Below are 121896 nucleotides of genomic sequence, written 5' to 3'. Positions count from 1 at the left end.
GATCCTTCTCAGAATAGCTCCCATTCAGCAAACACGCCTTCCAGCTTTAAATTAGTAGCTTCCTCTCTGCACCTTTTGCCCCTTCAATAATGCTTCCTGTTCAGCATGGCGGCAGTGTTAGGGCTGCATAACCTCACATTTCCTGTTACTTAGTCAGTTCCTGTTCATCACAACTTTAAATACTAATTTCCTCTCACTTTTGTTTCATTTTTTAAAATGGCAAAAGAGCTTCTCTTTCTGGTCTTTATTTCTCTTCTAGTGTTTGAATGGCTGTTATAAAGATCATCAGGATCAGCTCTCCACACAGAGAGATAAGAGGGGAAATGTGACATTTCAAATTTGAAAGCAAAGCCTGACTCTTCAACATCACATTTTACACCAAAAAAGTGCTTTATACTTTTGGGAATCTCTTGATCATTTTGATTCTGGCAGGCCCCAATCAGCTGTCACTGTTATGCATCAACCACCAAATATACAGTAAAATCCTAAATATAATAATCTGCAAATATACTGTCATGTAGCAAATACTGAAGCCAAATATACATTTTTAAAGGACAGAAATTGTCAATAACAGCTGCCTCTCTCCCCGATTTAGGTAGACTTCAAAAGAGCCAGACAGCCACTTTCCAATCCTGAATCCCAAAGGCAGGTGGCATTTTGGTCACCCAAATTCTTTAGCTGTAATTCCTCTTCCTGATCTCATCTCTATGATACAATAGAAAAGTGCTACCTATCAGGCAGTGTCACCTGACTGCTGAATTACATAATATAAGACCCTCCCCCCTTACTTTATGCCTTTGGCTGCTTCCTTAAATTCTGTTTTTTGAGAGAGCAGCAGAAAAGAGAGAAAATAATCTAGCAGTGGCAGCAGACACAGAAAGAGCTGGCAAGGCTTCATCCCCCCCCCCCCCCGGGGACTCATCAGCTGGCTAGATAGGGGAATATGGATGTTTGTTTCTATAGTGGGCTGCCTTCAAGTCAATCCTGACTTATGGCGACCCTATGAACAGGGGTTTCATGGTAAGCGGTATTCAGAGGGGGTTTCCCATTGCCTCCCTCTGAGGCTGAGAGGCAGTGACTGGCCCAAGGTCACCCAGTGAGTTTCGTGGCTGTGTGGGGATTCGAACCCTGGTCTCTCAGGTCGTAGTCCAGCACCTGAACCACTACACCACACTGGCTCTCTTGTTTCTATAAAGGGCTTGGAATTCGTGGAAATTCAAAATAATCTGGCCCAATCCCAGACAATCAAGAACTCAGCACTGGGCCTACTTCTGTTGTCCCTAGCTAAGAGGTCTCAGAAGGGGGAGATATTTGATGCTTAGCCAGGTGGGGCTGCTTGGAGAGGAGGGGGCTGGTTAGGGCATTTGGAGCAGGTCAGTGCCTCTCAAATGTCCTTTGCTGCTAGACAAGATTTTTGCCTCACTTAGCCCGCTTCTGCTAGCCAATGAGATCCATGGAGAGAGCAGTAACTCCCCCCCCCCGCCATAACTATACAGTCTTGCTCAAGGATACTCAACATCCTCCCCCCCCCCTTGTGTGTGTCAAAAACCAAGGATATTTTTGACTGTGACTTCCCTGTAAGCAGGGACTTGACTTTTTTCAGCTTCTGTTGCTCTGGGTAGCAGGACATTCAACTGACAGAGTTGTACAAATGAATCATCTTGTGTGGCGGCAGCAGACCATTCCCCTGAGCTCGCAAAAGCGGCTTGTTTAAACTCACCCCACACGGTTTGTTTAAGGTTCAGGAGTTGCCCCTGACAATGACATTTATACACAGGAGGAGATTTGTGTTGTTAGATCTTTTTTATTGGGTTGTATTCTTATTAAACAACTTTCTACACTCTGCCACATTTTCTTTGGAAAATACAGAAGACAGTCATGCTTCGGCCCACTCCCACTCCGCCCCTACCCAGGGACTCGTGAAGTTGCCACCTGGCTGAAAACTATTAGCTCCAAAAGTGCCCCCTCCCCAAACCATCAGTATGTCCAGTGCAAAATACCGCCAACCTGGGCTGAAAATGTGACTCAGTTGGGTCTAAAAAAAGAAGACTAAACACACCCTCCACTTGCCCAGAAGCACTTTTGCTTACTCTTCTCTCCTTACCTCTGATGCAAACCATCAAAATCATTTTTTCCCCAGTATTCTGTTTCAGCCTTCCCAACATGGTATTCTCTAGCTGTTTTGGACTACAACTCCCATCATCCTCAGTCAGTTAGGGAGGGCTGATCTAGTCCAACACTTAGACATGAAGGGGCAGCCCTCTTCATTCACAGCTGCCCCATAGATGCATGCATAAAGCCGGGGGCAAGGTCCATGTTTACATGAAAAGGTGCGCACAACTGACAGGAACTGAACTCTTCTTCCCCTCCCCCCAATCCCTCCCAGTTTTCCCTCATTGCTTCCTCTTAGCCTGGCTTGCTTATTTCCCATTCTGTACTAGGATTTGGCATCCTTCATGAAACTCAGTGGCAGGGCATCCAACAGAAAGCCATTCCCCAAAGCACAGGGCTGATCTGTGGAATTTGCCTCCACAAGATGTGGTGACGGCTCCAAAAAAGGATGAGACCATTGAGGAAGAGGATGTCTGTCATTGGCCACTACTGACAATGGCTAAATGCAGTGTCCATGGTGATAGGTTGTTTTTGTTATATGCCTTCAAGTCGATTACAACTTATGGCAACCCTATGAATCTATGTTTGGATATATTCATAAGGTTTTCATGGTAAGAGGTATTCAGAGGTGGTTGACCATTGCCTTCCTCTAAGCCTACGGCACCCGGTGTTCCCAGGTGGTCTCCCATCCAAGGACTAACCAGGCCTGACCCTGCTTAGCTTCCAAGATCAGATGAGATGGTGATAGGTAGTGTGCCACTAATACCAGTTTGTCGGCCGTCACCATAAGGGAAGGGTTAGGGCCTTCAAACCCTACTGGTAGAGGCATCTGGTTGGCCACTGTGGGGAAAGCGGGTGCTCAGCTGGACTGGCTGGGCTCTCTTGGGTCAGATTCCACAAGGTTCTTAGGAACAGGGGAAGCTGCTTACACTACAGGAGAACATTGGTCTGTCAAGCTCAGTACTATCTACGGTAATTGGCAGCAGCCGCTCTCCGGGTTTTCAGCCAGAGCGTGTCCCCCAGCCCTGCCTAGAGATGGAGGAGACTGAACCTGGGACCTTCTGCACACGAAGCAGACGTACTGCCACTGAGCTTACTTCTAATACTGGAGGCAGGCTGGGAAAAATCTGCCTGGGGCCACACACCCCGACCCCTTTACCTAAACACCTTTTTCATGTAGACGTCAGACCCAGACCCACCTTATATGTGCACAGGGCAGCCGCGTGAACAAGCCCATTGATGCCACTGTTAGGCCACGCACGACTTAAAACTCCTTGATGAAAGGATGTGAAATGTCTTGCTGGGGGTAACTCTTCCCTCTCCATCCTTGCTCTTTGCTCTAAAGCTTTCTTCCCTAGAAGGCTGGTTGGGGTTGGAGATGAGGCACACTCCCCTCCCACTCAAGGGTTTAGTGCGACAGCACGCAGCAGATTTGAGAAAACCAGATGTCAGTAAGAGGAAAACAATACCCGTTTTCCACATCCATTTCGTGGGTGAGGGAATGGAGGGAGGGAAGAGAAGCACAATCCCCCCCTTTGATGCAAGTCCAGGGACCAGCCACATCACACTGCCCCCCGAAGCCTCTCCAAATCCTCTTTCCTCACATACAAACCAGGGAACAAGCATCCCTTGGAAAGAGGTCAGAGGGAATGAGGGCTGCCTCCGTTATGCTCTTAAGAGAACTGTGGACATCCACACCCAACTCATAGGAATACCGGGAGCCGCCTCGTACCAAGGCCGACCTTTTATCTCTCTAGCTCAGCATCATCCTGCCTAGCAGCAGCTCTGCAGGGTTTCAGACAGCGGGCATTCCAGCCCTGGCTGGAGACTGGCCCTGGGACATTTTGAATGCAAAGCATGCACACCAAGTACATGGCATCGGGGGGGTGTGGAGAAAAATCTGTCCCTCACCCCCCCCCCAACTCACATCTCACAAGATTGCATGTAAGGGCATGTATATGATGCAAGACAAAACTGGTTTAAGACAGTCTCCAGTTTCCATTCAAAAAGCCCTAGAAACCACAGTTCTGGGAGGAGAAGGAAAATGAAAACAGCCTTCTTAGTACCCTACAACACTCTTCTTGGCAGGGCTCGGGGTGGTAGTGTATGGGAGATTAGGGAAAAACAGAGCGAGAATGGCGACAGCCAAACCAGTTATCAAACTGGTTTACATCTGTAATTCAAACATCTGGGGAGGAAAGAGAAATCTGGGTGTGCAACTGCATTCCTCTCTCCCTCCCATCTTCCCAACACCGTCACATTCTCAGCCTGTGCAACCTTCAGCCTTTAAATATAGATATATAGAGATAAATCTGGATATATATTATCACTATTCATATAGAGATTTCTGTAAAATATAGCTCCACCTCATCCTCTTCAAATCTTCCTCTTTCCATATCCCACCTCTGAACAGTTATAGCTCCCTCCCCCCCTTCCCCAATCCAGGAGGGGCACATTACTGTCACCCCCACCTCCAAAAGTGTTTAATAGGATCCAATCCCACCCCCACCGTTGCACCACTTGCCCCTGGAAAGCCCACTTGTCCCCTGCCCTGCTAGATGAGGCGCCACTGGAGGATGCTGGTGTCAGTCCCACCGGTGGAGAGAAGCAGGCTGTCATCATGGAGGAAGGCAATGTTGGTGACGTGGCTGCTGTGGCCACTGTAGGTGTGGCTGGGAGCCTGCAGTTGGGAACAGAGGTGGGAAGGATCTCAAGTGAGGGCAGGAGAATCTTACACACACAGCAAGGTGGAGGGGGGAATCATGCGCAAAGGCCAACCACTCTGCCTCTCTCTTTTTTTCTTAGACAGGAGGAAATATTTCCAAGTCCCAGCAAAAACAAAGATGCTCGTAAAACACCTTATAAGACTAAACAGATGATTGTAGCATAAGCTTTCGTGGATGACTGTCCGTTCAGCTGACAAAATGGGCTCTCATCCATGAAAGCTTCTGACACAATAAACCTTTAAAGGGTCCACAAGAGACTTTGTTGGTTTTGCTGAAGCAGAGTTAGCATGGCTCCCCCTCTCGAAGCAGGCACTGGCAGCAAACCTAGGCATGTGGGTAACTATGAGCAGGACTCTGGCTGGGGCCCCTCCTTGCTCAAGTTCAGCATCAGGTTGGTACAGCGGAGGGGGGCAACCCAGATGCTCATGCCTTGTGTAAGGACACTTGGCAGCCCTGGGGGTGTGGGCAGCTGCTGCCATGTTCTTGTTGTTATGTGCCTTCAAGTCGACTACGACTTACGGCGACCCCATGAATCAGAGACCTCCAATAGCATCTGTCGTGAACCACCCTGTTCAGATCTTGTAAGTTCAGGTCTGTGGCTTCCTTTATGAAATCAATCCATCTGTTGTTTGGCCTTCCTCTTTTTCTACTCCTGTTTTTCCCAGCATTATTGTCTTTTCTAGTGAATCAGGTCTTCTCATTACATGTCAAAAGTGTGGTAACTTCAGTTTCATCATTTTAGCTTCTAATGATAGTTCTGGTCATAAGGAACAGGAAAAAGGTACAGGGGCAGCAGGAGAGGCTGTGAGAGCTGGTGGGCAAGTTTCAGAGGGTCTCACCTGCCTGCAAGATACTTAGAAGGTGAGCAAAGGAAGGGATCGGAGCAGAATGAGAGGATAAGACCCACAGAAGTAGACCCCAGGGGGATAGGAGCCCGGCACGAATGCGGGGTAGGGGAGAGACAAGGCTCACCCGCGGTTGGCAGCAAGGATAGGAGAACAAGTGCACTTTGCCGAAGTCGTCAGCAGACGCCAGGAGCTTCCCATCATGGGAGCGGCAGACGGCGTTGATATCGGTGCCGTCTGCCCCTTCTGGCCAGATCCCTACCAGGGCAGGAAAAAGATACAGAAAATGTCAGCAATGGGGGGCAGGGAAGCTTAATGTCCCATCAACCTATCGCATTTTCCCCTTGTGCATCATGACCCTTAACAAAAATATTTACATCTAGTTGGCCAACCAGCAGCAGGGTTAAAAGGAGCGGGAAGAGTGAGGTTTTGGCCACCCTTCCCATTCATGCTTCCGGGTGAAGTGAAGTGGGGCTCCCCAGCCACCGGAGCCACTGCACTTAGGACTAATTAACAAGATACATTTATTATTTATTTTTATTTATTAATTCAATTTATATACCGCCCCATAGCCGAAGCTCTCTGGGCAGTTTACAACAGGTAATGATACAAGGACATCATTCTGTATGTGGGGCTAAAGGGTGCAGAGCGGCTCAGAGCCGTGGAGAGGCATGCTAGTGTGGAACAGCCCCTTTGCTCCTCCTACATTTCAAGGAACACTTCTTGCCCTGTCCTGCCCCCTTCTGCTGGAGGCCTGTACAGCCTTCTTTGCTCCTGGCTGGGAAAGCCTCCCACCTTCCCCCCCCCCTTGCAGCCAAACTTCCAGCCAGCCATGGCACACTCACCAAAGGCTCCAAAGCCCAGCACGCAGGTGGCGGTGGCCCAGTCCACGTTGCGCACAGCCTCAGCGCTGGTGATTTGCCGGCAGGTGGCTGGGTCCCCTGTGGGGAGGCACGCAAGAGAATATCAAGGAGTGAGAGTGTCTGCGCATCAACATGCACCAATATCCTGGGCTTTGGAGAGAGCCCAGTGTTGCGTAGGTGGCAGGAAGGATAATGGGGAGGCGCGAGGGGAGAGAGAGAAGAGTTTTGGGGTGAAATGGATAGCCTAAGACACATGTTGGACTCATAACAGAGAAGCGAGCAGAGTGCATTTCCTCCACCTATCATGAATCACTTCCCATAAAACAGCAAAGTGTTTTAACAATAAAAACATCAATAAAAGCATCAGCAATAAAAACCATATATAAAAATAATTTCAAATCCAACACATATTCAGTCTCTACTTCAAAGGCTTACTGAAGCTGTCCTTTTCCAACAGGTGCCAAAAAGTCAACAGAAACTGGGTCTGTCCGATAAGTGATGAGAGGGCCATAGTGAAGGCCCAATTCCTTGTACGCCAGTGCACAAGCAACGGCACCTTGAACTTTGCCCAATAGCTGATTGCCAGCCACCACAACCCTTTCTGCAGCAGGATAACATGGTGGCATTGTTCTGCCCTAGTGAGCAGCTGAACCACTGCTGTTTCCACTGTGCAGCTTCCAGGCCAGACTGTTCCACCTCCATTACTTCCCTGGTATACCAAGGTACACAATGGGCTCTGCAATGCCAGGGAGGGTGCTTGGGGGTGACGGCGTCAACAGCCTTATGCATCTCACTGTTCCACAGTGAGACAAGGGCTTCACACAGTGTTGCCTGCTCTCTCCACTGGGAAAAAGAACACACGAAAGCATGCTGGAATCCATTGGTATCTGCCGGGTGGACCAGCCAAATCACAGCCAGCTCCAAGACAGAAGGGATCCTGGAGACTGAGATGGAAGTCCTGTGGACTTCCTGAGATGGAAGTCCTGTGGACCACAGCAACTCCCCATCCCTGCAACCTGTGGTGATGCTTGCAAGCCACCTTTGAGTGCCAACTAACTATCTAGACTGGCAGCAACAAAATGGTATCCAAAATGGAGCGACTCCCTTACGAGGAAAGGTTGCAGCATTTGGGGATTTTTAGTTTAGAGAAAAGGCGGGTCAGAGGAGACATGATAGAAGTGTATAAAATTATGCATGGCATTGAGAAAGTGGATAGAGAAAAGTTCTTCTCCCTCTCTCATAATACTAGAACTCGTGGACATTCAAAGAAGCTGAATGTTGGAAGATTCAGGACAGACAAAAGGAAGTACTTCTTTACTCAGCGCATAGTTAAACTATGGAATTTGCTCCCACAAGATGCAGTAATGGCCACCAGCTTGGATGGCTTTAAAAGAAGATTAGACAAATTCATGGAGGACAGGGCTATCAATGGCTACTAGCCATGATGGCTGTGCTGTGCCACCCTAGTCAGAGGCAGCATGCTTCTGAAAACCAGTTGCCGGAAGCCTCAGGAGGGGAGAGTGTTCTTGCACGCGGGTCCTGCTTGTGGGCTTCCCCCAGGCACCTGGTTGGCCACTGTGAGAACAGATGCTGGACTAGATGGGCCACTGGCCTGATCCAGCAGGCTCTTCTTATGTTCTTATGGTATCTGCTCTTTGATTAAATTCTCCCAAGTTGTCCTTTCATCCAGGATATCAGTGGGGCGATTGTGGCTGTTTTTTGTCATCAGAACATCCCAGAATCATGCAAGCATATGCCAAGTATAGGCAAAGTAGTATTTTTGTCTATATTTCAGGGCTATTTTGTCTATTTTTCAGGGCTGTACACAGACTCTCTCCCCATCTGCCCTGTGGCTCCAATTGGGAGGGGGGCATCAGGCTAACCTGCCCTGCCACCCATCCTGGCTCAGAGCCACTCCAAATAAGTTTGGGGCAGGGCTTATGCTTAATTAGTGTTAAAAATCCTAATTAAACATATGGTAGGGAGGGGGAAGGAGATATTGCATCTCCTTCCCACCAACCCCAACTGACAGCGGGTTCAATTTATCCTTCAAGATGCTGTTTTCAAGGGGCTTTCCCACAGGAAAACAGCACCCCCCTGGATCATTCCCCTGACTCTGGAGCAGAAAGAACAATCCTGTGCGATGCTGTTTTGGAAAAAACACCTACACTCCGGAGGATCACTACCTCCGCTCATCAGGCAGAAAGGAGAGCCGCTACTGTCTCTTCGTCCTGCTTGATGCCCCTCTTCCTGACAGCTCTAGATCATCGAATCTGACCTGTAGTGATCTGTGGCTGTCCGAACGTGGCTCAGCAGAGGCCCAAAAACGTCAGGCCTCAGCCAAATCTCGTGCATGGCCCAAGCAGAAAGCCACCTTGCAGGGCTATTGTGTGGAGGAGGGCTAGCCAAGATCCACACTGTCCTTCCCCAAACACAGGACCTACAGGAAAGTCAAACGGTCCCTTTGCAGAACGGCAAGAGGCAGCCTGCAAGAGCCTTCAGCCAAGCAGTTTGCTTACTGCAGCCCACTGTGCTGCTGAGTGCTTCTCACGCATGGGCTGAGCAGCTGCAAGGTGAATTACAGTTTGGGTGCGTGCTAGATCAATTGGACAGCCACTTGTCATGGTGTGTTTGCCCAGACACCTTGATCTTGCCATGCTGAGAGGCTCACAATAACTGGCTCCAATGTTCTATAGGGCAGTCTCTCACTTGGGAAGAGGCAAGGCATGGAGGGTCTGTTTACACCACCCTTCCCTAACCTGGTGCCCTCCAGATGTTTTGGACTACAACTTTAAAAAAAATGTTTTTAACACTCTCGTTTTAATATATTTTAAGATCTGTTTTTGTGATGTTTAAGGATAGGGCGTGAAGGGTGCTGCATTGCTCATGTCTATTATATCATTTTTAAACTAGTTTGAACTTTTTTAGCTATATGTGTGTATGGTTTTAATATTGGAAATAGTTTAATCTTATTTTAATGTAGACTTTGTATGTTTTTAATTATATGTATTTTTTATCTGGAAGCCGCCATGAGTTCCAGTTTTGGAAAAATGGCGGGGGATAAATAAAGACAAGAAGAAGAATACGAATACTGCTTTACATCATCAAGGACATTGGAGGCTTATGTCTTCGGGATGACAGTCCCTCCTTTTTGAACATCAAAAACTTGATCCAAAGGGAACAATCTGGCTCTTACTTAATATGATAATGCAGACACAAGGATGAAAGAGCAGCAAGTCCAGGCTCCCCATCACTGAATGCTGACTGTGCCTTTTTAACCCAATTCAGTCTCCAATTCACTCCTGAAGCACATGCAGCTAGAACAGCGCTTGAATTGCACTTGAAAATCATTATCCAATAATAACAGATTATGGAAACAGACTTGAAAAGGGAAGGGGGTCTGATAAAAAGGACTTCTCTCCATCCCTAGCAAAACAAAACAAAAAACAAACACAGTCTTCTCTTGAATTCAGAGCTTTCTACTTACAGTACAGGATTTCATAATCGCCAGAATTGGTGACCAGACAGCTGCTGTCAAAGGCCCAGTCCAGATGGGTGATGAAACTGGAGTGACCCTGGAGCAAAGGGGAGATTTTAAAAAATATCTGCAAGGAGAATATTGCCTGTTCTGCACAAAACCTATTTGATGCTCTACAATCCCATAGTCTGGTGCATTTTTTTTTCTACACAGAGAAAGAGACTGGGGCTCACAGCCATGCGGAAACTACATAATCTGCCCTGGAAATCTCCTCACTAAAGTCAAAGGAGGCAGCAGTCATTCAGTGTTGAGGCACACCCTCTGTGCATGATCAGAGGCACTTGTTTTTCAACATCTTCCAGGGCCAAGTCAAAGTAAGTCCTGGAAATCAGTCTGATGAGGGGAATCACAGCTACCAAGAGGAGGAGTGAAATACCACAAACCTTTGAGGATAATACTTGTAAAAAGACCTCTGTGTGGAAGGCTGGATACTTATGTTTGACAGAGCAGTGCCCCCTGCTGGCCACTTGCAGTATTACACCACTCCACTACCTTGAGTGAAGGCAAGGGAAGGTGCCAAAAGCAGAAGATGCCCCATTGCCAGGCACAGCCATAAATGCTGCATGGCTGAAATTCAGAGTCAGCTCCTCAAATGGATGTGACCCCTCCTAAGAGAAGTGTCGCCATAGGGTCATTTCTGCTTCTGATACCAAACCTGGACATCGTTTCTGTCGTGTGACGTTTCCGTGAGAGGCTCTCAAGGCTATAAAGTGGGATAGAAGCATTCTAAGTAAATGAAGGCCTGCTGGGCAGAATGCAGATCAGTCTCTGGTTGCACCTCTACTCACCGAGCACTTGCCGACACGCCCGTATTTTCTGCCACCCTCAGAAACCAGATAGATGTAGACAAAGTTATCATGGGAGCCCAAGGCCAGATACTTGCCATCTGCAAAGCACAAAGGCAGAGTCAAGAAACAGGGGTGCGGGTGGAAAGACACTGGCAGACAAGATGGGGGTCCCAGAGAGAAAAGCTCAGATGCTGCAGAAGCTCAAAATTGTTGGTCTCCAGATCACTCTTGCCAGAAGGAAGGAAATGGACCTGGAACAGTTGGCTTCCCATCAGCATCACAGGCAGTAAGCTGAGGTTTTATTAAATTTGAATATCGCTCCTCACTAAAAAGTCCTGAAGCAATTTACAACCAAGGCAAAAACGCCATAATAAAAGTACACAGGCAACACTACAAACAAATTTAACAGTATAATTGAGATCCAGTATGCCTCCAGATCCCATTTGCTCAGAGCTTGGGAAAGTTACTTTTTTGAACTACAACTCCCATCAGCCCAATCCAGTGGCCATGCTGGCTGGGGCTGATGGGAGTTGTAGTTTTAAAAAAGTAACTTTTCCAAGCTCTGCATTTGCTGGGAATCACTAGTGGGAGAGAGCTGTTGGGCTCATGTCTCGCTTGCGGCCTTCCTACTGGGGCATCTGGTTGGCCACTGTGGGAAACAAGACGATAGACTAGATGGGCCCCTTTTGGTCTGATCCTGCAGCCAGGCTCTTCTTATGTTCTTTAGGTCAAGAATGGAGGAACTCACTAACAGTAGAAGCTGTCCTATATTAACATTACATACCCCTTTCCCAGGCAAAAAGCTACTCGCAAAGGCACAATCCAACAATAGGTTAAAACAGCTAAATACAAAAAAAGTAGGATTTCTTCCAATCCAACCCATAATTCCCCACTCTGTACCCCTGTTCCCCCCCACACCTCCTACCTGGGGAAAAGCTGACCACAGAAATTGGCTCCCCACCATCAGTGTGGATGGTCACCAAATCTCGGGTTTCTGTGTCCAGCACCAGCCACCTGGTTGAAAGCACAGAAGAGAGGGGAACATTTTACATAAGGTCAGAGTGACTCATGGGACTGAAGACCTCTGGAGTGGGATAGAAACAGGAAGGGCAAGGCAGGGACCACCACCCACAGTTCGATCAGTACACCTGTCCTACCCTCATTATCTACAAATGTAGTCCTTGACCGTGCAGTGGGAAGTTATCCTACAAAAGGGGAAGAAAGAGCATGTGTGTGGGGGGGTGATAAGTAGCATGCAACAGTTTATTGGGAAGGGATGGAACTCCCCAGAGGAAAAAAAATGACCAGATCTGCTGGGTGGATGGTAAGAGAATTTTTTCATGGAGGGATAAAGTTATAGTGAGGGGGGGGCATCACTGGAGGTTAAGACAAAAGAAGATCCTGTCCCCCTCCAAAGTTCCTTGTCCAGGCTGGGCATTCACTGCCCACCCTGAAGATCTTGGCTTTTGGGGGCAGTTTGGAATTCGGCTCTTCTAACTTCTCAACAAGCTATGCAGTGCCACAACATCACCACCAGGGGCCTCCACAGTCCGTTCTCCACCCTCCTGTACTGATTGACCATCACGACTTTCATCTCAAGGTAGCGCGTTACCTGCCAGTTACGGTGCCCACCACCAGCACAGAACCGCTGGGGTGGAAGCCAGCTGAGCGAGCCGCATCCTGTCGGGGAGAGAGGGAAAAAGATCTAGGAAGCGTAATATCAAGCATGTGAACCAAGCGGGGAGGCACCCCGAAACACCTGGCCCCGTTACCCAACCCAGCCCTCCCCCCCTCCCCAAGATCTCTTGCTCACATCAATTCCCTTGCTCCACAGGGGCTGGTGGGTGGCCACGCTCCACAGGTGAACCTGCTTGTCTTGCCCGCAGGTCAAGAAGTGGTCCAATGTAGGATGGGTGGCCAGACCCCAGAGCTCTTCTGTGTGTCCCTGGCAAAAGGGAGAGGAAGAGAGAGGTCATATGATACTGGAGCCGCTCAGGTCCCCCACCGGTCACACCAGTGGTTGGTGTGTCATTTAGGAACATGGGAAGCTGCCTAGAGATGAGAAAGCCTGGGAAAAAAACTGTTTTCATTTTTTACCAATTTTTCCTGGAAAAACACACACATACACAAAAAAACATTTGCCCCCCAGGCCTTCACATCCCTAAAGCTGCATTATAGTGAGTCAGACCATAAGTCCATCCAGGTCAATATTGTCTACCCTGACTTGCAGGATTCAGGCAGGGAATACTCCCATCCCAACCTGGAGAAACTGCAACTGAATCGGGCCCTTCTGCATGCAAAGCAGGTGCTCGACCACTGAGCTACAGCCCAGCTCTTCCATCTCTTAGAATCCAGGCTCAGATTAGAGCTGCCCAGTTTCCATAGTACTTCTTAGAATGAACCTGTTACCTGCACTAGCAGCGAGAAGCCAGTAGCCAAGGATCCATGGAGCACTGAATTTCGGGTGGTGCCCACAAAGAGGGAGTCGCCTTTCCCTTCGGCAATGGTGCGCACTGGCCCAAAACCTTCAGGTACCTGCAAGGTGAGACGAAACCAGCATCCTCAGGGAGAACGTAACATACCCAGAGCTAGTTAGTAGTTCATAGATGTGTATCTGAAACAATTTCAAAATTGTATTTTGCTTTTGAAGTAGGTACCAAAAAAAGCAAAATGCCACAGGATTTGATATGCAAGATGCAGCAAATTTCTTACACCCAAATAATGTGATTCCTGTTGTTTCAAGGCTAAGAGGCAAAATACATGCAACAAAATCCTTTCTTTTCATACGGTGCAGGTTTTAACATACGAAAATAGCATCACCTGGGAGAGCTGATAATTCCTGGGACTGGAACAGGAGTGGAGGGGGGATCTAACCCTTTCCGTCCCCGCTGCACTTCTGAGGAAAATTCCTCCCCTGAAACTGCTTCTTACATTGGGAGAAAAGCTCCCACTGGCACAATGAACGGCGTTTAAAAACCTGCACATCAAATGCAAATGCATGAAGCGTAATTTGGCCCCAAGACTTTGGTTTAGAGATGAATGCCAATCCATAATTTGGCATTATGCAAATGAACCCCATGCATGCACATTCCCTTCCCTCTTTGCATCACGATAGTCATTTCCTCTGTAGTCTAAACCCACAATCTGCAGTTACTTCCAAACTGGTAACCTATGGTTTAAGCTTGCCCTCTGCAGCAGAATTGCAAACCAGTGTCAAAGTGTGACACCTAATCCTGGTTTGAGGAGGTGGCATAAACCTGCTGCCCTCCAGTTCTTTTGGACTACAATTTCCATCAGCTGCCTGTTATACAGTTCTTATGGCTCTGTTCTCCTGCTGGAGCTGTGAAAAGAATCTAGAAGCAGCACTGGGCAGGCCTGGCCCACCTCTCATCCCCCAATACCTTCAACCTCAGCTGGGGTCAAAGGAAATGCTGCTACCCTAGGAGGAGGAAGACCCCCACACACTTCCCAGCTAGTACCTCATTCTCCTGTATCTTGTGGTAATCCCGTCCCCAGAGCACAACTCTCCGGTCTCTGCCGCCTCCTGTGACAATGGTCCCATTTCGCAGCACACACAAACCAAAGATGCCACCTTCGTGAGCTCCTGGCACTGCATGGCAAATCCGGTTTCCCCCTGCCAGGCAAAGGATACTGTTGTTAAACAGAATGATCATCCCCCACGCCTAGGATGTTCCTCCAGAATCTGGGGAAAAATTATCTTCTATGACGGAAGCCAGCTTTCACAACAGGGCAACAGCATTAACTTGCAAACCTTGGGAGCAAGTCCCTTTGAAATCAGTGGGACTTACTTCTGAGTAAACATGGATAGTCTTGTGCTGTCAATCTGTAATAGCAAGGCAGCAACAGTCCTTAGGGCAGCCTGCCCTGATCTAGATGTTTTGGACTACAAGGGTTGATGAGAATTGTAGTCCAAAACATCAGGAAAGCACAGGGTTTGGGAAGGATGCCTTAGAGGTCTAAGTGCTTATTGGGACACAAGTTCTCATAACATTATGTTCAACTTCCCAACCTCAGTTTCAAATATAAAGTGATGGCAACGGCAGCACCAGAGGGAGGGCAGAGGAGAAAGCCACCCTGCCCTGCCTTGGCCAGAAAAGTCATTCACCTCCTCCAGTGTCTTTTCCCTTTCTTTTAGAAATCAGAGCAGTGATGCTCTTCCCTCCACAATCTCAATGCACTTTGCCCTTCCTGGTACTTTTTTTTCTGGTGCCACCAGTGAGTGCTGGAAATTATCTCTGGCTTTTTCTTCCACAAGCTTCTGCTTGGCCTTTCAAGAACTTCATGCAAACAACAACTTAATAAACCACAAATGAGAAAATGCGAGTGATTTGCTGAGAGTAGAATAATTATTTGTCCCTGGAAGAAACCACAAATATATTGCAACAAATTCAGTCTCGCATGTGTAGAAAGACTCAGCGCATCCAGTTAGACTGATGCAGCCCAAACCCGACAGAGCTGTCATTGAGCAATACCTCAGCCCAATTACATCCCCTCTCACTCCCCTCCCAAACTGACCTTTTCCCCAGATGTAGAGATTCCCCCCAGAATCACCAGTCACAGTGTCTCCATTCTCTGTGAAAGCTACACACAGGATGTATTTGGGCTTCTCGTGTTTCTGTGGAGAAATGGTGGGGAGAGAGAACAGATGAGCCTCGAAACAGCTTAGAGATCTCCCTTCACCTGCTTCTAAGGAGAGTTGGCTAGCAAGACAACAGCATCTTCACCTGGGTAGAAAACCTCACCGCACAAGGATGGATTGAGGGTCAACCCCTTTAGCAAACAAAGCAGAACTGGTTCTCCTGGACTGTGTACAATTGTTGATCCAACTGGTTTAACTGGGTGGGGGGTGGGGAAGTGCCCCCTTACTCCCACTGAACAAATGAAGTTGAAACATCCCAAATTCCTTAAAAAACACAATGGCTGGCTCTGATAGGGTGGGAAAATAGATCTATCTGACTAGCCATCTTCACACTGAAATAATATGTGTGAAATATCTTTAAAAAAATATCTAAAATGCTCTGTAAATTCCAAATTTTAAGAGGTTTCATTTAGTGCAGTTATGCAAAGCTTCTCAGTTTGTTATCCTGTTGGCTCCTCACTAGTATTTTTGCCCCTGTTTTACCTCATCTGGAGGAGGCTCACGAAGACAGGGAGAGCCCATTTGCGCTCCCATGGCCATGCAATGTAGGAATCCTATTATTTATTTATTTATTTATTTATTTATTTATATCCTGCCCTTCCTCCCAGCAGGAGCCCAGGGTGGCAAACAAAAGCACTAAAAACACTTTAAAACATCATAAAAACAGACTTTAAAATACATTAAAACAAAACATCTTTAAAAACATTTTTTTTAAAAGCTTCCAAGACATCTTAAAAAAAAAAGGTTAAAAACATATTAAAAACCAATTCCAACACAGATGCAGAGTGGGATAAGGTCTCTACTTAAAAAGCTTACTTAAAGAGGAAGGTCTTCAATAGGCACCAAAAAGATATGGCGCCTGCCTAATATTTAGAGGGAGGGAATTCCAAAGGGTAGGTGTCACTACACTAAAGGTCCACTTCCTATGTTTGGCAAAACAGACCTCCTTATAAGATGGTATCTGCAGAGGTCCTCACCTGCAGTGCGCAGTGTTCGACAGGGTATATAAGGAGTAAGTCTTTCAGGTATCCTAGTCCCAAGCTGTATAGGGCTTTGTACACCAAGACTAGAACCTTGAACTTGGCCCAGTAGCAAATGGGCAACCAGTGCAATTCTTTCAGCAGCAGGGTGATGTGTTGGCAATCAGGGCTGTGGAGTCGGAGTTGGAAGCAATTTTGGGTGGAGTTGGAGTCGGTAGAAATGTACCGACTCCGGCTTCAAAATAAATTTTGATTGACAAATTTTTTAAAATATAAATTCAAAACGTCAAAGAAGCTTCCCGTGAAGTCAGCTGTAGTTGAGCATTTCACCATAACTCAAGATGGAAAACATTTTGTGTGTCAGTGTATGACACAGGACCCAGATGAAGACAAATGCTGTGATGCCAAGATCAGCACATATTCAGGCAGCGATAAAAATGCTCCTATGAGAGCTTCCAATTTAAAAAGACATTTATAGCCCTTTCCAGGGCTGTGGAGTTGGAAGCAAGCTTGGGTGGAGTCGGAGTCGGAGAGTAGAAAAATAGAGGAGTCGGAGTCGAAGGTTTGGCGTACCGACTCCACAGCCCTGTTGGCGATACCCTGCCCCAGTGAGCAGTCTTGCTGCCGCATTTTGCACCAGTTGCAGCTTCCAGACCAACCTCAAGGGCATATTATGAAGCTGCCTTATTGCGAGCCAGACCATGGGTCCTTCAAGATCAGAATTATGTACACTGACAGGCAGTGGCTCTCCCAGGTTTTAAGAACAGCACATTCCAGCCCTACTTGGTGATGCCAGGGACTGAACCCAATACCTTCTGCATGCAGAGCAGATAACCTATGGCCCTTGCTCAGTTTCATGGATGTGGGCGTGGGAAGTAGCATCTGCGCTTCTCAGGGCCCAGCAATTCACCGGAGTTTGTAACCCATGTTGCCAGTTAAGGGGAAGGGTGTATATGCAATATTTCCAGGCACAATCCACTAGGAAGCTCTCCTGTGAAAGCTCTGTTAAAATGGTTGGGAGCCACTCAGGGGGACAACCCGGCCAGCTCACCAACCGCCCTATAAGCCTTTATGGCTCAGCCATAACCCTCTGTGGCTTCCCCTTCTCCATCTTCCCTGGGTCCCACTCTCACCTCAAAAATGCCCTGCCTCTTGCTGAGGCTGCCTCCCTCCAGCGTCCAGAAGTGGATGTGGGATTTTCCGCAGGTAATGAGGAGAGACGGCTCTGTAGGGTGGAAGGTGGCAGCCAGCACAGACTCATTGGAGCACTGTTGAGGAGGGGGAGGGGTGAGGGAAAGAGCATCAGGCTGAGATGCAGCTGCACGCAGGAGGCAGAGACAGGGAAAGCAGCAGACTGTGATGGTCTTTGCCCTCCTGACGTTTGGGACTACAACTGCCATCAGCCCCAAGCCAGCATGACTGTAGTCCATAACATCTGGAGGGCACCAGGTTGGGGAAGGCTGGATTGTGGGAAGGAACAGGGCAGGTGCACAGTTACCTTCACATCAGCAAGCTTCTGCTCCTTTTGCCAGTCCCACACAGACAGTACGTGGTCATTTGAGTCATCGACAGCACACAGGAGCCCACCACCATTCTGGGGAGAGAAAAGGGTCACGGCTAGCAGAAGAGCAGCGTTGCTCATGTCTGCTACCCAGTGCATTGGATTTGCCATGAGAGGAACTGCAAGCCATTTCTAGAATATGCTGAAGTGCAAGATAATTTTGAATCTCATGCCACCTCCCTCTTTCTTTTTGAAACCAATGCTCTGTGCAGAAGAAAGAACAAACTCTGCAAAAACTCAGCATTCTTAATCACAGAATTCACATCTCCTAGCTTTATAATTTGGGTCTGGGGGGTGGGAGAGAAGATGTGTTTGGGCAGAATATGAAGGGAAGTGAATGTAGGGCTCTGCTCATTCTTTGTACTTGCAATATATCTGCCGCCGCCACCACCACCCAATTCTACAAACCATCTCAACCACACAAATGGGCCATTCTTTTCTTTGGGGCATGAAATCAAACACAGCAACAACAGAGTAACGTCAGTGGAAAGTGTCATCTTATTTCTCACCTTGGATCAGCCTTTCCCAACCTCTGGGTCCCCAGATGTTGCAGGACTACCATTCCCATCATTCCTGACCACTGGCCATGCTGGCTGGGGCTGATGAGTTGTAGCTCAGCAACATCTAGGGACCCAAAGGCTGAGAAAGGCTGCCTTGGATTTTCCTTGCAGGATCTTCACAGCTACAGATACAATAAGACCAGCCCAGAATCTGTGCCTAGCCCAAGCCTGTGGGGTGAACGGTGGACTCTAGGTGTCCCCTAAACATCATTCCTTTTTTGGCAGCGGAAGGGAAAGGTCTCACTTACAGACTTAGAGAATCCCACGCAGCTCACAGCTCGGTCAAAGGGCCCTGGTCCTAGGACATGAAGCGTATTCAGACTCACAGAATCCCAGACCCGCACATGGGGAGGCAACGGCTGCCAGAAGAGAGAGGAAGCAAGTTCAGGATTCACAAAAGGAGTCATCTCTTCCCACAATACATAATCACTTTATGAAATTTGCTTCTCCTGGATGTGGCATTTTCCACAATTGGCTATTAGCCGCAGATTATTGGAACCTCCACATTCAGAGGCAGTATACACTTCTGACTACAAGATACTGGGGTAAACAAGAGGAGGAGATCAGCACCTTCGTCTCCTGTCTGTGACACTTGGCTGGCCACTGTGGGGGGGGGAGATGCTGCGCTAGAAAGACCCTTTGCCTTATCCAGCAGGGCAGCTCCTTTGACTGAAGTGTGTAGAGGCCACTTTTCTGCAACTGGGCACCCAAGGCAAACAGCAAGAGTAATGCACAGATACAATATAACAGCCAATATCACCTCAGGCTTCTCTTGTTGTATGTTTCTATATTGCTGTTTATTTATTTTAATGATATTGTTCGTTTTTATAATACTAAGAGGTTTATAAATGCTTTTAAATACATAAATGTTCAACTCTCCCACTATTTTTATTTTTATTTGTCTGTTCACTTTAAATGGGCTCCTTCAGGAGGAAGGGAAGGAAATAAATTCAATTAATGAGGATAAACAACAACAACATGGAATAATTACTGTAACTGCACAAATCTATTCCTGCCTGTCCCTCACTGTTCCCTCTTCCCGCCACCCGCCACCCAATAGCTGGTGCTTTGGAGCATCAGCTAAATTTGGCACAGGTGCCCCTCACCTTGCCATCTTTAGAAGTCCCAGCCACCTGTCCAGTTGCTATGGTTACCATGTCAGGATGCACAGTCAGGCTATGAAAGACAAGAAAGGGCAGAGGTCTCTCCCTCTCACACACAAAAGCACTGAGCACTGGGTGCCCCCAAAGGCCAGCCCACCCGCTCCTTACCATGAGTGTCTTACCTCATATATGCATCCATCACTTTTCCATTGCCAAGTGCCCTGCCATTTACATTCCATTTGCTGATGAGATAAACCAGAATTCTCCAGCTAGGGCTGGGAACGTCCTCTTCCTGAAACCCTGGAGAGCCACTGACAGGCCGGGAAGACGATACCAGCGAGATGGACCAAATGTCTGGCTCAGCTTAAGGCAGTTGCCTATGTTCCATTTTACAGATGGCAACTGAGGTTGAGAGGTCAAGCTCGACCCCAGCCCTCAATCTCAGCTCACATTTCCATTCCACCATACCAGATCCCCCCTGAGACATTGTCTTCAGCCCAGCGTGTCTTCAGGAAGACCTTCTAGCGTCTGTTAAGATCTATATGGCAGCCTCAGGTCTGCATTCCATCTATTCATGATGTTGGACCTGTGGGGAGGAGGGCCACAGCCCTCCCCTGCAATACCCATTCCTTGGGTCTTCCTCCCTTCGGAAGCCTTTTTCAGTGCCAACTAAAACTTCTCTTTTAAGTCAGCATCCAAAGCTGCAGTCCAGGTTGTTCAGTTTAACACCCTGCTTTGGGAATCTGCACAGATTTTTCTGTTCATTTAATGGCATTTTATTCAAGTCCGAGTTTGCTTTACATTTCTTTCGGCAGACTTGTGTAAAGGTTTAATTATAGGGCTGCGTCCACCTAAGTCCTACTCAGAGCAGACCCACTGAAATTAATGAACCCACGTAAGCCATCAATGTCAATGGATCTACATTTTGTCTAGGACTAACACTCGACACATCCCATAAACATTAAAAAACAAAAGCCAATAAAATATATTTAAGCAGGACACAAAGTCCTCAGAGGACTGGATCATCCTTCAAGCAGCAGATGCTCCAATCCAACCCTAAATTAGAAAGGCAAACCTCTTCATGAAATGGGACACAAGCTTGCTGTCTGCTTTGCAACATTTCACCAGTGTGGAAAAACCACATATATCCCACAACTTGGCATATATTCCTACCAAGGAGAACACCTTCCCACACAAAGCCCTGGTACCCCCCACCCCCGATGCTGTTCAAGCCACCTCTTCCTGTTATGGGTGATGTGGTCTGCCAATTGGCAGTGCATATCTTCCCCGCCCTTTATGGGAGGAAATACAACAGCCACCATCACGCCCCTCCTTACCACTTGATGTCATCTGTGTGGCCCAGGTAGTGGCGCTGGCGCTGCTCCTCCACATTGTAGAGGACAGCCACAGCAGCCACAAAATATACGATCTCTCCCGTGGGCAGCAGGAAAAGGTTGGCCCGACAGTCACGGCCCCGATACCCATAGCTGGAGCAGATGTCAGTGGGTCAAGGAAAAACACAAAGGATGGTCTTTTTGGTCCTGGCTACCAGCTCATGGAGCCAGGAAACAGAGAGAACAGGAATCCAGGCTCCAGCAACCCTCCTACCCCCAATCCTTATTTTCCTGCCCCCAAAGGAGATTCCTTTGGGTAGGATACACCCAGTCCAGCTTTAGCTTCTTATGGGGCAGATCCAGCTTGGCATCCAGGCTGTAGGTGGCAACAACGGCATCAGGGACAAACATGGGGATTGGGCGTCCCCGCAGGAACATCTTCACATAACCATCCTCTGCATAAAGATCACCGAAGGAGGGGGGAAAGAGAGGGCATCACGATCCCCATAATCAGCCTTGCAAGACCTCCAACTGCCCAGTGGCAGCCAATTGCCTCTCCATGGAGGAACTTACTCTTTCCCAATATCACATATTCTCCTCCTACTCACTCCTATCTCTCACTCTGCCCCGCCCTTAGGCAAGCCTTGTAGAAAGCTGGACACTTGTGGTATGCAAGAATCTCCTCCCGGTGACCAAGAAGGAACAATTTGCAAAAGGCCATTTGTGCAACCCTTAGCCGACAGAGGGGCTTCTTTCTTTGACCGGTCTTCTCCCCCACTATTCCAAGAACACTTAAGCTGTGCTAAGAGGACACACTCAGCTCTCAAGCCCCTTCTACAAACTCAAGTGCATGCACATCCTCAGCCAACCACCTGTGGCCTCCAGTCCTCTAGAACTGTGCCCAGTGCCAGTCGTTGGACTGATTTGCTGAAACTTGTTCCCCACCATAAAATGCAAAGTTGTGGCAGCATCTACTCACCAGCACTGAAGGTGGCTTCTTTAGGTTTGCTGTGAGAGAAGAGAGAGAGAGAGAAAAACAGTTAGGATGGAAGGGAAAGACTAGGGTGTGGGGAGGAAAGATGGATGACTGTAGTAGGGAGGCATCTCAATAAAGCATCATTTGCTTTCTGGGGCTACCCTTCTCCCACCCACAACCTCCCAATGGGAGGCAACAGTCTTCAGCTTGGCTCAAGGGAACTGTCATCACCCATGCCAGATAGTCCTTACTATCTCTCATTTCTCCGTTCCTGACAAAATACAGCCCCTCCTATCCTCAGATCCTGTGCATGGTTCGCTCTTTCATCCCTCTCTGCCAGATTTCTACTTCCCTTCAGAGCAGCTGCACCCATTTTAAAACAATTCCACCCCACCCCACAGAAGATAGAATGCTGATGATCATTCTGCAACATCAAAGCAGATCAGTGAAAAGCAGGAAAGGCACCCCTCAGAAGCCCACTTGCAGCCTATTACTTACTGATGGCTACTTCAGCAAGACAGCTATGCCAAGCATTGCCAAGCATAGGAGAAGAAAAGATCTCTGAGGTCGCGCTACTCACAGGCTTCTGAATGCAGACGGGTGGGGACAGTTTGAGAAAGTGTGTTGCTCACAAAGCAAGTGCCTAGACTCCAAAACTGTGTGTGTGCATATCTGTGTGAATTCTTTATGGTAAAGTTACAGCCGAAACCATATTCTTTTAAAAGCCTCTAATAGCTCTGGACATTTAGTACATAACATTGAGCATTGTTCTGCTTCCAGCTACATGGATGCTTTCAGCCTTCAGGATGAGATAGGATAAAGGATTCCAAAAATGACAGACAGATATGTAAGAGAAAGTAAGAACACAGAACTGGATCAGGCCCAAAGACCCATTGAGATCAGACCACCTCCAGGAGACAGCCAGATAAGATGCCCCTGGCACAGAGCACAGCAGCCTCGGGGGGGGGAGCACTGGCGGGGTGGGTGGGTAAATGGTCACCTCAAGATATTCAGCACTTTCTTTTCAACCCTTTTTTGCTTATAACTCCCATCAGTGGAAAAACTTGCCAACAGCATACTAGCCAATTGATCAGCAAGAATTGAACTTGCTCCCGCCTTCTAGTATTCTGGCTAATAAGTGCAAGGGCATTGGGATAACTGACAAGCAGTTTGGCATGACAGGGGTGGGGTGGGGAACAGCTCAGCAGCAGCGCACATGCCTTGCATGTAAGTTGCCAGGTTCATGGAGGATCCCACATGGACCCTGGAATGTGCAACATGCACTCAACTCTTGCCTTATTTGAGCTTAACTTTGTTATAACCGTTTACTTCAAACCCTCCCCCCCTGAAACTGCCAGTTGCCAAAGGGTTAACTCGCCCAGAGAAGGGTGGGGCTGCCTCCCTGCCCATCTGCGGAGGCTTTTTATCTTCCCCCATCCAAAGCAACCGTTGGCAGCACAAGCTTCCCCACCCCTTCCCTGCACAATCTCCCTGCCTGCCCAGGGGACTCTGCCTCACTCTCCCTGTTTGCACAAAGCCTCTCTTTCACCTCTCAGGGGATCCTGCTAGGCTCTTGCATCAGCCAAAGCAAAGGGCCTCCTCTCCCCCTCCTCCAGTACCCCACAGACCCCTCTCTGCACCAGGAAACCAGCAATGGCGACCCAGGAGAGAGATGCACATACCCCCTCAGTCCACTCACACCCCTTAAGGAGCCAGTTCCTTCCTGGGGCTGTGGTGCAAGGTGGGTTGGGACCAGAGAGGCCTGGGATTCAATCCCCCCACAACATCACCACTCTGCTGTGCAACAGAAGAGGTGGCCTCAAGCAAGCCTGTCCTCTCAGAAGCTCACCTGGAAAGCTGCTGCTGTCAAGGAACATGTGCATGCCACAGAGGCGGTGAACTAGCAACAGCAAGTGCCAGGCTGCACCTTCCAGGGCTAGCCCAAGTCATTTGCTGGGAGGTGGAAAACCCAGGCAGTCCTCTTCCTACAGCACATAACAACTAGCCAAAAGGCACCATCTTGTGGCAGGACCAGCTGGGGTGCTAGCACCCCCTCCTCAACTGACACTAGCCTACCTGCAGGCAGCACACCAGCCTCGTGCCCCCCCTTTGATGGGACCCCTAACTCCCCCATCCTTTACCCAACTTGCCTCTGGAGGCCCCATTTCCCCCTCCACTGACCCCCCATGCCCTGCAGGACCGGCATCATCTCCCTGAAGCAATATGCAGCTTCAGATGTTTAAAAGTCTTTTGTTTTTAAGACCTTTTAGAGTGTTCTTGGTGTTTTTGCTTGCCAACCTGAGTTCCTTCTCGGAGGAAGGATGGGATATAAATTAAATAAATAAACAAACACTGGGCCGAACCAACCCAGTGCACCAGCAAGCCACCCACTCCCTTCACCTGGGGGCTCCCCTGCACTCTCCCCCCACCTTTAACCGATGGGAGCTCGTATCCAAATCTAGGAACCAGATCCGAAGTACCCCTCAGGAAGAGGGGGGATCACCAACATGCATTGCTCCCTCCCTTCAAAATGAGAGGTGCTGGGACTGAAAGAGCTAGATGCAGCGCCTGTGAGGGATGCTTAGTTCCACACACACTCTGCACCTGCTCAGAGACACTCTTCCACTATAGGCCCCATCTGAACCCTGGGATTGTATCAGGTGCCAGAACTGAACCTTGCCAGGGAGAGGGAAGAGGAGGAAGAGAAATGGGATGGAGGACAACAGCGACCCACCCCTCGCCCATCTTACCTGGGGCTGATGCTCCCTGCAGCCTTCTTCATGGTGGATGCTCTGAGCTGCCTCTGGATTTGCTCTTAGGGCGGGGAAGGTGGCGCGTTTCCTTTATGTTTAGGAAGGAGGCGGCGGGCAGCTACTCCCAGCCCCAACGGGGAGGGTTCCTGAGCGGGGAGATTTTTGCCCCACCCGCCGGTGACTGGAAATGCTCCAGTTCCCCGAGGAGAGTCTCGGGGGATGCGGCGAAGCAATGGGGCAGGAGCGGGAAACTTTCCAACTTTTGCCAGCCTTCCCTCCTTCCTGGCTCTCGGTTCCCCTCCCACAGGCCGGGGCCTGCCTTTAACCCTCTGCGTGCCAGAAAGCGGCGCTAGCGGGCTGGAGGAGAGGGCGGCATTATTTCGGGGTGGCGGCCGAGAAAGCTTGGGAAAAAATCGGATTGTTTTCCCACGGAGTGCCCACGAGAAGCCGCCGTCTCGTCCCTGTTCAAACCATTGAGCCAGGTAGCCCGGGGCTGCTCTGCTCCACGGGACAGCCTTAGATGCGCGATGGCCGTGCACGTGTGAATCCTGCTGCGTGTACACGCGTCGGTAGGGCTGCGCCGTCCAGACCCAGAGAGGGTAGCTCTGCCTTTAAGAACTGCAGAGAAGAGAGAACGCCACCCGATGCGGCGGGGACGGTGAGAAGTTGTGCGCCTCGAGAAGGAGATTATCCGGTTATGAGAGTGAGCCACCGCTTCCTCCCTCCTCTGGCTTTGAAATCCGATCTCACAACTCTCCTCCGTTCTCCTGGCAAGTTTTGCTTCCGGGTTATGTTAGTTTGGGGTGATTATGGTAGGCTTTCCTTGAGCTTTGGTGGCTTAAATCAAAGCAAGACTTTGCAAGACCTCAGCTGCTTTGCAAAGTGGATTAAATGGGGTTGCAAAACATGAGCTGCTAAAGCAAAGAAGCGTCCCTAGCTGCTTTACAAGTCCAATTAACGTTAGCTTGGCTGAATATGAGTATTCTTATGCAAATGGTGATAAAGATTATTGAGCCTTCATGGGTGATGGTGTGAAGTGGGCGAGCTGACTGTGCAGGTCTGGCTGGGGTCTCAGCCAAAGGCATTTCCCACGTACCCTTCGCGTTTCCCGCTGCAGGAGCTGCTTGAGGAAGTGGTGCGGCTTCTCTGGTTCTTGAAACACTCGCGCTTGAGTGAGATTGGACGTTCCGGAGAAGGGCAGCTACGGCCGCTGTGGGAGAGAAGGCCTCAGCAATACAGCCAGACAAGAGCAAAGGGGCAGGTGGAAGGGTGAGCCAGCCAGAAAAGAGGGCGATGCAGAACAAGCGCGTGCATGAAGCGGAAGCGAGCAGAGAGAGAGAGCTTGCTGGATGAAAAGCCAAGCGCTTTGGAAGGCGGCTTCTCTGCAAGATGCCTCCTTCAAGGCCTTGTAAGATGAGGCCCTGCATCAAATAAGATGATCTTGCAAGACCTGGGGTACTAGATCCAAAGACGAGCTTCTTGCAACCCCTCTCCAAAGACAGGCCAGAAGCAGAAAGAGAGCTGCTCAGTGGCATTGACCTCTGTTCACAGCAGTGGATGCATTCCTGGTCTTTCTTCCCTTTGTGAATGTGGGACAGAAGAGAGCTAATCTCCACCTCTTCCTATTTTGTAGGGCCCTAAATGTTCCTGGGGCTATGGCCAAAGTACCCTGAACAAGCTGGATCTTGTCTGATCTCGGAAGCTAAGCAGGATCAGGCCTGGTTTGTCCTTGGATGGGAGACCGCCTGGGAATACCTGCTGCCGTAGGCTTAGAGGAAGGCAATGGTCAACCACCTCTGAATACCTCTTACCATGAAAACCCAATGAATACATCCAAAGGATTCATAGGGTTGCCATAAGTTGTAATTGACTTGAAGGCATATAACAACAACAAATGTTTCTTATCAAATGACCCCCCTTACCTCTCACGTGCATGTACCCTCCCAGTTCTAGATTGTTAGGATTCTCCCATTTTAAATAGAAGGGAGGCACTGCAATAGACTAGAAGGCCAAGCACTCCAAGCCCCAGCTCGGGGCTGGATCCGCCACACATCAGTTACACCCCAGTTGAGCTGCACATACTCCCTAGTGGAGTATCCCACAAGCAGAGTACAAGACTAACACACCCAGGCCCCTGCAGGCAAGTAAGTCAAACCACACACTGCGTGGAAAGGCAATGCATTTCCCATATATCTGGCTCATTTGAACTTGCTAGCGGTGGGGAGGAGCAGGGTCCTTCCTTCCTTCTTTCCTTCAAATGGTGCCTTTAGTCAGACTATGAGTGTGGGCAAAACTAATTGCCAGCCTAGAGAGATTAAGCATTGCATGAGGAAGCAGAATGGAGTTCAGAGAGGAAAGAAGGGGGCGGTGCTGGTGAAAGCCACTTGTCAAAAGCCATGCCACTGTTCTAGGGGAGGGTTAAGAACACACACTATTGGATTTATATGGCCACCCTCTGTGCGTGTCTGTGTGTGCGTGCAAAAGAGTGAAAGGTTTGGCTACTCCCCCAATTCTCCAGATTGTGGCACATTTAGTGTGAACAGGTATTCACAGGATCAAACCCCTACAGCATGCATTGCCACAAGATGTCATGGGGCTACTGGGGGTTGCCACCCTTTTTCTCCCACTGACAAAAATGCAGCTTCTTAAATAACTGCATGGCAAGCAGAAATTCAACAGGGCTAGCCTTTTCTCATTATAGCATTTCCATTCCTAGAAAGCCTGTTAAAAAGTCTGTCTGCTAGAAAAAGTCTGGAAATTCTAAGGATACTACCATTAATGAGCTTTATAAAAGCATTAGATAAATTAATTAAAAATAATTAATTTATAACATTAGTTGTAACATCGAACAGATCCTCTGTGTTCAGAGAGATTTGCAGTCTGCCAGAGGCTGACTAATAGCTATTGGAAACAACAGTGTTGAACCAGATGGAGCTTTGGTCTGATTCAGTACACGACGGTCCTCCACAAGGTGATCATTCAAGCAGATTCTTAAAGCCAGTATTTTCATTTTTGTTCTCGTTTTGCTGTTATTTACACACAACATTCTTGACTCATTCTTAATAATAATTAAATTCCAATACTTAGCAAGTGAAAGCAATTCCACCCCCACCACCAATCACAAACAGGCCTTTCAAGGGAAAAAAAAAACAATTCTCCTTCAAGCCAAGTGAAAATCCAAGCATTTAGAAAACTGTATTGAATAGAAGGATTTAGACTGTAAGGTTTGTTTGCAAATGGCTATGTTTATCTCAAAGCCCCCCCCTGAGAACCAGTCTGCAGAGAGAAAGGGAAACAAGGAAATGTTATCAAGCTGTCTCTAAGTTACAGCCAGTTTTGACAACAAGCCAAACTGGATTGTGGAAAACTTTATTGCTTTTCAATCTCTGTATTCTGTGCCTTTGAAACACCTCATTTAAGTCTCTTCTAATCTCTCTGGGCTGTTAAATCTCTTCAAATTGGAAAAAGGGCTGCCTTTTCCCTACTCCAGGTAAGTATAGGACTATTTTAAAATTAAAGTGCTCCTTAAAACTGAACTTTAAAAAACATTGATCATTTCAAAATTTGAAACTTCTGACTAAAAGCTACACATTTCACCAAAATTTGAATTTATGCAAATTCCCATCTACCTTTCCTTCTTTATTTATTATCTGCTTTTTTGTTCCAAACTGGCCCTCAAGATAGTTTCCAATCATGACTCATACGAAAAATGAATTTCAAACACAGCAGCCAATATAAAATGCTCTCCCTTCCCCATTACTCCCAGTCCCTATTAAATAATTATGATGATGGTCGTTAGCAGCAGCAGCACCGTCAGGAGAGAGCACTGTGAGATCCCTGTGCAAGCCACTCTTGTGAGCAGCAGACCCTTCACCTTTTCCCAGGAAGCAGCTCCCTCTTGGGGGACGATGGGGAGGTGGAGTAGCCTCTCCTCTGGGGGATGATCCCATTACTCAGAGCGGGCCTGGAAGGCAGACCCCGCAACAGCTGGTAAACTGCAAGGGAGACAATACGGTTAATACAGTTATCCAGAGAAGGATACCTAAAGTCATAGAATCATAGAGTTGGAAGGGGCCTTGTAGGCCATCGAGTCCAACCCCCTGCTCACAGCAGGAAATCCACAGCTAGAGCATCTCCCGCAGATAGCTGTCCAGCCTCTGCTTGAAGACATCCAGCGAAGGGGATCCCACCACCTCCCTAGGCAGTCGGTTCCATTGCCGAACTGCCCTTACTGTCAAGAAGTTCCTTCTAATGTCCAATCTGAATCTACGCTCCTGCAACTTAAAACCATTAGACCTAGTCCTCCCCTCTGGGGCAGCAGAGAGCAAATCTGTACCCTCCTCTATGGGACAGCCCGTCAGGTACTTAAAGAGCGCCATCATGTTATCCTCCTACGCGACTTCCCTCCCCACAGAGGTGCGTCTCGCACCTTAGATACTTTCCATGGCCTTGACACTTGAGATGTACATTTTTCAGGACCCACCCTATTCCTGCGACTAATTTGTTTTAAACTGTTTTTTATGTTGAATTTTTAAATTGTTGTAATCTGCCCTGAGACCTTATGGTGAAGGGTAGAAAGAAAGTGAATTGTTGTTATTTTTCACATAAGGTTGCCAACTTTGTTTTTATTGTATTTTTAATTTTTTTTATTGTATGGTGGTGGTTGTTTTTAACGTGCTGCAAACAGCTTTGATGTTTTTAATGAAATAGTGGTATACAAATATTTTTATAAATAGATAAGCTCTTGGATCAAAACATCTTGCTATCTAGCAGCTGTCAGGGGCGACGTTGCAGGTGGAGCCCTCTGGCTCTGGGTCCAGCAGCAGAGACCAGTGAGCTTTGGTGGCCTGGCCCAAAAGTTCTGAGCAGTCGATCTGAGTAACTGCAACTCAGTTACACTTTAAAAAATAAACTGGGGGAAGAAACAATGCATGGTCTTGGGGCAGGAGAGAAAATATGCTCCACTGTTGCAAAACAGGTTTCAGGTTCCATCAAGGGCTGCTGTGAGACAAAGAAAGCACATTGTTTGTTCCCCCAGTTTAAAAGGTGGCAACTTTTAGAGGTCTCCAAGAACTCTTCAGAGCAGGGAATGGGCTTGGGAGGTGTTGTGAAGAAAAATAATTTTTAAAAATACATTTTTCTTTATCTGCTTTATGTAATATCTTGCCTGATGAAGTGTTCTGGAGAACGTGAAAACCTATCACCATTTCGTGGTGTATGTGTTTTTTAATTTGTGTACGTAATTGCAAGCCACTCTGGAGACCCTTGTGGTGAAATATGTGGGGTACAAGTAACTATATCAACAAATAAGTGTTGTCTTAGGAAGGGATATTTTGGGGGCTGGCCAGCACAAGATGGCAACTGTTGTCCCATGTCTTCAAACATCCAGGTCACATCTAAAATGTGGGGAGAGACAATTTAAAGCACCAAAGGGGCATATGGATGAGAGGCGCCAGACTCCCTGCCCACATGCCCTCCTTTCCCACCCACCCCAAGCCCTTCCTCTGAGGTGGACTCATTGCCAGTATCTGTGTGTGTGGCTGGCAGAACTATGACCTTAGGGGCCACTGGCACTGCCAGGGGCAGGATTGAACACCCCACCTGACTGTCACCTGCCTGCTGCTTTTGCACTTTAAATGGCACCCACCTTCTGTGTGACATGCGATTGTGACAGTCTAATGTATATATGTTTGAAGTGTGCCATGTTCACATGTAGTTTGGCCTTGATGCATATGGAGGGAAACTGGATGAGGAATGTCTGTGGTTTTCTAAGGGTGGGGCTGAACATCCAAGGGGGCGAAAACCCACTCCTCCACCACTTCAAGTCTGGGCAGAGATTGAACTTTTTAATCCAGTAAATTAGGATTTGCCACCGGTCCCTTTGCTACCTAGAGAGGCAGCATGAGTACAGCATCACAGCATCACAGGCATCTAACAGCACCATCAAATTATTCTAAAAACATCACTGAATTATACATCACTGAATTAATTCTTAATGGTCGTTACAGACCGTCCTTATAGACCTTTATTTTTGCAAATGAACTGGTTTTTCTTTGCAAACAGACAAGCAATAATTAAACTGATTCAGTCACACACACAGAGAGAGAGATGGACAAACCCTCATAATTGTAATGAATGTCCAAATCACAATGGACAGAGCTTCTGCTATACTCTCTATAAGAAATGATTGGTTTTAGATTAATTATTGATTATTGTTTTGATCTATATATTGTATTCTATTGTGTCACTGTACGTTGCCTAGAGTGGCCGTTAATTTGGCCAGATAGGCGACTCACAAATAAAATTTTATTATTTTATTATTATTATTATAGAGGCAGCCCTAACTGGGTAGTGTAACACTTTGATAGGAGAAGCGTTTGAGGAAGGATTGGTGGGAGGTCCTCAGGGAAAGGCCTTGATAGCTATGGCAGCCAAACTCTGGAACTCGCTCCCCCAGCAGCCCCATCGTTGTGCACCACCATATGATATTTTACGATATGGCAGTATAGAAATGCTTCTATAAGCAAATAAAGTCTAGCCCCTTTCCTGTCGGGGGAAGACTATCTTGTTTTGGTATGCCTTCAGAATAGGATGATTCATTTGCCAAATTAGTGTTTGATTGCTGCACGCCTTCGGTCCCTCTTACCCCAATTATATATTTTTGTAAATAAGGTTACTTTCTATTTGATTTATTGTGCCCCCCCCTTATTATAGTGCAGCACTGTTGTATGCTGCTTTCTAGGCCTATTTGGGTTAATATAAATAAATAAACCACATTGGGGTTAAAAAAATTATGTCTGAGTTTGGTTAGAGAAGATCCAGGCGACTTTGGGTGAAGGGCCCAGCTGGCCACAGAGACAAGATTGTTCAGTGCCTCCCCCTGCAACCCCCTGATACCTTTGCTGGGTCCCTTTTTCTGCAGACTGAGTCCGTTCTCCTCGCAGGTGCTCAGACGCCGCAGGACATCAGCCAGCGCAGCTTTCAGCACCTGGATCTCGTCTTCCTGCAGCTGCAGCCGCTGCTCCAGGTAGGAGATGCGGTCGTCCACCTCCATCCCGCTGATGCCTGACAAGTTGTCATCTGCGGGATACAGGGTCAAGTGGGTTGGGGAGGATGGGGAAGAAGAAGTGAGCCACTTTCTAAGACAACAGATGTCCAAAAGGCAGGATACTGTATACTACATATCCTTAGCTAATTATTTGCCATAGCAACCCAATCACCTAGGTTTGGCTATGAAACAAAGTTATTCACTCCAAGTGTTTCATGATGACAAGTGATTTTAATTCAGATTTCCCATACCGAAACTCAGCATTCTGTTCACTGCACAGCACTGGCTCCCCAGTATCTAACACCTCAGCTTATGTGTGTTGCTTTTAATATCAACAAGTTTCTAGACCCCATGGTTGGAGATAAACATTTGAAAAAAATGCATAGGCAGTGTCAGGGGGAAAAGAAGTGTCAAGGAAGAAATTAGGCACTGCTGTTTCTCAGCATGGTTCATCTAAAAAGAAACAACATAAATTTTTTAATTTTTTAATTTAATTAAGCTTATATAATTTATTTATTTTATTTAATTAAGCTTATAAATGAACTCATGTGGGTGGTTCATACATCTATGTGCAGACTCATGCCCATGGGAAACCTGCAGACCTGTCTGCACCAGGCTTATACATATTCACCTGGGGCAAGGAAAACACACCCCATGACTATCAGGGAGGAAAATGTTTTATACAAAACATGCCAAAAATGACTTGAAACAGGAATGTGTGAGCATATGAGCTTTTTATTATTTTTACAAAGTTTATCCATGTACATGCATGCACATTCTTTTATACAAAAGCCCCCCCGCAGGCAGAACCCACCAAGAGTTCTGAAAGCAATAGGAGGAAATGCTGTTTACTGGATAAATTACAGTAGGGCATGAGAACTGGGTAGATGAGCCAAAAGCTTTAGGGCTATTTAAGATTGCTATACTGATGATATCGATATCAATCTATTTCAAATACCAGTTGATCCAAACATTATTTATTAATTATTTGCTTTATATCCCACCCTTCCTCCCAGCAGGAGCAAGCAGTATTTACATACCTATTTCAAAGATTCAGTTCAAAAATGGATATTATTGGTTAATATGATCACAGCAAAATGGATGATATATGCTAAATATTAGAAGCAAAAGGAAATTCCTCCATTTAGGAAATGCTTCATGAAACACTAGGATCTGGCACTATTAAACAAAATAACCTGGGCTCTGTGGGTGGAACAAGAGAGGTACCAAATTAATAAAACAAGGATGGGAAGCCCTTTCGAGAATATTGGAAGAGAAAGAGAAGCACAGATTGCATTTATTCATTCCTCTTGTTATAACTGAACTGTCATATTAGAATTACTTCTCTACAACCATCTTAATTTTACATAAATTGGTAATGAGCTTAGATTTGATTATTAATCACCAATATGAATGCTGAAAACATAATTTTATATTGCATTGAGATTATATGTTATGTCTGTAATGGTTGTATTTTGTATACGAATAAATAGCTACAGCACTACCAAAATATCTACAAATAAGCTGTTAAAACAACAATGAGCCTGTCCTGTTCAAATCTGGACTTCTAGTGCCTTTAATTCAACATTTTGGTAGTGGTAATGTCTCAGTCCTGATAAAGCGGAAAGGACCATATTAATAATGCTCAAGTAAGCTACAGGCTCTCTCTGTGTGTATACATATATATATAGGGAGAGATACAAAGCAGACAGACTTGTTGGGGCAGCGCTTTAATATTGTTAATCAAAGCAGTGATCACCAAGGCCCAGTCTTTTGCAGACATTGCCCACTAGTGGCAAATGAGTGATACTTTCACCTGCTTTTAGTAAATTGATTTCTTTCTGCCACCACACCTGTCCCTCAGGTAAATGGGCATCAGATCATGCCAATTACATTTCTGGACAGGGATTAAGAAAGGGTATATGTCCCATGCCAAAACTAAAACCCTTGTAATTAATGTCAATTAACATTCCAAGTACCACCTCTTTGTTCCATAGGTGAAATAATTAATGCAAGATCAAAGTCTTCCTTTACGTGTGCATTGATAGGGAAAATCCAACTCTTTTAAATCACACTTTAGCCACTTCGATGTCATATCCAAGACTCTTGGAATAATTAATCTAGAATATCTACCATTCCCCAGTTCTGTGATCTTGATCATTCATGTGTATTTAAATAATCAGTTTATTTATAAGCGTGTTGGAAGAGATGGGGGGAGGACTTATTTTTACCATTTTTTAATCACAGTTATTGTGAGTACTGCAGAGTGGTTACAAGGTACTAAGGGGCAGCTAACACATGCTAACAGTGCAACCGTATGTAGGCTTACTTGGAAGTAAGCCCCATTTAAACATTCATAGCTGACCTCCAGCATGCTATGCCTAAATGCCAATAGATGGTTAAAGTATATTATGGGCTAGCTAATGGTTCTATTAAGTGACTGTAAATATGTAAATCTTGGCTCCTTGAAACTAAAAAAATATGCCTCAAAGGCTCTTTAAGACAATGTGCCCATTTACTGTACAAACACTACACCCCCTAGGTAATCCGGCCTGGATATTCCCTTTCCCCCTTCCTGGCAAGTGGTGCAAGCGGTGTTGCTTGTCTCAAGAGAAGCATAGATATCCTGTCAGGAGAACTTACTTTCTGAGGCCACACAGAACAAGAATTAGAATCTAGGACCTGCTGGTCATAGGATCTAGACTTGGGAAGAGCGTTCTCTCTGTGCAAATAAACAATGCATTTTCCCTGGCCTTAACTTCTCAAAACAGGAATACGTGGAAGCTTCTTTCTCTGACTTGAAAGCTTTGCAACTATTTAACTGTTGGTGTGTGTTTACTCTGGGAAGGCATTCTGCACATATTCAGAGGCACACTTTCTCTTTTATTATAATTCCATGACTTTTAGCTGAGCCCTGGTAATACAAGTTCCAGGGCTGGGAATTAAGCCTTGCTATCCTGTGGTCAGTATACAAGGTGTGATGGTGACAAGGGGAAAAGACTGAAATTTTAATGAACCGGGCTGATTCCCCGCCACTGCACAGGGCCCGGGGTTTGCAGATTGGTGCTGCTGGGTATGTTTTGAGTAAGCAAACTGTGCAAGCATATTTGTCTTTTCCCAACCTAGTACTGGGCATCTTTCTAGTCCTTGCCAACCTTTTGGTCCTGGCATCTATAAGAAATAGCACAGGAACAGCTCCTCACAGCACTACCCCCATCCCACTCCACCCCACTTGCAATATTTCCTTCCTCTCTGAGGCACCTCAAAACTGGCCATATGCATTTGCATGCACACACATGCACACCCCATATTTTTCATGTTCTTTGAATTCCCAAAGCTCCCTCTGGAGGGCCTATGATTGCATGCAGATTTGGGCTGGATACAGGCAAAGTGGGACAAGGCAAATCGAGCCATAGGACTAGCAGCCACCCACCTGTCATGCTGGGATTTGCCCTGTGCCAGGTGCCCACGCCGCCACGCTGCCCCTGCCTGCCCTTTTCCCGACCTCTGCCGCAGGATCAGGGGCTTGCTCCCTGCCTTACCCTGGAGCTTGCCGCCTCTTGCTCTCCTCTGCAATTGTGTTTCTTAGCTCATCTCTCCCTCCTCCCTCTTTGCAGCATCTCTGAGCCACAGTCCAATCACAAGCAACGGGTGCTGCAGCCAGGCAGAGTACCAGGTTTGAGAGAGTAGATAGATGGATGGATTGTCTGCTCCTCTGCACAAGGCTATGATGCTGTCCCAGTGACCTTGGGGACGAGGGTGCTGGTCAGCGAGAAGTGGCCTGGAAACAGGTTGTCTGGAAGCCCCTTGGGTTCAGAAACAGAGGGGCACAAGAGAAATGGGAGTGGGGGTGGCTCCTGCTATTTGGCAGATGTGCAAAAGAAGACTGGCAGGAAGAACAGAGAAACAGACGTGGCCGGCAGACGAGGGAGGCACAGCATGCAGGGGACAGACTTGTGGAACAGGGAGACCTGGATCCAAATATCTGCTCAGCTATAAAGCAGGCTTGTTGTGAGGATAATATTAGATAGGCACAGTGGCTCTGAGATCCGTGGAGGAAGAACAAAATACAAACATTCCAATAAAACCCAAGCCTGGGACTCAGACCTGGAAGCTGCTTTTAATGTTAGGACTCAGCTCTTGACATGTTTTATTCTCATTATCATTATTAAGCACTGCATCTGAGCACATATGAAATACAAACTGTGAATCTGAGTCAGGGCTCAGCCTCATAGCCTGTTGAATGCCAGGGCTCAGCCCTGGAACAGGCAAAGTATTATTCATAAAAGAGTATCTGGAGCATGTGCAGACTTGGCTTTGCAGCATATTTAAATATGTTGCTGTACTGAGGCTGGCACTAGATATAGAGCCTCAGCTGTGGGAACTGGACTCTGCGGCTTTCACATCCTTCTGGCCCTGAAATGTTCTGGTACCCATACTTGGATGCATGTGGGAGCATATATCCACCCAGGATCACTTGAGCTGCACCAGTTTCTCCTTGATATACACTTTAACCATCTTTCTTTATCCACCATCAGAGCAGTAAAATAGTAGCAAAAGGCTGGATAGCTCCCTCCAGTCTTTCAGTGCATAATTACAGATGAAATGGTGATTGAATTCCACACTTAATGGTGGTGGGTGCATAACTGGAGGTGGTAGTTATTCCAGATTAAATAATCTTGGGTTAAAGGGCATCATCCTGCGTGCACAGCCACCCAGGGTTCTGTTTGACCAGTTCCTACTCACAGTAGGCAGAACCTAAGTTAGTAATGTCTGTTAACTTCAGTGGCTCTACTCTGAGTAGGACTAGTGCTGAATGCCGCCCCCATTTCTGGAGGTAGACGCTGGGGTTGGATAAATCCGGCCATCAAGTCCTGCTTGTGAATTTCCCAGGTTGCACCTGGCTGACAAAGGTCCATACGGAGTACAGTGAGCTAGGCTGCCTGATGATGATGAACCATTTGGGCGGCGGGGGCGGGCGGGTCTGGATTAGCAGGCGGGCCAGGGGAGGGCACGGTGGCTGGTTCAGAAAGGGGCAACAGGTCAACACACCGGGTGTCCCTGCCCCAGCAGCTCCTCGCACTCCCCGCCCCGGAAGAGACCCCTCCCCCTTTATTTGCCCTCAGCCTTCGCTGTGCCAGCCATCCTGCCCAAATGCATTGCGATGCCACACCACCAGCGCTGCAGCCTCCCTTGCCAGGGAAAGGCACCAAGTCTGCCATCCGCCGCGCAAGCAGCGCTCGCAGTTGCGGAGCGCCGCGAGGGCACCTCCCTTGCTCTTGGCGCGCCTGCCCGAGGAGCCCAGAGGCGCAGCTTCCCCGCCGTAGTCGGGCAGGGATGAAGCGCGAGCAGCGGGATGCAGGCGCGGGGCTGCGGGCAGGGTTCTTCCCAGGGCAAGGCAGGGGGGGCGGGGGCGGTCCTTGGCTGGGTCCAGCGGGGGCGCCTGAACGCGGAGCAGCTACCGCTGCAGGGACGGGCTAACTCACCATTGCAGAACTGCAGCAGCAAGGAGGTGTCGTACAAGATCCCACAGCTGGGCATCCCCTCGGCCATGCCCGCACCCTAAACCCCTGCCGCCGCCCCCCTCCCAATTACCGGCTCCCCACCCACCCCGTCCCCCTACCTCCTGCCTGCCCTCCTTCGCTCACACCTTGGCTCCCTCTGCCTCTCCACCCATCTCTCCCTCCCGCCTAGTCCCCTGCATGTCTGCCTCCCGTTACCATAGCAACCCACCTCTTTCCTGCATCATCTTGGCTAAGACCCCCAGCGGCTCTGCCAAATGCCCCCTCGCTGGGCTGCCCTCTCTTCAAGTCCCCCGTTAAGCAAACCAAATTACATCCCCCACCTTCCACCCTGCTCACACACTTTCAGCCCTACATTCAGCTCAACCCAGAGCCCCACCCACCAAGCTGGGCCCCACCCACCCCCCATCCACCCAGCTCCTCCTTGCAAAGTCTCTCTGGCTCTCTCTTCTCAGACCTTCACCCTTTTTGGTTTCTTTGTGGGTGGTGGGATTATTATTTGCTGACAGAGCTTGCCTTTAGGCATGCTTTATTTTGGGTGATGGGTAAATAATCTCTGGAAGAGCAGAAAGCAATGGGTCGTATCCAACTAAATTCTACTCAGAGCAGACCCATTGAAATTAATTAATCAAAATCAGCCATACCCATTAATTTCAATAGGTCTACTCTGAGTGTGACTAAAGTGGGATACAACCTTGGAACATTGGAAGCTACTTTATACCAAGTCAGACAGTTGGTCCATCTAGCTCAGTATTGTCTGCACTGATTGGCAGCAATGGCTCTCCAAGGTTTCAGGCAGGGAGTCTTTTCCCAGTCCTCCCAGGAGATGCCGTCAGAGGTGGAGCCAGGGACCTTCTGCATGCAGAGCAGATGCCCTTCCACTGAGCTATGGGCCCTTCCCCACAACAACCCACAGTCTGTAAAATGTTCTTTGTCAGTTTAATCTACTGACACCTTCCCACTTTCTGAATGCAGGAAATGCAAAACTGAATTAGAGGGATCCCACTTTCCCATATAATTGGTCTTTGGAACACACTGCTACAGGTTGTGGGAATGGCTCTTCCGGAAAGATGAGATAAATAACAGTGGCTGTTTCCACAGTTCTGTGCTGCTGCTTGCATAGTGAACTGATAGAGGCAGTGCATGCAGCAAGACAGCCAAACTTACTTTGCAAGCTTGTGGTGAGGATAAGAGACAATAGCCTTATGTATGCCACTTGGAGGAAGTACTGGATAGATACCAGTGCCATCCCATAGGTAAAGCTAGGCTGCCTCCGTACCTGGTTAAAGAACATAAGAACATAAGAACATAAGAAGAGCCTGCTGGATCAGGCCAGTGGCCCATCTAGTCCAGCATCCTGTTCTCACAGTGGCCAACCAGGTGCCTGGGGGAAGCCCGCAAGTAGGACCCGAGTGCAAGAACACTCTTCCCTCCTGAGGCTTCCGGCAACTGGTTTTCAGAAGCATGCTGCCTCTGACTAGGGTGGCACAGCACAGCCATCATGGCTAGTAGCCATTGATAGCCCTGTCCTCCATGAATTTGTCTAATCTTCTTTTAAAGCCATCCAAGCTGGTGGCCATTACTGCATCTTGTGGGAGCAAATTCCATAGTTTAACTATGCGCTGAGTAAAGAAGTACTTCCTTTTGTCTGTCCTGAATCTTCCAACATTCAGCTTCTTTGAATGTCCACGAGTTCTAGTATTATGAGAGAGGGAGAAGAACTTTTCTCTATCCACTTTCTCAATGCCATGCATAATTTTATACACTTCTATCATGTCTCCTCTGACCCGCCTTTTCTCTAAACTAAAAAGCCCCAAATGCTGCAACCTTTCCTCGTAAGGGAGTCGCTCCATCCCCTTGATCATTCTGGTTGCTCTCTTCTGAACCTTTTCCAACTCTATAATATCCTTTTTGAGATGAGGCGACCAGAACTGTACACAGTATTCCAAATGCGGGCGCACCATAGATTTATACAACGGCATTATGATATCGGCTGTTTTATTTTCAATACCTTTCCTAATTATTGCTAGCATGGAATTTGCCTTTTTCACAGCTGCCGCACACTGGGTCGACATTTTCATCGTGCTGTCCACTACAACCCCGAGGTCTCTCTCCTGGTCGGTCACCGCCAGTTCAGACCCCATGAGCGTATATGTGAAATTCAGATTTTTTGCTCCAATATGCATAATTTTACACTTGTTTATATTGAATTGCATTTACCATTTTTCCGCCCATTCACTCAGTTTGGAGAGGTCTTTTTGGAGCTCTTCGCAATCCCTTTTTGTTTTAACAACCCTGAACAATTTAGTGTCATCAGCAAACTTGGCCACTTCACTGCTCACTCCTAATTCTAGGTCATTAATGAACAAGTTGAAAAGTACAGGTCCCAATACCGATCCTTGAGGGACTCCACTTTCTACAGCCCTCCATTGGGAGAACTGTCCGTTTATTCCTACTCTCTGCTTTCTGCTTCTTAACCAATTCCTTATCCACAAGAGGACCTCTCCTCTTATTCCATGACTGCTAAGCTTTCTCAGAAGCCTTTGGTGAGGTACCTTGTCAAACGCTTTTTGAAAGTCTAAGTACACTATGTCCACTGGATCACCTCTATCTATATGCTTGTTGACACTCTCAAAGAATTCTAATAGGTTACTGAGACAGGACTTTCCCTTGCAGAAGCCATGCTGGCTCTGCTTCAGCAAGGCTTGTTCTTCTATGTGCTTGGTTAATCTAGCTTTAATAATACTTTCTACCAGTTTTCCAGGGACAGAAGTTAAGCTAACTGGCCTGTAATTTCCGGGATCCCCTCTGGATCCCTTTTTGAAGATTGGTGTTACATTTGCCACTTTCCAGTCCTCAGGCACGGAGGAGGACCCGAGGGACAAGTTACATATTTTAGTTAGCAGATCAGCAATTTCACCTTTGAGTTCTTTGAGAACTCTCGGGTGGATGCCATCCGGGCCCGATGATTTGTCAGTTTTTATATTGTCCATTAAGCTTAGAACTTCCTCTCTCGTTACCACTATTTGTCTTAGTTCCTCAGAATCCCTTCCTGCAAATGTTAGTTCAGGTTCAGGGATCTGCCCTATATCTTCCACTGTGAAGACAGATGCAAAGAATTCTCTGCAATCTCCTTATCGTTCTTTAGTACACCTTTGACTCCCTTATCATCCAAGGGTCCAATTGTCTCCCTAGATGGTCTCCTGCTTTGAATGTATTTATAGAATTTTTTGTTGTTGGTTTTTATGTTCTTAGCAATGTGCTCCTCAAATTCTTTTTTAGCATCCCTTATTGTCTTCTTGCATTTCTTTTGCCAGAGTTTGTGTTCTTTTTTATTTTCTTCATTCGGACAAGACTTCCATTTTCTGAAGGAAGACTTTTTGCCTCTTGTGATTCTCTCTCCTGCATTGGCCTGGCTTTTTGAGCTTGCTTTGTTGTTGTTTTTAAATGGCTGTAGCCCACAGAAAGCTCTGCCCCAATACATTTGTTAATCTTTCAGGTGCCACAACTTACTTTGTTGTTTCTGACCATAGAGGTTCTATTCCTAACTGGCTGCCATAATGGATAGCCATTGATTGGACTTCTTCTCCTCCATGAATCAATCTGATCCCTTTAAAAAAACCACTTAAGCAAATTGCCATCACAGCCTCCCAGTGGCAATGAATTCCATAAGTTAATTATGCTTTTGGTGCAGAAGTACTTCATTAAGTTCTTAAACTTTTATATTTATGGGTCTCTTGTGACATCTAGTGGCACAATAAAGGAACGTAACTCCACCCAACTCTGTCCAGTTTGAATAAATTAGCTCCTTCCGTCATTTGCTTTACCCACCTATCTCCCTCTCACACACACGTCTTTAACTTGCCTTCTAATCATAGACACTTCACACAAAATGCAGAGTGGCTCCTTTCCTCCCTCCCTCATGCCTCACTCTTCCACTTTTGAATATTATCCCTTTCATTTCTGTTAAAAAGAGCAGATAAGCTCATCTGCTAGAGATCAAACCAGAGCCTCCAGCAAGGCTCAGCTCCTTTAAAATGTGTGCATAAGCCCTTACACAATATATTTTCCTTTAGATTGGAACATACTTTTATAGGCATACGATCACAACAAATACAAATGTTAAAAGGTCACCTCCTAGGCCAACCTTGGCCAACCTGGAGCCCTCCAGGGCAGGCTGGGGCTAATGCAAGTTGTAGGCCAAAACATCTGGAGGGCTCCAAGTTGACAAAAGCTGACCTAGGTTTTGTGATATGAACATCAGCTTGGGTCAAAGCAAGCAGGGCATTATAAATGTTGGCTCTTTTTTGGCTTAGAGTGGGAGTCTTCAGTCAGGGTGAGGGACTTCAAGACATTAGATTATAGTTAGTAGAGATATGGATTTAGAAGCTGTTTGCATGAGGGAGCCCAGGATGCTTGTGCTATTTTTCTCTTATATGCATATGTGTTAGAGGTGGAGGGGATAGATATTTAATGGCCATAAATGATTAAAGACAATTGCTTCCATGCTAATAACTCTGCTCTTTGCTTATGCAACAGGAGCCTAGTTAGTGCTTTCTTCAGTCAGCAATCTGGACTCTTCCTTCTATTTAATGCTTTAAAATCAACATTGACTGAAACTGTGGAATGGGCCAGACTGCTCCCCAACCTCTGCCCCAGAAGGTTATCACATATCCTGGACATGTATTGCTCACAATGTCTGTTAGCAGGCAACTTCATCCTAGCCATCATGCTTTATCACCATGCTGTGCAATATTTTTTGGATCTGAGGGGACTGAGATTGCTTTGAAATTAGCATCGCTGGACTGTGTGGTTGCTTCTTTGACCTTGTGACACCTGCTCAGTCTGCAGATTTGTAAAGAAAAAGATTATAATAAGGACACTAAGTTTCCAGTGTTTCTTCTCCACAGGAAACTGTCTTGAACTTCCCACATTTTAGGGAATTATTTGTTTGTTGGGCCCTGAACTTAAGCAAAATGTTAACATGTTAGCCCAGAATGTTTAGCGCACATCTTATTGCAGGAAAGTGAGAGTGAAGGTGATTGAGAGGGAGAGATATCCTAGGTTTTTAATGGGCTAAATACTGGAGGCATCCAGATTAAAATATCTCTTCCCTTTGGGGAATTTCTTCAGTTTTTATGATGTTCCAGCTCCCAAAGATGTCAAGGGAACCCCATCTGGGGGACAATTAGGGTGGTTATCCTTCCACCTTTCTTTGAAGGGGACCTCAGTTTCTGCTAACCCAATAGCCACCCGGCTTGCAGAGGCATCTTGAATTAGAGCCCTCAGGTTTGGCTTTACCACCTTCAGAGTCACACATTTTAGCACCCTCCGCACAATAGTTCCCTGGCCTGTGAGGTTCTCTGGGTATTGAGTCCAGGTGGCTTCCCCAGGCTCCCAGTGGTAAATTGCGTCATGCGTCTTGGAGGTGCATACACCTCCCATCACATAAACTTTCCCTTGAAAGCAAGTGGCACCAGCGAAGGCAAGAGGCGACGGCAGTGGAGGGATTGTAACCTCCTTGTTTATGACACCAGCCTCGTGCATGAAAAAGCATGTTGAGGTACAAGGAAGAAGCTGGCTAAATCTACTGTTTGGGTATGAATGTGTGTTCTTTCCTGAGAAGAAGCCCCCTACAACACAGATCCCGGTCTGCATGGTGACAGCAGCTGCACCGTGGAGACTAAATTCTAGAGGCACCTGTGCCCAGGTATCCAAGTAGATGTCATAGACAAGGATGCCCTGGTAAACCACCTCATCGGAATCTGCATCTCCTCCTATCAGATAGAGCTTGTTCTTGAGTGAGGCAGAGGCGGAGAACCGCAGAATGATGGGCAGACTGGCAATGGGTGACCACGTTTGCTTTGCCACATCAAAACTCTCAGCAGAGGCAAGGGGGCCTGTGTCGTTCCAGCCACTCAGGGCAAACAGCTTCCGCTTACAAGTTAAAAATATGTGGACAGACCGGGGTGTTGACATGGGAGGGAGCTGGATCCAGCGGTTGGCTAGAGAGTTGTACTCGCACAGTGCCTTGGAATACGAGCCGTCAGGGTGTTTTCCTCCTGAGATGTAGAGCCTGTGTTCCAGGACTGAGCAGCCGGGGAGCGCCACCAGCTCTAAAGGTGGCAGCTTTGTCCTTGATCCCGTAGCTGGATCCAAGCACTCCATGTAGCAATCCATGTCTTCATTGACGGAGAGAATGTCCCTCAAGCGAGGCACTTTGATGCATATGATTTTTTCCTGGAACATGCCCTGCCGGAGCCCCCCACTCACCTGCAGCCTCCCTGCCCCATCTAGGTCCTCCCACTGCAATTCCACTTGCTGGTCAAGTGTCATGACATCAGCCTGGACTTGGGCGATTTCCTCATGCGTCAGGAGTGGGAAGCGTATGTGTCGTAGCAGCGTCTTGAGGACCGAAAGGCGCTCTGTGGGTACAGCTGTCACCCACTGCTGCACAGCCTGGAAGACATCCATTTCAGAGGTGACGGCTAGATGGTCAGAGGAGATGATGCAGGTCAAAGCACCGAGGTCGAGATGTGGAAAATCCTTGTGTTCCAAGAGGGGTTTAAAGTGGAAGCCCAGGTAGCGTAATGTGCTGCGCAGCAAGGTGGGGCTGTTGTGGTCATGAGCCAGCATGTAAAGGCGAAGGCAGCTCTCCATGGAGATCCTCTCTGTTAGATATCTGCCAGGGAGCAATGGAAAGAAAGAATGTAACTGGAAACTCGACAGTGAAGCCCTTTTATTTCTATGGCCTTTAAAACAGAAGGTGGGGAGAAATACAGGGGAGCCAGACCTCTTGTGCTACCTGCTGATGAGTTCCAGGGCTGGTGTGAGCTGGAGTCGGCTGGCTACCGTGAACAGATCTTCAGCAGTCTCTGAACTGAGGGCCAGCTCTCCTGAGTAGAGGTAGGTTAGCAGATTCTGGAGGATGGAGGAATCCATGTCTCTCAGCAGAACCTCCCCATCTCTGGACTCCTTAAAGTCACTGGTAAACACAGCCTGGAAGTAAGGGCTGATGGAGGCCAACAGTGCCCTGTGGGAAGAACAAAGTTGTCGGATTGGCCATGGAGTAGCCACTGGGTACCCTCATGGGCCAATCACTCTTTTAGCCTCAGTTCCCTCACCTGAGAAAAGGGAGGAGCTGTATCTCTGCTCCAAGTACTCTCTTGGAGATAGGTTATGCTTTCACAAAGGAGAGGGCCTTTTCTGTGGTGGTGCTCCGACTCAGGAACTCCCTCGCTAAGGAGTCACGTCTGGTGCTGACATTAAAAACTTTTCAGCGCCAGGGGAAGAGCTTCCTGTCTGTCCATGCATTTTAGATTGTGGATTTCTTTTGGAACTGTGCTTTATTCTTTTTGTGTATTTGTTTTTCATGTTTTTTCTACTTTGTCTTCTTGCATTTTGTCATGACTTTTTGCTGGTTTTGATTGTATTTTTACGTTACGTGACTTAATTTTATTCATACTTTTGCACACTACCCTGGAATCTACTGATGAAGGGAAGTAAAGAAATACTTTAAATGAATAAATAAATCCCCATCTCGGATGGTACTTCATTCACTATTCCATCAAGGACTATTAGGGAGGCACCACCCTGTCTAAGAAGGAAGAGGCTTTTTGGCTCTGTTTGCTCAAAGGGGGTTTCTGGCCCTCCTGCCTGGCTTGGGGACAGAGACCCACCTGTTGCAAGGAAAGCGCTTCCCTCCAGCTACTAAGGTGGCGTTGCAGAGTTCATGGGTGTGATGCAGCTGCTTCAAACCTGGAGGGAAAGGGAGGGAAATGAAAGCTTTCTAGGTAATTATGGCTGGTTAGTGTGGCGTAGTGGTTAAAGTGTTGGACTATGACCTGGGAGACCAGGGTTCGAATCCTCACACAGCCATGGAGCTCACTGGGTGGCCTTGGGCCAGTCACTGCCTCCCACCCTCAGGGGAAGGCAATGGTAAACCCTCTCTGAATACCGCTTACCATGAAAACCCTACTCATAGGGTCACCATAAGTCGGAAATGACTTGAAGGCAGTCCATTTCCATTTCATCTGAAAGGAAAGGGCATCTCCCTATAGAGGGGAGGTTTATGTATGGGCTATAATTTGCTGGAGAGTTGCTAGAAGCCCTTATTCCAGGAGAATTAAAATTTAATTCAAGTGGTTTGTGCCCCATGGGTCCTTCTGCTAAATCCCTGCAAGGGGAGAGAGGTTACTCAGGATTATATTGGACAGATCACAGAAAAAAAGGATGCTGCAGCCATTTGTATTTTAATCTTGTTTTATTGTTTTAGCTTTTCTGAGCCACACGAGGAACACGTTATTGGATGGCCTTATATAAATACAGTAAACAGTAGTAGTAGCAGTAGCAGCAAGTTTTTTTGTGACAGTACTCACAGTACCATTGCCTTTATTTTTGCTGCCCATGGCAGCCATTTTGTCTCGGCACCCATGACACTTTTATCATTATACAAATACCAGCACCTCATTTTTTACCCAGAACTCTCCATAATGATGATGATACATTGCTCTTGTCCTGCTTTGCAGAAAATTATGCAATAATTTGCTATTGCCAGGGCAGCAGGATGCCCCTATTTTATGCCTGGAGGGTATGGCAGTAGTGTAGTGGCAAATTCAGAAGTGCAGGGTCCTTTCAGCATAGTCATAGCCATGCCCCTCCCCTTTTTTTGCTGAATGAGATCATTGTAAATGCCTTCTCCCACAATAACAGACATCCCTAGGAGCCAATCAGCATGAAAGGGGAGTATGTTAGCTACTGAAAAGAGTCTTCTCTGTGGCTGACTCACCTCCTTTTACTCCAATTGGCTTCAATCAGGAGGAAAGAACATGGAAGCATGTTAGAAGACTCTTCTCGATGGCTAACACATTCCCCTTTCTTAGTGATTGGCTTGTAGGATGCTGGAGACATAAGAACCCTGCTGGGACCCTGCTCCCAAAAATGTAAAGGGTCTAAGACCCCCCCAAGACTCCAGACGACTACACATCTGGGGTATGGAGATGCTGGAGGAAAGAGGCTGAAATGCAGCAGGCAGAAGGGCTAGGCAAAGTCAGAAGGCTCGGCTCCCACTATCTCTGTCAGGCCTCACCAATCCAGAGGTTTCATGCTGCCTGCCGATCCCAGTGGCCAGTTTGGCACAACCTTATCTGTCCCTGAAGAGGCTTTGATGCTTGAGCTGGGCCTCAGACTGTGAAGCTGCCAGTTCAAGCGCCAGAACCCCTGGAGCACTATTGCACTGGGAATCCCCAGGTGGCCCTGGAGTGAGCCCCTGGGCTACTATTGGCTGCTTCAGTAGCCATTCCCGATCACCAAGTTCAAGATCAGCAGCAAACTCACCCTGGCTGAAGCAAGATTTCAGCGACACTGACATCTCCGGCTCCTCCTCCTCTTCCTCCTCCCTTCTGCTGGTTGCTGCCAAACCTGGTGGATCCATGACAGCACTCCCTGGAGCATCACGTCCCAAGGGGCTGTCACTCTCTCTCTGGGAGCTGGCCCAGAGGGTACTCCGACCTCTGCTTGTTCCCCTCAAGATCTCTTTTAAAGCAGCTTCCAGCCAAGGCACCGGTGTCCCTGGGGCACCCATCACCCCCACAATGGTCGCCATGACACCTTGGGCCTCCTTAGGGTATATTAGGAATTTAGTGGTTGGTCCTGGCTTCACTTGCTTTCACAGTGACACAGGCCTCCTGGGCTCTGGGAGCCAAAGTTGCCATGGCAGCCTTTGTGAAAATGGCGCCTCTTGGAACCCGGGGGTGCTTGCTCTACTCTCGGAAGCCCAGCTCTGGTAGGAATGGAGGGAAAGGGCCTTCTTCTCTGTCGGTAGCGCCCAGTATAGCTCCCCACCTGGAGTGTGGCCCCCTCTTTGCTGGTTTTCATCACTGGCTCTTTTCTCTCTTAGGCTCACTCTTGATCGTATATTGTTGATCTGCTGCTGTTTCTCTTTTCGTGTGTGTGTGTGTTGTTAAGTTGCTTTTGTCTTCTGGATTGTTGATAGTTCATTATATGAGCCACCATAAGTACTCTGTAGTTTGAGGAAAATATAGTAGCAGCTGTTGTACAGAAAAGAACAAATACTAATTTAACAGAAATAGAGGGGGCGGATCTCCCTCAGGCCAGTTAAAAATTTCCTGTTCCCAAACCAACCCATTAGAGTGAAATGTCATTTTCAAATAATATTTCCCCCTCTCTCTCAATCTTTATTAAAGTAGCTATGAATACAGGTGTAAAATTATTGTTCCAGTAAGAAAAAAGTTGACCATTTCAAAACATCATAATCCACTGTAGCCTTCCTTTGAAAGCACTGATAACAGTTTTCCCCATTAAAGCAATCCAATAATTATTTCAGCCACTGTGAGCTTCCATCACCTTCCACAATCTGAGACAATTAGTATTTGCTGTAATCAAAAGATAATGAATATAATCTGTATTTGAAATTCTGGAATCTCCAAATTTTGTTTAATAGTGCTAATTTATAAAATGGTTATTTGGAAAACTTCTATATTCAGTGGGAGCTGGTGCCTCATGGGATTGGTAGGGCAGAAGGCAGGGAGCCCAAACAGTAGGTAGAACCAGAACCAGCGACAGACAGCCCATTTATTTTGCTTTTGTTCCCAACCTCCTCTGGCTCTCTGCTGAGTTCTGTCAAGGGGCAACACTGAGACTATGGGGGAAGAGGAAGGTGCCAAGTCAGTGCCACCCCCCAGACTGGTTGTCTAAGAAGGCAGGCGGAAGGGGGCTGGCAGAGGGCAGACTGAGGTTGGGGGGCAGTGCCCGATCCAGCCCAATGGACCAGCCTCCACTGTCTATATTCGTGTTCCCTCCCCTCTTACATCCTGACAAAGTATTTTTAACGTCTGTGCAGTGGTGCCACACAGAAAACAGGTTTATTTATTTATTAAATTTATTAGTCGCCCATCTGGCTGGTTCTCCAGCCACTCTGGGCGACGCACAACATAAAACATACAATTCACATTAAAACCTTAAAATTCCATCAGTAACACTAAAACCTAACCTACCCCAAAGGCCTGCCAGAAGAGTTTGTATCCCTATATTGACATTTTCAGCTATTAATCCTTAGATTTTATACAGAAGCTGTAATATACCACCAGAGCAGCCATTTACATTGCATGTCTTACAAATAATGGGGGGAAATTGTATATACTATCTTGGAACAATGTCATCTGGATTCTCTGTGATAATTGGGAAGGGGCTAGTATGGAAGCATCTCTGCAAAACTGAACCGTTCTCTGATGGTTTAGTTGGGGATGGAAAGATCTGTCCATTTTGGTGCTCTCACTTCCTCATTTTTACAATCTCAAATTCAGTTCTCCACATTTCTGAAGCAATTTGTGAATTGTTTTTAAAAAATCCTCATGACAATCCTTTTTGTAGGCAGTTTTCATAATGTACACATTTTTTGCAAGCAATTTCTCGTCATATAATGCATTTTTGTTATTTTCACTCATTTATTCACTTTTATGCACACTTTCCCCTAATTCACGCATTTTTGTAAAAGTTGTTTGGTTGGTGAACTGTATTGCAACATTCGAATACATGTGAATTTTTAAGGATGGCTGTGTTTCTGTTCTCATATTGTTTTGGAAAGTACAAATTTAATAGTTTTGGCTTGAAATGCAAACTGAACTGATTTCTTGCCCATCTCTAGGTCTAGTAGTTTAACCTTATAACAGTTATCTTCGTAACGGTTATCTTTCAATAATATCTATGTTGACAATGATCCTTTGTTGCTTCATATCCATCCATAAGACCAGTATTAACGGAGTGCTTGCCAATCTCATTAAAACCATGGTGTATTCTTGTCTGCCTAGAACTAATTAGCTGTACATGCATGACTTGAAATCCATGCCATAATGTCAAACAAATTTTGACCTCCCCAAGTCAACCTTTTCTGTAAAGTTTCAAAAATAACACAAAACAATCCCAGAGTTTTGTTTTACTATTGCTCACATTCTCTTTGGACTTCCACATCAGTGCAAAACAGAGTCATAAGTTAAAGTCCTCAGTCCTCTAGAAATCTGAAAAAAATAGTTCCCACCCTTGCCTTCAGTTTTTATTTGGGAAACTTGCTGGGCATATGTGATTTTTGAGGGCTGGGGATTAGGCTGGCACAACACAGCCCCTACTAATCACATGTGTTCATCTGATAAGTGACCTGCCCTATGATCTGGGAGGCCTAAGAGCAGATGTGGATTCCTGCATAGAGCAGGTGGTTGGACTTGATGGCCTTATAGGCCCCTTCCAACTCTACTATTCTATGATTCTATGTCAGATCTCACTTCTGCTCTGAGCCTTAGCAGCAGCTCATTCTCTTTCAGCTTCAGTTCCACATCCATTAAATGGGAGTACAGATATCCCAAGGACATCAGAACTCAGGCATGTTACAGAAACGACCAACAGAAAAGTGTTGGCTTATGAACTTTCAACTAACACAGAAGCCCCAAATGTTGTTAGTTAAGAAAAACACAGTAACAAATCTACAGTGCTTAGCAACTTAGAAAACACCATGTAGGAATGAACAGTTGCGCAGTCTTCACTCTTATGGATTGCTCTTAGCACTGCTCTTTTGACCACTCCAAGAAGTATGATTTTGTTTTACATATGCAGCAATGTATCAGGCAGGTGAACCTGTTAGCACCTGGCACACCTTCTGGTTAGCACTTGGCCATTTTATTGCCTCATTTACTTTTTGATAGATTATTCAATTAGATGGAAAATGCTTTTTCAGCCGTATTTTAAAATTTTTAAATATTTTCACAGTAACATAAATGAAAGATTATGGCACTAAATAAATTATTTTGTAAAAATTGCTGTCCACATACGACTTTTTAAAAATGTTAAAAAACAAAGTAATGAAAGCAACCTGAGAATCACATTTTAATATGTGCTATTAACTCAAACTAAATAATTAATTTTTTAGAAGACTAGAGGAAAAAAAGGATTGGTTTGTTTTTTTTAAATGGCTGTTCAGCCCAGTTGAGACTTCCCTTGACCCACCCACTAGTATGGACAGAACATAGCAGGACATATGCACAGAAAAAGCATAATACTTCCAATAGTGTGGAAATTGCAAACCATTAATTGCACATTGTCAATTGCATGTGTAGGGGAAAAAATTGAATGTGGGCATTTCCAGACTACTTTTATTTTCAGGTGGGATTCAATCACATGCTGGCAAATCCAGGTTGTGCAGTTAAATATGATTTGGAGATCTTGCACAAGCCTGCTTCCCCAAAGATCAGACTTTTTGCAATATGGAAAATTATGGGAAAATACACTGGGAGACGTGTGTTTACCTTCCTGTAAACAAATCAGGAAGAAAGTGCAAGAAACAGGAAGCAACCTCTATAAATAGTCTCAGATGCCTCTCCAGAGCCTACTCAGAAGGCTATCTCACACTTCCCAAAGAAGGCAGGCAAAAAAAGAAGAAGACTCTTCTCAATTAGTGATCTGCTTGGTTAGGAGAAAAACCACTCAGAGCCTAAAGACAAATGTTTTAATTTTTTTGGACATGCTGTTGACATGCTGTTGATTGAAAGAGGGTGGCCAGGCAAAGAATCTGGAAGACGCTGCTTGCTGGAAGCAGAAATTCACTCAACAATTTCAAGGAACCATCCAAATATTTGTTCCAGATCTCTCATGAGCTTCAGTTTTGCACTCCCAAACGAACGTGTTAAGGATGGATTAATTGATGTTATGGTAAAGAAATCTAGTGGTTCTTTAATTTTGTGTAAACAAAAATAATTTTCAGGTTCCTTGTACCTCAAAGCTCTCATTTCTACGCCACGAATGTCACCCTATCACCACCTCAGAAATATTAAATCCAAGACAAAATTAATGTTTTCTATCTGGAAGAGATTGACCTGGAAAGAACCAATGAAACAGGAGTTGGCAGCAGTGAAACCACCATCCTGAAAGTTTATCACAGAGGCTCCTGGGAGAATTTTACCAGGACTGTGGAATTTGTGATGCGAGCCCCATAATGTCCTGCCCAGAATTGTGTGTCCATCCCTTCATGTGAGAAACGTATGTAGCGAACTCCAGGGCCATAACTCCTAAACACATGAGATACCTACAGACGGAGAGAGAGATGAACATAATCAGGCTGAACCACAGTTTGAACTCAGCAAAATCATATAAAACAACCACACCTTGGGAAGAAGAGCAAACCTGGCAACCAATGGAATTCAGAATATGTCCATTGTAAGAAGCACCCTGTGTAATCAATTAAAGTTGGGTGATCCAATGCTTTATAATAAAGTTAACTTTAAAATATTTACCAGGCTACTTGTATTTAGATTTTTGCTGTTCTGCAAAACCAGAGTACAATGCCTCCTTAAATGTACCATTTCCTCCTCCTTCAGCCACCCTCAGTTTTTGGCTTTGGGCCAAAAGTACTATTCCTCTGTGGCCTTTGGGCATCAAGGATGTTAAATCCCTAGACCCAGCAAGGGTAAAATAGATATTGGACATTGCTGTCTGGCAAATAACACCTTTTGATATTTGGTGTCGCTCCACTGTGGAATGGGATCCGGCTCAGCCTCAAAATCAGTAATCACTGTCCTATTGGCTGCCAGGAGGACAACATGGATTCTGTATCTGCAGCCACAATCCTCACGGGCACCCCACCTGAAAGGAATGACAGAGAGGTAGCGGTATAGCAGAGGCAGGAAAAGGATACATGGATTTTCTTGAAGGCACTGGAGCACCTAATGCTGGGGTAGCCCATGTGGTGCCCTCTAGCATGCAAATGCTCATTCCAACAACATCAGGAAGGCACCATGTTGACTACATAAGAGCACAAGAAGAGGACTGCAGGATCAGCCCACAGGCCCATCTAGTCCATTTTGTTTTTGCATTGGCCAACCAGTTGCCTATTGGAAGCCCACAAATAGGACCTGAGTGCAACATGACTCTTCCCACTTACGATTCTCAGCAACTGCCATTCAGAGGGACACTGTCTCTGACAGTTGAAGCGGAACATAGCCATCATAGCTAGCAGCCACTGATAGCCTTATCCTCATGAATTTGTCTCTCATTTCTCCAAAGCCATCCAAGTTCTTGGCCATCACTATCTCTTGTGAGAGCAAATTCCATAGTTTAACTATGCACTGTGGTCCTTTCTTTTGTTTGTCTTCATATATTCCGTTTCATTGGATGGCCCAAATTCTAGTATTGTGAGAGAGAGAAAAACATCTCCCTATTTACTTTCTCCACACCATGCTTAATTTTATGTCTCCTCTCACTTACCTTTTGTCTAAACCAAAAAGCCCCAAATGTTGTAACCTTTCCTCATAGGATCCTTTCGGTTGCCCTTTTCCCGTTCTACAATCTCCTTTATGAGTCGAAGCAACCAGAAATTTGCACAGTATTCCAACTGCGAGTGCATCACAGATTTGTATAATAGCTTTAAGATACTGGCAGTTTTATTTTCAGTCCCTTTCCTCTTGATCCCTAACATGGCATTACCTTTTTCTCCAGCGGCCACACACTGGGTCAACATCTTCATCTAGCTATCTGCGATGACTCTGAGGTCTCGTTCCTGGTCACTCATCACCAGTTCAGACCCCATGAGCATGTGTATGAAGTTAGACTATTATTATTTTTTGTACCAGTGCATCACTTTATACTTGGTTACCTTAAATTACATTTGCCATTTTACCAACCATTCACCCAGTCTGAAAAGATCCTTTTGGAGGTCCTCACAATCCCTTTCTGTTTTAACCCCCTTGAACAATTTTATATCATCAGCAAACTAGCTACCTCACTGTTATCCCAGAACTAATGCTACTGCTGCTTAACATTTGCCACCAACAGGGTTCTAAGGGCTGCAAAGGGCATGGAAGCACCATGATGATTGCCCTTTGAAAGGTGGTGAATGTACCTGGGAATGAGTTCTGTCCATCTTTACCAGGAAGTCCACAAAGGATACTAACATTCAGATATTTTAAATGGCCCACCTGAAAAGTGTTTTTATTTGGGGCATGAAGAAATGTTTCTTCATTTGGGGCATGAAAGTGCGGGTGGCTGGGGAAGACCACTTATTCAAAAGATTTGCCGCCTGATTGGCAAGAGGCATATTTTGCTTGGCGCAGGTGATTGAGAACGTGATTATTACAAGCCTGGCTTTTTCCTTTTCATATTTTTAAACAGATTGTGTAAACTAGGTGTGGACAGACTTCAGACTTGCCGGATCTACTTTGTTTTCTACTGGAACACCAGTTGGAGCCAGCTACAAAATGGTGGTTCAGGGGCAGAATCTGTTCTCTATCTATAGCCCCCATGAGCCACATGCTTGATTGACTTCCCTATACAAGCACAAATCTACCTCTGAGTCACTACAGATCAGGGACTCTAAAAGCCTAATTTAGCATGTTGGAAGTGAAGCATTTTGTTGTTGTTGAAAGCCCTTGCCGATCTATTGTAAATCACCCAGTGATCTAGCAGTAGATCCAGATTTATCTTCTGTATTTCCCTGATATAAACTAATCCAGAGTAGTGCAAAAGAGGAGCAGAACTCACCAGTCAGAGATAAAAATATTGGGTTGGTAGTTATCCAAGAGATCCTCCCACAAACCTTCCTTCAGCAAATCAACTAGCTGCGATTTTTCACACCAGCTTGGGAGAGAGGGAGGAAACCAACAAAACCTTTAATGCTATCTTACAGTGTGCTGAACTCCCTGTGAAAAAATGGCATAATTACAGAAACACAAAGAATCGATGACTTGTAAGGGAACAGCAAAGTAACAGCAAACACAGAGAAGAGAAATAGGGTACACCCTCAGTGTTCAGCTGCAATTAAACAGGATGCCCTAGAACAGAGTTCCCCCCAAGCAACAGATAAATGGAGCTGGAAAAAGCCATCTTGGAACATCTCCCACATTGACTCACCTGTATGAAGAGGCGAAGCATGTCTGGGCCTCTGCTCCTTCCACGTGGTCTCTGTTCTCTTCCACTTTCCACCCATTGCCTCTATGGTGGACCTCCCAGTATCGGAACTGCTCTGTGGACACAATGCTTGGATGTCAGTGGAGATGTCGTTTTCAGTTTCAAAGTGCTAGCTGACTTAAGAACATCAGAAGAGCCTGGCGGCTGTATCGGGCCAAAGGAGGCCCATCTTATCCATCACCCTGTTCTGACAGTGGCCAACCAGATGCCCATGGGAAGCCTGAAAGCAACAGCACCCTCCCCACTTGTGAATCCCAGTAACTGGTATTCAGAGTCATGCTGCCTCCAACAGGGGAGGCAGAACATAGCCACCTTGGCTAGTACCCACTGATAGCCTTATCCTCAGTGTGTTTGTCTAATCTCCTTTTAAAGCTGTCTAAGATGGTGATGATCATAGCATCTTGTGGGAATAAATTCCATAGTTTAACTATGCATCATTATGAAGAAGTATTTTCTTTTGTCCATGCTGATTTCCCCCCATGTTTTTAAAATATTTATAGACCACACTTAAATAAAAGCAAAGGGATAATGTTCTAGCATTCAGCTTCATTGGATGGCCCCACTGGGTTCTAGTATTATGACTTCTTATTATAACTCCCCCCCATCCACTTTTTGCACACTATGCATAATTTTATACAACCCCACCATGCCCCCCCCAAATCAAAATACTTCTGCTTAGTAAATGGGTTGCCAGCAGCAGCTTACAATTTATTTTATTCATATTAGGGTCACACTGTGTGAAGAGATCCAGCTCATACAGGGCCTCATCTTCCTAATACAATACCTCAAATGACACCAATAGGAGGGCAGAGCTAAACTTAATGGAATAAAATCACCAAAATTTATTTTTTGCGTTAAGCTGCACCTAGGGAAGACATGCTACATCTTACTTTAACACAAAAGGAAAAGAGAGAAAAAATGCAAACAGTGAGAGCCTTTCAGTATCTTTATAATTTATAGAGCCCCAAATTGAAATAAGTGAAACAGAAAATGATACACCCACAAGATTCTCAAAAAGCACACGACATCCATCAGAACTGCATGCAATCAGTATCCCTTGCCCTCTCTCCTGCCTTTACAGCTGCCTTCACCCACTTGGTACCCTCCACATGTCTTGGACTACAACTCCCATTAACCCCAGCTTCATATGGCCATGCTGGCTAAGGCTGATGGGGATTGTAGTCCAAAACATCTGGAAGGCAGCAGGTTAGCAAAGGCTGCATGACAGTCTTTATTCCTTTTCCCCCTCCAAATCTAGGATTAACTATAACCAAGAGAACTATTTTCAGGGACACCTTTGGAAAGCATTGAGGGTTGACCCCAAGAATATGCAGAGACCCTTTGTTGATATGACCTCAATCAGCCACTACATGTCTGAGATCTGATAGAAAGCCTTTGCAGGAACAAATTCTGAAGGCTCACCGAATCCCACCACCTCTCTGTTCAGAAGTTCAGGGATACCATCCTCCGTCTCCCCTCTGCCTGAGCCATCCATCATCCCCAGGTCCCTCACCTTTGCCACAGGGATTCTTGATAAGGTTCCTCCCAAAGGGCTGCAGGACGCCAACTTTGCTCCACTCCATTCGGGGACAGCATTTGGCAACCTTAACGGCAGCCTCAAGAAGACCCCGCCGAGATGGGTCCCGCTCCCACCGAAGCTTCCAGACGGTGGGCCTGTCAATTAGGTCCCTCCACCTGTGGCACACCAGGCGGCAACGGGTCACAAGGGTCCGGCCAGGCACCCAGCTCAGGATCAGCATCAGGAGTTCATCAGGCAATGGGTTCAAATCCACCAAGCATGGGACGTCCACGGAAACTCTCCTGCTGTTTACTGGTCCCATGTCTTGCCTCGCTGTGATCAAATTTCTTTTAAAAAAAGTTAAAACACATTTTAAAGTTGACATTTTGCAATGGAGGTCTGGTGTTTTCACCCATTCTCCAATTAGTTTCAACAGTTTTATTTCTGCTATTCTGATTATCACTCTGGTACTCTGGAAAGGGAAAACTGAAGCCCACTTTCTTGCTCTGAGTGACTCAGGGGATAAACTTCTTGGTTCCCGTATCACTGGGTGGGCGCAGGATGCTGAAGATAGGACTGGCAACATTCTTTAAATGCTCGAGTTCTTGTTTGTAACACTATGTTGTTTGTGCATGCTTCTTCCATGTTAAGATTTATATTTATTGTCTCAATTTATTGTTTATATAATTTATTAATTATATTTATTTAGCATGTTTATTCAAATACCATTCACTCACAGATCTCTTTCAAAATATTACACGCAACAACCTGTTTTCATTTCTGAGCATTGTTTTGAAGGTTTGCCTCTCCTAATGCCTGCCAGCGGAACCCAACTCCCTCCCCACCAGCTGCAACATGAGGGCCTGTTTGATAAATGTTGACAAACGGCCCACCAAAAAAAAGTCTGCTGACCAGCTTCCAAACCAGGAGTGGCTGTAGATGCATAATAAGTTATTTTTACTTATCAGATGTTCTGCAAAGTAGTTGAATATGGATTAAAGGAAGAAAAAGTATGGCCTGGCATTTGGATGATGAGAAAACTGTGCAAGCATGAGCAGCACGAATTGCACAATACGATCCCATCAAGTTCCCCTAATCACACTGGTTGGGAGAGAGCAGACCCTGAATAGCTACCAATATCCAAACAACATGTGTGGAAGTTAATGTGCAAATCAAGCACACATAGAAACTAGATCCAAATGACCCACTGTGATATAAAACCTGATCTGGAAGAACCCTAAGTGAATTTACAGTGTGAAACTGCAGGTGCTCAAAAATATCAGGGGTGGCAAACTGCTTGCTTCCCACCCCCACCCTGCTGAGTCTAGCCTGTTTGGAATGGATGAGCAAATGTAAAGCATGGAATTGACCCCCCCCCGCCAAGGCTATGAATCTCAGGCTCCAAGGCTACACAGTTTAAGGACAGGGATCCAGTGGGGCCCTCCAAAAGTTGTTGGATTCCATCTCCCAGTAGCCAGCATAGCCAATGGTCGGGAATGACGGGAGTTTTATTTATTTATTATTTGATTTATATCCCACCCTTCCTCCCAGAAGGAGCCCAGGGCAGCAAACAAAAGTGCTAAAAACACTTTAAAACATCATAAAAACAGACCTTAAAACAAAACGCTAAAAACATCTTTTAAAAAAGCTTTAAAAACATCTTTTTAAAAAGGGTTAAAACATATTATTTAAAAAACACATATTAACAAGCAATTCCAACACAGACGCAGACTGGGATAGGTCTCAACTTAAAAGGCTTGTTGAAAGAGGAAAGTCTTCAAAAGGTGCTGAAAAGATAGCAGAGATGGAGCCTGCATAATATTCAAGGGGAGGGAATTCCACAGGGTAGGTGCCGCCACACTAAAGGTCTGCTTCCTATGTTGTGCAGAATGGACCTCCTGATAAGGTGGTATCTGCAGGGGGCCCTCACCTGCAGAGCACAGTGATCGACTGGGTATATGAGGGGTAAGACGGTCTTTCAGGTATCCTGGTCCCAAGCTGTATAGGGCTTTGGACACCAAAACTAGAACCTTGAACTTGGCCCGGCGGCCAGTGCAATTCTTTCAGCAGTGGGGTGACATGTTGGCGATACCCTGCCCCAGTGAGCAGTCTCGACGCCGCATTTTGCATCAGCTGCCGCTTCCGGACCAACCTCAAGGGCAGCCCCACATAGAGCGCATTACAGTAATCCAGCCTGGGGGTTACCAGTGCGTGGACAACAGTGGTCAGGCTGAGTTGTAGCCCAACAGCATCTGCACGGTCTCACAGGGTCCCCCATCCCTGAGCAGCTGCATCATCCCTTGGGGCACCCGAGCGACTGACACAGGGATCTGACACAGGAGTTTCCTTAGGCGTCATCAGGGGCAGAAAGGTTTCAGACCTGGAAGTTTACTCTTTCCCTTGACAGGAAACGGGCTGGCTCTTTGCATCCAGAGGGGCGGGCATTCCTCTCCCTCTCCGTGCCCAAGCACCACCCCATCCCCAAGGGTCACGGAGAGCATCGGGGAGTTGGCCGCCTGGCGAAAGCGCAGGAAGCGAAGCGAAGGTTCCCGTGTAGACAGGAAGGGCCGCTCAGCTGCCGGGAAAGAGAAAGGGCGGTCCTTTGCGCACGCTCGAGGCCAGCGGGGATTGGTGAGCTCTGCCGCTTGCTCGGAAGCCGTCATTTCTGATCAGGCGCCTGTGAAACACCTCCGCGCGACAGGTAGAAATTCGGTAGGTGAGGCTTCTCCCTCATTGCACCGCATGCTGCAAAAAGCGGAGAGTCCGCGTCGAAGCTGACCTTTTATGATTAGGAAAAGGGCAGGGCCGCTGCTGAAATCCTCTTTTGCAGAACTATTAAAAGCACAGGAGCTCAGCCGTCTTTTGCATCTGGCCACCCTCCTTACTTAGAAAGTGAGGGAAAGTTTGAGTTTATACGGAGAGAGAGGGGGGGGAGTAAACGCCCTCTGTTCCTCTTGCCAGTACAGCCTGCCCTCCCTTGCTTGAACTGGGACCCTGCCTGTACCCTCCGGCTATAATCTCAGCAAAACTAGGTTTCCGCACACCTCTCCCTGCTGTGGACCGGCTCCTCCGCGATGGCTTCTCTGGGTGGACTGTGCGGTCCTCCTTTCATTTTCAACTTCTTTCTAGTCTTGTTCCGGACAACTAAGCTCAGAGCAGAAGGAAGTTTCCTGCTTCTTCTCATCTTCCAGTGAAACTGCTTGGAAGGAGGTTCAGGAACAGGCAAAATGAGCATTTCTTCACAGGGCGTGGAACTAACGAGTGGAATTCCCTGCCACTAGATGTGGAGAGGTGAGGGTCACTGGCTTAGACAAATTTTATTTATTTAAGAGCGTTTATAATTATCCCACCCTTCCATTGCAAAAAAATGCTCAAGGTGGGTTATGTAATATATTAATTAAAAATAACCAAGAAGGTAATCTATTCAGTGGCCTTTGGTTTCATAGAATACATAACAGTGGCATCTGGCATACTGAATTAATCAGCCAAATTAAGAGAGAGAAATATATATGGATGGAAAGAGTTCAGTTCTGAAGGGAGTCAAAAGCAGTTCATTATAGTTTTAGAAGCTTTTTGATTCATTTTTCTTGTTCAAGAAGGATAAAGAGCTATCTATGACTATTAGTTATGAGGACCAGAATGGAACCTCCATGTTCAGATGCAGTCTAGCTTGGTATGCCAGTTGTTGGATATGTTGTCTTCTTTGAGTCCTGCCTTTTGGAACTTCCTCTGACTGGCCACTCTGAGAAGCAGGGATGCTGCGCTGAATGGACCCACATTGCTGTGGTCCAACAGGGGTCTGATCCTGTTTGTATGTGTACTCCAGGGATTTAGTCCTGGATTTCTCCCTACCAGGCAGGAAGTAGTCTAGTTTCCCCTATCCTCTTTGGAGGGCCATTGAGAATGTACATTTAAGGTTTGTTCTCACAAACAGCAGATGGAAGAGGTAAACCTGTGCCAGAGATCAGAGCAGTATCATTTCACACTATGGAGAGGGGGGAGAGAATCTGGCATCCAGCCCCCTCACCCATCAACATGAGTATGAGAGAGAAGGCTAGGCTAGCACTTTCTCCATGACATGCTAGTTTTCAATGTGCATGGATTCCACACACACATACACAGGGTATTTCTGTCATGTAAGCCCTTCTCATCTGCAGTCTGCAAACTACTATGCAAAAGTACTACGTAAACACAAGCTTCTCCCCCTCATCTGCTCTTGATGGGAACTGGGCCAAAGAAGGAGAATTCAATAGGCCAGTTTGCATGCACTGGGAGAACTTGCTGTGCGTGGACATTTGTGGGGTTTTGGCACTGAGGTTCAGGTCAGAGGACAAAGCACTAGCTTCCACTACTTGCATCTTACGGTCAATGAAATCCTGTCGGTTGAGATCTGCCCCTTCCTTAGGGCTGAACAGAGTGGAAGAAGACCCCAGTGGAAGGCAGAGGTGTTCATACAAATGTTCTTTATTTATATTTTATTTATTTATTTATTTGTTAAATTTATATCCCACCTTTTCTCCCAGAAGAAGCCTAGGGCAGCAGGAGAGGTACTGAGGTGGGAAGCACATGACAACTTGTTAGAATATTTAGGAACCTTGTGGCTGGCAGAAAGAAAGGCCTCTCGCACTGTGGCTGGGCCTAATCAGGGTGCTGTTTGCCAAGGGGTGTCAGGAGAGGAAGCACTGGCGGCAGGGAGCTGTAGCTTGAGCAATCCCCCTGAGGAGGGTCAAGAGTGGAATCTCAGCTCTCCTGAACTGAAGTAACCAGGCAGACATTTGATTCAGGATGCTGCTGAATCTAGACCTCTTTACTCTCAGTGCAAGCAAAATAAGAATCCATAAATATCTGAAAGACCATCAGTCACCATGCTCTGCAGGTGAGGGCCTCCTGCAGATACCGCCTTATCAGGAGGTCCGTTCCGCATGACATATGAAGCAGACCTTTAGTGTAGTGGCACTTACCCTTTTGAATTCCCTCCCCATAAATATTAAATATTTAAGTAGAGACCTTATCACAGTCTGCGTCTGTGTTGGAATTGCTTTTTAATATGTTTTTAAACTTTTTTTTAGAGATGCCTTGAAAGCCTTTACAAAATGTTTTTAAAGATGTTTTGTTTTAATGCATTTTAAAATATGTTTTTATGATGTTTTAAAGTGTTTTTAGCGTTTTTATTTGCTGCCCTGGGCTCCTGCTGGGAGGAAGGGCGGGATATAAATAAAATACTGTAATAAATAAATAAAATAAATAAAAATAAGTTCCCTTACATTTAGCTAATCCTGACAAAGAGCACAGGAACTGTCTTGCATCTGCCCCCCTTCTGTTTCCAGCAGCAAACTTCCTGCTGCCTCTGAGATGAAGTTCACAAGCAGAGCACCTCGGAGGTGATGCTCTTCCCCTCTTCTTCTTCCCAGCACCCGGTCATGTGATGTATGTGGCCTCTGAGCAGAGGAGTTCTATTTAGGCAGCTGTCGCCAGCCTGGGGCCCTACCACTGTTTTGGACAACAACTCTTGTGAGCCTCAGCCACCATGGCCGTGCTGGCTGGGTGGATGGGACTTGTCGTCCAAAATGGCAAGGCTGACTGGCTGGTAGGGGTTCTCGTCCAAAGGAGCAGTGCTGGCTGGAGCTGATGGGAGCTTGTTTATTTATAAACCACACATATTTATATAAAACATCACAAGGTGGTAAACAACCTAAAAACACAGAACAGTTGTCACATATCAGTAAAAGTTGGTTGACAAAGAATCTCAGGTTTGGAAGGCCTGTGTGAATAATACAGTTTTTGCAGAAGTTTAAAAAAGAGCAGGGATGACTCTGGCTGAACTTCTATTGGCAAGGAGTTCCACAGAGCAGGGCCTACCACACTATAGCCACAGCCCCTGGTAAAGGTCGGCAAAAGGAAGGGGATAGAAGGGAGGAGGGGAGGGCAGGTTTGATCATTTGCATGTTTTTTTGAGTTCAGTGGCATTTTCTCCTGTGCAATCATGCATAGAATAAATGAAATTGACCTGGGGGAGGGGCAGGAAGGGGGAGGGGAGGAGATTGGGTGGGTGGGCACTGGGAAGAAGGGAAGCCCCTTTCCTTTCCAAAAGGAAAACATTGTGAAGAGTATCATTCAGGGGTTCGCCCACCTTTTATATTCTACAGCAGGCACATGTAGCCTCCCACCCAAATTTAAACCAAAGCTGTCCCTGGCCACATGCACACCAGACATTTATTCCACTTTAAACAGTCATGGCTTCTCCCAAAGAATCCTGGGAAGTGTAATTAATGAAGGATGCTGAGAGTTGCTAGGAGACACCCTATTCCCTTCACAGAGCTACAATCCTCAGAAGAGGGGCTAACTGTTAAACCACTCAGGCCACTGGAGCTCTGTCAGGAGAATAGAAGTCTCTTAACTCTCAGCCCTCTTCACAAACTACACTTCCCAGGATTCTTTGGGGGAAGCCATGACTGTCTAAAGTGGAATAAATGGCTGAAGTGGATGTGGCCGATTAGCCAAGCCAATCAGTTGTGAGTCTGGCTTTTGGAACACTGACAATTGGTTCTTACTGAGCATGCCTGACATTATAATACACTTAAATGTTAAATTTCTTAAATTAATTAAAAATCAGCCATGCATTTTTTAAACTTTTAAACTGCAGAAGGTGAAGGTCAGAGTATGGAGCAAGGTCAGTAATAGGATTACAAGTACTCTGTGAACATGGCTGATTTTTAATGAATTTCAACAGATTATGAGAACTCTGACAGAAAAATGTCCAACAGGGGTCTGGTTTTTCTCTCTCTCTTTTTACACTTTGAACTCTCGATTCTCTCTGACTGTTTTGTGTATTGCCATGAAAATTTAGAGGGTTGTTAAGCAAGCGTTTCTGAGTTCAGGACTATAAGTTTTGTAAGGTTTTGTTTTGAAATGATCTTATGGGCAGCATCAGAATGGCATGGGGGTTATTTTCCATTTAACATTGCAGAATGCGAAAAATCCATGCTGGCTATAGTATACAGCCACTCTTGTGGCTGTATAATTTTTAGACAGGTCTCACAACAGAGGTCAGCTTCTCAGCTAGCGAAGACTCTTTCTGATAGAATTACTCAGATCACATTGATAGGAGGGCTGCATTAAACTTTTTATTTTTAAGGGCACATTATATTCTGTGTATGAATCAGTCATGTCTGGGTAGAATTGCTGCTCTTCAGCTTACAAGGAAAAATCCAAAGGGACAGGATCTCTTCATTATCTTTTTATAGAGTCCAGACATGTAAATAGAAGCAGAACAGAAAGTGATTCAGCTGCCAACTTAAAAACGCCCACCACAATATTCTTGAGAAGTACGTGACACTCATCGCAACACCATGTAATGAACACCTTTCACCCTTTTACTTTCCTTTACGGTCTCTCTCCCTTTCTTCCTCCAAATTTGGGCTTAATTCAACCCAAGGGACCCATTCCACTGTGGAATGACAGAGTACCTCCAAGTAAGGGCGGTCAGGTGGAAAAGAGGACAGGGGGCTCCTTCACCTTTAATAGCTGGGTTGAAAAGGGCAATGCAATGAATCAAATTAATTCTTTAAAAATGCTTGGCAAGACATAAACATTTTCAGCAGGTGCTGAAATATCAGAATTGTAGGTGCCTGCCTGATTTGAGCTGGAACAGTGTTCCTAAGGACTGGTGCTACCACCCTAAAAGTCCTGATCGGTGTAGAAACTAAACGAATATTATGTTCTCACAGTGGTTAGCCTCTGTGCTCGTATCCTAAGCTCACAAGCAGGATATGAGCGCAACAGCACTCTCTCCTCCTGCGGTTTTCAGCAAATGGTATTTAGAAGCATGCTGCCTGCAACTGTGGAGGCAGAACATAGCCATTGTGGCTAGTAGCCATTGGTAAGTCTTGTCCATTGCCTCTTCCCTCTTGTGGTAGCAAATCCCACAGTGTGACTATGTGCTGTATGAAGAAATAGCTGTTTAAAAATACGCAGGGGAACCCTGATCTCACACCTTCCTCTCCTCCTGCCCCCAATATCTTTTGGCTCAGTCCCTACATTCTCATGACTGTTTCTGCAATAAACAAAAGACCCCATCTTTGTGTGGGTGAGCTAGGATATGGGAGGCCTTCCAATAAATTTATCTGTGCCTGCCCAAAGGGGGTGGGGAGGGACACTGCCTGACCAAGGGCTATGTGTATTTGTTCCTGCATTTAACTAGGGGTGCTCCTGTCTCTGTCCCAGGTAGGATTTCAACAGGTGCAGTATTTTCCTGTCACTCTGTTTGTATATTTGGGGAAGCTGCAGCTGTGCTTGTTTGTGTCATGTCATGCATTTCTCAAAGTCCTTGCCCTGTGAGGTGAGGGGGCAGTTTCTTGGATGCCAGGCCATGCATGCGCCCTCCCTCCTTCCGGACGCTCAAGTTTCTAAAAGGAGGAGATGACTTGGGTAGGGAAGCTTTCAGTTCTGGACACATGCTGGAAGAGGGTGTGTGCAGAAGATGAGTCACAGGTTGTGTTTACTCCGTGGCAATCTGCACATGTTCAGAGACACTGATTTCTAAACACAAGAGTGCTGCTGCTTCCAGCATTGGTGATGTAGGGATGGTTGCCAGAGCTCTGTAGCAGAGCACCTGCTTTGCATGCAGAAAGTCTCCAGTCCATGTTAAAAGGATCAGGTAGCAGGTGATAAGAAAGACTCTGAAGAGCTGCTGCTGGTCAGAGCAAGCAGCATTGGGCTAAACAGGCAAATAGTCTGACCTTGTATAGAGCAGCATAATATGTGCCTGGGCGTGGGGAATGGAGAGACATACCCTTTGAATTGTGTTTTTAGGGGTTACGGTTAGGCCTGGAGGTTACATCATCCATAAATGTCACCATCATTAAGACATTGTTGCCCATCAAAAGTACTGTACAGATGCAGGGAGTTTGTTAGGCCGATGGCTCAGTGTCTAGAAGTCCAGGGCCTGTTTCATCTGTGGGTGTTGGTCTCTTGATACATACCAAGCTGAGAATCTCTCTCCAGCTCTTGGAGAGCGATACCCACATGAGCTCCAGCTGAAGAGAGGGAGCAAAGCAGCGGCTAAATGCATTTCCTTGCATGAACCTGGAGAGGGAGAGAGCCTGCAGCCTGTAGGTGCAGTTCCTGCCTTTGTTATCAAGTTGCAGGGAGGGACAACTCCCTAATAGGACATCATAGGAAAATAGCACAGGGGAAGAGAAGAAAAAGAGAGCATCATCCCTGGTTGCACTAGAGTCCCTTTTACTCCCATGCAAGACACGTTTTCCTTTTATGCCCCTTGGCCCTGTGAAATCTCTCTGCCCCCTCCCGCTGCCTGCTGGGCGGGAATAAAAACTCTGGACTACACTGCAGGGTTGTCATAAGCCACATTCTCTCATCCTCTGCATTCCCTGCCATCTGCAACATGGAGACAGTGCTTTCTCTTTGCATGGTGCAAGAAACGTTTTGCAAGGCAATAACAAAAATGTTCAAAACTGTATAAAGCAAACCAGAAAATTATATACCTCCTCCCCCCATGCCAAACAAAACCATAGTCGTGGGAGCCCCCCCCCCCGTAGCTCAGTGGTGGAGCATTCGCCTTGCAAACAGACGGTTCCAGGTTCAATCCCCGGCAGCTGCAGGGAGGGCTAGGAGACGCTGCTGCCTGAAACCTGGCAGAGCTGCTGCCAGTCAGTGTAGACAGTACTGAGCTAGATGGACCAAGGGTGTGACTCGGTGCAAGGCAGATCTTTATGTTCCTAAAACCCGACAACCGCGACTGCCTGGAGCCTTGTGTCGACTGCCCTTTCACTGTGGAGATGGGGGTGGAGGGAGCCGCCCCCGCTGCTGCCAAATAGCTGTCACACGGCACAGCTCTCCCCCCCCCCCGTTAATGTCTCCTCTGCCGCCTCGGAGCGGCTGCCTCTCTGCTGCCCCTCAAAGGAGAGCTCGCAGCCAAGGCGTCGAAAATATAACATATATTGATCTGATAGAAATCAAACAATAAATCGATGACAAAATAACCAAGAAACCCCGCGTGCGGACGCGCTTCCCGGAGGAGGGAGACTTCTCTGCGCGGAGCAGCAGGGCAGAGTTCGAAGAGCAGGAGGAGGAGATTAGCCTTCCTCCTCCCCCCCCCCCCGCACGTTGCTCGCTTTCACAAGCCCCGGAGCTTGCCTGCTTGCTGCTGCTGCCGGCTCCCTCCTTGCCGTCGACTGGCCTGGCTTCTGCTACCCCGTCAGGCACCGCAGAGGCGGCGGAAGAGCCCCGGGACACGGTCAGTGGTTGCTGCTGGCAGCTCACGTCCATCCAGAAACCCCCTAACCCTGGGAGGGTGGAGGCCAGGGCTGGGGCCTGTGGGAAGCACTCTGCACATGTGCAGGGGCATCTCGTCTTGATTGGTGACTTCCTGGCAGTCGAAAAATATAGGGTAGGGAGGAGAAGACAGACGAGCCAGGGCTTCATTTCTAGAAAGGATAGGTGCTGGGGCTCAAGCTTGCCGGGGGGGGGGGCATGCCATGCAGCGCCTGCTGTTTTGTAGAGCCTCTCCCTGACCAGAGGTGACTGGGCTTGTGAACACGCTCAGTGGTGTATGAGAGGACACTGCTGTTGATGATTATGATGTTTGTAATTTGTATGGTGCCACCGCTGACTTTTTACGGAGACACATCACCCCAGATTCCAAAGGTTTAGTGGTTAGAGTGTTGGACTACAACCTGGAAGACCAGGGTTTGAATCTCCGCACAGGCATGAAGCCCACTGGGTGACCTTGGGGCAGTCACTGCCTCTCAGCCTCAGAAGGAGGCAATGGCAAACCCCCTCTGAATGCTGCTTACCAGGAAAACCCTATTTGTAGGGTCGCCATAAGTTGGGATTGACTTGAAGGGAGGCCATTGCCATTTGGGGGGGGGCATCTTGCAGAAAGTCCTTCTCCAACCACAGAAAGTCGTCGTCCCTCCCCTCTCCGGATAGGGCTGGGTGAAGAAAAACCCTGCAGAACTGCTGCCTGTCATTATAGACCAGCCATCTCCAACTTGGTGCTCTCCAGACGTTTTGGACTACAGCTGCCATCAGCCCAGCCAGCATGGCCAGATGATGCTGGGACCGATGGGAGTTGTCGTCCAAAATATCTGGAGGGCACAGCTGGTGTAGACAGTCCTGAGCGAGGGGGGCCAGGAGTTCCACCTGGCAGCTTCCGATGGTTTGTGCAACAGGGAAGCAATTGGCTAGACACAATGGTGGGGTATCTCTTAGTGGGCGTGTCCCGCAGTTGTATGAGTACATACTACGAGTACATGATAGCCTACTTTGGGGCGCACTCCTCATTTTCTTCTTCATATTGACAATTATTGAGGTGAAGGCAGCACATCTGAGACTGACTTGCACCCAAATAAAGTGTTACTGGGACCAGACTACCATGCTGGGATGTGTCCTTGTGGTCCGGATATATAATTTGGGATGGCCCAAAGTTTCTTTATGGGATGCAAAGCCCTCAGTTCCTTATTCCAAAGTCAGTGTATTGACTGGGAGCATCATGCACTAATGTGCACTGAACATATTTGACCAGGAAGAATGCTGGTGCATTTGGAAGGAGACAGACTCCTGACCATGGGGGTGTATAATGCAGGGTAACCCAAAGGTTATTTTGGGGTGCAGGGATATGTAAATGTCAGCTCCTTATTCAGGCTCCTCATGCAACTCTGTGTCAAATGAGAATAAGGTGTAGTAATGTCCTTCAACTTGGATGGCCTTAAGAGGGATTTTGACAAATTCATGATGGATAAGGCTATCCGTAGCTATTGGTTACGATGGCTGTATTTTACCCCTAGTACCAAAGGCAATTTGCCTCTGAATGCCATTTGCTGGGAAACACAAGTGGAAAGAATATGGCCACTGCCCTCAGGTGCTGCTTGTGGGCTACCCAGAGGCATCTGGCTGCCAAACTGTGAGTAGATGATGCTGGACTAGATAAGGGATCTTCTTATGTTCATGAACTGGGACCAGGGACCAACTTCAGCGAGAAGACTGAGACAGCTCCCTGCCCCAAAGATGTTTTCATAAATAACAGCTGAGGAAAAGAAGGGAGAGACAAAGGTAACAAACCAGGAAAACATTCAATGATCTGAAAAACAGGAAATAGGCCAACAGGTCTCCTCCCAGTCATTATCCGGCTGATAAACATTTTATAGACGCCACATCTAATTTAATGGCAGCCTCAGCCTAGTTCAGTGTTTTCCAAATGCTCAATAGCTGAGACACAGTTTTTCCCTGAATTAAATTTGGGTGCACCCTTCATAATTGAAACCCTTGTCCTGCGTATGAGTCAATGTTTTTGTGTGCACTTCTTGATCAGGAGGAAATGCTTCCCAGATCCCCACCAGAGGCACAACAGGCACCCTCCTCTTAGGCTTGGCATTTCTGTTGCTCTTCTGTGTCAGGAGCCAGGGTTCTAATCATACCCGATGCAGAGATGTTGCAGAAGGGTTACTTGTGCTGCAGGCTGCAGCTGTTCATCACACAGAGAGACTTCAGTTTATGTATTTATTATTTGATTTATATATCCCGCCCTTGCTCCCAGCAGGAGCCCAGGGCGGCAAACAGGAATTCTAAAAACACTTTAAAACATCATAAAAAGACCTTAAAATACATTAAAACGAAACAACGTTTAAAACATTTTAAAAAAGCTTTAAAAACATCTTTAAAAACAAAAAGGGTTAAAACATATTATTAAAGAGAACATATTAAAAGCAATTCTAACACAGACGCAGACTGGGATAAGTCTCAACTTAAAAGGCTTGTTGAAAGAGGAAAGTCTTCAAAAGGTGCCAAAAAGATAGCAGAGATGGCGCCTGCCTAATATTTAAGGGCGTTGGTTGATTTTGATTTTGTGCGTGGGCTGGACTGGCGAATATCACAGGCCTCTGACAGTGCCTGCCCAAATGAGTGAGTTAGCCAGCCACACATTGTGCTTGACATGAAATACCCTGACAGAGGGGCAGGCTGCTGTTTGATGTGGCACTGTGCTCGAGGCCTGGGGTGGCTGAGCCCTGAGCTCCGGAGGGAGAATGAGAGCATAGCTCTGTGGTGCTGCACCTCAGAGAACACTCTGCAGACAGGCTTGCTTTTTTCCAAGGGTCAGCACATTGTCCAGGAGAGTTTGCCTGCTCTTCTCCAGGCTCAGGAGAAGTCCAGGAATTCTCACTGATGCCATGCTTGCAAAACTCAACATTGCCTCACCAGCAGCGGAGAGAAGGCCTGTCTATGCTTTGTCTTGAGGGCTATTCCGGCTCTTGATGTTGACTGGGACTGCCCTGTCATAGCCCAGGACTCTCTGTTCTTCCTTCCCCAGCTTTGGATTCTTGAGCCCAAAGCAGCACCAGCAGCTTGCAACAGACACCACAGTCCGTGACTTAGCAGAGAGGCCTGGACTCGGAGTGACTCTGCCGGGGATTTTGGCTTATCTTCCTGGTGTGGGCTGAGCTCACTTCTGAAGGATTTCTGTTCTGTGGCTAGAGAGGAAGTCTTGGTGGGGGCCATGAGTCGAATGGGGAGGTTGGTTTGTTTCCTCTGCCTGTGGCTCCCTCAGCTGCCATGTGAAGGGTCCAGGGATACCCAACCTGAACAGGCGCACCTTTCTTATCCAGGTGAGTTTTACTGCTAATAAGTCTCTGTGCATTTCTGGTTGCTGTGCAGCCTTGGCTGTCCTTTAACGCAGGGATGGGCAGAAGGTTGTTTTGGATCGCCTGATAGATTTCTGGGTGATCCGCAGAACTAGCAAGCTTTTCCGACTCCCGGTTGTTTTCAAAACAGCAACAAAATGATACTGTTCTCCTTTATTGCTAAAATGAAGATGCTTGGGCAAACCAAGGTGTGTTTGATTCAGTTTGGCTACTCAAAATCACATTCCTGACTTCACATTCACTTTGGGTGACCTCATACCAGTTGCCCTCTCTCAGCATAACCTACCACTCTGGTGTGTTGTGAAGACCAACTCCGCTGCCCTGAGCTTTTGGGAGGAGAGGACAGTTTACGAAAGAGACACGCCATTAAAATAACAACACTTGCCATTTGGTGAAGGGACCTCACTTTGCTCTGGGAAGCGGGCTGAAGGTCCATAGCAGAGTCCATGCTTTGCACACAACAGGATCAATTGCAGAGGGCTCAGAAAAAACCCTGAAGCCAGTCCATGGTGGGGGGGTGGGAATTCTACATAGACATGAATGGGGGCTGGATGGGCCTATGGTTGGGTCCTGTGTTCTGGTGCTCTAACACAGCTGCTGGTGCCTTTCTCCCAGGAGACCCCACCTCCATGATAGTCACATGGACGACCTTTGACCCAGCAGAATCCATTGTCATGTTTGGCCCCGATCCGGGAGCGGCCTTCACTCGCTCAGCCAGAGGAGATGCCACTCGGTTTGTGGATGGTGGGGAGCTGGGCCGCTCCATGTTCATCCACCGCGTCGCCCTCCAGGGCCTTGTGCCGGGTCAGCGCTATGGTAAGGGGCTGGACATTCCAGTGCTCTGGAGCTGTTTGGTGGATGTTGCAAAAGGCACCAAGTCTTGACCCTTGCAACAGCCCCGTGGGGTGTGCTACAGAAACCTCTAGCCAGCAGCAGTCTCATCCTGGAAAGAGGCACAGCAGAAGCAGGGATTCGGTCTGTATGGTCTGTTTCTGCTGAGAGATGGGGTGCAGCGGAGAGGGTGTTTGGCTTAGAAAAAGGGGGTCAGAGTTCTTCGTGAGCTCTGTTGCGAAGCTTGTTACTCACTCTAACCTACCCCTCAGGGTGGCTGTGAGATAAGGAGAAAGTGTGCATGAACCTTCCCTGAGCTTAGGGTGGCCATGCATCTTATTTTACAAAGGGCAGCCCTCTGTTTAAAAGTGTCCTCTAGTTGAAGAGTTGAAGGTAAAGCATCATAAGAAGGGACAGCGGAAGGGCTTGAGCAGACTGAGCAGGCACATAGGTCACCCTGGCTACCATCTTCCTCACTGTGGTGAGGTGGATTGCTTTTCTCTTTAAATTATACTCATTATTTCTAAATCTACATTGATACATCTACATCAGCACATGCAAATGTTATGCAAATCTGTGACCTCCTTTTGGGTGATGTGTAAGTGGCCGCTCGACTTGAGTGCCTTGGAGGAAGGTGGCGTAGACACTTCCAGTGGCAGAGGGGCAGCCAAGACGTGCCTCAGCTCCAGGGGCTCAGCCCTCCAGGAAATCCTCCTGCACAAGCCCTGCAGAGTGAATGACCAGCTCCTATTCCGGATCTCCCGTTCAGTTCAGTGGAGCTTGGGTGAAGCAAACTTTCCTCTGGAGTCCGCCTCTCCTGTGAATTAGCAGAAGGGTTTAGGCAGTGCAAGCCATCTGGATTCCCTGTGTTGGCTGGAGTCGATGGGAGCTGTAGTCCAAAAAGCTTTCAGGGGGAGGGCAGTCCTCCTCCCCCCCCCCAATTGGCTCAGGCATATTTGGCTTGGGGGCAGGAAGCAATGAGCTTTCAAACACGGCATTTAGGTCCAAAGGTAGTAAAGCACCTTGGGGCCTTCTGAGCTGGTCTCTCCTCTCCTTCTTTGCAGCCTATCGCTGTGGGAGCGAGGAGGGCTGGAGCAGACCCTACAGTTTCCAGGCCTTTCTGAAAAGCAGCAACTGGAGCCCACGCTTTGCTGTGTTTGGGGACATGGGCCTGGAGAACCCGCAGTCCTTGCCTCGGTTGCAGCATGAGGCTGAAATGGGCTTGTACGATGTGGTGCTTCACGTAGGTATGATCACAGCTAGATTCGTCCTGGCTGAGGTTCTATCTGGGGAGGGGATGTAAAGCCAGCTCTCCGTTAGATCCCTTCATCATCTGGAGGAGAAGACCAACACTTGTACTTCTAAAAATAGCCCCCTTTCACCCCCTGCAAACAGCTGGTATAGCACAGTGGGGAGGAGAGCCTGGCTGGGAGTCCATAGTCTGTGAGTTCAAATCCCTGCTCATGCCTCCTGGGTGTCAAGGGCCAAGTAAAGATCACCCCCACGGGGAGTGGCTCAGGGGTTACGTGCCCTGGCACCTGTGCAGCTGTGGACAAGCGGCATAGTCTCAAGGATTCCAGTTGCCCCCCAGCTGGTGGTTGCGGACAAGGAAGGGGCTGGCTTGTGCAGCTGCGGCAAGCTGAGCAGGCCCTAGCCAGCTGGGAGGACTAGCCTCAGAGGGAGGCAATGGTAAACCTCCTCTGGATACCGCTTACCATGAAAACCCTATAAATAGGGTAGCCATAAGTTGGGATCGACTTGAAGGCAGTCCATTTCCATTTTTCACCCCCTGCAAATCAGCTTTACCCCACTTGATTCTCACCCTTTCTCTGTCTCCACAGGGGATTTTGCCTACAACTTGGACACGGTAAGAGGTCCTGGGCTCCCTACATTTGGCTTCTGAAATAACGCAGTTTTAAGATTGCAGGGCACGAGCACGAGGATCTCTTTGGTCAAGTCTGTGTAGGCATGTAATAAGTACGTGTACTTGGTGTAAACTTCTCCAGGACCGATTAAACGGATCTGCATGGGTCTGCTCATGAGGGCGGCCTGGTTGTTGCCTAAAGACAGGTCTCTGTGTTTCTCTACACTAATGAGAAATAAAAATTATGCACCAAGGCAGCCCACCATGTGCAAATTTGCATGATTTCTCCTACAGAATTGTGGCAGGTGGTTTTGCCTATACTTTGGTGAGCAAGAGCTTCTCTCTGACTCCCTCCCTCATCCCCCTGCACTGACTCTGTGGCTAAAGCTAGCTTGTCCCATCCCAAGCTTTACTTTCTCTGTCTTGCAGGATAACGCCTATGTCGGAGACGCCTTCATGAGGAAAATTGAGCCCGTTGCTGCCTTGGTGCCATATATGACTTGCCCAGGGAATCATGAAGAAAAATAGTGAGTAGCAATGGACTAACCAATAATAAACATGAGCACATGTCCTGATGATTCCTGCTCTGCCGTCCCTGTTCCAGGTAAATCACTGCCCCTAATTTTGCTTTTGGAGGCAACTTGTTAATTTTTTTTATTTGTGTGAGTTTCTAGAGCTGCCATTCTTCAGAGTTCAATTCCCTCCCCAGGATCTCTGAAAGTTAAATATCTGACACAGCATTCCTGTGCTGACTTGCTCAGCATTAAGCCTCACTGAGTTCAAGAGATTTACTTGCAGAAAAGTGTGCACAGGACTGCATCCTGACTGGAAGGATGGGTGCATCTTAACTCCAGCTCACCTGCATGTAAACCGGGGCTGGGGAACCTGTGCAGCCCTCCACTGCTGTTGGGCTACAACCCCCATCCTTCCTGACCATTGCCCATGCTGGCTGTGGCTGATGGGAGCTGTAGTCCAACAACGTCTGGAGGGCCCCACAGATTCCCCAGCCCTGATGGAATTGCACACACCGGAACATTAAGATGCCATGTAACCTCACACACTGGTGATGTTCATGTTACACTGTTCAGAACAGGTTGTAGGACAAGGCTTTTTTTTGTTTTTAAGTATACCTTTAATCAAAAGAACAAAAGTTCCCTGGCTTTTAAACTGGTGCAGGTCTGGCAACTGCAGAGTAAATGAACTGGGGAATCTACAGGAGATGGAGGGGAGGCTTCAGTACGGTCTGGTGGGGTGTGGGCTTGGATTGGAAGCCTTGCTATTAAAATATGAGTGTGGCAAGTGTGTCCCTGTTTTCACTTGTGAAATGTTGAGTAACTCTGAGCACATGCAGAGTGTCCTTTCCTTGCCATTGAGCAATCATTGTTGAGTCCATGGATCTGGGTTAACAAGGAATGCCATTCCATCCTGAACTCCATCCTGCCTAATTTATTTACAAAAATAAAGAGCGGGGCCCGAGGCATTCCTTCCTCCACAGCTCCCTTGCCAGTTCCTCCCTAACCTTCTCCCTCGCTTCCTCTTTCAGCAACTTCTCCAACTACCGTTCCCGCTTCAGCATGCCCGGACACACGGAGAGCCTCTGGTACAGGTGAGTCTCCTCCAGTCCAGCCAGGTGCCGCCTTCCTTCCTGAGCCATTAATTGGAGGCGATGGCAGAGGAACTGGAAGAACTCCTCCTGGCTGACTGGCCTGACTTGCTGCTCGTTTGAGGTTGATCTGCAACACACTTTACAGATGGAGTGTTGCTGAAACAATCATAATAATGTATGCGTACATGCTGATTTATTTAAAATGCAATGCGTGCTTCCTAAAAAGGGCCCACTGCATATGCCAGCCTTCCAGTTATTTTGGACTACAACTCCCATCAGCTCCTGGGGCTAATGGGAGTTACAGTCCAAAACAACTGGAGGGCACCCACTTGGGGAAGGTTGGCATAGGCTCATAACGTTGAGGGCATCACATTCCCACCTGGGATACCTTTAGCTTCTTAGTGACTCCATGTTGGTGTAAATTGGCTGAGTGATTTCATAGCATCTCACCGGAATGATTGGCTGGTTTCAACATCAGCCAGGTGAGGAAGTCGAGCGGAGGGAGGCATGAGACTAGGCTGCTGCATTCTCGGTTGGGCCTTGCCACCTTGGAGGGCACTGCTTAGGGAGGGCGTTCACTATCTGATTCCATTCTGCTTTTGAATTCGTCAAATGGGCTGCCGGTTCCTATTCGCTATAAATTGTCTTCTGCTAGTTATTGCAATTCCTGATTCTCCCATTTTTGTTATTTTTTCCAAAAAATTACGTAATTTTCTCCCTTATGCTGATGTACATTTGTATAATGTATACGGCAGCAGCAGCAGATTATAAAAATAATTACATAAATAACTACATGATTCTTAAAAAAACCAACAGTATTGGTAACATACGCAAAGAGCGGGGAGCCTGTTCGACAATGAGACGGACTTGTGGATTATCCCAGAATTCAATACCAAATCAGATTTTGCGAATATTCTACACCATCCCTAGTGTTGCTTCTTACAAAGGTGTGTCAGTTTTCTTTGCAGCCCCACTGAACACCAGTCTTTCCTTCCAGCTGGGACATTGGCCCTGCCCACATCATCTCCTTCTCCACTGAGGTGTACTTCTTCTTGAAATATGGAGAGCAGCTTGTTGCAGAGCAATTCCAGTGGCTGGAGAAGGACTTGCAGGTAAGGAGTGGGCCCCCATTTTTGGGGGTGGGTGGGCAGAGCAGCAGTGGCTGGAAGGGGCTGCCTCACCTGCTTGCTGCCGTGCTGACTTCCTTTCCCTGTGTGGCAGGAGGCGAGCCAGCCTGAAAGGCGCAAGGAACGCCCTTGGATCATTACCATGGGGCACCGGCCCATGTACTGCTCCAACAACGACCATGATGATTGCACGCTGCATGAGAGCATCGTAAGTGAGAGGAAGGAGACAAGAAAAGCCACATCCTGTGGCCTGTACCAATTTGCAGAGCAAAGGATGTCAGAGCCACAGATTTTCCTGTTTGATACAGCTAATTCCATTGGACCAAGATAAAGGAAGCGGCAAGATGCTGTGGAAGCCCCCTCTGGCCCTGGAGATATTACTGGGCATTGATCTACACACTCTCAACAATGAGGGCTAGGAACTTGTTTGTTTCTTAAAGTGAAAGTTGAGATTTTTGGAAAGCTGGGTCCTCTGCCCAATGCCACATTCTGTGCTTCTGCAGAATTGAGGCAGACATGCAGCCTTGAGTGAGTATGAGAGGGAGGGAGAGAGGGAGAAATGGAAGTGGAAGTAGGGGCATCTAACAGTTTTATTTATTTATTTATTTATTTATTGCATTTGTATACCGCCCCATAGCCAAAGCTCTCTGGGCGGTTTACAACAATTAAAAACATTAAAAACAAACATACAAATTTAAAAACACTTTTTTAAAAAGCAAAAGAGTTTATGTGGATGCACCTGTTGTTTTTCTTCTCCCTGCCTCCCAGGTTCGCCGAGGGCTTTATCCCCACCAGTACGGCTTGGAGGACTTGTTCTACAAATATGGTCGGTGTGGTTCCTCTGCTTCTCCCGTGGGCTTTCTGTCTGCATCTCCATTCTGGCTATTAGATTAGTCAAGGTTATACATTGAAACAAAGCAAAGAGAAATCTACCCACAAGAACCCCAACAATGAAGCTGGTTACCTTTTGGGGGGTTGGGGGCCGAAAACATGTTTTGCGTGCAGAAGGCACCAGGTTCAGTCCTCAGTGGCATCTCCAGTTGAAAGTGGCAGGCCTGGGAAAGGCCTCTTTGTGCCCTCTTGTGGATAGTTGTCTCGAGACAGAGCACACCACCCTTCTCCAGGGCTGGTGCCCTTTTGAACTACAACTCCCATCAGCAGTGCTGTCTGGGGCTGATGGGTGTTGTAGTCCAAAACATCTGGAGGGTGGAGTGGACAACAGTGCACAAGATGGACCAATAGTTCAACTCTGAGTCAGCATAAGGCAGCCTCACCTACAGACGTCAAGGTCTGGGCTGGCCAGAGGAAGTTCTTTTCCATGCACCCCCTGCCGCTAACCTCAAGGAGTCGCTGCTACTCTTGTTTTCAACACAAGGTTCAGACAAACACATGGAGGGCAAGCCTCTCTCGGCTGCTAAATGCAACCTCTGCATACACCCACAAGCCCCTCTGTACCAGAGTGCAAGGACGCATCCTGGCCAGGCAAAAACACTCAAAGCAGGGCCAGTGGGGTGGTCTGAGGAGAACCCTGACAGCCAGAGAGAGAGGCCTGGGGGGGGGCACAGTTGGTCCCTGGGCCTGAGGATCCCTACCCCGGATGCAGAGTGAACAATGGTTGCCAGAAAGGGAGTTCTTGGCAGACCATGTGGGGGCGCAGAGGTTGGGACCTTGGCCTGTATCTGGCCTGCTGGCACTGGCTGCCTCTGGGCCTCACTGGGCCTCCTTCTCTCTCTTCTTCCACCAGGAGTTGACCTGGAGCTGTGGGCCCACGAACACTCCTACGAGAGGCTCTGGCCGGTCTACAACTACAAGGTGATTCCAGGCTTAGGGAAGCCAAAGAGGGCGCCTGAGACTTCCATCCCAGTTGCCCTGCATGCTGCTCCCCTCCTGACCTGGTAGAAGGGGGAGAGTCCTTGCCATACAGGGATATCTTGGGAGCAGAAGGTTCAGAGGCCTCACTGCATTGGAATCAGTAAAATCCAGCTCTCTGTCCTGCCTGCTTCAGCGGCTGGGAGAATTGAGCCTCCTTCCAACGTTCTGCGAGCAAATTAGAGTCAGGAAGTGGTCTTGAACCACACTGCCTGTCCTCAGGCAACTGGCAATGAATGGGTGGGTCGTATTCTGCAGGCTAGACAACAGAAATTTCACCACTAATTCCCCCACATCCTTTGTCCTCTTCATTCCCTCCTTCAGGTTTACAACGGCAGCACCAAGGCCCCTTATACCAACCCTGGTGCCCCTGTTCATATTATCACTGGATCAGCTGTAAGTGTGAGGTTTGGGGGTGGGTAGCCTTAAGTTTATGTGGGGACTTATGAGCTAATTATAGAGTGCCTCTGAGCATATGCAACATTTTTTTCATAGGAGCATAGGAAACTGCACCTGTCAATTTTGTCCCTCTAGCCCAATATTGTCTCCTCCAGCTGGCCGCGGGTCTCCCTGATTTCTGGCAGAGAAGGGCCTTTTCCTACCTGGTATACTTTTCAACTGGAGATGCCACCAGATTGAACCTGGGACTTTCTGCATGCAAAGCAGGCGCTCTGCTACTGAGCTATGGTCCCGTTTCTCACTCCAAAGTTACTATCTGGGTGTGAGTTACTATCTCAACCAGATTCCACACAGTTGGGGCTGGCAGGCTGGCTTTCTAGGTGAGAGTGTGCAGCCTTGATTTCTCCCTTCTCTCTGAGCTGTTCTACAAGCAAAGTGGGAAGAGAGGCAAGGAAGGGCAGGTCGGCAGCTGGAAGGGGCTGGGAAATTGTGCAAATAGACCAGCCTCCCTCAGCCGTGTCCCCTCTAGACATTTTGGTCTGCAACTCGCATCTGGCTAAGGCTGATGGGAGTTATAGTCCAAAAGATCTGGAGGGCACCAGGTTGGGGAAGGCAGAAATAGACCATCAGCTGCTGAGCCTCACAGTAAACTCCCTCTGAGTTGCCTGGCATTTGAGCCTCTTCCCTCCTCGCCCCACCAGGGCTGTAGAGAGCGGCTAGACCCCTTTGTCCCCGAACCGCGAGACTGGAGTGCCATGCGGATTGAGGATTATGGGTACACCCGCATGCAGATCCTCAACAGGACTCACCTCTGGCTGGAACAAGTGTCGGATGACCAGGTAAGGAAGAGCAAAAATGCAAGGATTTCCAGTACAACTCAGTTGGGCTTCTGTAGCAACCAGGTTTGCAATAGGCCTGCCATTGCCTGGTGCCAGAGCATGTGAACCATGATCTCCGCTCCCTTCTCCCTCGAACCCTACACGGGAAGAAACCTTGGCGCTTCCAATCCCATTTGTATGCTCTCGCCACACAGACCTGCTCAGGAAATGTTTAACATTTATTAATTGGTTTATTAACCCTGATGTGTCCCATCCTGGCAGTGGAGACTGGTGGCCCCAATGTCAATGGGGCAGTGAATCTGCTCCTTCAAAGTTCAGACTAAAACCTGGACCAGATTCAGTGTCCCACTGGCATCGGGGCCACCAGTCTCCGCTGCCTCCCGGTATTGTTTCTGCAAAGCCCTATAGCTGAACTAGCGTCCAAATTGTAGTACAGCTTTTCCTGGTGTGCCTCCAGGCCCAAAGACTCTCTTTTTTTTGCTTTTCAGGGTGGGAAGGTTGTGGATGGGATCTGGCTGATCAAGGAGTGGCATGGGCCTGAAGCATGGCACTAGCACTGCACTGAGAGATCCTCGGTGACCTCCCTGCTCCCTTCCTGGTCTAGACGGTCGCTGAGGTTTTTTGCCATCCGATAACTAGCAGCCTCCAATGGAGGAAGAAGCCACAAGACCGACCCCCCACCCCACCCCCCAACGGCAGTAATAAGCGCCTAAGAAGAACGCTGGAGCTGGATCAAGCCAAAGGGGGCCCATCTAGTCCAGCATCCGGTTCTCACAGTAGCCAACCAAATGCCCCAATGGGAAGCCCACAAGCAGGACCTGAGCACGACAGCATTCTCCCCACTTGTGAGTTCCAGGAACAAGTATTCAGAGGCTTACTGCCTCCCACAGTGGAGGCAGAGCGTAGCCGTTGTGGCTAATAGCCATTGATAGCCTCCCTTCTCCTCCATGAATCTGTCTAATCTTTTAAAGCCGTCCAAGTTGGTGGCCATCACTAAAACTGCAAGGAGACTTAGCCATCTCCTGACTGTCTGCCCGAGGACTGGAGAGAGTGCAGCATCCTGCTCAACTACCCCCCCCAGCCATTTTCTTGCAAACCCCACATTAGGAGCCAGTCACCCAAGAGCTAATTCTTTCTCAGGGTTTGGTAAAGCAGCCAGCTGACACCTCTTTGGTAAACAGGGTGCTGTGCAAGGTACCGAAGATGTCCCTCTTGTCCAGTGGCTGGACTAGCGTTATGTACCAACATTGAACCCAACTAAGGAAAGAGGTGGGGAATTAGGTCTGTCAAAGCAGGCACATAAATAGCCACTCACCTGGTCTCATATGGATTCCTCCATGGACCGCCTAGAAGAACAAACCTTGCAGAAAGTGCTTGTTCTTTTACCCTGACGCCATAAAAGAATAGCGTAGGTATATCTAAGCAGGCAGTCTAGTCAATAGCCCCTCCATGGACAGACAGACTGTCTGTGGACGTACTTGCACGGCTGCTTCAGAGTAGGTCACAAGAAGATAAGCTCAGTTCTGCTTGATCAAGCCAAACACTAATCTGGCCCAGCCTCTTGCTTCTGACAGTAGCCAACGAGATATCTTCAGCCAAGCCAACAAGCAGGACTTGAAGTCAATAGCCCTTTCCGCTGTTACTCCTAAGCAGCTGCTATTCAGATAGACTGCCTCTGAATCTGGCAGTTCCACACAGTTTCAGAGATCTCATCATGACTAGTAGCCATTAATAAACCCTCTCCTCCTCCCTGAGTTTGCCCATCTCCTTCAGAAGCTGTTAGTGGCCATCACATCTCACAGCAACAAATTTCATTATTTAATTACGTATTATGTGAAGAAGAAACTTCTTTTGTCTGTCCTGAAACTACTGCTAGTCACTTTCACTGGATGACTCCATTAGGGTCTAGTATTATGAGAGGAGGAGGAAACCTGCTGTCTTCTCTCTGTAACTGAGCACAGGAAGGTCATACTGGAGTTCCTGTAGGAGTCATTTATTTTGCATCTGAGTTCCTGGGTAACTACCAAGATAACTGCAGTTGGATCCTGCTTTGGTGTCTTGTGTTTTCCATATCATCCTCCAATAGCACAGAATAGGATTCTGTCCTTTTCTACAGTCCAGTCCTTTAACTTGCTCCTCAGCCGACCGTTCATCTCCTTTAGCAATACTAAAACTGACGTAGGTGTTTGATTCACCACTCACAACATGACTGAATGGAAAGGGAAAGAAAGTCTTGCTGGCATGTAAATTGCAGATGAAATTCAGATTATGAAAAGGTAAATTGTGAACAATGTGCAACTGCAAGCTTTTGCAAGACAGTGATAATTGCTGGTATTAACACAATTGTGTGAAGTGTGTTTTTGCTGTAGCGATAATTAAAACTTTTCCATATGAAAGAAATTACTTGAATAAAAGTTTGAAATAAGGAAGGGAAGCCTGGAATTAAAAAGTTCATTTTTAATTCAAAGTTCTGAAAGAGATGCTTGTATAAATACTTGTTCAAGGATACATATACTGAAACTTGCCAATGTGAAAGTCTGGTCAGTTTGACCCCTAATAAAGATGTGGCACAGGATGGTCACAGAAGGAACAAACAGGTCTGTTCTGTGGTCATATTAATGCATTTTACCCTGGTTTCAACAAAATTGTAGCAGAGAAAATCAGGATTCCTCCCATACAACTGACAGAGTCTTGAAGGTCTTCTAGATTTGCAGTGCTGGTGCAGAGCTCTGTGTGTGTCGCTTCCTCTCCTGCTGTTCCACTTACTGTAGCCAACAGGGACGAGGGGTGGGCAAGGAGGACTTGGGTGGAGTGCTGGCCGGCTCCCTTGGGGAGCTGAAGTATTTCTACCTGGGTAGGTGACATCTTCCTCAATGTGACATTAGCAGGCTTGAATCCTAAGAGTTTTTGTTTTTAAAAACGTAGATACTCGCTGCTGCAACTCAGACTGAGAAATAGGAAAATGTGGCTCAGAATTGAAGTGGGGTCTGGGACCTCTGACTTTAATTGTTCCTATAGAGATGAGGTAGAACAAATGAAGCTGCTGCCCTGCACAGAGGACCACAGCTCTGTGGCAGAGCATCTGCTTTGCACACAGAAGGCCCCAGGCTCAACTCTCAGCATCGCCAGGTAGGACTAGGGAATGGTCCCTGCCTGAAACCACAGAGAGCCAGTGTAGTCTGATCCTATATTTGGCTTTTGTTGCACTGTCCATGAGAGGGCGCCCTTGCTCTCTGCAATGGCTCATCTAGCCACTTCCCAAACTTCTGAGCACTGAACAAGACTTTTATTTTCTGAATGTGTCAGGCTCATTTTGTTCTTCCACCCAATAAGCAGCTTTGCTTTCATTTTATCACACTGCATAACTTAAATTCGCACAAAGGCCTTGGATTAGGGGAGAGGGGCGATTTCATATGTATAGTTGCAGTAGTGTAGCAAATTCAGAAGTGCAGGGTCCCTTCATGATTGTCACACCACGCCCCCTCATAGCCACACCCCCTTTTCTACTTCCCCTCATCTCCCTTGCTGCCCTTCACCACAACAGATGTCCCTAGAAGTCAGCATGAAGGGGAGGGTGTGTATTAGCTACTGAGAAGAGTCTCCTTTTACCCTGATTAGCTCCAATCAGCACAAAAGAACAAGGACTCTTCTCAGCAGCTAACATACTCCCTTTTTTCATGTTGACAGGGTCGTACCTAGATCTTTGCTGCGACCCTGCTCCCAAAAATGTAACGGGTCTATGACCCCTGATGACTAAACCCCTGTTAGTTGTTATGGAGCTCTAGCCTGAGCCTGTACTCTGGCTCAGGGCCTGTCTCCACCCTGCTCAAGGATGTGTCAGATGATGCATTTTTAAAGCCTGCAACAGTTATTATGAAACAAAATAATGATCAGAAATAACCCTAATTATTACAAGTTACAAGAAGATATCCTGAGGCACCTTAAGGACTCTTTGCTGTTGGGTTTGTTGCAATAGACTTAACACAGCTTCCATTTGAAAATAATACTAATAATATTTGTTAAATTCATGTACTGTTCATATAGCCTAGCTTTCTGGGTGGTTTACAAGCTCATTATAAATACAAAGACAAAGCAGAGTAAAAACCATAACATTATTATTATGACCATCATCACCACCATTATCGAGAGCCAGTGTGGTGTAATGGTTAAGGTGTTGGACTACGACCTGGGAGACCAGGGTTCGAATCCGCACACAGCCATGAAGTTCACTGCGTGACCCTGGGCCAGTCACTGCCGCTCAGCCTCAGAGGAAGGCAATGGGAAACCCCCTCGGAATACTGCTTACCATGAAAACCCTACTCATAGGGTTGCCATAAGTTGGAATCGACTTGAAGGCAGTCCATTTCATTATCATTTCTTTCATTTAACTAAACCAATGAAGCCAGTATGGAGTAGCCAGCTCCCTGGCTGAGGCTGATGGGAGTTGTAGTTCAAAACATCTGAAGGGCACCAGGTCGGGGAAGGCTGGGTTAGACTGTCAGATTAGGACCTGGGAGACCAGGACTCAAATCCTGACCCAGTCATGAAGCTTACTGGGGTGACCTTGAGCCACTCATAGAGTCTCAGCCTAACCTACCTCACAGGGTTGCTATGAGGATAAAATGGTGGTGGTGGGGAGAAGGATGCACCCCACCTTGACGTCCCTGGAAGAAAGGTTGCCTAAACATTTAATTATATATATATAAATAACCAAAATAATTGTCATGATTGTTAAGATCAATGCTATTAATAATTATCATAGAATAGTAAAGGGGCCTGTAAGGCCATCAAGTCCAACCCCCTGCTCAATGCAGGAATCCAAATCAAAGCATTCCCGGCAGATGGCTGTCCAGCTGCCTCTTGAAGGCCTGCAGTGTCGGAGAACCCACCACCTCTCTAGGTCATTGGTTCCATTGTCGTATGGCTCTAACAGGAAGTTTTTCCTGTTAGTTAGTTATAACTAATTATATTAGTTATAACTTGTTTTAATATGTTTTTAAGGATGTTTTGTGGTAATATATTTTAAACTGTTTTTATGATGTTTTAGCATGTTTTTACTGCTTTTGTTTGCTGCCCTGAGCTCTTTCTGGGAGAAAGGGCGGGCTGCAAATGTAATAAATAAATAAATAAATAAAATAAAATTAATAGCAGAGTTGGGGAGCCTGTGCGGCGTTCCAGACGTTGTTGGACTCTCCTCATCCCTCACTATTGGCCAAGATGGCTGCTGGGAGTTGGAGTCCAACAATATCGGAAGGGCCACAAATTCCTCCTGCCGGGTTTACAGCTGTAAGGAGCAGCAGCGGGAAGAGGGGAAGGAAGGCAGCGCGAGCTTCCCCTCCCTTCCCATCAATCATTCTCCGCAGCAGCCAATGATGCCGCGCGTGCTCCGCCCCTCCGTCAGCTTCCACTTTGTGAATGGGTGAATACTCTTAATAAGCGTCGTCCTGCCTCCGCCAATCAGAAGCGAGTTTCGGTCTCCTCGGTTGCTGGGGCGGAGGGGGCGTGGCCTGGGCTGGCGTCGGGGCGTGTAGAGGCCTCTGTTACTAGGGCGACAGGGAGCCGGGAGCCTGTCCCCGGATGTTGTCTGGTTTCGGCTTGGCTGGATCCCAAGATGGCGGCGGCGTGAGCGGGTTCCTGCGAGGGAGCCAGAAGGCGGCGGCGAGGTCGGCAGCGGGAGGCGGAGCGCGAACGAGCGAGCGAGCAGGCAGGCAGGCAGAGAGAGGGAGGCCGCGCCGAACTGAGGGGGAGGGGAATAATTGGGGGTCCCGGGGGGGTCTCTTGCGAGGGCTTCCAGAGGGCTTCAAGGCAGAGAGCAGGAGGCTGTTGAGAGGCAGCCAAGCGGGGCACAGCTGACCTCGGGGTGGGAGCGGGATCCGGGGGAGGGTCTTCTCTTGCGCGCGCATTTCACAAAAGCTGGTGCTGGGGAGTTGAAGGGCAGCGAGGTCGAGGGCTGCAGGGGATGGGACGGGGGTGTCTGTGGGTAAGGGAGGAGAGGCAGCAGAGTTACATGTATGGGGAGGGTGAAGGGCACTGGGGTGGCAGCTGAGGGGGGTCGTGGGGGAGCGGGTGGGGGCCAAGGGCAGAGATTGATCTGGTCGTGTTACCATTAGTCAGCCGCTTTTCTATCCAAAGGCTTTTCAGAGTGGCTGGTAAAGCTGAAAGTTAATCTTAAGCATATGTTTATACACACACACACACGGGAGCACTAGGATGCAAATTGGACAAGGCCAAAGGGCCAACCTAAAAAAATGGTCTTAATGGCTTAATAAAAGGCTTGTAGCGAAGAAGCCTTACACATCTCTGTGCTGGAGGGAGGTGTTGCCCAACCTCAGGGGTTGCCAAGACGTTCTTGCCCCATTGCCATCACCATCCGAACCTCTGCTGAGGATCTTAATAACTGAGCTAGTTCAAATGGGGGAAGGTATTCTTTTATTTATTTATTTTGTATGGTGCTGCTTCACCATCAAAGGAGTCCACAGCACTGTAGAACAGGGTTTTTAACATACTTGCATACTTTCCCTTAGGATGTTTGTGTGTGTGTGTTGGGGGGAGAGGTAATGATGGCTACAGTATCCCCTGGATGACAGACTTGGGCCACTGCGATCACTGAAAGGGGCTGCTTGGGATGGCAAGATGGGTCTAAGGGAGGACAAGTCACAACGGCTGCTTTCTCTCAGGAAGTTTATGGAATCTCTTACTGTGGGTTGGCTTGGGGTGACGCTAGAAAGTCGGGGACGTTGGTGAATGTGAATCTTTCCTACTTTGGTTTCTTGCCATCCAAGCCTTTGTGACAGAATAGACTATACATCTAAATAAATAATAGGAGCAGGTAAAGGTGGCCGTTCATGTAGGCATGAAGGGTCAGGAATGAGAAAGTTAGGGGTCAATGGGGCAAGAGTGAGGAAGGATCGCATGTGGCTTGTACTGCTTGTCAGACTCTGGCACGTTCCAGATTCTCGCTCATGTTATGTTCTATAAACATCATATGTCTTATGCTTACAGAAATGTCTATATTTATTGTGCCTAAAATGTGAAAAATGTTTCACCAATGGAAATTGTGAAGCACCTTTCTGCTTGGCAGGATGGCCTTCTGCCATTTCAAAGACGATCCCGTAACAAAACTCCTGAATCCCTTGTTGAATAACTGCCACTGTCTAAAAAGCTCCTTGTAGATATTAGCTACTTTGCCAAATTCAGTCAAGTCCATAACTAGTGAGAACAGTGTTTGAAAAGCCAATAGCTTGAAGGTTTTTTTTGGGGGGGGGCAGGACATTCTGTGTGGCAGGGAATGCAACTTTATAGAATAGAAGTTTTGACTGTGGTATTGGAACCTGCTTATTGTGAGATGAAATAGATCCTTATCTGGAATACTCTTATTTCATTTGAGGGGGTAGGATCAGGTGGCACTTTTGCCAGAGCAGCTGTAATCTCTTGGGATGGAGTGTTCTCTGCCCTGGACAGAATGCTGGGGTATGTTTGCCCCCATTTCTCTATCATCTTTGGAAACTGCATCCCAGTGAGCAGATATCTCCGACAGGATTTTGAAATCTTCTTCAGTTAGCTAGAGTGGAAATGCCTTTAATTGCTGGGAAGTGAAATGGTAGTTGGAATTAAAAGTGAAGTAAGGTTTGGCCTTTGCCCACCCAGAGACATTTCTATTTATGCAAAAGGATACCCACCAGTCGCCTTTGGGGATGTGCTTAAAAGTGTCTCCTTTCTCTAGAAGCGTATTGATCTGCAGATATGCTTCCGGGCTTTTCTCTTGACATAGTTGCTTCTTCTGATTCATCCATCTCGTCCAAGTGGACAGAGCCCTGGCTTGCAATTCATTTAGAAAGGGTGATTTAATACATGTGGTGTGACAATCAAGGGTGTACTGCAACACACAAAGTGAATGTATTATGTTGTAGTAGTTATAGCCACTAGCAGGCAGGCTTGTCTTTGCAAAATGTTCAGACTAAGGGATGTTCCACAGTTGTGGGACAGCCACTGAGAATGCCTGCCTAAGTGCTTCTGTTTCTCCAGGCTTGGAACACAGCAAATTCAGGAGGGCCCTCTCTGGTCTTTGAGGTTGCAACAAAGGTAATTTGGTGTGGGATGGGGTGGTCCTTTGCAATCTGCAAATACTGATATTCACCTTTTGGCTGTTTAGGATTTGCACTTCCTTCAGGAGTCTACTAGCCATATTCATTTCTTCAAGTGGTCGTATGTGGTTCACAGGCTCCTACAGAATCCAGTCTTGTAACTTAAAGCAATAGTGGACTCAATTCTCTGAGTGCTGTTCTTTAAATGGCACCATCCATATCAGCAAGCTTTGGCAAACATTAAAATTTGCAGAAATACAAAATCCGGGGGGGGGGGGAGCCTAATAAGAACTGAGCATGCTCAGTGCCATGGGATGCTGGGTCACTGTTTGCAGGAGGGGAAATGGAGTATCCTGGAACAGGCACATTTAGCTGGAACCCTGAACAGGAGCATTCCCTGCAGCAATATTTTGTTGTAGACCATACTACTTTTTTGAAAAAAGTTTCTAGTTCTCATGGCTGCAGAACACTTAACTCGAGAATGATCTAGTTCAGGGGTGGGGATCTGGATCCAGCCAGTGGGCCAGATTCTTATCTCCCCACCTAGCGGGCCAGGTAGAACAGGTGGGTAGGACTTAAAATGGTATGAAAGCTGTAAATTATGTTGACTATGTACAACCAGTATCTGTGAATCCTGCTTGTTTTTCAGAATTCTCAAAGGGGTGTTTTAGCCTCACAGCTGCTATGTGACATAGATTTGGCTGAGAGAGTATAAGTTACCCAGGGCCACCCTCTTTGCTTGACAGTTTAATGAGAATATGGCGATGGGTTTTCCTGATCCAATTAGCATCCACAGTAAGTACCACCATTAGAAGTGGCTCTTGATCCTTGTGAGCTGAGCAAGTGATAGAGATGATGTACTTCTAGTAAACCTGTGCTCAGAAGAAAGACAGGGCCTATGCAGTGTGTTCAGGCAACTCCTTGTTGGATGCATTTCTGCAGGCTTGTTTAGCCAGTCATGGATCAGATGTTACCTGAAGTTAACTTGAGAAAGCAACCTCTGTCTGCACGAGTAAGGAATTCCAGGATGTCTCAGTCACTCACCTTTGCTGACTGTTTGTGGGTCATTCACAAGGTCACTGTATTTCTCTGTGAAATTGTAAACTCTATCCACCATAGAAGCTGATACTGATTATCCCATGATATATAAGAGAGAGATGACTCAAAATCTAGTTCGTATAGGCCTGTAATAAAAACTAGTCTGGTCTTGCCAGGAGTTGGTTGTCTTTCAACTCATTTCAGCCTCTTTTAATCCTTGAACAGCTGTCAACTAAAATAAAGGTTTGTTGCAAGGGTTGTACCACATGTTAAGTAATCATGGAAGAAGTATGAAAACACTGAAAATTTTGATGAATCATCTGATGCTAAATGCAAATCTTTAGTTCTTGGCCCCTTCTGTCAAGATTATGCTATTTTGTGTCATAAACAGCTTGGAATGACTTCAAAGGAGGAGAGGATTCCTCTGCAAGGAAGCAACCAAAGGAAAATCCAGGGAAGCATAAGACTAAAACAGTTTTTAAGCTTGGCATACGTTCCTAAGGCATGTGGCACAATTACAAATTTGTACTTACAGCATTTTTCATGAGAGGAGGGATGACTTATCCAGATTTGAAATGTTTGCCATCAGAGTTGCTTCTCTGCAAGCTGAGGGCTAGAAACTTGCTGCTTTAAAAGAGATGAAAACTAGAATTCTTGGGATCTAATGGGCCCTAGGGCAAAAGCACTGGGGATGAGCTTTGAGACAGTTCATGGGCTAATAGGCGGTTGCAACCTGCAGTTTACTGAAAACCTCCAGCTGCAAGGCTGGAGGGAGAAAGAGATGTGATTGACTCTGGCAATTCGAAAGAATGCATTCAATATGAAGTACCAAACAAGGTCTGAAAGCTAGCCAGGAGCAGCTTTCTCTTGCCAGTGAAAACATTAACTAATCCCAGCAACATTTTAAAGAAAATGCTCAACTTCTGGTAATGGAACAAACCTGCTGGATGAATAAATATATTGTTCTTTGCATCTTTCAGCTCTGGCTGAGGATAAAAAGGCTTGTGGCAATAAGACTCCGGAAGCATCATTGTTGAGCCCAGAAAGCAGACTGCGTACACAATGAGAGGAGAGGGGCCTGGCAGTGTACGAGATGGGCCTGGCTAGTATGACCCGAAGTTCTGATCCTAGATTTCCAAGCCTTGTTTTTTTTAAAAAAGCATTTCTCCCTGATACCCCCTTTGAACTATTGCATTCTTCCAAATTTCCCCTCACACTTGTTTATCCACAAAGGCTAGAACTTCTCTTAAAAAAAAAAGCTTTCTTGAGCTTTGCTGCTTGTTTTTATGAGTGAATGTTTTAAAAAACTCTGCTGTGCCAGCTGAAAACTTGTAAGCAGCATACAAAAGTAAATATGGCCTTTCTCTGTTTGTTTGTTCCCAGCACCTTATATTTGGAAGTAGATTGCATCTGCATGTGTAGGCTCTACTTAGCTGTTGCAGGGGATGGAGCACCTTCCCTATTGGAAAGGGTGACAGTGTTGGGATTTCCTGGGTTGTATCCAATGTAGTGCTAAGTGACAGTGGTCCTGTCAGCACAAGGATTTCTGCTTGTGCAGTGGAACTCCCCTCTCCTTCTGCATGCCCCCTAAATCTTTTCTAGGGGTTCCCCTTCTCTCTTGAGAAGATTGGGGGGTGCATGGTACATGGGGGGGAGAGAAGAGGGGGCCAAAATTCCACTGCACAAGTGGAAATCCTTGCGCTGATGGCATGCATTAGTTGCATACTGCCCTTTGGTTTAGGAGAAAGTGAGTAAAGGGGGACATGATAGACTTTTGTGTTATTATCCCTGGTGTAGATAAACGGAAGGTTTTTATCCCTCTCATAATATTAGAACCCAGAGTTATCCAATGAAGGTGGATGTTAGGAGATTCAGGACAGAAAAAGGAAAGGACTTCTTCCCACAGCAAACAGTTAAACTATGGAATTCGCTCTCACAAGGGGCGGTGATGGCTACCAACTTGGATGACTTTAAAGGAAGTTTAGACAAATTCATGGAAGAGAAGGTTGTCAATGGCTACTAGCCATGATGGCTATGTTCTCCCTCCATTGACAGAGGCAGTATGCTTCTGAATATCTGTTGCTTCATTGAATATCCCTTGAGTTCTGGAAAATGGAAATGGACTGCCTTCAAGTCGATCCCGACTTATGGCTACCCTATTTATAGGGTTTTCATGGTAAGTGGTATTGGTTTACCATTGCCTCCCTCTGAGGCTAGTCCTCCCCAGCTGGCTAGGGCCTGCTCAGCTTGCCACAGCTGCACAAGCCAGCCCCTTCCTTGTCCGCAATGGCCAGCTGGGGGGCAACTGGGCTCCTTGGGACTCTGCAGCTTGCCCACAGCTGCGCAGGTGGTGGGGCACGTAACCCCTGAGCCACTTACTGTGGGGTGATCTTTAGCTTTCCCTTGACACCCAGGAGGCACGAGTGGGGATTTGAACTCGCAGACTCTGGATTCCCCAGCCTGGCTCTCCTCCCCACTGTGTTATACCAGCTGCCCCCTCGAGTTCTAGTACAAGATTATTAGAATATTATTTATTAAGGCATTTTTATACCGCCCTTCACAATAACAGTTGCAGGGTGGTATACAACACAATAAAACAGAATACAGTAAGTAAAATCAAATTCACATACAGTACCTACATAACTTATATAGTAGCAGCATCGTGCTTAAAATTGACTTCATCCATCAGACCTCTCCACCTTATGAAAGAGGTACATCTTCACGTTGCCAAAATAAGTAAACCATAGAGACAAGGTACACCTCAGTGGGGAAATCATTCCACAGCTGTGGAGCTACCACTGAAAATATTCTTCCTCAGGTCCCCACATATGCACCTCATTCAGAACGGGGACCACCAAGGGAAGGCTGCCTGCTGATCATAATGAAAGGGTAGATTGATATCAGAGAAGGCTGTCTCTCAGATAATTGGGATCCTGGCCATCAACATAAGCACCCTTAATTGGGCCTATTATTTATTTATTACATTTATACCTTGCCTTTCTTTTCATGATTGAAACCCAAGGCGGCTTACATATGGTTCCCAGGCGGTCTCCCATCCAGGCACTGACCAGACCTGACCCTGCTTAGCTTCAGCAGGGTGCTGGCCTCATGTGCCTTCAGACCATAGCCTGGGACCTAAAAGACAATAGGCAGCTAGTGTGGCTGCTTTAGAATGGGAGTTGATCTGCTGCTCCCATTAGCACCCTGGCCATTACATTTGCACTTGTTACAGCTCCCAGATAGTCTTCAAGGGTAGCTCACGTAGAGGGTTTTAAAATAATCCAATCTTGGAGTTATCAGAGCATGGATAATGTAGCCAGCTTATCCCTGTCCAGAAAAGGCCTCAGTTGCTGCACCAACCAAAGCTGGGCATGCGCACCTCTAACCACTGAGGTCACCTGGGTCTCAACCGACAAAGAGACCTCCATGAGCACCCCCAAGCTACCAACTCTTAACTGTAAATTCCACACCATTTGTTATTTTAGATCTAAACTGTTTTGAAGCCTGTGCAAAATGTGGCGGCACGACTGCTCACTGGGGCAGGATATCGCCAAACTACTACGCTGCTGCTGCAAGAATTGCACTGGCTGCCCATTAGCTACTGGGCTAAGTTCAAGGTGCTGGTTTTCATGTATAAAGCCTTATACAGCTTGGGACCAGGGTACCTGAAAGATTGTCTCATAGATTCAGTTGATCCCTGTGCTGCGCATGTGACGGCCTCCTGCAGATACCATCTTATCAGAAGGTCTGTTCCATATAACATAGGAAGTGGACCTTTAGTGTAGTCGCACCTACCCTTTGGAATTCCCTCCCTTTGAATATTAGACAGGTGGCATCACCGTTGTCTTTTCGACATCTACTGAAGACCTTCCTCTTTCAACACGCCTTTTAAGTAGAGACCTTATCCCAGTTTGCGACTGTATTGGGATTGGTTTTTTAAACATGTTTTTAACAAGTTTTTGTTTTTAGTTCTTTTTCACCTGTTGGCCAACCGGGGCTCCCTTTGGAAGGAAAAGCAGGATATAATAATAGAAAATAACAATATAATAATAATTCTTCTACAGTATATTTTGTACATATGTATTAAAAAGCCCCCTTTTAGTACGTAATGTATGAGTTAATGTAGGAGGCCTGTATGCAGTTTTGTTTCCCCTCTAGTGTGTAAGGCATATCTTGTAAGGTGTGTGCTGCTCACTTTTTTGTGAAATACTGACTTGTGATACGACATTCCTTCCTTTGAAAAGGGGTAGTTGAGTAGGAGCTATAACTGGCTGAGTGGAAAGGTGGTGAAGCAAAGTCATGGGGGAAAGCAAGATCAATGAAACAATTGGGAGCGAGCTAGATGAGCAGGTGCAGGAGTGGATGCAGTTGTGAGCTTGTAGCAACAGTTCATTGGAACCTTGTGGGCATTGAGAGAATAGGGTGACAGAAAGCTTTTTTCTTCACTTTCAGGGTAACAGCTGAAACATGTAGAGCCAAAACATGGGCCAGAATTTGGAACACATTCAGCAGGGTTTGTTATTTATTTCAGTCTTCACCAACCTGGTGCCCTCCAGATGTAACAACTCCCATCAGCCCCAAGCAGCACACGTATTAAAAGGGCTTTTAAGCTGTCCTTCATCTACTTAGATACCAGGGCAGAATACATACAGTAAGGGATGAAACTGTCCTGCCAAGAACGTGATTCATGGAAAGAAGAGTTAGAGGCTTTCCTCCCCCCCAGCTTTAAATGGAGACCTGATTCTTTAGGGAGATAGGACCCACCCTGTTCTTGTGGTTGTAATTAGTTTTAAACTGTTTTTAATATTGTTTTAAATTGTTGTGACCTGCCTTGGGACTTTATGGTGAAGAGCAGGTAATAAATAAAATTAATAATAACAAAGTTCCTAGGCAGCATAGAAGAGCATTGTTTGAATCTCTGGATCCAAGAGCCGATTACGTACCTTTCCATATTTATTATGATGCCTTGGATGTGTGTTTTTTCATGCAGGTGTCCACATGTTCTGTTATCCACCATTTCTTAACCAGAAAGATTAGCCTTTAGTTCAGTTGAAACAAAAGCCTGGCACTTCTATATTAAAAAATAAAAATGAATTCTATGAGCTTAAGCCTTTAACTTTTGCTGCTCAGAGGGGTTTTGTTCTTTGTTTTTTAAGAAAGGTCATAACCGGGCACAACTGTTTAATATCGGTATCCGTCTGAATTCCTTTTTGTTATGTAAAACGGAAGAAGAGGGCAATTTTTCCACTCTGTTTACTCCACCATCCAGGTGTGTACTGAGATACGGCTTTGTTTCTGTGTGTATGAGTGATGGTGATTTTGTTACCATTTATCAGCACTCCCAGAAGGAAATTGTTGTTTATATATATTGCAAAAATTAGTCTGATTCTTTGGGGTTCTGTATTGAACAAGTCTTGCTACAGGGCTCTTAAAGACGGGTTAATATAAGGCTAATCTGGGAAAGAGAGACATGTGACACTTAGTCTCCAGCTGTTGGTCCATCTAGCCTAGTAAGAATGTGAGAAGGGCCTACTGGATCAGGCCAGAGGGGCCCATGTTCTGGCTCAGTGTTCATGCAGGGGCCAATCAGATGCCTATGACTGAGCAGTATGTAAATGTTTTAAATGGTCACTGTCTGATTCTCAGGCAGCAAAGGCTCTTTCCCATCACTTGTTACCTCTCCCTTTAACCGCAGATGCTGGGAATTGAACCTGCATACAGAGCACGTGTAACGAGTGACAGCCTAGTAATCTAAAGTGATGGTAGAAATGGAGTTGTAAGAAGAGAGGGGAATTCAGTTCCTTGAGATTTTCAAAACACTGAAGGTGAAAGCAAGCAGGTGTAGAATGTATGTCAAAAGAATCTATTTTTTAAAAGTCTTTCTGTTGATATCTTGCTACTTGATTTCCCCCCCTCTTTCAAATGAAAAAATTATGAGTTGAGTGGGAGGAGGAGATATTTTTACATCTTGAGTTTGAAGCCCCATTCTTCTGCAGAGCCTTATGTTCTAATTTTGAGTGCCTGAAGAACATATGGGAGACTGTCTCTTTGAATATCTGTGCCTGAAAGGAAAAAAAGTCTCCTGTTTGTTCAGCATTACAGTTTTTTGTGTTCATATGTTGGGCAGGGAGGAATTTTGCCTGTGCCTCTTATCCATAATTCCATGGAAGCATATTGATGCACAATGGTTTGGATAGAGCCAAGCAGTTGAAAATTGGGTGCCTAGAAATTCTAAATATTCTTTAAAGAAGTTCTTTAAAGTAAGGTGTTGATCTTGAATGCTGTTATGCTGTTACCTTGCAGATGCAAATAGCCTGATGTTTGGAAATGTGATAATTAGGTGGGGGGAGTAGACACAAGACAGATAACACTGCAGGAGAAATTGTAGCTTCGTTGCAATTTTAAGTCAGTGAACTCAAAGCTGATTAAAAACGGAAGTACTCTGAGAATTCATTATATTGTCTGTTGGTATGCCTGTATTTCCAACAATTTAAAGCCACATCTTCTGCCAAAATGGCACTCAGAGTAGCATACAACATGGCAGTAAAGCAGCATAAAACAGTCATAAAAATGCATAAAACATTAAAACAACCCTAAAAGCCAAAGGCAGGTAAATGAAGCAGCAGCAGTTAAAAGCGTTTCCTTCTGGTTGGCCATGCCATGCTCTTAGGAGAAGAGTTTCTTTGAACAGCTGTTGAACTGACAGCAAGGAGGGATCTCCTGGGGAAGCAGGTTCTGCAAATGGGGTGCCACCACGACTGTACTCTGTGGTCCTTGCCCAAAAGCCTCTCCTGTCAATCTCAGAGAATGGGAGGGACATATGGGAGCAGGTGCTTCCTAGGGTACATGGGACCCAGGTTGTTTAGGGCTTGAAAGGTCAAAATCTGCATGTTGAATTGTATTCAGGAGCAAATAAATACCTAATGAAGCTGCCACCTGAAAATCAGATCTGTCTAGACATGGTTTGTAGAAACGTGGACAGGTTAGAGGCGGAATGAGTCCTGACAAGCTCATGCAGGCCCTGACCGCTGAACCAAGCCCCACCTCCCCCTAACTCCTTAAAGGGCTAGTGCTGTAGGTTGGCGCCAAGCTGTCCTTCAGTGCCTTGGGGATGTGAACATGCACGTTCAGGGCTATTGATGATAGTTGGGGGTCCGCTGGCTGTCATCTCGGTGGTCTTATCTGCTGGCTACAGTTTTGTACATAAGTGCCTCTCTGCTCTTCTCTTGACTGGTTTGTTGTGGGTCCTCCTCCAGGGCATTAGGTCTGTGCTGAGGTCCAGTTATGGCCTCTGTGTCAGTGCCTGACTTTGTGCGGGGCTGTGGCAGCTTGACAACCAGGTTTGAGCTCTGATCTGCTGGTATGCATTTGCCACCCTGGGCTCCTACTGGGAGGAAGGCCATGATATAAATCTAATAAATAAATTTAACACTTCTTTTCTAATGGTAAATAGTATACATTTTCTAAATTAAGGAAACTATATATAATACAGTCATAGTCTTCTATTTTGGGTGCTGTTGTAGCAGTTGTTGCCCTTGAAGGGATTTGGCAGTCTTGTGAATGCATTTCCCAAGTCTCCTTGCTGACTCTCCCTCCTTCCATCCACTGCCCCACAATGGTGTGGGGAGCCCTGGAATGTTCATAGCTTGCCCATTTCTGCTGTGAATGACTTTTTGTTGCTGTTGTGCAATAAATTTCCTGCCCGCAAGTTCAACTGCACCTGCATCTCTTGATAAAAGCTGACTTCTATTCCTCTTGATGAGGACTTGGAGGAATTTGCAAGGTGGAGTCAGGCAGTTGGCTTTTAAAAACAACACTGTTTGTAGTCCAAGTGCAGCTGATAACTCACAGCAGTTCTCTTAGCCAGTGCGAGGCTTCCCTAAGGATCTGGGTCTTGGTTTTTCCAAGATTTAAGCAATTCTTAAGGTGGAAGCTGTGCTATGTTGTGCTCTTCTTCCATTCCTCTCCTCCGCTGCCTCCCTCCTTTTTCTCTCAAGGCTTAACGGGAGCACATTCATTCAGGAGAGCAAGAGGCGCTTTCGAGAGCTTTACTGATTTGACTAATCCCAGATAGCTAATTCTCTTGTATGGGCCCAGTGAAGGCAGGCTGCTGTGCAAGGCCCAAGCACAGCTCAGCGGCAGCCATTATAATGGACTTACATTGAGGGAGGAAAAATCTTTGTGTTTCTTTGCTTTCCTCCAAGGAAGAAAAACTTGTTCACTTTCTGCTGGCTCCAGCTCCCTTGCCGTGGTTCTCATGGTAGATTTCAGAATTAGGCCTGGTGCATAAACAGAGGTAGAAAAAATTCTCTGGCTCTCAGCGCCCCAGATTTCTATTTTATTTGTATGTATTATGGTATGTACTCTTCTAGTGTTCTCTGCCCCATTTTTTTAAACATTTGGCTTAGCTCCTTGAAATGGCAGTTTTAGACAGTGGTGTAGTGGTAAATTTTGAAGTACAGGAGCTCATTGTGACAGCCCCCATTGCCATGCCCCTAAGAAGAGGCCAAAATCCAGACAGCTGTGTTGATCCATTATTTTGATTGCACACACAGAGCAGCAGTACGTAGCAGAAGACCCAATTTCCTAGGATCAGCATGACTGCATTCCTGTGCATAGTTTCCTAGGAGTGAGCTCCATTGAACTCGGGAGCTGCTGACTTCTGAATGAATAGGTTCAACTTGTAAAACACCTTGAGCTTTGACAAAAGATCTTCAGACAGCTGAATTTCAATCTTTAGCTTTTAATTAGAAATTAAAACCATTTGCGAAGAATTATTTCCATTTAAAATGTTAGTTTGAATTAGGAGCTGCATCAAAGAAAAAGAAGGTATCCAGCCTCTATGTGATTTTCTTCATTCTCTGAATTGCCTCTCCGCTAATCTGTCACACACAAAAAATTGAAAGATTCATTATCCCTTTATTTACTTGCAAGAGCAAGGAGGATCTCTTTGTTGCAGTGGTGCTCCGTACAGGTCTGTTCATTGCTCCTGCTTTGGGGAAAAGTCCAGGAGTTGCACTTCCTTGCAGTCCCCCTCGAGTTCACTACTGGTTTAAGTGCCTGATCTGTTGGGAGCATCTCTTGTGCAAGTTACCCTTGGAAAGAGTATGGTCCAGGAAGAAAATGCCTAGCTTCTGTCTAATTGTCTCTGAAAGGTGCACATCAAAGTATGTGAGCTACTGAGAGAAAGGAAGCTCAGTCCTCTCTTTTGTGTGATAGATCTGTTGAAAAATCTTTTCTAGCTTATGTTTCTGCTTTATTTTACCACACCAGTTGCCTCCTCCCTGTTCGTGTCCCTGTCAACCCATGTTGAGCTTGCCGGCAATGAACAGCAATGTATTTGGCCTTTTCTGGCTGCTGTTTTGCTCCGAAGGACCCAATGTCAAGTGTTTGGGAAGCTCACTCTCCTGTGTGATGATATGTACATACATACAAGTGCATGATGGAATGTGTGCTTTGCCTCATGCTAATGGAGACTGTCAGGGAGAGGTGTGTGATTTGTCAGCCCGCTAAATGAATTATTTGAGTCAGGCAGAGAGAGAGAGAGAAAAGCAGGGGCCCAATCACTGGAGGAAGGCACTTCTCACAGATGTGGTTTATGGTTAGGCCCAGAGCAAGTATGATATACATGAGCAAGCTGCATAAGCCAGGGAATTTTGTAGATAACAGGTACTGACACTAGTGAGGGATCCTAGTAGCGCTCTCTGTATCTCTTGTGCTTAATCCACATAACTAGGAAGTCTAGAAATTCCAAAACGTCTTGGCTCTCAACTTCATTATACAGCCATGAGAGCGGCTGTATACTATAGTCAGCGGGATTTTTCACATTCCGCAATGTTAAATGGAAAATACCCCCCATGCCATTCTGATGCTTCCCATAAGCTCATTTCAAAACAAAACCTTACATAACTTATAGTCCTGAACTCAGAAACGCTTGCTTAACAACCCTGTCAATTTTCATGGCGATACACAAAACAGTCAGAGAGAATAGACAGTTCAAAGTGTAAAAAGAGAGAGAAAAACCTCAGAGCCCTTTTGGACTTTTTTCTCTGAGAGTTATAATCTGTTGTCATTCATTAAAAATCAGCCATGTTCACAGAGTACCTGTAATCCTAATACTGACGTTGCCCCATACTCTGACCTTCATCTACTGCAGTTTAAAAGTTTAAAAATGCCTGGCTGATTTTTAATTAATTTAATAAATTTTGGCTGGGACCCGATCATAGCGCGGAGCATGCTCAGTAAGGACCAACTGTCAGTATTCTAAAAGCCTCATAGCTGCTGGGCTTGGCTAATCAGAGGGCCACACCCACACCAGAGTTGATTTCACATGAGACAGTCATGGCTTCCCTCAAAGACTCCTGGGAAGTGTAGTTTGTGAAGGGTGCTGAGAGGAGACTCCTATTCCCCTGACAGAGCTCCAGTGGCCAGAGTGGTTGAACAGTCAGCTGCTCTGATTGAAGGTCTGTGAGGGGATCAGGGCGTCTCCTAGCAACTCTCAGCACCCTTCACTAACGGCACTTCCCAGGATTCTTTGAGAGAAGCCATGATTGGCTTTGAGCCATGGCTTTGAGAGAAGCCATGATAAATTGTTTTAAATTGTTTTTAAAAGATGTGTTTTTAAATTTGTATATTTGTTTTTAATGTTTTTAGTTATTGTAAACCACCCAGAGAGCTTCGGCTATGGGGCGGTATATAAATACACTAAATAAATAGATAAATAAATAATGATTGTCCAAAGTGTAATAGAGGCCTGGTGTGGATGTAGCCAGGGACAGCTTTGTTTTAAATTTGGGTGGGAGGTAGGGTTGCCAGGTTCAGGGCCTGAGACTGATCCTGTATCTTTAGGAGAATAGAAAGTCAGCCAAGTGCCAGTGTTCTTGCAACATTGTAATGGGAAAAAACACAAGGTAGAATTGTCCCTTCCCCCTGCCCAACTGTGAAAGATACAGAAGACGTCTTGGTTGGCAGGCCCAGCCTGGTCAGTTTTACCCATCCTAATCATGATTGCATAGGAGTATATCCGATTCAACTCAATAATCATACAAATGATCAGACCTGCCTTTTCCCTCCTTCCCCTTTCCTCTCCCTTTCTCCTCCCCTCTTCCTTCTTCCGCTTCCCTGCCCACTCCATCCCTCCGTCCCTCCCCTATCCTAAGCATGATTGCAGGGGAGTAAATCCCACTGAACTCAATAATCAATAAACATGCAAACGACCACATCTGTCCTTCTTCTCCCCTCCCCCTCCTGCCTGCTCCCCTCCCAGTCCTCCCCTCTGCCTTTCCACCCCTCCCGCCTCCCTCTCCTCCCTTCCCCATCCCCTGTGGTCAGTTTCACCTATCCTAAGCATGATTGCCTGGTGTGTGTGTGTGTGTAAATCCCACTTAACTCAATAAGCATGCAAATGATCAATCCATTCTCAGCAAACTTGCACAGGATCCCATTTCTTACCTCCCGGATTAAAAAGCAGGAAAATTCACTAATAGGCAAAAAACCTTGCGGTTTAAGAATGTACCTATAGCCCACAGATATTTCTACCAAACTTTAAAAAGCAGGGAAATTGGGCAGCTATAGTGAATGCACCAGGGGAGCAGGAGACCTGGACTCCTCTCTGAGATATTGTACAGCCCTACAAAGTTGTCAAAATGCAAACACCATTTGGGTTGGTCTTTCACAGTCCAATCCACTTGCTGTGTAGCTTGGAAGAATTTGGTAACATATGCCTCTGAGCATATGGTGAGTGGTGGCAACACCTGTAATCAGCCCAAATAATAGAAGATATGTTCTGTGCTGATCTTGTTTTAGCCGGGAGGAAGCAACATTATTAAGACAGTTGATATAGTTCAGATGGTCACTTTAAATATGTCTGATTTACTTTGCAATTTTAGTGAAGTTTTCTATAGGAAATCATTTTCTTTTGCTTTTGTTTCTATGAATATGTGAAGTACAGCAACACTTTGCAAAATTTATACCAAAAAAACTCCAAACATAATTGTGGAATAATGGCACTGACGTCTGCAAAATAATCTCCAGTGGACCTCAGAAGTCTCTCAATTTGCACAAGATAAAACAATGGGAGGAGAAATATATTCTAGCAAAATTCTAGGTGTGCTCTATGTTTTTAATTGATTGTGAACACCTTGCCTTAAATAAAGTGGTTTAAACATAGCAGGCTGAAAACATGCATCCTCTTTTTTCCAACAACTAGAGCCATTGCTAAAGTAGCAGCATATTGGAATCAGTCTGATTTTACATTAAACTGCAGTTTCAGGTCCAACTGTTAATGCACCCAAAATAGAAATAGACCATAACCTCCAGTTTGAAACAAAAAAGGCTATCTTCACCATCATATGACATTAACCAATAAAAAGGCTTTGAAATTAATAAAAATAAATTTGACACAGATTTCTAGGATGAATAATGAGGGAAATAACATTTTCTAGTTTAGATTCTCTGTAGAAACATTAGTAACACAGGAAAGAAGCAAAGTAAGAAGAACACCAACAAACATACAAAAATATAATTCTCCATCTTTGGAGATGGCAGGTGTTGCCACCACTCACCATATGCTCAGAGGCATATGTTACCAAATTCTTCCAAGCTACACAGCAAGTGGATTGGACTGTGAAAGACCAACCCAAATAGTGTTTGCATTTTGACAACTTTGTAGGGCAGTACAATATCTCAGAGAGGAGTCCAGGTCTCCTGCTCCCCTGGTGCATTCACTATAGCTGCCCAATTTCCCTGCTTTTTAAAGTTTGGTAGAAATATCTGTGGGCTATAGGTACATTCTTAAACGGCAAGGTTTTTTGCCTATTAGTGAATTTTAATCCAGTGTTAGGGTGCATTCCTGGACCTCTTCTGTACTGCAAATGCTTCAGTTGTTGCCTCTCCTCCATGTGTCCTTTTCTTTGTTTACACGGTGGCCTTGAAAAGTAATTAGGCTTTTGAATGCTGGGAATATGTTTGAATCTGTGAGCAGCCCCCGGGGGGGGGGGGGATGTCTGCTAACATGGCAAGTAGTAAATGCCTGTTAAGGATGAGAAACGGCAGGAGGGAACTTAAAGAGTGTTTAGAGTGAAAATGACAAGACAATTGGCAGGCATTATTTTAATGAGCAAGAATTAGTTTTAAATGATTCTCATTATAAATGGCTAGATTTGTAGCTCTAGTTTTTAGTTCATGGCTCTAAATGAAGCAAGATGGAGTTATGTGTAATGGAAAGGAAAGGCAGTGATTAATAAAATGAATGTTAGTTAAACTAGCAGAAAATGCACACGCTCCCACACAAGGTTGGTAAATCAGTAACATCCGGCCCTTGCCTACTGATCCACCTCTAATTCATGCTGCTAGGAGTTGGCTGAGACCTGTAGACCTGCCATCAGATTTTTTTGTGGGGGGGACTGGGGAATGGGGGAGAGAGAAGAGGTTCAAGCATGTGGCTGAATCTTTTGATGGTATCTTTGTTCCTGCTTTACAGAAGAAAATAGGAGAGAACTGGCACTTCCCAGGTTCTCTAGGGGAGGGGTCATTTGTACTTGGGCCAGTACCCTCAGCTGAGATGAGCCATAGATAACATAAGTGAGGAAGACAAGGGGTTGTTTAACATCATGAACATCTCCTTAAACTCGCTTAAATATTTTAAAGTAATGAGTATGCTTCCCACTAATGAAAATTAGTAGCAATTGCTGGAGGTTTACCCAACTGTCCTTCCCTCCCATCCCACATGTGTGTTTAGCAGAAAAATACACTGCAATTTTGGTAACTGTGTAAAGGGCTAATTAAGGGTCTTGCTCAATCAACTTGCAGATTAATTACTGCCTAATAGTAATTGCTTGCTGAAGCTCTGCTGGCACCATAAGCCCTTTGACATTATTGTTGTGCACCTCAGGGAGCTTGTACAAAACAAGAGAAGGACATTTCCTCTAAAAAAGATGCATTATGACTGGCGTTTCTGGAAATGGTGGGTGGATCTGCTGAGGATTTCTATTCTTTAAATATTTATATTTTCCCTTTCCTCTGGGGAGCTCAGGGTGGCACATTTGGAGCTCCTAAAGGGGTCTCCCATTCAGGCACTGCTCAGACTATGTTAGCCTCCACAAGGCTGGTGTATGTGCTGCCTTCAGACCATCTCTTTGGCTATTCAGAGGAAAACAGGTTTGCCTGTGGAATAAAAAGGGTGTTGCATTTATATTGTTTCCAAAGATCCCTCCCTGGGCCATAGCTGAGTGGCAGAGCACAATGTTTACATGTGGAAGGTCCCAGGATCAGTCCCCAGCATTTTTCAGTAGCGCTGGCTAAGTCTCTTGTCTGAAACCCTGAAGAATTGCAGAAAGCAGGTGTGTAGACAAGACTGGCTTACTGGGTGAATGGTCTAATTCCATATAATGCAACTTCCTTCCCCTCCCCACCTTCCTCTCTGGCTTGTCTAACCTGACACCTCCACTGCTGTATATGTGAGGATGCTCACAACAGCACCTCCACAGCTGAACCTTGCCACTGGGTCCTATAGCCTTAGGGAATGCTTTGTAAGCCTGATGTGGCCAGAAGAGGTGTTCCTACCACAAGGCAAAGTGAGGTGGTCACCTCAGCTGATAAATTGTGAGTGCCATTAAGAGTGGCAAAGTGGCGGCGATGGGCTTGACCTAGGGCACAATGCATTGGGTTTTTATTTGCAAGGTCTGTCAAAATTAATATGTGGGTTGTATTCTATGTTTTAGATCAATGTTCTTCAACCGTGGGTCCCCAGATGTTGATGGATTACAGCTCCCATAATCCTTGACCATTGACCATGCTGTCTGGGGATGATGGGTCCCCAGATGTTGTTGGACTACAGCTTCCAAGGTTGAAGAACAGTGTTTTAGATAATAGAGTGGAGTGAGTTGCCACTCCCTCCTATCCCCAGCAAAAAATGCCTTAGGTTGGTCCTGATGGCCACATGACTGTTTAAGAGCTGATCTCCAGTGTGCAGTCTGCCTGCTCTTTAGGTGGGATAGCTGGAGATGCCCTTGTCAGATCTTTTTGCATTCCTTGCATGCCTGCCTTCCCCATTCTCCCTCCTCTGCTCGTCTTCCCTTTGAAGATCTTTCAGGCGCTGACTGCTGCTAAATTGGCCAGGCCTCTTTGCATCTCTCAGAGCTGCAGATCCATCTTGCCTCATGCAAAGGCTTGTGTGTATTGAGAGGTGATAGATCACTCATTGCCCCTCATGTTGTGATGCCTGGATCTGCTCTTTCGCCTTCTAGGTATGTTAATTGCTAGAAAGGGATGTTGTCACAAGGTGTTTGGCCCTGTAAATGGGAGGCATGTGAATGTGTATGTATATTCACAGCTTGACAAGCAATGCCCAAAAGTCTGCTTTGGCACGGACTCATTCTGTACTTATCTTTTCTGAGTTCTCTGGTGTCCTCATAGCAAAAACTATTGGGACAGGATATGTCAGCAGCTCTTGTCTGAAGCTGGTAGCCAGAGACGTGGCTGACAGTTCCCAAATGTGACTAATAGGGAGTAATGTGAGGGATTCCTTAGGCCACTCTGCATATCTTTCTGGTTACAGAGGGAAGAGCTTTAACTGGCAGCTGAAAAAGGAGGAGACTCACTGGGAATGTTGCTGAGGCCAGTGGTCTTCAGTGGGCACAGAGTTGGGTTTGGTATACTTAAAACCCCACTCAGCCTTGAAGCCTGGTGCTGCCAGGCTCCTATGTGCTAGCCTGTGGGAAACAAGAATTGCCCCCAGAGAGCTGGTAGGAAAGGTCTTGTAAATAGGATGGGGAGTGGGTTCTCCTTGTTCCTGGCTGCTCACAAGCTGCAAATGGCTTATGCTAACACATAAGGGCAGGTGGGCTAGCAGGGGGGTTGTTTGCAAGGTTCAAATACGTTAGGAGGAAGTTGTGGCTAAGAGTGTGAGCCAAGAGAACCCGGGTCAAATCTCAGCCTCAGTGATAAACTGACTAGATGTCTTAGGCAAGGTGCTCTCTTTCTCTACATCGCGCTCCCCACTCCTCTTTTGGGGCTGCTGGCCCTGGCCTGCCTTACTGAGGAGGGAGGTCTGGAAATAAACATGAAGCACTGCTGCATGGATGAGTATCAATAAAAATAATGCCATTTGGACAGTAAAAAGTGCTGTAGAGATGTCTGCTGATCCAAAAACTTCCCTGTGCAGAGAAGTGAAATGGATAAATGGGGTATCCATTTATTCTTTGTGTATCCCACATCTTGAGCATGTGCTAAGGTGGGACTTAATTCTCCAAGCTCATGGTAGCTATATCAGCTACCTTATTTAGTATTCCTCCAAAATGGCTTAGTTTTCCCATTCTTCTGGTTGCTTATTATTTTTGAGCAGCAAGAGCATCTTCTGTCCTTTAGGTTCCTTCAGCAGCTTTTGCTGAGCTGGCTTTGTGTATCAAGTAAGCATGAAGATAGGTTCGTTCATATATGTGTTTGCTGGCCTTGAGGAAAGCGAGTCAGTTGTGAATTCTGCCTCCCATACGTATTTGCCAAAGTTTATAACTAGGACAAGATCCGCAGTTGCAGAAATTACAACTCTGTTCAGGATTTGCTTTTGATCTCCCCCCCCCCAAAAAATGTAAAACAACAGTTGCCAGGGGTAGTTCTCCAGATGTTGATGGACTCCCAGCAACCCCATCTATTATGATGAGTGGCTGAGGATGATGGGAATTGTAGTCCAGCAACATCTGGAGAACCTGTCTCTGATATGTGCAAACAGTTGCTAGGGTGAGGAGAGCCAAGATAACTCCTTTAAACTTAAAAAAAAATTTTTTTTTCTTTATCATTTCAAGAGGTGGCTCTGATGGTTGTGATTCTTTATTAATGAGCACTTTTAGACTATTTGGTGTCAAGTATATCTTTGTGGTATTGGATAGGAGGAATGCAAGGAAGAACCAGGTCTGTGAAGCTTCAGCATCTGCTCATTAATGTCATAGGGAAGTCTTTATCTCTAATTTTCCCCTGCATGTGCCTACTTTCCCATCACAAATATTTCTGTTTGGCTGATTAAAAACAGAGATGCACAATGTGTGGGCTTCATAGAGTAGTGGGTGCAATGGGAAAAGCTGGAGAGCGTAACCAAGTCATTCTCTGGGATTAACGGTGAAAGGACTTCTGTCAAGGGCTTTACGGGAGTAGCAAAGTATTTGAAAAGTTGTGGAGTAGCATTGCTTACAGCCTTTCAATGCTTTCAGAAGTTGAGCCAGAACTTGTAATTCCTTTTTTAGCCCTTGGATGCAATCTGCCAAGCCCTGTCAGATGAGTGACAGGTTTGCAAAAAGTTTGAGTGGTGGGATGGAGAGGGAATCATTTGAATGAAGCTCTTGTGTGCATCATTTGTTTATTTGTTTATTTATTTATTTATTGTACTTGTATACCGCCCCATAGCTGAAGCTCTCTGGGCGGTTTACAGCAATACAAAACATTAAAACAAATATACAATTTAAAACACATATTTTAAAAACAATTTAAAACACAATTTTAAAATTTAAAACAATATAAGAAGAATCATGCTGTTACTTTGAACCCATCATAGGTCATTTCTGGGTTCACTAGCCATGATTGATTCTAAACAAGCTATGATGGAGAGAACCCAATAAAATATTCTGTTAAAGCCATTTATGAGGTGCTCCCCTTCACCCTTGTAATTCCAAATAATCTCTAACCAGAACAATGTTTTTTGAAGCTTTACCTCAAAGGTCTTCATGTGTCTGAGACCTGGGCAGCAGCATAGCTGATCACTGCCTTCTCTGTTTCGCATTTTGGCTTTTAGTTGTGTATTCATTATGCAGAGTTGCTTTAAAAATGTGTGTGTAGATTTATTTCATAGGGAATCCTGAGATCTTCCAAGGAACAGACTTGCAGATGGCTGGTGCTTTTATAAGGTTAATCTCATTTTTATTTGAAATGTGCTGCTTTCCCCAGTCTAATCTAATAAGGTGCCGGATGCATCTTTGCCAAAAGCGATGGGGAATGGCTGGCTCAGTGGGGGTTGATGGATATAAATTATGAGGGCTGTGTTGTGTGGTTTATGAAAATCTTATTTAGTTTGGATATATCTTCTTCACTCCACAATATTTTCAAGTTTGAGATCAAGCACACTCAGTGAGAACACACCTTAACAAACAGCTGTGTCTGACTGAATTGCTTTAAGCAGGTCTTTCTGTTTATCTATTCAAGAAAGGAGAGGAATGGAAATGGACTGCCTTCAAGTCCATCCCAACTTATGGCGACCCTACGAATAGGGTTTTCATGGTAAGCAGTATTCAGAGGGGGTTTCCCATTGCCTTCCTCTGAGGCTGAGACACAGTGACTGGCCCAAGGTCACCCAGTGAGCTTCATGGCTGTGTGGGGATTCAAACCCTGGTCTCCCAGGTCGTAGTCCAGCACCTTAACAACTACACCACACTGGCTCTCAGAAAGGAGAGATGGCTAGTTAAACCGAGAGCTTTTGCATGGCAAAGCTTGTTGGGAAACAGCTGGAGAGGCTAAATTAAGCTTAGGAGGTCTGCAAACAACCTGCAGGGGAAAAGAGTGTTTTCTGAACTTTTCCCTCCATCCCTGCCAGTGATCTTTCTGTGTCCTAAAATGCTTTCACTGCATGATCAACTTAATAGATTAGTTGTTGTTTCTACTGCTTATAAGTATTTCTCTGTGGGCAGTTGCCTCTGAAAATATAAAGGCTACCATTTCACCCTATTCCTACGAGGAAGGCTTGGTTTCCATCTCATTTCCGCTGGTGGATACCCTCAGAGACTTGATATCATTCAGAGAACAGAATCTTCCTTTGGAGGTTGGGAGGGGGAAAGAACGGACCCAGAATCTGCAGTAGAAGGACAGCTTTTCCCCCCAAGATGCAATTAGTGCAAGCCATACGGTCAGCTGCCAGTCTGCATTAAATTCATGATTACAGCAAATTCCTCTTGGAGGCCATTGGGAGGCTAAGATTGATTGTACATAAATGAAAAGGGATTTTGATTTAATTCGTGATTGCTTTATTGCTAGAAATATCTTTTCTTGCCACTGGGATTTTTGTCCCGATTTGTCTGACCTTGTAGGAGAGTTCTCTGTTAAGGCTGGAGGTGTATTGTCACCATCATTTGTCTTGGAGGCTGACCTTGGCTTGTCCTTGAACAGAAGCTGTCTGAGATAAAAGGAATGGCTTCTAAACTGCAAAAGGCGCTTTGGGTTTGAAGTCCTTTTCTTGTACGTGTCTCAAAGTGATGGCTAATGCTGGTTCTTCACAGTAGGCATCCCCAATTTATTTATAAATTTATATAACACCCTTCGTCAGGAGACCACAGGGTGGCTTACATGATAGAACGTAAAAGAACATATATGTCAATACTTACCATAATATCTATAATATACTAAAACGTTATTATAATTGTTTTTATTATTATAAGCAATACATAATAAAATACAAACTTGACTGGAGGAGAGTGCACTGTGTTCCTTCTTCTTTGTCCCCTCTGCCATGCTAGGGGCCCCAATATCTTTTCTTTGACTCTTGTGCAGGAGGGAGTTCCTGCACAATTTTGAAGAGAGAGCTGGCAACATCCTTGGATTCCCACCACCATTATTAATAAGGGTTAAATTAGTTGCTTCTTGATCTGTGACAAGAACATGACGCCTGTGTTACGCTTGAATTTCTCTTGCATGTTCTATTGTAATTCGGCGTTGCATAAAATGTCAGATTTTTTTGTCTCATGTGTCTGTGTGCATGAATGGTATGAAGTATAGTCTGTGCACTACACTTCTCTGTGTGTTGACCTTTTTGGGGAAGGAGGATTGGAGCTGAGTGAATTTGCAGGACAAATTGGATCTTGCTCTAAGGAGGGGAGGAGGATGATGATGATGATTTATTTATTTATTTATTTATTTATACTCCGCCATCCATCCAAAACTGGAACTCGCGGTGGCTTCCAGATAAAAACACATATCATTAAAACATACAGAGTCTGGATTAAAATAAAATTGAACTAATTCCAATATTAAAACCATTCATACTTATGGCTAAAAGAGAATAAAAAAAAAGTTTAAAAATGGAGGAATTGGGCATTAGCAATGCAGTTCCCGTCAAGCCCCATCTTTAGCAGCCGTCAGTACCAAAGGCTTGTTGGAATAGAAAGGTCTTTGCTTGACGCTGGAAGGACTGCAAGGATTCAGAGGCCAGGAGAAGGAATCAGAAAGTGTTGTGCTGAACCTAAGTGACTCAACCCCAGTGAGCTGGCCAAGACTCACACCTATCAGGAAGCGGACCGAGAAATGTGCTGGTTTCAGCCCCCTGCAATGGTGATGATTTGAAGTTGAGTCATTGTGTTGCAGTTAGGAGGCCAGAATCGGAAAAGGAAATGACAACCAAACTCCCAGAAAGTTTCAGCTGACAAAGTCTCTGTTTTTAGCAGGACTGGAGAACGAAAGGTTTGTGTATCTGTTTGGGTTATTTCTGCCTGCTTGATGTGCCACCTCTTGCTGTCCACTCATTGAAAAGGGGCGGAGCTAGTAGATAGCAAAAGAGTGTTTGACGGTCTCGGTAGGTGAGTTGCTCTAGTTTGAGTCTTCATTCAGAATTGTCCTGAAGAACAGTATGGAAATCAATGAGCCAAAGTAGGCAAGATGCCGCTGGGATGCCTGTGACTGGACATCCCCAGCTATTGAGGCCCTTGCCTATGTAGTGGCCTGAACCAGTGAGATATAGTATTTACCTTAGACAGGGAAGATGTTGGCTATGAAGATGGGTCTATTCCTTAAGTCTCTCTTGCCTGTGTGTTTTCTTTGGTGGCAATTAAAAATAGCTGGGGGAATTCCTTGCCCGCACCCGGAATCGGATAGCTGTTAATTTGCCATGTACCTGAATGGCTTGTTCTTGCAGATGATTTTGAGGTTGTGCATTTCCTGTGCTGTGTGATGGTGCAATAGGGCAGCCACGAACCTGAGTCTCCTGGATGTTCCTTAGTTCAGACTCTTGTCTTTCCAGACAGAGACTTGTTCTACCTCATCTTGATTCAGGTCAGAATTGGTATGAACAAAATTCCCAAAGTTCCTTTGAGAAGCTGCAGTTGTTAAACTGGCCCTGACTCCAGTCCAGGTTTGTAGAGGTAGCCCTGGGTGGTAAGTTCCTGTTCAAATTGCCTCAGCCGTGACTGAGTAGGTAGCCTTAACAGTCTCATCCCTGACAGTATAGGGGATACTGGCCTGTATTACAGGATGGTTATAAGGATTGCTGAGAGAAAATTCGGAAAGCATTATATCAATGCAAAATATCCTTCTTGACATTCCTAACATTGCCACAGATACCATCATTCCAGTGTCTCCATTGGCTTCCTGCAGTGTTCTGGGCACAAATCAAGGTGATGTTTACCTGTAAAACCCTAAACACCTGCCTTGGGAATGAGCAAGAATAGTTCTTCACTGTTTAAAAGAGGGGACGATACGGGAGATATTAACTTGTGTGTGTGTTAGTTGCCTACCACATTGGGAATACGGGGTGTAAAGCAAGCTGGAGATCTAAATCAATGGGTGAGGGTGCACTGCTATCTAAACAACTTGCCATTGTAAGGATGAGGTCTTAGTTCTGCAATCAATTAATATATGGCATCCTTTCCTTTTTGTTGACACTTTGCAACATGAGGGGTAGGGTGGGCGATGTTTGAGGACTTGGTTCTTTTGGATAGCACCCCTTTGTGGATCAAGGATGTTTCTAGGTCAGTATTTCAGGACTCGCCAGGACTCTGCTCTTCCCCCCACCCCTTTCCCCCTTGATGTTGAACCACCAGATGCGGCACCTGATTGGATGTTCTTGTTTCAAATGCTGCTGCCTCATTGGCTGCAGGTTGAACTCCTCTGCCGCTCTGGCTCCAGTTCCCTCTACTTCAGTTCTTGTTTCTGTTAACCCCTTTCTCTTCTACAAGGTCATGCACATGACATGCCAGCAGGCTTGAGCACAACCAAAATGCGGTAGATGGAATTGCTGGCAGTGGAAACAATAGCAAGGAAATCTTATGAGCCTCAAGTCCTTAATGGGGCTTGCGGGGGGGGGGACGGACTATGTGTGGAAATCCTTGTAAAATCCTGATACATTTCAAGGAATAGACTGGGCTTAGAGGAATTTATGCCTCTTATAACTCTGGATAAGTTGTTTGTACCATAAAGCCTCATTTGTTCTGTGTGGTTAATAAGTGTCGATAAAATTCTAATGCATGCAAGAAAGTTCTGGTGCTGTGTCCCACTAGACTGAGAGGTTGGCTCTTCCCTGGTGCAGGAGTATATGCGATAGGCAGAGAGGACACCGCTTGTGGAAGAGCCCCCAGTAGGATTGTGAACAGATTGCATTTTATGTTCCTTTAAACCAGGTGTGGGGAACCTTTGGCCCTCCAGATGTTGCTGAACTACAACTCCCATCAGCTCCAGCAAGCATGGCCAGTGGCACAGGATGATGGAAATTGTAATTCAGCAACTTCTGGAAGGCCATGGGTTCCCCACACTGCTTTAAACCTAGAGGCCATTTAACTGCTGTCTGTATGATATATCTCTAACTTGTAAAGACACTGGCAAGGTAGTGCTAAAAATAGTGTTCTTCTGCTAAAGATAAATATTTCTGCATACTTCTAATCCTTTGTCTTGAACATTATGTGTGTATCCCAGGTGGTGTTTTTTTAATAAAAGCTTCGCTCTCTGACTTCCAAACTTCAGCTTTCATATCTCTCGTGTTACTATGAATGAGATCCTACAGCCCATTCTAATTTTTCTGGTGCTTGTGTTACCACTTAATAAATGGCCAGAAGCCAAAAAGATGAGGTGGGCTCGTTAATATCTGTGAAAACAGTAACAACCTTAAAACTGGAAACATTTAAGTTGGAAGATAGGAGTTGCCACTTCCTACATGTGTATATGCTGCGCTTCTTTTCCTCTGCGTTTGTTGATCCTGAGAACCTCAGGCCGCTCCCTTCCTTGTTGCTGATAGCTTTCAGTCCTGTTTCTAGCATTGGCATCCCAGCCAAGTGAAACTGTGAGCAGACGGATGGGTCCAAAGTCCCAGTTTTGCTGGGTCTGTGTCCCGGAGCAGAGGTGGGGTTGCCAGCTTCCCAAGATGCGAGAGGCTGTCATATATCTGTGCCCATTTGAATTAATTAATACAAGTAAATAATTTTTTGGGGGGTGGGGGAAGGAAGACAGTTCAGAAGCAGCCGTGGGGGGGGTGGGGGAGAGGAAAGAGTAGAAACAGTCAGGGAGCGTTTGTGTCCTGGGAATTGATGCCAGCTCCTCCCTGGGGATGAAAACGGCTGGAGGAAAAAGGAAATGCCTCTAGAGTGAAACTCCAGGTCCCTGGCAACGTAGAAAGGTGTACAAAGATCAGATGACTCCATGTGTATAGTTGGCATGATCATGGGTGTTGTACCCCTGTAATTTAAGGATTATTACAGGGGGAAAGGCGATTGATGAGGAAAGGTGACTTTCTAGGTCTCTGGGCCTCTTCCACCTGACTGCGGCTGGGAACTATGTGTGAAGGGGGGCACAGTCCAGTGGGTGGCCTCCCATTTCAAGTGCTCTAGTAAGGGGTGAGAGACAGAAGCAAGGCTGAGCCTGGGTATAGTTTAGCAGCAGTTGTGCCTATTTCTATGGATTAAAATTGCACGTCTGTATCCCGCCCCCACAGGTGGATTCAAAGCCTAGGGCCTGAGGGCATCCACCATTGCTGCTCTCTCAGTGGGGCTCAATCAGATCCACACTGCACTGGAATTCAGTGCTAGACCCAAATGTTGGGGTTAGGCACTGGCATATGTGGAGAAATGGCTAGCTTTGAGCATGTGCAGAATACTTTCCCCTCATCTTCCCCTTCCTGAGTAACAAGCCCACCCCACCCCTAAGACCGGAAGGTTTCCGAATCCCATTTTATAAATGATGGGTTATATCCAATACTAGTCCTACTCAGAGAAGACCCATTGAAGTTAATGGACATGACTGACTAAAGGCTCTTAATTTCAGTGGGTCTCCTGTAAGTAGAACCCAGTTGTCTGTAACCCGATATTACTATTAAGGGGACATCTTGGGACTTCCCCTTGAAGGTATGCAACTGTTCATATACACTGAGAGTTACAAAAAGGCACAAAACTAGCCCAAATGTTTACTTAGCCTTTCACTTCCTTGTCTTTATGTGTCCCTGCCTCACTTTGCCACTAGGGGTGCTGTTGCTGCCTTCCCTTCTTCCACCACTTCAGACTGCTGGGGGGGGGAGACGGAGGGCGGTGCTTCTCAGTTTGCAACGTCAGGAAACTTGTGTAGGAGCGGAGGGAGTGTGAGCGAAGGAGTGCGTGTGCGTCCCTGTCCGGATCAAGTGTCTCCTAGTCAGGCAAACCCACGGACTCTCCCCTTTTGAACACAGAAGAAAATCCAAGCCCCTCTTCCAGAGATACATTCTTTCTGTCCCCCCCCCCACCTTCTTTGCTCTGTGACTTACTCCTCTCCAGCACCCTTTGACTGACTTTCCAGGAAGTACCGCAATGATAGAGGTAAGTGAATTTGCTTGCCAGTTGTTCCCCCTTCCCCCACAGAGCTGCATGGGTGAGCTGCTTTCAGGAAGGGTGGATTCCCTGCCCTTGCTGTTGAAGTGGGCGAATGCCAGCCTCTTCCCCCTCCCCACATTATATTTTAGCAGGGCACGGCACTGTGGTGCAATTGGCCTCTGGTGAAAATCTTACACTGGTCAGCTTGAAAGAGGCGCAGCGTGACTTTTATTAGGCTTTGAAGGAAAGGAAGAGGCTAGTTGCAGGGCCGGCTCTATCTTTGTACATTTAATTTCATTTTGTGTCGAACTTTCTCCTTTTTTACCTTCTGGAGGAAAGGGTTGCACTTCTTAGACTAGAAATCTGTGTTGTAAGTTTCCATATTTATCTCTCTGAAGTGGCTTATTGCAGGTAAAAGCAGAGTTGCTCCCTCACTTCTGAAAGTGTTGCCTAAAGGAGGGGGGATGGGCAGTTGACAGTCAAAATGTAATTGTGACTTTCTTGGTTAAATCAGTCTTCAGGGGATGTCTGCACCGCCCAGTTGATTGTGGTCTGTAAGGCTGCAGGGCCAGTTAGGGAACGGGGCGGGGGAGGACAGAAATGGATGAGGTTATCTGATAAAATTTGGTAAGCTGTTCCTATACTCCTCAGTCTGTGTGCATATAAAAGGGCTTTGGGGATGAAAGGCCCTGCAGATAATAATGCAAACTTCAAAGTGCCTTCCCTTCCCCCAGTTTACTCAAGAGTAGCTTAGATTGTTCAGCGTTGTAAAACTCAAGTGTGTGATTGTGAGAGATTTTTTGGAAGGGGCTGTAGACGTAAAGAAAAAAGGAGCAGGATGGGAAAAGTTTTGATGCAGGAAATATTAGGGGGAGGAATGGATCAGAGGATGGTGGGAGGCGGACAGAAGACCTTACCCCCTGGTGCTGAATGCATAGTACAGCATCTATCATCAGAAAGCCATGCATGCAAATTTCAGTGTTCATTGGCTTCCTTGAGAACTAGAATCACAAGAAATTCTAAAGAACAACTCTGTTGGTCTAGGAGGAAGGCTGGAAATGTTATGGTAGAACCTTAGTCTTCATTATTTGAACATGGTACAAGCTTTTGCTGGCTACTGTTTAATTTTATTTAAAACATTTATACACCATCTCTTTCAGTTTGAGGCACCTAACCAAAACAGATAAAACCATTTCATTCATTTTAAAATACTGACATTTGGGCCTAATTCCAATGCAGTGTTCAAACTTAGGAAAATAATACAGTAAATTATAAAACAATACAATTCCAGAAATTTTCACAGCAACCAACAATACACACCTACCAGTATCAACAGCCAGGAAATGGCTGGATGACCCAAAAGGTCTTCAGGATACCCTGAAGAGTAGGATAGACAGTGCATGTCTTGTTTCTAAAGGGAGGCTCTTCCATGTGGTGGGACAACTTTATTTCTAAAGGCAAACCTTTGGGGAGGGGGACAATGCTAAAAGCTGAGACTTTCTAATCTCAGGATCCTGCCTTTGTTGGTGCCTCCCCCAATGTGGAGTACCTGAGGGGTGGAAGATTGGGGAGATGGTATAGGATGAGGCATGTTGGATGAGTCGTTTTTCAGGCTCTTCTCAAAAAAACTTTCTTTGAAAGCCTGCTTAAAATAACTGGCCAAGGTGAGCCATGACTGCAAACATGATGGAAAACTTTCAGTCAATTTGCTCATTTGCTTTACTTCACTGTAAAGCCTAGGGATGTATTGCAACTTTGGTCATTTTAATTTTTTTTACTTTGAATACCTATACCAGAAAGAATTCTGTGCAACTCTATAGTTCAGAGATGTCAGCTGGAAGATGAGCTGGTTTTGTAAAAAGGTATTTCCTCAGTTGTTTGGGTTCTTAATAGAAATGAAAGGCGCATGCATATATATATGTAATAGGCATCTAAATTTCTATGAAGATTTTGATTTGTACAGTTAAGAAATTGAATTTTAAAAAGACAGAAATAATTCAGGAAATGCAGATAAGGGCAGATAACAGAGAAAGGTAGTGGGAAAAGGAGATTGGGGGCAAACAGGGAAAGTGCATTTATTTCAGTACCATATGCATAGGGCTAGTTACTGCGTGGGATGGAGACTAAGAGGTTCTGCCCTGTGTGTAATGAAAAAGGTGAGTTTTAAGGAGGAAGGAAGGAAGAGAGGCAACAATGCATAAATATTCTGTGAGGGAGTTTCAGGCATAAGGGGCAGTAAGGGAAGACTAGATCTTCAAGCAGCTGAGAGGGGTGGGGCTGGATGAATGAATGTCCTGGGCAAGGATGTAGCAGGAAGAGTAGAGAGAGATTACTTTGGGGGGGGGAATTACCAACCAAGGTTTGCCAAAAACCAACCTGGGTATTCCTATTTCCAAATAACTGAATTCCACACTACGAGAAGAGTTTCCATGGCTCATAGCCCAATAATGGCTTTGCAGACTTCTAGACCTCATGACGAAAGTTGTTGTGTGCTGCTCTTTATATTTAATTTGCAGTTTACATTCCCTGCCTACCACGGGCTGTGCATTCTCTTACTGCTGTTCTTCCCCCCTCCCAAATACTTTGCCTGCAGCATAGTGGAGGGGAAATGCTGCTGCTCTTGAATGTGCCTCTGCTGGGAATGAAAATTCCTCTGTCAGGCCCAAAGGGGCAATTGACTGAGTGGTGGTGATGGCAGGGTAGTGTTGCTGGAAAGCCATTTGGGGTAGCCATCTGCCTGCTATGGCTTGATGACTGCAGGGATGTGGGTTTTCCTGAAAATTTTGATCTGGAAAACCTTTCTATGCAGATTAGGATAATGCGCATCAGAAGGTGATCTGTTAACATAAAAATTCTGATGCCCTACCTAGAGTGATGTACTTTGGCATGTTTTACTAAATTTTTAGTATACTTTTACATGTTTAACTATATTTACTAAACAAAACTCAAAACTTTGAAACTTCCAACCTTGCCTAATACTGCATTTGCATCCATTCATTTGTTACTGTTGAACTTATGAAATGGAATATTTTTCATGGAGAAAAAAAACAATAGAAGATTTTCCACCCCACATCCCTAGATGACTAATGTTGAAGGCAAGACAGGACCCTGGTTGCTTGTTTCAGGACATGTTGGGTTGAGTGTGCGTGTGAAGTTCTGAGCAGGACTAATCAAGCTAATGAGGCAAGAGCCCCTGGAAACTCATCCTACAACAAAATGGACCAGTAGTTCTGGTGACAGATTCATGCCACGTGCTGCTCTTCCAAAAGGCTGAAGGGGTGGATTGTAGTCTCGTCTTCACTTTACTTCAGCCAGTTGGTCCTACAAGTGAGAGAGTTGTGGGGCTCAGAAAGAAGGACTAGGCACATAAACCAAAGCTGAGCAGCTTCCATATCACTGGTTCCATTTCATCCACTGTATTGAACTGACCTGAGAATTTTTCATGTCGCTACCACTTTGGGATGGCATATTCTGCACATCTGGTGCAGCACCACAAAGCCACTTCACTGTGGAAGAGTCTTGTGCTGGAATTGGAGCAGCAAGCAAAGCAGGTGCAAGATGCCCTCCTATGGCTGTGCAATGCTTGCATCCAGTGATGTGGGGTGGGGACATTTCTCTGGAAAATCTTCTGTTTCATATATTTATTAGTAGCATTAGATTAGAATCATAGAATAGTAGCATTGGGAGGGGCCTGTAAGGCCATTGAGTCCAACCCCCTGCTCAGTGCAGGAATTCAAGTTACTCTAGGGCATCAGAAAATTGCCCTATGCAAATTTGCGCAGTAATGTTTTCCAGAAAAATTTCCAGAAAACCCACATCACTTCCCACATCTGGTACTAACATATGCTTGTTGCCTTTGACTTGACTGTGGAAACCTGATGAACTGACCAAGAGTAGTCCAATAGCTGATTGTATGGGGATTGGGCCCTCTGCTGCACTCACAAAAGAAGACACAAATTTGCATGTGGTTTGTCATATGTGCATTTGTATCCTCTTTTGTAGGTGGGGGTGGAGTGCCCCAAAATGAATCAGTGGTCACACACAAGTAATACGGGGTCTGTCATGTCGACAGGTAAAGCTTTCCCCATAATTGCAGTTCTAACCCTAAACTACACACTCAAGTTTCATGAGTTGTAAACAAATTATGTTTCTGTAGGTCTTTCATCAGCTGATTTTAGTCTGGCAATACTATATTCAGTTCAAGACCAGGTATATTTCTGATGGATCAAAAGCTATTGAAGATTTACAACAGTTCTGTTCCGATGCTCACGTTGGATAAATTCAAGATACATGTTCTTAGAGAGCAAGCAGTGTATTCATTTGTTGTGGCTCTTTATTAAAATAATAACTACAGCATTTTTTCTTTTTTGAGAAAAAAAGCATTTGCAATCCCCACTCAACTACACAGCTTATTGTGTGACCTTGAACTAGTAACTGTCTCTTAAAACAACCCTGTGAGGTAGGTTAGGTTAAGGATAAAATGGAAACTGAGAGAATCATGTACACCACCTTTAGAAGAGGTAAGGTGGGATATACATGTAATGACAATAAGTACCCATTGAAGAACTTGCATGGATGGAAGTTCAACTAATCACACACACCCCTGCTTCTTGCTCCTGCAGTCAACTGAACCAGCCTGTTATACTGCTTCCCACTTCCGCGCCTGCATTTCCCTTGGAAAAAACCAACAACCAAGAAATGGGATAACAACACTTCAATTGTGAGCCACACAATGAACATTTCTCTTCATCCCACCATTCCACTGCTGCATTTGGTAATGACAGAGTGAAAAAACAGAGTAGAGTAAAACAACAACAACCCCCAAAGCGTTTGGCCAACTGGATGTATGTTAAAAATTAATATCTGTAACTGTATAATTTGTAATAATACCATTCACAGGCCAAAAAAAAGGTGACGAGACACTAGAAATCAAAGCACAAACAAGGCCAGGTGAGCAGGCGGCATCCCCCCCCCCCCCCGTGCTTTGCTTGCTACATTTCCACTCCTGATTTTTTATTTCCAGGAACAGAAACCAAAACCAGTTTTCCAAGTTTGATGTTTAAAACAAAACACTCTGAACATGTGCTGTTTCACATTTTAAACTCCACTCATGAATTTTTGCTCATTTCCTGCCTTGGGCCAGTCACCAACTCTCAGCCGCACCTACCTTACATGGCTGTTGTGAAGATTCAGGAGGAGGGGGAAAACTACTTCAAAAGGTGACTTGATGCTTGTATTATGGGCATCAGATTTTGCTTCTTTTAACCGGAGTGCTGGATCTTTGTACTACAAAGGGATTTGGTTTTTCTTTCTCTCTTCTCCCCCTGCCCCCCCCCTAGCAAATTAGTACAGCTGCAGCGGATCTTAATCTTGCCTGATTATTGTGTGTCTTGATTCATAACTCCCACTTGTGTTTGACTGAGCTTATTCCCACACTGCTGTGCACAAGAGGCCCTTTCACCAGGGACCCTTCTCTGCCCCTTCCTCACAAGCCTGGGCTGCGATCCTATACCCACAAAACAGCAGTTCTGTCAGACCCCAGGGATTCCCATCTCTTGGTATCCGAGCAACTCACTTGTCAGTCACAGCTCTGGCTTCACTCATTGGCTAAAAACACTGAAAGCACGTGTGGGGGAGAGGTAGGCTGAATGTTTTGCTTGTTAACTTTATAGGAGACTGATTCACTTTTTTAAAAATGAAAGCTTAGAATCCAGGCCCCGTGTTGACTCTGGAGCCGGTGTATCAGTATCCCTTGTACCCCCTTCTCAGTGGCCCGGCTGCCACTGTTGTGGTATTTACATCCTTAAAATGGCTACTAGTCCCATCATAACAATCTAGCATCCATAACACACTCCTGGTCTCTGTGGGTGAAAGTCTCGTGTCCAGATGTGTCTTCCTGAATATTGACCCTGTGAGTGGTGGCTGCCCTGGCACATGGCACTGGCATGCAGGGTCATTCCAACCATGGTGCACGAATACATTTTGCTGAAGGTAGTGTGGGCTATGGCGCTTGACTGCTGGAGATCAGTGTCCATCTACTGCAGTGCCCAGCCTAGAGCATACATGTAGATAAGGAGCCAAGTTCCCTCTCCCCCCCTTTTCAACTTGACTTCAGTAGTTGGCTAAGACTCCATAGCACCAAACTAGGGTGCTGCTTGGCTGAGGATGGCAGTCAGAAGTGTGCAGAGCAATTAGTATGCATTTTTGCTGCTGAAGCCAAGAGTATGGGTTAGTGGTGATTGTGGACTATGAATGACTGGCCCACCAGTTGCCACTTGCTTCCTTAATGTGCCTGTCACTTTTGCTCTGAACACATGTCTAGCTGGCTAGCAAGGTCATTAGGGGAGGAGTTGTAGCTCAGCGGTAGAGCTAGAGATGTAAAATTTCTGGGAATTTTTGTCATGCGAAATTTTCAGGGGGTAATTTAAATATATGCAATACGTATCTAAACTTTACTGCTTTAACAACATAAAATGCATCATTTAGCATATAAAACTACTATTTGGCATATTTGTGAAATGTGCAGAGCAATCCTGTGCATCTGTACTTGGACCCATTTGGTGGAACTTCTCTAGAGCTTGCATGTATAGTGGTCCAGGCTTAAAAGTATGAATGTCTTACAGCACTGGTTAGGCCTCATCTTGAGTACTGCGTCCAGTTCTGGTCTCTGCACTTCAAGAAGGATGCAGTCAAACTGGAACAGATTCAGAGGAGGGCAACAAATATGATCGGGGGACGGGAAACAAAGCCCTATGAGGAGAGGCTGAAAGAACTGGGCATGTTTAGCCTTGAGAAGAGAAGACTGAGTGGAGATATGATAGCACTCTTCAAGTACTTGAAAGGTTGCCACACAGAGGAGGGCTGGGATCTCTTCTCAGTCATCCCAGAGTGCAGGACACGGAATAATGGGCTCAAGTTGCAGGAAGCCAGATTTCTGCTGAACATCGGGAAAAACTTCCTAACTGTTAGAACCATATGACAATGGAACCAATTACCTAGAGAGGTAGTGGGCTCTCTGACGCTGGAGGCCTTCAAGAGGCAGCTGGACAGCCATCTGCCGGGAATGCTTTAATTTGGATTCCTGCATTGAGCAGGGGGCTGGACTTGATGGCCTTATAGGCCCCTTCCAACTCTACTATTCTATGATTCTATGAGTGCAATCCTTTGCCCGTCTTCTCAGAAGTCAGTCATGTTGAGTTCACTGGGGCTTCCTTCTGGTAAGTATGTACAGGATTGCAGCCAACATGGGATACCTAGAATCTTCAAAGCAGTTCAGAGGTCATTAGGTGAAGACCAGCAGCGCTTGACAATAAAACAAAGGCCTTGGTTGCTCCTCTCATGAAGGAGACAGTACTTGTGGGTGCAGAAATGCTACTTGCATTTCAGTTATGTATATATCTCATAGTAAACTCAGGAACTGGCATTCTCCAAGCAACTTACAGCACTGTTAAAAACACAAATATAGTATACCATTAAATGAAATAAAACAACCACCCCCATAACAGCCACAGGAAGCTTTGGCAGCACACTTAACAACAAACAATATCATCTTAGTCTATCAAAAGCCTGGAGGGAAAGATATAAAAGTCTTTGTGCAACAAGTTTTTTGAGTGAGTAAAATCTTGTCGTAGAAAGCATTTTGCTCATTCCAGAAGAGAAAATACTTCATAGGAGGGTGTTCGCATCTTTAGGTAGAACATAGGTTTTCCATGCAGAAAGTCCCATGTTCTGTCTCCATGGAGCTGGGAAAGACCACGCATGATCCCTGGAATTCTGGTCCTTGTAGATGGTACTGATCTAGATGAACTAATGCTCTGACTCTGTATAAGGCAGTTTCCCAAGGTGGTGTGAGCAGGTCTTTTTTCAGAGGGCTGCAAATCTTTCTAAAACATGATGGTGGTATGCGCTGCAGGGGTGCACTTTGTACCTCCACAGATATGTACTGCAGGGTACAGTTTGTATCCACGGATAGTCAGCTGTTTATTTTCATGCGATGCCTGTGTTGGCACTGTTGTAATTTCCCTGGTGTGCCAACTTTTTTTTTAAAGCAGCACAACCAAACCAGTTTATATCTGATCCTGAAGAAACAAGTTTTGTCAGTCTCTCTCTCTCTCTCTCTCGCTCTCGCTCTCGCTCTCGCTCTCGCTCTCGCTCTCGCTCTCTCTCGCTCTCGCTCTCTCTCGCTCTCTCTCGCTCTCTCTCGCGCTCTCTCTCTCGTGTGTAGTGGTTATACTTCCAGCCAGTGGCAAGATCTTAACTGCTGGGTGTATCCTAGTGGATGTGGGCGTGTTCTGCTCCTCTGTTTATCCACCACTGTGAAAAAGTGTTGGTTTATGGCTGACTAATTAAACAAGGCAGGGAGATAAAGGGAATTTGACCTAGGTTAAGGTTGCTAGCTGTGGCTAGTGAGCCCTGGGGGTAGGCCCTTGGACAATTTAACCTTCTCTCCTTCAACAAACACATAGCCCCCTTTGCAGAGATGGCGGTGAAAATGTGTTGGCTCTGAACTTAAAAAAAACAAATCTCTTGAAATGTGATGGCGTTTAGTTTTTAGTTGCTTAAATCCCTTGGGGCAGGGCTTTGAGTATCCCATTTAAAAACTGCACGGCCATGAAGTAACAGTAGAAGATTGCTGCTGAAGTTATTCTGGGAGTAAAAATACTTCGCTTCTGTATGGTTTGCATGGCCTCCTTAGTCAGGGGGCTTCAGTTGCTCCGGGTACTTAATTGAAACAGGGACCTGGGCCTTCTGTGGTAATTGATCTGAGACTGTGAAATGACCTCCCCACTAAGGGAGCTGACCCTTTCAGAGAGGGTGTGAAATCTGTTTCACCATTTAATGAAGTCTTTCTGTCTCTGTTACGTAGTATTACATTTTGCTGGGTGTTTTTGGTAATATTTCTTTGTTGCACAGCAAGAAAATTAATTTACAACATGTAAAGAATTTATAGCATAGAATAATAAAAATGGCATGGGAGAGGCAGAGTAAAATTTAATTAATTTACCTTTGTTCTGAAAGGAATACTGGACTGCGAAAAAGACAGATAATTGGGTGTTAGAACAAATTAAGCCAGAACTGCCACTAGAAGCTAAAATGATGAAACTGAGGTTATCCTACTTTGGACACTTAATGAGAAGACAGGATTCACTAGAAAAGACAATCATGCTGGGAAAAACAGAAGGGAGTGGAAAAAGAGGAAGGCCAAACAAGAGATGGATTGATTCCATAGAGGAAGCCTCAGACCCGAACTTACAAGCTCTGAACAGGGTGCTATTGGAGGTCACTTGATTCACAGGGTCGCCATAAGTCATGATTGACTTGAAGGCACACAACAACAACAACAACAAAATCCTGTATTCATCAAACTCTGAGTAATCCTGGAGCCACCGTTTTGAACAGGTGATTTTCTGGCCAGCTTTTTCTGATCAGCTGCGTTCTGCTCCCAGAACTAGGAGAAATAGAATGAGACAGCAGCTGAATACTCCGTTGTTGAACTGCCACCAGGCAAATATGAGTTCCCCAGTTATAGCCAGCAGCCAGCTTCCACTTTTGGAATTGTTTCTTCATTTGAACCAAAGGTGGGAAAGGCCTCACTGAGTCATAGAGTATTCTACCCACTCATTGCCCTATGACGATCTTGTCTCTCTGGGCAAGGGATATGCCTGTTTGGTAAAGCTTCCATTCTTCAATTTCCAGGAAAAATCGGCTTCTTCAGAGGCTAGACTTTTACTTATTACCCCCCCCCGGTTATTTCCTATGGCCATACTAACCTGAATACGCCCTATCTCGGAAGCTAAGCAGGGTCATGCCTGGTTAGTACTTGGATGGGAGACTGCCTGGGAATACCGGGTGCCGTAGGCTTAGAGGAAGGCAACGGTAAACCACCTCTGAATACCTCTTACCATGAAAACCCTATGAAGATATTCAGAAAAGATTCATAGGGTCGCCATAAGTCGTAATCGACTTGAAGGCATATAACAACAATAATGGTTGATTGAGGCCTACTTTATCTACAGTAAAAACCCATCACTACGTGCCTCATCCTTTGGTGGCAAATAATAAGGGATCACTCCCTTTTTTCAAGAAGGGAGCATCAGAGTCAATGCAGCGGTAGAACTTACCATGATTGTAAAGCACACAGGCTGGGTTGTTTCCAGCATGACACGGAGACTGAAAAGATTATTGCACTTTCTGGTACATAAGCATTTGGGGCCAG

General features: G+C 46.1%; 5 protein-coding genes and 1 pseudogene across 14 annotated transcripts in view; 3 read left to right on the top strand and 3 right to left on the bottom strand.

Moving 5' to 3' along the window:
- Positions 1–1784: 1784 nt before the first annotated feature.
- On the bottom strand, positions 1785–25550 carry EML2 (EMAP like 2). The gene is made up of 19 exons (XM_061596154.1): positions 24797–25550; positions 22050–22078; positions 21396–21525; positions 21074–21223; positions 19740–19809; positions 18882–18992; positions 18011–18106; positions 17646–17780; positions 15409–15508; positions 14352–14506; positions 13282–13407; positions 12686–12817; positions 12485–12552; positions 11798–11886; positions 10873–10970; positions 10034–10121; positions 6529–6624; positions 5811–5941; positions 1785–4792 (listed from the first exon to the last, which is right to left on the bottom strand). The coding sequence occupies exons 1-19, from the start codon at positions 24826–24828 to the stop codon at positions 4667–4669; spliced, it is 1962 nt and encodes a 653-aa protein (XP_061452138.1). The 5' UTR covers positions 24829–25550; the 3' UTR covers positions 1785–4666.
- Positions 25551–42505: 16955 nt separating this feature from the next.
- Positions 42506–47400, bottom strand: LOC133370887 (kelch-like protein 6). Its single transcript, XM_061597767.1, has 4 exons — positions 46706–47400; positions 45049–45127; positions 44175–44402; positions 42506–44051 (listed from the first exon to the last, which is right to left on the bottom strand). The coding sequence occupies exons 1-4, from the start codon at positions 46971–46973 to the stop codon at positions 42506–42508; spliced, it is 2121 nt and encodes a 706-aa protein (XP_061453751.1). The 5' UTR covers positions 46974–47400.
- A 3468-nt stretch (positions 47401–50868) lies between these two features.
- Positions 50869–59035, bottom strand: FBXO27 (F-box protein 27). Of its 3 annotated transcripts, none has more exons than XM_061596299.1 (6): positions 58898–59035; positions 55848–56200; positions 54278–54389; positions 53909–54004; positions 51880–52015; positions 50869–51458 (listed from the first exon to the last, which is right to left on the bottom strand). In XM_061596299.1, exons 1-6 carry the CDS (start codon positions 58963–58965, stop codon positions 51309–51311), a joined length of 915 nt encoding a protein of 304 aa, XP_061452283.1. In that variant the 5' UTR covers positions 58966–59035; the 3' UTR covers positions 50869–51308. The 3 variants fall into 3 exon arrangements, with proteins under 3 accessions (XP_061452283.1, XP_061452284.1, XP_061452281.1); XM_061596300.1 differs by lacking the exon at positions 58898–59035 and adding an exon at positions 58234–58463; XM_061596297.1 differs by lacking the exon at positions 58898–59035 and adding an exon at positions 57784–58208.
- ACP7 (acid phosphatase 7, tartrate resistant (putative)) lies at positions 58330–80640 on the top strand. Of its 3 annotated transcripts, XM_061596296.1 has the most exons (15): positions 58330–58565; positions 58983–59144; positions 69181–69475; positions 70127–70327; positions 71407–71589; positions 72184–72209; positions 72636–72733; positions 73750–73812; positions 74810–74924; positions 75034–75147; positions 75708–75765; positions 76684–76751; positions 77133–77204; positions 77909–78046; positions 78535–80640. In XM_061596296.1, exons 3-15 carry the CDS (start codon positions 69367–69369, stop codon positions 78598–78600), a joined length of 1311 nt encoding a protein of 436 aa, XP_061452280.1. In that variant the 5' UTR covers positions 58330–58565; positions 58983–59144; positions 69181–69366; the 3' UTR covers positions 78601–80640. The 3 variants fall into 3 exon arrangements, with proteins under 3 accessions (XP_061452280.1, XP_061452278.1, XP_061452279.1); XM_061596294.1 differs by lacking the exon at positions 58983–59144; XM_061596295.1 differs by lacking the exons at positions 58330–58565; positions 58983–59144 and adding an exon at positions 65973–66108.
- A 2884-nt stretch (positions 80641–83524) lies between these two features.
- The window catches only part of PAK4 (p21 (RAC1) activated kinase 4), a 75637-nt gene continuing 37265 nt past the window's right edge, over positions 83525–121896 (top strand). For 2 of the 6 annotated variants that reach the window (XM_061598067.1, XM_061598066.1), the window contains exon 1: positions 83526–83750. In XM_061598067.1, coding sequence (XP_061454051.1) covers positions 83624–83750 — 127 coding nt within the window. In that variant the 5' untranslated portion in view covers positions 83526–83623. Of the gene's footprint in view, positions 83755–111425; positions 111687–121896 lie in introns of those variants that run through there. The other 4 variants (XM_061598071.1, XM_061598069.1, XM_061598070.1 and 1 more) reach the window with 4 other exon arrangements.
- LOC133371023 (5S ribosomal RNA) lies at positions 121433–121541 on the top strand (annotated as a pseudogene).

Source organism: Rhineura floridana, chromosome 15, assembly GCF_030035675.1.
Source record: "Rhineura floridana isolate rRhiFlo1 chromosome 15, rRhiFlo1.hap2, whole genome shotgun sequence".
Taxonomy (NCBI): Eukaryota; Metazoa; Chordata; class Lepidosauria; order Squamata; family Rhineuridae; genus Rhineura; species Rhineura floridana.
This window is presented reverse-complemented; position numbering and strand designations above follow the sequence as displayed.

Bases quoted from the DNA above. Each gene is read 5' to 3' on its own strand.
- ACP7 (XM_061596294.1), top strand. From the start codon at position 69,367: ATGAGTCGAATGGGGAGGTTGGTTTGTTTCCTCTGCCTGTGGCTCCCT. The intron at 70,328-71,406 runs GTAAGGGGCTGG...CCTTCTTTGCAG, and splicing joins TGTGCCGGGTCAGCGCTATG to CCTATCGCTGTGGGAGCGAG. The intron at 75,766-76,683 runs GTCGGTGTGGTT...TTCTTCCACCAG, and splicing joins GGACTTGTTCTACAAATATG to GAGTTGACCTGGAGCTGTGG.
- EML2 (XM_061596154.1), bottom strand. From the start codon at position 24,828: ATGAAGAAGGCTGCAGGGAGCATCAGCCCCAG. The intron at 19,810-21,073 runs GTAAGGAGGGGC...TGTCTTTCATAG, and splicing joins CACACAGATGACATCAAGTG to CCTGACTGTGCATCCTGACA. The intron at 14,507-15,408 runs GTCAGTTTGGGA...TTTGCCTGGCAG, and splicing joins TCTCTACATCTGGGGAAAAG to GGGGAAACCGGATTTGCCAT.
- LOC133370887 (XM_061597767.1), bottom strand. From the start codon at position 46,973: ATGGCGACCATTGTGGGGGTGATGGGTGCCCCAGGGACACCGGTGCCT. The intron at 45,128-46,705 runs GTGAGTTTGCTG...CTTTCCCTCCAG, and splicing joins GAAATCTTGCTTCAGCCAGG to GTTTGAAGCAGCTGCATCAC. The intron at 44,052-44,174 runs GTAGCACAAGAG...GCTCCCTGGCAG, and splicing joins GCCCTGGAACTCATCAGCAG to ATATCTAACAGAGAGGATCT.
- FBXO27 (XM_061596297.1), bottom strand. From the start codon at position 57,983: ATGCAAAATGCGGCGTCGAGACTGCTCACTGGGGCAGGGTATCGCCAA. The intron at 54,390-55,847 runs GTGAGGGACCTG...TTGTGTCCACAG, and splicing joins CAAGAATCCCTGTGGCAAAG to AGCAGTTCCGATACTGGGAG. The intron at 52,016-53,908 runs GTGAGTTCTGCT...CATTCCTTTCAG, and splicing joins AATATTTTTATCTCTGACTG to GTGGGGTGCCCGTGAGGATT.